The sequence below is a fragment of the Dromiciops gliroides genome, chromosome 3, assembly GCF_019393635.1.
Source record: "Dromiciops gliroides isolate mDroGli1 chromosome 3, mDroGli1.pri, whole genome shotgun sequence".
NCBI classification, from domain to species: Eukaryota; Metazoa; Chordata; class Mammalia; order Microbiotheria; family Microbiotheriidae; genus Dromiciops; species Dromiciops gliroides.
The window spans coordinates 543,440,077-543,577,040 of NC_057863.1; the positions used below are offsets into that span (position 1 = coordinate 543,440,077).

General features: G+C 43.7%; 1 protein-coding gene across 1 annotated transcript; it reads left to right on the forward strand.

The window, feature by feature from the left end:
* The first annotated feature begins 17,180 nt into the window (after positions 1–17,180).
* P2RY2 (purinergic receptor P2Y2) lies at positions 17,181–81,000 on the forward strand. Its single transcript, XM_043990809.1, is given in 8 exon segments — positions 17,181–17,308; positions 76,818–77,217; positions 77,220–77,285; positions 77,287–77,310; positions 77,312–77,359; positions 77,362–77,436; positions 77,438–77,657; positions 77,660–81,000. Coding segments are annotated over 7 exon segments (1,068 nt in total). The 5' UTR covers positions 17,181–17,308; positions 76,818–76,821; the 3' UTR covers positions 77,899–81,000.
* Positions 81,001–136,964: the final 55,964 nt, after the last annotated feature.

Below are 136,964 nucleotides of genomic sequence, written 5' to 3' on the forward strand. Positions count from 1 at the left end.
CTCACCATTTTTACAGAGGGAGGAAACTGAGGAAAGGACGTGCCGCAAATCACCCAGCTAGTAGGTAGCAGAGCTGGGTTTCATCCAGTGTCCTCTGACTCCAGATTCGGCACTTTCCCATATGCTTTTGGGGTTTTTTTTGTTCTGCTTTGTTTTGTTTTGTTTTTTTGTGGGGCAATGAGGGTTTAAGTGACTTGCCCAAGGTCACGCAGCTAGCAAGTGTCAAGTGTCAGAGGCAACATTTGAACTCTGTCCTCCTGATCCAGGGCCGTTGCTTTAACCACTGCGCCACCTAGCTGCCTCCCTCCCATATGCTTTGCATGTGGCTGTTTAACATGGAATGTAAGGGCTGAAAGAGAACTAGTAATGTGGAATGTCAGGGTAGGAGGGACCTGAGAATCCATCTAGTTTACTCTTCGCCCCCATTTTTATATTTTGGGGAAATGGGAAAGGTCAATTAATTCTATACCCTGTGGCCCCCTGAGGAAATCCCACTGTCCTGGTATAGGACAGAGGAATGAGGTCCCAGTGAGAAGTAGTTTGACCCAGATCACCAGCATATTCTAGGTCACCTGACTCACTTTGGCACTTGTCCTGTTGGGGCCACACTGTTTGATATCTGAAAAACCAGGCTCATTCAATTAAACTTTCTTCTGGGAGCCCCAGGGAGCCATGGCAGTTGCTTGAATGTAAGAAGGACCAACATTGAACCTTTTCCTGGCCCAAGCTTCAGTAGTGATCCTGGAGGGGCAAGAGCTGAACCTTCCAGGCCCCAGGAAAGATCAGGAATGGAAGCATTCAGGGATAGTCGGGGTGGGGGTGGGGGAGGAACAGGGTATGGGCAGCAGAGGAAAAGAAGTTAGAAGTTGAGGGTATGAAGGGAGAGGAAGGGAATAAAGAGAAAGAGGAGATGAGGAAGGAATAGTGTTCAGTTTCTCCCAGTCAGTGCAAGGCTCCAGTGTCCATGCTGGGGATGGGGTGGGGGGAGGGCTGGAGAAGTGGAACCGTCTCACTCACAGAGCCCTCTCCGTGCCAGAAGTCACATGCAACTGAATCCTGGTGCCGGGTAGGCCCAGAGTCACTCCAGGGGGTGACTCAGCTCCATACCAAGCTGTAGATGAGATAGAAGAGCCACCCCAGAGCCTCTCCAGAGGGGAGTTGTAGTCTAGGGGAGACAGAAAAGAATGAGGGCCTGTCCCCTGGATGCTCCCAGGGTGCGGAAAGGAGAAGTAGTAGGAGCAGTCCCTCTCCAGAGTTAACTTCTCAAATGGATGGATTAGAGGGCATCTTACTCTATATACCAACAATCCCATATGTGTATGCACCGAGCCCCTCTGTGTGTCTGCCTGAGTCACACTGGATCCTTAGCCCAGCTGAGAGGGGTGAGCTAGGAGGAGAGGCTGACCTGGACCCCACCTTCAGAGAAACCGTGGTTTGACTATAGAAAAGGGAATCAAGGGACAGCTAGGTGAAGCAGTGGCTAAAACATGGGCCCTTGGAGTCAGGAGGACCTGAGTTCAAATTCAACCTCAGACACTTATTAGCTGCCAGGCCCTGGACAAACTGTCTTGGCCTTAGTTTTCTCATCTGACCAGGCCATTCCCTTACTCACTGATCTCTGGTGGCTCCCTATTAACTCTAGTCGCAAGTACAAACTTCTCTGCAATTTAAAGCACTTCACGATCTGGTTTCAACTTTCTGACCTTATTAGGTATCACTTCTTTTCACATACGCTTTGTTCTGGTCAAATTGATTCTTGCTGCTTCTCACACAGAACCCTCCCTTTCTCATATCTGTGTTTTTGTACAAGTTGTCCCCTGTTTCTATACATTTAAAAATATGGGGGCAGCTAGGTGGCGCAGTGGATAGAGCACTGGCCCTGGAGTCAGGAGTACCTGAGTTCAAATCCGGCCTCAGACACTTGACACTTACTAGCTGTGTTGCCCAGGGCAAGTCACTTAACCCCAATTGCCTCACCAAAAAAACCCAAAACAAAACAAATAAGAGGCAGCTAGGTCATGAAGTGGGTAGAGTTGTGGCCCTGGACTTAGGAAAGCCTTAGTTCAAATGCAGGCTCAGATACTATCTGTGTGACTCTGGACAAGTCACTTCACCCTGTTTGCCTCCATTTCCTCATCTGTAAAATGAGCTGGAGAAGGAAATGGCAAAGCACTCCAGTATCTTTGCCAAGAAAACTCCAAATGTGGTCAAGAAGCATCAGACATGACTGAATGGCAACAAAAGTGCTGGTAATTATCCCCTTTGCTGAATTTACACCCAAGGGTGTGAATCCAAGGTAAGAAAAAAAGCAAGAGAGACACAGTTACTAGATTGTAGGGTGCATGGAGAGGTAGAAAGAGGCCAAGCTGCTTTAAAAGCCCCCTGTCAGCAGAAATATGTTTCATGTGATTGTACATATATAACCTATGTCAGATTACTTGCTGGGTTGGGGTGGAGGAGGGAAGGGTGGGGGGAAAAAGGTTTGAAACTGGAAATCTTATAAAAGCAGGTATTGAGAACTATCTCTACATGTGGCTGGAAAATGATAAAATACTTTTACAAAATAAATAAATAAATGAATGACAATTAAAAAAAAAAAGCCCACCATCAGTATTGGAAAGGTCCTTGAAGATCGTCCCAGCAAACTCCCTCATTTTACTGAGAAACCAGCCCCAGAGAGGAAGGTCCTTGATCAAGGTGACACCGGGGTCGGGCCCAGGGCTAGCACAGTGCCCAACTCTCCTCATTTCCAGACCTTGTCTCTCTTAACCACACTGTGCCTTCTCCTATGGGCACCTGGGCCCAGCATGGGGAAAAGCCAGGCATTTCAACTGGAGTTTGGCAACAGAACCCAAAGCGGCTGCAGGGAGAAACCCGAGTAGCCTAAAGTTGGCGTCGGGAACCTGGCCTGACTGTGGCAGAGGACGTCAGCATCACCTGTAACTCAGCCCCAAATGTCTCAGTATTCCAGCAGAAACTGCGTTTTCTACTCCTTGACTCCGGTCAAAGCCTGCAGTCCCCATAGATTCTAGCGCCCTAGAGCTGGTATGGCCTCAGGGGAAGCCTGGTGCTCCCTCCTTCCCCAGGGTTAAGAATCCCCTTCTCAGCCTCCACACTGGGACTCATTTCCCCTGACTCAGCCACCTCCTGAGAGGTGAACTTCTCTCTCTCTCTTTCTCACCGTTTCTGTTTTTCCTCTGATTCTATCTTTTTCTGTCTCTGTCTCTCAGTCTCTCTGTCCTTTCTCCTCTGTTTCTGTCTCAATGTCTCTTTCTCTGTCTCTCTATTGCCTCTCAGACTCTCTGTCTCTGCCTCTCTGTTTCTGTCTCTGTGTCTCTCTGTGTCTCAGTCTTTCTCTGTCTCTCTTTTTTTTTTTTTTGGTGATGCAATTGGGGTTAGGTGACTTGCCCAGGGTCACACAGCTAGTAAGTGTCAAGTGTCTGAGGCCAGGTTTGAACTCAGGTCCTCCTGAATCTAGGGCCAGTGCTTTATCTACTGCATCACCTAGTTGCCCCTCTCTGTCTCTATCCAGTCTTGATCTATCTCCATCTCTGTCTCTGCCTCTATCTCTCTCTGTCTTTCTCTATCTCTGTGTCTCTCTGTTTCTATCTCTCCCATTCTCTCTCTATGTTTCTGTCTCTCAGCAGCCTGTTTCACTGTGGGACAGTCATAACTGTTAAGATCTTTTTTATATGAAATTCTCTACACCCTCTCTCAGCAACCTCATCTGCCTCATGGATTCAATGATCATGTCTCTGCAGGCTCATTCCCAGATGGATATATCCATGCCCAGTCTACCTTCTGAGCCACAGGCCTATATTATCACTGATTTACCAGACATTTCAAACCAGATGTCCTGTAGGTATATCAAACTTAACATACCCAAAGCAGAATTAACTCATTGTCCCTCATCCCCTACCTACCCCTTTTCCAAACTTCCCTATTTCTGTTGAGGGCACCACCATCCTTCAGCCCAAGTTTGCCACCTCAGAGTCATCCTTGACCCCCCCCTCCCACTCAGCCTTATAATCAGTTGCCAAGTTCTGTCAATCATACCTCCAAGTCATCTCTCAAATCTGTTCCCACTTATCTGCAGTCACAGGGACATCAGTAAAAATCAGGCAATCGTCATGTCATCCCTGGACCATTTCAATGGTCTCCTAATTGGTTCCCCTTCATCCAGTGTCTCTCCAGTCCTTCCTCCACACAGATACCAAAGTGATTTTCCTAAAGCACAGATCTGACCAGGCCATTCCCTTACTCATTGATCTCTGGTGGCTCCCTATTACCTCTAGTCGCAAGTACAAACTTCTCTGCAATTTAAAGCACTTCACGATCTGGTTTCAACTTTCTGACCTTATTACATTACTTCTCTTCACATATGCTTTGGTCTGGTCAAATTGGTTCTTGCTGCTTCTCCCTTTCTCATCTCTGTGTTTTTGCACAACTTGTCCCCCTGATTCTATACATTTAAAAATATGCTTCAATGCCCCCATTTTCTTTCTCTTCCCTCCTTTTATTTTTTTTTCTTGACCACCTTGTTCCAATCCCTCTTTCCTCCCACTCCATCCCTAACTGGAAAAAAAAAAAAGAGAACCCTTTAACAGCTATGCATGGTCAAGCAAAACAAATCCCCACATTGACTGTGCCTAATCACGTATGCCTTGCTTTGCATTTTGATTCTAGAAATGCAGTCTTCTGCATGAAGCCTTTTCTGTTTCTCTCAAATGCCAGTGGTCTCCCTTTAACCACTTGATGATATTTAGATTTATTAACTTTGTGTTTATGCTGTCTATATTTACATATATATTTGGTAAACTCATTGTGTGAAGGGATTATTTCATTCTCTTTGCTAGTATCACTTAACACTTGTTAACTGATTTCTTTACTTGGAAACTTCCAAGCTAAGAACTTTGAGTTTTCCAAAGAATTGATTTTCTTGCCTGTAACCCTGGGGGAGGGGGAGAGAAGAACTGATCATGCCTCACTTGTTACTTGTACTCTGGAGCCCAGCTTCTTAAACTGTGGCTCTTGACCCCATATGGGATTGTGTAACTGAATGTGGGGGTTGAGAAAAATTTGGCAACAGTAAAAGGTTATGTATACCTATTTTATATACCTATATACCCTGGGTCACGTAAAAATTTCTTGCACGAAAAGGGATCACAAATGGAAACAAATTTAAGAAGCTCTGCTTCAGAGCACCGAATATATATAGGTAGACCCAGCTGAGACCTTGAGGCAACAATGGACCGACCTCAGCCTCTCCACAGAACATTATGGACTCTTGTCTCTAACATGGTGTGAAGTTCATGATGCCTGAGGCTCTTTGGAGACATTCTTGACTGAATCCCATCTTTGCCCTTTCCTCTCCTAATTTGGAGATGTCAGTCCCATAAGTAGAGAGGGTCTCTGGGGGGAGTGATTCCTCTAGCTCAGAGGTGTCTCTGTTGTTCTGGTTTGGAGGTGAGGATGGGGAAGATGCTGCCGTATTTCTATTCCCTCATTGTCTCTACTCCCCCCACCCCATCTCCGCCCCTTATTCTCAGTTCTCCCTCAAACAAAATAAATAAAAGAAACTATTGCCTTCAGTACTGATTTGCTTATTTGATTCTCCTGTGAAAGCTCAACACTTGACATGCTGTGCCTCAGTTTTCCCCCTCCATCATAAGGTTGTTGTTTTGCAAATATGTCTAAAAATCTATGTAAATAGGATCTTGTATAATTATTATCAAGCTGCAAGGAATGTTGTAAGAATAAAGGTTATTCTTATTCTCTCATCCCAGTAGCTAGGCTGAACTGATATATGATGCCCTGTCAGGTTCTCCCCCTCCCTCCAAACACATAGAGTCAGGGATTTGGTTAATAAAAAGAAAGAAAGAAAGCAAGCTCTCTTTGGGTAGGAAGTGAGGCCCCTGAAGAGACAGGCCAGAAGAATTGCATCCAAGATCAGGAGAACTCTGTAATGGATTCAGGAAAGCTGGCTCTTTCCCCCATTCCACTGGGGCCTCCCTAGGGTCAGCATAACTACAGAATAATAGAACCTCTCCCCGACACTGTCTGCTGCTCTCTCCATCTTCTGGCTTGCCTCTGGAGCAGTGGGTGGGTGATTAACACAGCTTGGCCTCCTCTATTAGCAGCTCCTGGCTCAGTTGCTCAGATTTGGAGGAGGCAATCGATAGAATAGGAGGCTCTAGGGCTAGGGGGCAGGGGAACAGAGGCTGCTGGGAAGAGGAGAGAAAATAAAATGCCTCGCCTTATACTCCACCAGCCGGCCCTCTCTGCCTCTCTCTGTACTAGAAGGGCTGGCCTCCTTCAAGGACACATTGAACTTTTTACATGTCCCCGTTAAGCTTCAGCTTCCAGGGGGCAGCTAGGTGGCACAGTGGATAAATCACCTGTTCTGGATTCAGGAGGACCTGAGTTCAAATCTGGCCTCAGACACTTGACAGTTACTAGCTGTGTGACCCTGGGCAAGTCACTTAACCCTCATTGCCCGCACAAAAAAAAACAAAAATGAAAACAAACTTCAGCTTCCTCCTCTACAAAGGGGGCGTGGGGGTGGGGGGGAGGGGCTAGATGGTATCTAAGCTACCCCTTGGCTCTAACATTTTGTGTTCTCAAGTCTCTCCTCTCTCCAACAGACTCTATTCAAGGCCTCTTGAGCTCAGGCATTTCTGTGTTCTCAGGTGTCTCCCAGCTCTGACATCCTGTATTCTAAAATTCCTTCCAGATCTGATAGGCTCTTTATGAGACAATAATACATACCCATAATTTCTACCCAGAACAAAGTTCATGCATCCTTCACTCAAACATCAGACTGGAAGGTCTGGATCTTCTCTTCATGCCTCCCCCCTCTAGTGTCCTCCCTAGGGAAGGGTTTACCCTTTCTGGGATCCTGGCTTCTAAGGTCCTTTTCAACTCTGAACATTCCATCTTCTAACAGGGGCCTCCTAACCATGGGGCAGCAAGACTGAGACTCTTTTTATTAGACTTTAAAGACCCATTTACTTCATCTGCCAAACTGTGGGCTAACCCAAATGCACCTCCTTCTCCAACAGGGACCTTGGGGTAGGCTAGTCCAGTAGTCAAAGGACTTCCCTGAATTCTAACCTGACTCTTAATCTTCTCCCACAAAGATCATCCAGAATGAGCCATCCCCTAGTCTTAATGAATTAGCATTTAGTAAGTACCTACTATGTGCCAAACGCTGTGCCAAGCACTGGGGATACAGAGAAAGGCAAAAGACAGTCTTTGCTCTTAAGTAGTGCAAGGAGGGGCAGCTAGGTGGCCCAGTGGATAAAGTACTGGCCTTGGATTCAGGAGTACCTGAGCTCAAATCCAGCCTCAGACACTTGACACTTACTAGCTGTGTGACCCTGGGCAAGTCACTAACCCCAACTGCCTCACCAAAAAAAAAAAAAGGTGCAAGGACACATAATGGTGGCGAATAACAGCTTGCATTTATAAGGTGTTTTAAGGTTACTGGCAGCTAGATGGCGCAGTGAATAGAGTGCTGGGCCTAGAGTCAGGAGACTCATCTTCCTGAGTTCAAATCCAGCCTCAGACCCTGGGCAAATCACTTCACCCTGTTTGCCTCAGTTTACTCATCTGTAAAATTAGCTGGAGAAGGAAATGGCAAACCATTCCTTTATCTTTGCCAAGAAAGCTTCAAATGGGGTCACGAAGAATCAGATGCACCTGAAACAGCTGAACAATAGTAACAATAACAAGGTTCCTGGCAATGCAGTGTATTGGAAAGAAGACAAGATTTAGAACTGGGAGACTTGGGTTGGAATCCTAGCTCTGAATCCTACCCATTGGCTGTTCAAATTGAGCAAGTATGTTAACCTTTTAGAGCTCAGTTTTCTTAACTGTACAGTAAGGATAGTCATTCTAATTCTCATGCTGTAAAACTTGGGATAGTGGCTAGAAAACTGGCCTGAACCTGAGTAAGTCACTTAGCCTATGAGTTGTTGTGTCTGGCTCCCAGAAGGCAAAGCTAGAAGCGATGGATGAACGTTTTGGAAAAGTGGATATCCACTGAAAAGAGAAAAATCAACCAATCCAAACACTTTGGGGAGGGGTTTGCCTTGGTGAGTGGTAAACTACTGGAGGTCTCCAAGTGACTCCATACTTGTTGGTGATGTTGGAGAGGGGACTGTTTCTCATCTGGGTACAAGTTGACCTTGAGTCCCTCTGAAGTTCCTTTGGGCTCTGGCTTTCTCAGAGGTTATAAAACTCAAGCCGCTGGGTGTGGAGAAGGAAGGGAAGGATTGTCCGCTCCTGGATCTTTGACTTAATTCGATGGACAATGGCCCCGGGAGCCCCAGACAACAGGCTGTCTGTGTTTCCCTGGCCTCCACCCGGCTCCTGGGAGCTTCTGGGAGGAGAGCCCTGGGCACAGAGACACTCTTGTCTGCCTCTTCCCTCCCCCACGTGTTTGGCCTGGGATCCAGAGCCAGTGGGGGAGGCTTGACCCAGTGTCCACTTACAGCATCATTGGTCAGTAATCCCTAGGGACTAGCTTCTTTGGAAATAGGAGTCTGTATTCTTCCTTACTGGGCCCTGGGAGGCAGGCATGGTAGTAAGTAGCCTTTATCCACATTTTACAAATGGGGAAACTGAGGCCAAGAGATGTTAAATAGCTTGCCCACAGTGAGTTACCATTAGGAGCACTTACTGTGCCCCCTCCCCCAACTACTTCTAGCAATCAGATTGATAATCCTACTTTGTAGTAGAAATATTTATTTATCTCTAGGCACATCATGGTTTACATAACTGATCCCAATCCGGGACAGATGTCCCCTGACATCATTTACGGATTGAGTCTGAGCCCCTGTTCCAGATTGAATGTGACTTTGAGACAGGCCCCGGACTGATGCCTGACACCCACCAATACTCTCACTCTGTGAAGCAGCCCTGCGTGATTGAGAGTAGCTGGCCTTAATCAGCTCCTCCCCTTTGCTGACAGTGTGCTACTGAGGGCATGTCCTTCAACCATCCTCCCACAGAGAAAGCCTCCCCAGTGAAGGCCTAGAGTAGTGGGTGGTGGGGCTTCAGCAGTCCCTGTGACACTTTCCCCCACAGGTTATCATTTTGGCTCAGCTGGGATGGCCATCAGTGGGGGAGTGCCCTCCCTAAGGAAGCAACCCAATCTATCCAGACTTGAGTGTCTCTAACCCTAGCCCCAACCCCACTCCCTACCAAGTGTCCGGCTATCACATTCTTATTTTCTTTTACTTACTGGGTTTATAAGTGATCCTAATGATTCAGTTTGGTAATAAAAATGGCAGTTCCTATCTCAATAGGAGATAGTCTTCTCAACTAAGGACACTGGGCCTAGAGTCAGGGAGACTTGAATTCAAATCCTGCTTTAGACACTCACTAGCTGTGTGATCCTGGGCCAGTCACTTGAACTCTGCTTCAGTCTCCTCATTTGTAAAATGGGGAGAATAGACCTACCTTTCAGGGTTGGCTTGAGGATAAAATGAGATATTTATAAAGTACTTTGGAAACTTTAAAATGCTATAGAAATACAAGATATTATTATTATTATTACACATGATTACATTCCACTGTGCATGTAGGAATGTGTATGTGTATATTGTATGTATACATATGTGGACATGTGCACGTAAACACATATGATTGTATGATGTTATGATAAACAGACCTAAGGGGAAAAAGCCAGAACTGCAGGTTGTGTCACAATAGGGTCAAATATAAAAATACTGATGGAGATAAAGATAACGATGCTGATGAGGGGGATCTAGCCAAGAATGGGGGTGGGGTCTGGCACCATGCCCTGGGTGGTACCAGTTGGCCTACAAGAACAGAGTACATTCCCAAGACAGGCAGGCAGCCATGGGAAAGGGGGTCCAGTTCCTGTGGACTCTGCTCTCTCACCCTTGCCCAAGAGGGTGTCATTAAGTTGGCACCAACTTCAAACTGCCTAGAGAGCCCCCCTTGGAGTTAGGGGCCTAATTGTGGCCCTCAGGGGAGGGGAATGATGTCATTCTTCCCTCCGACTCCTACTTTCTGAATTCCAGACCTTGTCCAGTTACTCCAAAGAGCCTGAAGCCCTCTGGAAGGGAGGAGAGAAATTGGCAGTTTCAGGCTGGAGGCTGGGAATGAAATCACCCCAGCCCACATGGTATCAGACTCAGATGCTAAATCTTCCAGTTTCCACTGACATAGCATCTGAGAATCTCAGAATCCCAGGCCCCCTAAAATCATATAGAATCTTAGAATCGTGGTCCTGGAATCTCAGATGTATAATCTGAGACCTTTAGAATAGCAGGTTCTTAAAGATTCCTTAATTAGGCATTTCATAGTCTGGTTCCAATCTGTCTTTCCAGCTAAACTTCAAGTTCTCCAACATTCTATTCATCAAACATTTATTAAGCACCTACTGTATCCTAGGCATTGTCCCAGGTATTGAAGATACAAAGAAAAAAAGAGGAAGTCCCTGCCCTCTGAGATCTTACATTCTAAAGCAGGGCAAGATACCAAATGTATACAGATAAGTAAACACAAGGTCATTTGAGGAGAGGGACACTAGAAAATGGGTGGAAAGTTGAATGGGGGGAAGAAGCCCTTGAGCTATGAGCCTTGGAGGGAGACTAAGATACCTTAAGGCCCAAAGGAGGGACCGCATTTCAGGTACAGGCCATGTTCTATATGAGGCAGTGATAGAATGTCAAGTTTAAGAAAACTACAAGGTCAAGATGATTGATTGAGGTGGAAGGAAGTAGCCTGAAATCAAAGTAGGTGGAAGTCAGGTTTTGGGGGGGTGGGTGGGCATTCTGATATGCCCAGCTGGAGGGTTCGTGATTGAGAGCCCCTGCAACTTTTGAGAGGGTGGACATGACCACTCCTGGGCCTTGGGAAGATCATTGTGGCAGCTGTGTGAAGGACACATTGAAGAAAGGAGAGCCTGAGGCAGCCAAACCAACAAGGAGGCTATTCCAATGGTCCAGGCAAGATGAGGGCCTCAGCCAAGGGGGATGGCTGGTGGGGGCTCTGTGGAAAGGGGAGACTGAGCGTGTATATGAGGATGGATGTATAAGTGTACACACGTATGGATATACAACATGCATGTGTGTACACACACATACATTTATGGATAGAGTATACACACACATGTGGTTTCCCTCCCAGGTGGACTATGAGATCCTTGAGGGCAGGGACTGTTTGGTTTATATCTTTGTGTCTCCAATAGCTAGCACAGTACCCAGCACATAGCAGAAGCTTAATATATTGGTAAGTATTGAACATTAGATTCGTACATCAGGGTGTTGGCAGACTATTGGGCCAGATGGGAAGATTAAGCTCTGCCCTCCTGCCTCCCTCTCTCAGGCTTGTTTTGAGGTTCTAATGAGCTGATGGTATGTCATTTAATTTTAAAATTAGGCTTAAACTGTATTTTAATTGCTATTGCACCAGTTTTGGCAGTAAGCAAATCAAGCCAGAGACACTTGACACTTACTAGCTGTGTGACCCTGGGCAAGTCACTTAACCTTCATCGCCCTGAAAATAAATAAATAAATAAACAAACAGATAGATAGATAGATAGAAAAATAAATATATAAATGAATAAATAAATAAATTGACCATATGCCAGTTAGCACAAGCAGTAGAAAAGTTCCAGAAAACCCATGCTGTCTCTTGGAAGGACAGCATGTGGTCTCAAGAAGAGTTCAGAAGACCTACAAAACCTACGCTGTCCTAAGAGGGAGAGCCCATGCCAAGAGAGCAACCCTGGTGCTGCCAAGGGTTTCTATCCTCTTTTGATAGAGGTGGATCATTATACATTGGATCAAAGTTAATTGGTTAGCATCATTCAATTCCATTGATTTTCATGACCTGAGGGAGGTCTACATTAAAATGAACTCTACAGGGCAGCTAGGTGGCACAAATCCAGCCTCAGACACTTGACACTTACTAGCTGTGTGACCCTGGACAAGTCACTTAACCCCAATTGCCTCACCAAAAAAAAAAAATCATAAAATGAACTCAAGGAGAAGAATGTAAAAGACCCTCCTCAAGTTCCTTAAGGCAAACTCCATTATCTAGGTGTGGTCCTTCACTGAACTAGACAAAAGAGTCTATTTCTTTTGTTCCCTTGGGTTTGTCCCACTCTGGATCTGAGCTTTCTGGAGTGGGGGGGGAAGAAAGGACTGAGGATCTGATCTCTGGGTTCCCCCAAGAAATTCATTATTAATAATTATTTTCTCGGGGCGGCTAGGTGGTGCAGTGGATAAAGCACCGGCCCTGGATTCAGGAGGACCTGAGTTCAAATCCGACCTCAGACACTTTACACTAGCTGTGTGACCCTGGGCAAGTCACTTAACCCCCCATTGCCCTGTAAAATTAAAAAAAAATTATTTTCTCACAATAGCCATCCTCCGGGGGCGTTAAACACCCTACAAACAATAATCATTCTTGCTCTTGCTTCGGCTCTTTCCAGAAAACCTAAAAGAATGGGGATCATTCTCAGGAATCTTCTAGCCTCTCTACTTGAAGACCTCCAACATTTGGGGAGCTCATTACCTCCTGGGGAATCTTATTTCATTCTGACTCTAATTATAGGAAGGTTCTCATAGAGGGCTTCATATCTGTGTCCTTGTCATTTCCTTCCATTCTTCCTAGTTCTGCCCTTTGGGGCTAAGCAGGACAAGGCTGTTCTCACTGTCCCAGGATGTCCTGCCAAATCATGTCTCCCTGGAATGTTTTCAGCTTCACAGAATCCCAGAGCTGGATGTACCCTCAGAGGGTGTGCAGGCTAACACATAACTGAGCGGCAATCTTTGTCTTCGAAGATTTGAGGCGATGTCATATGGAAGAGAGATTAGATTTGTTCAATTTAGCCCTCGAAGGGCAGAACTAGGAGGAACTGCATTCCTGAGGAGTGACGGTCCAGCCTTTGCTTGGAGCTCTCCAGGGATACATTTGGGGACTCAAATTAACTGGACATTTTCTTTTCCATTGAGTTAAAATCTTTTTCTCTCTCCCTTCCTCCTGGTGTTCTGCCTTCTAGGGTTAAGTACAAGTTTATTATTCCCTTTCCTATGTGACAGCCCTTCAAATCTTTGAAGATGATGACACTATCCCTCAAATGACGTTTCCTGTCTAACCTTAACACCCCTTGTTTCTTCAGCAGATCCTCCCACAAGGTAGTGTGGTATGGTGGATAAAATGGTGGACATGGAGTCAGGAAGACTTTAGACATGTATTAGCTGTGTGACCTTGACTGAGCAAGTCACTTCACTTCTATGGACCTCAGTTTCCTCATCTATAAAATAGGGCTAATAATAGCTTCTATTTCCCAGTTGGTTGTGAAGGCAAATGAGATGACATTTGTAAAGCACTCTTCAAAATCCTTCCTTCCTTCCTTCCTTCTTTCCTGGAGGCAATCAGTATTAAGGTATTAAAGGACTCGACCAGGGTCATATAGCTAGGGTCTGAGGACAGATTTGAACTCGGGACCTTCTGACTCCAGGGTCAATGCTCTATCTGCTGCACCACCTAGCTGCCCCAAAATAGAAATGCCAGGTGGTTTTTTTTGTTGTTGTTTTGTTTTGCGGGGCAATGAGGGTTAAGTGACTTGCCCAAGGTCACACAGCTAGTAAGTGTCAAGTGTCTGAGGCCATATTTGAACTCGGGTCCTCCTGAATCCTGGGCCAGTGATTTATCCGCTGTGCCACCCAGCTGCCCCCTAAATGCCAGTTTTAATGATGAGGATGACTATCTTAGCTCTGTTAGCTTCCATATCCTACTACAGAGTCTCATCAAACTTGCAGTCCGCTAAAACACTGAGATCTTCAGATTAACTACTGTCCAGCCAACCCTCACCCATCTGGGTTGTGAGACAGCTGATTGGGGGGGAGGCAGTACATTTGTTTTTATCTGTTTCATCTTGTTAGATTCTGCCCATCATTTTCACCTTCATGGATTCTAGCTCCTTCTCCATGGTTAAAATTCTAAAACTCTTCCCACGACCCAACCCAGAACACTCCCAACTTTCCCTCTCACTCTTCTCCTGGATCTTCTCTCTCTCTCTGATATATATATATATATATATATATATATATATATATATATATATATATATATATATATATGTATATATATATATATATGTATATATATATATATCCTAGAGGGCAGTTACAAAGAGTACAGTGGGAGGCATCCTTCCAGTAGGACAAGCGCTATAGTCTCCCATTCCTCAGACTGATGATGTCTTTGCCAGGCTCTCTCTGCTGCTACAATAAAACCATCATATTTAGAGTTAGAAAATGCCTTAGATATTTTCTAGTCCAACCCCTTGATTTTACAATGCATAAAACCAAGGCCTAGAGTGGGGAAGGGACTTGCCCAATGTCACCCAATCAAGGAGTAAAAAAATGGAGATCTAAAGCCAGGGCCTTTGACCTCGTGCTGCCTTTGTCAGTGAGCCTCTCCTCTCTTCCTGATCCTTGTTAAAATAATTTTTTTTTTGTTCCCCTAAACCCAGGCTGAGTCTCCTCTCTCAAATCCTGTGTCACTGGAGATGATGGAAGGTACTTTTTAGTTTGTCCATCCTCTTTAGTTTTAGGTAATAAGGAGGTGGGATTATTTGGAAGCAGGGAAAGCATCAAGGTCTCAATGAGTTGTATAGATTCTAAGGACCCTGAGAGAACAGGGACCTGGTGAGTTGGAGAAGTCAAGGAAGACTTCCTAGAAGAAAGGGCTTTGAAGAATGACTAAAATAGCAGTTCAAACCATTGTCAATACATTGTCAGTGCTAATTATTTCTCTATAAACTCTGAGTGCCTGAAGCTGGATTTGAACTCATGTCTTCCTGACTCCAAGCCCAGGTTTTTTTGTTGTTGTTTTGTTTTTTTGGTGAGGCAGTTGGGGTTGAGTGACTTGCCCAGGGTCACACAGCTAGTAAGTGTCTGAGGTCAAATTTGAAGTTAGGTCTTCTTGACTCCAGGCCCAGCACTCTATCCACTGAGCCATCTAACCGCCAGGTGTCACTATACAGATGAAGAAACCAAGGCTTCGAGAAGCTGTTACTTTCTTATGGTCACCTAGCTGGTGAATATTGGAGTCAGGATTTGAACCTAGATCTTCTTGATCCCAGATTCAGGATTTGAGTGTCTCCATCATTTTTGGCAATATCTTTCTCCTCCCCAGTAATTAGTCATCCAGCCTCAGCTTGAAGACTTCAGGTATGGGGAATTCACCATCCCAAAAGGCAGCCCATTAGGTTGGAATAGGTGAACTCATAACATTCTTGTCAGCTCTAAATCTGTGACCCTCTTTTTTTTTTTTTAAATAATAAAAGTAGGGGCATCTAGTTGGCGCAGTGGATAGAGCACCGGCCCTGGAGTCAGGAGTACCTGAGTTCAAATCTGGCCTCAGACACTTAACACTTACTAGCTGTGTGACCCTGGGCAAGTCACTTAACCCCAATTGCCTCATGGAAGAAAAAAAAAAGTATTTGATGGGGGCAGCTAGGTGGCACAGTGGATAAGGCACCGGCCCTGGATTCAGGAGAACCTGAATTCAAATCCGGCCTCAGACACTTGACACTTACTAGCTGTGTGACCCTGGGCAAGTCACTTAATCCTCATTGCCCTGAAAAAAAAAAGTATTTTATTATTTTCTGTAGAGATTACATGTAGAGATAGTTTTCAACATTTGTTTTTATAAGATTTCTAGTTCAAATTTTTCTCCCTCCATCCTCTCTCTCACCCCTCCCCAAAACAGCAAGCAATCTGATATTGATATAGGTTATATATGTACAATCACATTAAACACATTTCTGCATTAGTTATGCTGTGGAAGAAGAATTACAGAAAAAGGGAAAAACCTCAAAAAAGAAAAACAAAACAAAAAATAGAAATAGTACAGTTCTATCTGCATCCAGATGCCACAGTTCTTTTTGTCTGGATTTGGAGAGCATTTTCCATCATGAGTCCTTTGGAACTATCTTAGACCATTGTATTGCTGAGAAGAGTCAAGTCTAATCTGTGACCCTCTTGATCTCATTTTGGAAGATTCGTTGTAACTCAGACTTTCTCTATACTGAATCAAAATCTGCCTCTGCAATTTCTTCCCCTTGCTTCCAGTTCTTCCCTTGGGTAACAAGTAGAAACAGTTTTATCTTTCCTCTCCCAGACAAACCTTCAGATACTTAGAGATAGCAATCATATCCTCCCACTCATCAGTCACCATCTCATAAATCTTCTCTTCCTGGGCTAATTATTACTGCATTGATTCGCCTATGACCTGATCTGGTCTGAACTCCTCTGCCCAAGCTGGTGGCTCTCCACAGGACATAGTCCCACCTGTCACTATCTTTCCTTTTTATACCCCTTGCCTTTTGCATGTATCCTCCATGCCCGGGACCTTCTCTCTCCTCACATCAGCATGTGGTAGGGAACCCCTTCCTATAAGGCTCAGCTTTTACTATCTCCTTCAGTCGGTCAATCAATAAGCATTTATTTTATTTTATTTTTTTGCATGGGACAATAAGGGTTAAGTGACTTGCCTAAGGTCACACATCTAGTAAGCGTTAAGTGTTTGAGGCCAAGTTTGAACTCAAGTCCTCCTGAATCCAGGACGGGTTGCTTTATCCACTGCCACCTAGCTGCCCCAATCAACAAGCATTTATTACACGCTTGCTATGATCCCCTAAGATGTCAATGTACACTTATTCCCTCCTCCCTTCCATTACATTAATTTTGTATGGATTTTTTATTTACTTGTCTGCTTGGGTGTCATTTCCCCATCAGTGGAATGTAAGCTCCTTGAGGGCAGCTTCTACTTCATTTTTGTCTTTGTATCTCCTCTGTCCAGCACGGAGACTTGTTGAATTGAATCAGACGGAGTAGAGTGGAATGGGATTGGTGAGCGAAGGCTGGAGGAAAGGAGAGAGAAGATTAGGGAGAGAAGCGAAGGGGAGTCTGTCGGAGAGAAATTCAAACTAGGGAAAGTCTGTGGTAGAGGGTCTTTCCTCGTGTCCTTGGGTCCCTCCCTTCCTCCTAGGGCGGGACAGAGGAAGGTTAGGGACCTAGTGAAGAACGACGGACAGAGGGGGCGCCCTGAGCTGCGGGATCCCAGGACGGGCTGGGCCAGGTCGGGGGCGGGGCTGGGGCTGGGGCTGAGACCAGAGCGCGGGACTAGGGACTGAGCCGGGGAGCAGGAAGCTGCCGGGGCAGTAGCCGCCGCCGTAGCAGCAGCAGCAGGGAAAGGAGGGACGCTAGAGGAACGCGTAGCAGGCTTGGTGCCGGCGAAGCAGGCTTGGTGCCGGGTGAGCTGGGGATCCTGGCACAAGTGACCAGTCTTCAGGGATGAAAGAGGGAGGGAGGGGCTGGCTGTGCGTGCGTGTGTGTTCCCGTCCAGTTTTATTAGTTTTCTCGTTTGTTTGCGACTCTGCATTTGCGAAATGTGATTATTTGTATAATTGAGATTGTGTGTTCACCAGTGTCTGTGGGTGGTTGTGTTTCATCGTGAGGGTGTCCTGTGTCTGGGAGACTTTCTAAGTGCGTTGACAGTTTTATCTGTATGTGAGTGAATGTGCTTGTGAGATGGTGAGTGTGACAGTGATTGTGTCTCACTTTTGTGAGTCGTTGCGATCATGTTCGTATGCGTCCATGTGCGTTGGTTACACTATTTAAATATTTGTGTGACCGTGCACTTGTCAGTGTGTGTGTGTGTGTGTTCCCCAAACATCCTTCAGTAAAGGCTTTGAAAACCGTGGTGTGTTTGGGTTGCGCTGTCTATCCCAGGGTGCCTGGGTCTGGCCTATTTAAGACAAAGAAGGTAGGGAGGGGGTGTGCTAGCGCTCCCAGGACTGGGGGCAGGTGGATTGGGTGGATGGGTCCAGAAGGCTGACCCTGCTCCCGGTGTCCCCGCCCGTACTGACCTCCTCTTCTTCGCGTGCGCCCCACGCCAGTCCCCAGTATTTGGTCCGGGTGAGCAGAGAGGTCTGTTCTAGCTTCCTTACTCCTGGCCCCTGCCCTTCCAGCCCTTCCCCATAGCGAGTTTAGTCTCGTATGCCCCACCCAGGCCCCCAGGGAGCTTTAGTTTATGCCACACACGTTATGCACATGTGCCCACATGCCCCCTCGGGACACGACATACATGGTAGTTCAGCCCAGGGGAAAAGACTCTTGTGCCACGAGTCAGGAGGGTTCGAGTCAGTTCTCATACGGATGGGCCGTGTGACCTTAGCAAGTCCCTTTCCTTCTGGGCCCCTTAGTTCCCATTCTCCCGAAGGTGGGGAAAAGAATATTGTTTTATATGCCTGGTGGCACCGTGGCAGGTGTCTGCATAAATATTTGAGGAATTGACTAGAGAGACACACCAACTCTGTTGGGGACCTAGAGGATTATATTATCCTGGGCTTGAGGGCTGTAAGGGATCCTAGAACTTATCTAGTTACAGAGAGAGAAACTGAGGCCCAAGGAGGAGGAGGAGGGGACTTATCCAGCATCACAACAGAGCCAGAATCAGGTATTCTCTTGCCACTACACTATACCGCCTCTAAGTCCCTATCCCATCCCCAGCCTCTTTCGGTGCCTCTTGCGGGGAGACCCAGAACTGAGAAGATCAAGGCCATCTGGTTGCTGGGGACCCTCTGACCCTCCAGGGATTCCCCTGTAAGTCAGTTCCCCAGCAAGCAAACAGGTCCCACTGTTTCAGGAATTATCTCTTGTTTGGGTTTATTAATTATTTCTGTTTGGGCATTATCAGTTTTGGAATTAACCAGTTAAAAAAATGTTCTGTTATTTTGGGGTAATCTGCTTTTTAAGATATTGCTTCTCTTTCAATTATTTGCTGTTTTGAATTATTCATTAGGTTATTGTTTTGTTTCTTTTTTCTGGCTTTATACTTTATTATCTAAGACAGTGCCTGACATACAGTGGGAGATTAATTAATGTTTATTGAATTTAGATTATTTATTTTTGTTGTTTTTTTAAAATTTATGTTGCTGGGGCAGCTAGGTGACCGGCCCTGGAGTCAGGAGGACCTGAGTTCAAATCCAGCCTCAGACACTTACTAGCTGTGTGACCCTGGGCAAGTCACTTAACCCCAATTGCCTCACTAAAACAAAACAAAGCAAAATTTATGTTGCTTTTTGATTCTTTGCTCTTTTGAATTATCCATCGTTGTAGGTGATTCTTGGTTTTGGAGTAATGATTTTTTTCCCCCTAACATTTGTTGCTTAGGATTGCCTGGTGTTTAAGATTATGCTTTTTTTCTGTGCTTGGATTTTAAATTTGTTTCTGCTTTTGGGGGATTGTTGCTTTTTGGGGTGATCTATTTAGATATTATTTAGTTTTGGGGGGGTCACTTATTGTCTTCAGGTCAGTGCCTTTTATTATCCAAGTGCTAGGGGAAGCTCTCAGGTGATGCACCTCTCAGGTCCTTAAGCTAGCTGCTTTGGAAGGGAAAGAAGGCAGAGAAAGAGAGAAGTCATGTCCTCTGGATGCTCAGGGTACAGGCATATAACGCCCTCTAAGTACCCTCTAAGGGTAAGGGGGTGGGGGAGAGGGGGGAGGAATGGAACTTGTAATGAGTCTGTGTCCTGGGAGCTGAAGAAATTTGGAAGACAAGGAAGTGAGGGTAGGGGATACAACATTGGGGAAGGCAGAGCTATGTTCAGTTCCATTAGACATGTAGAAACTGGGTGCCTCCTCCCAATAACCCAGCCCAGGGATGCACTGTGGGGGAGGAAGAAGAGATTCAGGCCCTGCCTTTGGGGAGCTCCCTGTCTGGTAATGAGAGATTAGACTACTTACTGGACTAGCAGGGGGCAAAGCATGCAGTACTTGAAATCAAAGGACTGGGGTTCAAATCCTGCCTCCAGTACTTAGTAACTGTGTGACCATAGCCAATTTACTTAACTACTCTGAGCCTCAGTTTCCTCACATGTAAAATGAGGATACTCATAATACCTAACTTTACAGAGTTTCTATGAGGCTTAAATGAGATAATGTATATAAAGTGCTTTGCAAAGATAGGAATATCACTTATTAGCTTCATCTTTGCTGTGCTTCTGAGGTTGTATGACCTTGGTCCAGTCCCTTTCCCTCTCTGCACCTCATCTTTCCCACTGGTAATAGGAGGACACTGCTAAAATGGGGCAGGTAAGTAGCACCCTGGATAGAGTGCTGGGCCTGGAATCAGGAAGACTCATCTTCCTCAGTTCAAATCTGGTCTCAGACATTTACTTGCTGTGTGACCCTGGGTAAGTTACTTTACCCTGTTTGCCTCAGTTTCTTCAAATGAGCTGGGGAAAGAAATGGCCAACCACTGCAGTATCTCTGCCTAGAAAACCCCACGTAGGGTCACAAAGAGTCTGACGTGATAAAAATGTCCGAAAACGAACAATTTGAGGAGCTTGGAAGAGATGGGGTACAAGTTCCCTCCCATCTCTGACATTCTAGGTTAATTCTAAGATTAATCAATGAACAGTGTGTGTGTGTGTGTGTGTGTGAATTTTTTTTTTTTTTAAGAAAAGCTCCATTTATTGCTATAGTTTCTGGTGTATAGAAACTTTTCCCCCTCCCCTCCCCACTCCCTGAGGTGGTAAGCAAACAGAGGTGGGTTATACAATGTGCAATTACGTGAAACATTACCATGTTGGAACGAACAAGTGTTTATGAAGCACCTAGCACATCCTGTGTGCTGGGTATACAAGGTATACAAGGGCAAAAATGAAATGGTTCCTACCCTCTGAGAATTTACATTCTAATGGGATATAAAACATGTCCATATACAGGGTGTCCCGAAAGTCTCAGTGCCATTTTAAGCTTTAAGCTCTTAAAGTTTCTTTTCTTTTTTTTTGCGGGGCAGTGGGGGTTAAGTGACTTGCTCTCAGGGTCACACAGCTAGTAAGTGTCAAGTGTCTGAGGTTGGATTTGAACTCAGGTCCTCCTGAGTCCAGGGCTTTATCCACTGCATCACCTAGCTGCCCCCAAGCTCTTAAAGTTTAAAATGGCACTGAGACTTTTGGGATACCCTGTATGTATAAAGATAAAATATTATGCAGAGTTTCTAGAAGGTAACTAACTAATAATAAGTCACTGAAAAGTGAATTCATATTGAGAGAGGTGGACGGGTAGGTAGATCACTTTATCTCCCTAGGCCTCAATTTCCTTCTCTGTAAATTGCAGATCTCTCCCAACTCCAGAGGTAGAAGCCTAAGATCCAGTCCTGGATCTTATATTTTGGTCTCTGAAAAGAACAGCAGGGGCAGGGGTGTGGGGGACTTGGGGGAGGGTAGGGGGGAGGGGAGAGGTAGGAGGGGGGGTTGTGTGGGGGAAGATCCCAGAGCTGGTCTGGGAGGGCTTCCTGGAAGAGATTAGCAGATTAGCACTTGAACAGCAGCCTCTTAAGATAATGAGTTTCCCATCCCAGTAGATCTTCTAGGGAAGGTCAGATGACCTCTTATCAGAAAATCTGGAGGTGGGATTCCTCCTGTCTAGGTCAGGGTTAGATTAGATGTCTCCTAATGTCCCTTCAGGTGCTGAGATTCTAGGATCCTGCTATGTGGGAAAGGGAGGATGAGGGTGGAGAAGATGGAGGAGGGAATTTGGTGGAAGGACTGGACTCCAAGGGGAAAGGGTTCTCTCACAGGAAAGCGTGGCCAGGAGATGCAGGAGGATTGCCCAGCAGGTGGGCTGGGGGGTGGGGGGGAGGGATGTCTCTGCAGGCTGGAAAGGTTATCCAGCAGCAGGTGCCAGGGCTAGGGGGGCTGAGACTCAGGTTGGTGGAGCCAGAAGACCTTTGGGGTAAAGGTGGCTTGGAGCCATGAGCTGGGCATGGGACCAGCCTGGGCAAGCTGGGACAGGAAGAACTGGTGCTTCTGAATAAGAAATCTGTTAGTGAGGCAGAAGAAAGTGCTGGGCCAGGAGTCCTCCATTCTAGGTGCTCCCACTCTGCTACTTCCTAGCTATGTGACACCCGCCCCCCCCCCCCACTTCCTCTCCCCTCCTCCTGAAATCAGATCTCCCCCATGAGTCTCAGCTTCCTGATCCATTCAAAGCTGAGGTCATAATGGTACCATCTTACCAGGGGCTATTATAGAGAAATCACTTTAAAAGTAATGTGGAAATGGGAGATTTTTTTTATCCCCAGTCTCTTAAGAGTGAGAAGGGACCTTGGGCAAGTCACTACTTTCTGGACTTCACTTTCCTCATTTGCAGAATGTAGGGTTTGACCTAGATGACCTCTCAGGTCCTCTTGAGCTTGAGATATGTGATTCTTTGGTCTTATGACCTCCAATGGCATCTTGGCCAGTTTCTTTCCCTTCTACCCCCTCCCTATCAATCTGTTTTTGTTTTTGTTTGTAGCTGTTTTTTGGTAAGGCAATTGGAGTTAAGTGACTTGCCTAGGGTTACACAGCTAGTAAGTGTCAAGTGTCTGAGGCTGGATCTGAACTCAGGTCCTCCTGACTCCAGGGCCTGTGTTCTATCCACTTCTGCTCTATTCACTTTGACTCCTAGCTGCCCCTCCCCATCAATCTGTAAATCAACAAGCATTTATTTATCTCTTACCACATGCCAGGCACTGGGCTAGGCCCTGGGAATCCAAGGACATAGAATGCAACAATTACTTACTTACATTGTAATGGGGGGGAGACCACAAATACAGAGGAAAACTTAGACAGGATAGTAATGACTGTCATTTGTATAGCGTATTAAAGTTTGCAAAGCACTTTACAAGTTTGTCTCATTTGATCCTCACAACAAATTATTGGCCCCGTTTTACAGATGAAGACAGTGGTTAAGTGACTTGCCCAAGGTCATGCAGCTAGTGAGTGTCTGGAGGTCAGATTGAAACTAAGGTCTTTCTCAGAATAGGTCCAGCACTTTAGTCACTGTGTCACCTAACTGTCCCTGAGTAATTATAGAGTGAATAATTACAAGTAAATAGAAAGTAGTTAAAGACAAGGTAGCTTGGGATAGAGGGCACCAACAGATGGGGGATCAGGACCTGAGCTGCTTCTTAAAGGATGAGAGGGGGAGGGGAAGGGAATAAGTATTTAGATGGTACCTATAATTTGCCAGGTACTGTGCTTTTTACAAACATGATCCCATTTTGGGGGGGCATCTAGGTGGCACAGTGGATAAAGCATGAGTCCTGGATTCAGGAGGACCTGAGTTCCAATCTGGCTTCAAACACTTGACACTTACTAGCTGTGTGACCCTGGGCAAGTCACTCATCGCCCAGCAAAAAAACAAATATGATCGCATTTGATCCTCACAACAACCCTGGGAGGTTGGTCCTATTATTGTCTCCATTTAACAGATGAGGAAACTGCGGCAGGTGGCAGTTAAGTGACTTGCCCAAGAACATACAGCTGTTAGTGAATGTCTGAGGCCCGATTTGAACTCAGGTTTTACTGACGTTATGCTCAACCCTCTCCACTGTGCCACCAAATGCCAGAAGATTCTAAATGTGAGTTGTGTATTCTAGTACATTTCAGGGTTGACCAGTGTGAAGTCATGGAGAGGGGAAATAGAGGGTCTTTTTCTCTAGCTTCTTCTTGAATATGTCCACTTTCCAAAGAAGGATGACTAGGGGGCGCCATAGTGCACAGACCTCTGGGCCTAGAGTCAGGAAGACCTGAATTCTAATCCTGCCTCAGACATCTATTAGTTTTGTGACTCTGGGCAAGTCATTTAACCTCTCCTCAGTTTCCTCATGTATAAAATGGGGCTAATAATAGCAAAATGCTTAGCACAGTGCCTGACAGATGTCAAGGGCTCCATAAATGTTAGTTATAATGTTAGTTATTATTTTCTCACGAGGGAATTATCTTTTTTCTTTCTTTCTTTCTTTCTTTCTTTCTTTTTTTTTTTTTGCAGGGCAATGAGGGTTAAGTGACTTCAAGTGTCTAGGCCAGATTTGAACTCGGGTTTTATCCACTGCGCCACCTAGCTGTCCCCCACCTCCACCTCCACCCCAGGAAATTATCTTGCTCAGACTGTTAGTGGTTCCTTTGGTTGAGTCTAAATCTACTTCCCTATAACTTCCCCACTTTGGTCTTTGTTTAGTTCAACTAAGCAGGTATCTATAGCGTCCACTGTGTGCAGAGCCTAGTGTTCCCTAATGGGGGAGATGCAAGTCTTGGGCATCACTGTCATGGTGCCTGAGGGTGGGTTAAGACACCAACACAGACACAAGGAATACACCAAATTACATGATAGGGACACTAGAGAGAGAGAACGAGGGCTTCAGGCCTCGAGGAAAAGCTTGTGAGTGAAGTGTTGGCAATCGGGGAAGGCTCCTTGCAATAGTTGTCTTCTCTGTGGGTTTTAAAGAATGGAAGTGACAAAGCAGAGAGTGCACAAGCCGAAGCCGGAGGCTGGAGAGCACAGGGACAATCCAGGGCTAAAGAGAAGTGCATTTTGGCCAAAGGATAGAGGATGGGGAGGGGAGTCCGAAGGTCCCTGGAAGCCCAGACGACTGTCTTATGTTCTTAGAACTGTGCTCCTCAGAGCTCCGACGTTCTAACTTCTAAGGGTCTTTTCAGATAGAATGTTACTTCTATGTTCTAAAGCCTCAGGACCCTCCCAACTCTGATGTATTCTCTGAGCCCATGAGAATTGGGGGAGGGGGCGGCTGTTATGTCACATAAGCCTGATTCTAAGTATTGGGCAAGGATGTTGGGCCAGGGGCCTGAGACTGGGTTTGACCCTTGAGTGAGGAACTCTCAATAATCCAGATAATTAATTGGTGGGTGGTGATTTAGAGCAAAGCTCTGCTTCTGAAACACCCTGAACACACTAGTGAGTTTATTCTCCAGGAAGTTCTTGACTCATTCTGAAATTAGAACTAATTATTAGTTCTTTTAGACCATCCAGACCAACCCCTCCATTTAATAGATGAGGGGAAATTGAGCTCCAGACTGGGGAAGGTCACCCAGGACTCATTGATAGGGCCAGATTTCAAACCCAGGTCCCAGGACTCCCAGTTCAGAGTTCTTTGCACCAAGCTACAGCAGCCTAGCCTGAAATAGGTCTCAGTAGGAAAAGAAATAAGGTGGAAGAAAGAGAAGAAAAACAGAGACAGAGAGAGTGAGAAAAATGTCCAAGTCATGTACAAAGGCTTTTTAGATTATGTACAGTTTAATATCCAATGTGTGTGTGTGTGTGTGTGTGTGTGTGTGTGTGTGTGTGTGTGTGGTGGTGGTGGTGGTGATGGAGGTGTCTTAAAATAGCTCCTATTTGTCTAATGAATTAATCTTTCCCAAGCCCAGCCCAGTGGGATAAGGTCTAGCCACAGCAGGTCCCCTCCACAGTGAACAGCGGTGCTGTTCCCCATTGCCCTTCTGCTGTTGGGCATTTAAAGCCTTTCACCAACCAGCCACAACCTCCCTTTCCAGGATTATTACCCTTTACTCTCCTTTAAGAACTATGCAGTCCAGCCAAACTGGCTTTCTTAATGTTCATCTGATATGCGCTCCATCCCCTATCTCCCTGCCTTTGCCCAGGCTGTCTTGTCTGTCCTCTGTGCCTCTTCCTCTTCACTTCTGCCTCCCAGAATCCTTATCTGCTGTCCCAGGGTCACAGGGCCAGTAAGTGTCTGAGGCCAGATTTGAACTCAGAAAGATGAATCTTTCTGACTTCAGGTCCAGCCTAGTGTGGCACCTAGCTGCCCATGTCCTCCCAAGCCAAACTTGTTTATCTGGGGGGCATCCCCCACTCACTGGGAATACTATTTTTGTCCTTTCTATGAGGGTGGTGCTTTCAGAAGTCCCTAATGAAGATTGTAAAGCTCATTAATGCATTAGGAGATTCTCTTGCCAGCCTCACAATTTATTAACATATCTCCCCCTTCGCCTAGTCACCACACCCTACAAGTCTGGACCATAGGGAAGGAAGGGGGAGAAGGGCTAGATGTGTCCTCCCCTGCCCCACTCGGGGTGGTGCGGGGGGAAAATCCAGTCTTGGTTAGGGAGAGGTGAGGGTTTACTTAACCTCTAATCCCTGAGAGGCAGGGGGCACTTGGGATAAAGGTGGCTTTCTAGGATGGAGCAGGAAATGTGATTAAAAGCAAAAGACCTAAACTAGAAGCGACTAGAGTCTTTCTCTCTTCAGAATCTTCCACAGGGATTCTAAATGGTCACCCTGGAAATCCTGAAAGATTCTAAACGTTCCTCTCAGAAATCACTGGGGGGTGCTGGGGGGAGGGGGATGGGAGAGGGAGGAGAGAGCATTTACATGCTGTTCTCAAGAATCCTTCTGGAGCCATCTAAATGGCTTCCTCTGGAATCCCAGTGATAAATTCTAAATCTGTCTCACTTAGGGGCCAGAGAAGGTCTGGAGTGGGGCATATTTTGGGGGGAAACACTTGTTTCATTTTACCGCTAAATTTGTTGGGGGAAATTGGTATCCTAAATAATAATTATCATTCATGAGTTAATTTACTCATTCTTCAACTCTCAAAATAAGATTATAACATAATGCAATAGAAAGAACAAGACTGGTCATTAACCACTGTGTGCCCCTAGGTAAATCACTTCCCCTGAGACTTCACTTCCTCCTGGGTAAAACAAAAAGAATCAACCCTCCCTCAAAATCATTTCTTTACTTGAACCTCAGTTTCCTCATATGTGAAATGGGAAAAATCATCCTTCTCCATCTCCTTCCTGGGACTGCTGTGAGGGTCAGATGAAAGAATGGCTAAGGAAGTTCTCTTAAACCTTGTGACTGACTGTGACTGTTCAGTGAATGGAGATTCTTTTTCCTTCCCTTTCCTAATCCCCCCAACCACTCTGGCCATTTGAAAAGTTTGGCAACAGCAAGACAGTGGGGCCTGGGGGTAGAAAGAGGCTAAGTGCAGGATACACTGGAAATGCAGTTCCGTGGTTGGGGAGGAGGGAGCTAAATCTTAAAAAGAGAACTTCAGAGGTATGACTCCTTGGGCACAGAGTGTGCTTAGTCTTGGAAGGGGGCTTAAGAACAAGACTGTGGAATTCAGAATTCAAAAAGTTCTTTTTCTTTCATAGAACACTTTGGCAGTCTGGTGAAACCTTTAAAACCCTTCTCAGAATAATGTTTATTTTTTAACATTCATAATTTTTTGGAAGGTAATTAATTGGGGCTAAGTGACTTGTCCAGGGTCATACATCTAGTCAATGTCTGATACTCGATTTGAATTCTGGTCCTCCTGACTCAAGGGCCAACACTCTATTTACCGTGCCACCCATTTGTTCCTTAACATTCATAATTGAAGAAAATGCTAAATTTCATTTTGAGTTGAGTGGAACTAAAGATATCTTTTTCCCATCTAAATTCACGAATCCCTGGTCTGTGGATCCCTGCTGAAGAATGCCTGATTTAGCCCAATGCTAAAGAGGCTCAAGGTCCCAGTAACAGAAGGGAACTGAGTTCCAGAGAGTTTGGAGGGGGCTATCTGTCTACTGGGGGAGATAACTTAGGAAGAAGAAGGGGTCCAGACCCTGCTTCTCTGAAGGATTCCTTCTCCCATGCTCTTGAAGAAACTTATAACTATAGTCATAAAGACACCGTCGGAGTTCAGGAAGACCTTAGAATATAGAATTGTGGGTGACCTCAGAGATCATTTCCAGGAGGTCTGTGGCTTTTTTGTTGTTTGATGGAGCCCTTTAAAGCTATAGATCTTTGCGGACAAAATGATTTTATTTGTTTTTGTTTTTTTTTTATGGTGAGGCAATTGGGGTTAAGTGACTTGCCCAGGGTCACATAGCTAGTACTCAAGTGTCTGAGGCTGGATTTGAACCTAGGTCTTCCTGACTCCAGGGCTGGTGCTCTATCCACTGTGCCACCTAGCTGCCCTGACAAAATGTTTTTAAATGCACAAAGTATGCAAAATGACACCAGCAGCCAGTCACATTGAAATGTAGTTATCAACATATACATACTTTGTAAAGTTCAGGGAGTTCAGGTTAAGGACCTTTCATTTAATCCAAGACTTTCATTTTACAGATAAGGAAACCAAGGGTCAAGGAGGGAAAAAGACCAAAGATCACACTAACTGTGCAGGGCTTCCTCCAGCATCCCAAATTCCCTGTTAGTCTTTGAATAAAATATCTTGTGCAGGCAGAGATAAAGAAGGGACTGGAGGGGCAGCTAGGTGGTGCAGTGGATAGAGCACCGGCCCTGGAGTCAGGAGGACCTGAGTTCAAATGCTACCTCAGACACTCGACACTTACTAGCTGTATGACCTTGGGCAAGTCACTTAACCCCAATTGCCTCACCAAAAAAAAAAAAAAAAAGAAGGGACTGGAGAGGAAGGGGTTAGAGCTTCTAAGTACAAGATATCCTTTCTCATATATGCTGTTTGCTTCGAAGGCAGAGTTTTAGCTGTTTTCTCCCTTTGAATTGATGTTTCCAAGAACCAGCAAAAAGGCCAGACTCCCTGGTCTCCCTTATCAGGTGCAGGTGCAGATACAGGTGCAAGTGTGAGTGTGGGACCTGGGAAAGTGGGCTGGTGAGTTAGGGTACCTGGGTTCTATTTCTATCTCACTTTGATAAATTTGAGAATACTTTTTTTTTAAAAAACTTTTTTTGTTTGTTTGTTTTTGCTGTGCAATGAGGGTTAAATGATTTGCCCAAGGTCACACAGCTAGTAAGTGTCAAGTGTCTGAGGCAGGATTTGAACTCAGGTCCTCTTGAATCCAGGGCCAGTGCTTTATCCACTGTGCCACCTAGCTGCCCCCTCACTTTGACAAATTTGGAGGAGTCCTCTTTCTCATGGGTCTCAATTTCCCCATGTGTAAAACAAAAGGGTTGGACTAGATGAGAGATAGGGAGAGGTTTTGTTGTTGATCAGTCGTTTTCAGTGGTGTCCAACTCTTCATGACCCCATTTGGGGTTTTCCTGGCAAAGATAATGGAGTGATTTGCCATTTCCTTCTCCAGCTCACTTTATAGATGAGGAAACTGAGGCAAACAGAGTTAAATGATGTCAAAGTCACACAGTTACTAAGTGTCTGTGACTGGATTTAAATCCAGGAAAATGAGTTTTCTTCCTAACTCCAGGCTGGACATTCTATGTACTGAGAGCTCTAGTTGCTCCAAGAGAGAGGAGGTGGCATTTGAGTTGGGGCGGGGGTGGGGGGTGGGGGTGGGGGTCCTTGAAAGATATTTAAAGGGAGAAGAGGACAAAACCCTTCTGCTGTTTGGCTGACACCCAGAAAAGTAATGTGTGAAGTGCTTGGAAACTGAAATGGAAGTTTCATTATAGATGGCAGGATCAGGAATCTACACTTTTTCCTGAAGCCATCAAGAGCAAATAAGATAATTTTGGGGAAGGTCAAGTCAAATTACAAGCATTTAAGTACCTACTATGTGTCAGACCATGCTAAATGCTGGATACCAAGAAAGGCAAACAACAATTTAATGGAGGGACTTTGAAAGGGACAAAATGCTATACAGATGAAAATGATTATGATGAATAATTGAAGAGAACATTAGATATAGGTTCCAGCACTGGCTCTGTCACTAACATGCTTTGTGACTGGGCAAATAACTTCATCTCTCTAGATCTAATTTGAAAAATTAATGGAGACGATAAGCATTTCTACAATGCCTACTATGTGCCGAGTATTATGCTATTATCTTATCTGATTTTCACAACAGCCCTGTGAAGTAGGTGCTGTTAATTATCCCCAATTCACTGCAGTTGAGGAAACTGAGGCAAACAGGGTTAAAAGTGAAGTCAGGTCTTCCTCCAGATCCATCTCCTTATCTGCTGAGCCACCTAGTTACCTGATGGTTTAAACTGTTTGTTGTTCATCCTTCTTTGGACCTTGGACCTTGGACCAATGACATCAGGAGGGTGATGTCTTTGACTTGCAAGTGAATTGGATTTCAGTGAGGTAGGGCTGTGCAAAGTCATCAGCCTCATTCTCTCCTCCAGAGTCATCAGAGTTCAGTGGCAAGACAAGTCAAGATGACTGGTCATTGATTTTAAAAAGTAGGTGATTTCTAAGTGCCCTTTCTTCTCTAAATCCTATAATCTTAGATGGGGTTAAGTGAGAAGTATCTGGTGACTGAGTTTGGAGTTCCAATCCTGCCTATAAAGAGGTTTCTGCCCTCTACTCGAAATTACCTTCAATCTTGTTAATAAAATAATCATGGTTCATCCAAGTGAAGGAAGGGTGGGGTTCAGTTCTCTCTGCATTCTTTTGAGCCTGGGCTGGAGGGGCAGGAGTTGAGAGTTTCTTTCAAGGTCTCTACCTACCATACCTTTCTATTTTCCCCTCTTCTCTCCACCTACACGGATTTGCTCCCTCTTCCCTCATACTCTTCCCCTTCTGGTCTTTAATCCTAGACCTCAAACTCTGGGCCTAAAACACATCTGCAATTTGGCATCTCCAGGATGGCTGTCAAGTGGTCTTAGGAAGCCAGCAGGGGTTTGGGGCCCATTTGTGCCCTATGAGTTCATTACATAGGGGTTTCTTTCCCAGCTTCCCCTAAATATCCATCTGAGACTGGGTGTGCCTCCCCTGGGGGAAATCTTCCTGATGCCCATCATAATTCATTAGAGGCACTGTAATCTCTCTCTCTCTCTCTCTCTCTCTCTCTTTTTGGTGAGGCAATTGGGGTTAAGTGACTTGCCCAGGGTCACACATGTCATGGGGAAAATAGGGTAGGGGGTTTGGGAAGGGGTAGGGGTTTGGGGTCTTTAGGAATTCTTCTTTAAAGAATTACACCCTCTTGCACACAAAAGCAGTTAGAATAAGATAGTAGTTTATTTTGGGGCTGAGGAAGGGAAGGGAAACCAAGAGAAATCCTTGGACTTCTCATGAGGAGAGAGGCATGGCACAAAGCATGTGGCTCTGAGATACCAATCTCCTCGAGCAGGAGACAGGCAGGTACTTTTCTAGAGGACTGATGTGGGTGACCATCTGACTGTGGAAAGTTCCTTTAGTGAGGGAGGACCATTCCCCACTGGTGGTGGCTGGAGGAGTTGGGTGAGGAGGGGTGGCTGCAGAGCTCTTAGCCATCTCTCTCCTCAGGACACAAAGGTAGCAGGCACACCCAAATTTATCTCCCCAGGGTTGAGAGAGACTAGAATGAAGGGGTTCCACTTATCTCTTTTGGTGTGTCTGTCCTTTGGATTAGTTTCTCAAGGAGAAGGTTCTTTGATGTGCCCCAGAGAACTTCTGGGTACTCTGGGCCCATAACACACAGTTAGTAAGTGTTAAGTGTCTGAGGTCGGACTCAGGTCCTCCTGACTCCAGGGCCAGTGCTCCATCCACTGTGCCACCTAGCTGCCCTGGCAGTGTAGTTTAATAGACCGGGCATTTTAGCTAGAGTCTGGGTACCTAACTTGGATGTAAATAGTTCTGTGATCTTGGGCAAATCACTTCTCCCATGCCTTTTCTTTTCTAGAAAATTAGGCTTCACTCTTTGTCTCATAGACCATTTGAGGGAGAAATGCTTTAGAAACCTTAGTGTTAATAGAAATGGGACTTATCATTATGAATAACTCAATTCACCAAACAGGTTAAGCATCTGCCTGTATACTGCTCAGACTGACTAGATAAAAAATTAAAAAATCATATAGTTGTTGCCCTCAGGGGCATATGGAGTGTTCAGGAGAACTAGCACCTGTGGTGTGAAGACTTGCCAAAGCCCTTTCAGGGCTGCTCGTTCACCTCTGGTTCCCACTTTCACCAAACCCTCACCTGTGACTCTTAGAAGCTGCCATATGTATAACAGCCACACACAGGTAAACCAGGCAGATGGGCTAAACCAGGTTGATGATAAGATAATCAAGGGGTTGTGAATTAGTGGGGGATGTCTACCCTAAGCATTTGAAGATTTCCCCAGTGGAATGGGTTGATGAGAACAGTTTGTTCTTTTTTCCTTTTTTTTTTTTTTGTGGGGCAATGAAGGTTAAGTGACTTGCCCAGGGTCACACAGCTAGTAAGTGTCAAGTATCTGAGTCCGGATTTGAACTCAGGTCCTCCAGAATCCAGGGCCAGTTCTTTATCCACTGTGCCACCCAGCTGCCCCCACCTCTGCCTCACTTAAATCCAATTCAAGCTCGTCAAGATTTCACCCCAGGATGTCTTTGGAAAAGGAAGGATGAACAACAACAGCCCATAAATGGAATGCAATGGGCACATGCACAACTAGGATAGAAGGTGAAGTGTGGTGGGGGGGCAATGCAGAGATCAATCCAAGGGCTCTAGGAGAACCTGAAGAGGGAGAGATCACTTTCATTCATCTGGACAGTTCCAGGCAGAAGGGAAGGAAGGATTTGAGACTGGGATGAGAGGTGGGGTAGGGTGGAGTCTATTTTAACTCTGGGGTATGGTGTGATTAAAATTGGGGAAGAATGGAATGGCTGGAATGCGTGAGCTAGACTGAGATAAGGCTGGGACATTTCCTTCTGTCTTTCAAAAGATCACTATGCATTTATTAAGCACCCTCATGTGCCAGGAACAAGCTAGGGGTGCTCTCTCTAGAGTTTACATTCTATTATACATAGATATCTACTTCTATATTATACATAGATTATGCATAGATAAATATGTGCAGAATAAATCACCACAGGATAAATAGCAAACACATTCCAGGTAATTAAGGAGAAAGAACACTAGCAATTGGGGAGGAAAGATTTTCTACCAAAGATGGTAGCTGAGGTTATCTTGAAGGAAGAGAGGAATTCTATGAGGCTGAGGTGAGGTAGGAGTGAACTCTGGGAAAGAGAGAAGGCTAATAAAAAGATATAGAAAAGGGGCAGTTAGGTGGCATAGTGGATAAAGCACTGGCCCTGGAGTCAAGAGTATCTGAGTTCAAATCCAGCCTCAGACACTTACCACTTACTAGCTGTGTGACCCTAGGCAAGTCACTTAACCCCCATTGCCCTACCCGCCCCCCCCCAAAGAAAATATATGTATAGGGGTCAGCTAGGTGTAGTGGATAGAGCACCAGCCCTGGAGTCAGGAGGACCTGAGCTCAAATTCAGTCTCAGACACTTGACACTTACTAGCTGTGTGTCCCTGGGCAAGCCACTTAACCCCAATTGCCTTGCCAAAAAATATATGTGTGTGTGTGTGTGTGTGTGTATAGCATTGTATAATATCAATGTATTTTATCTTTTAACACCATAATAACCCAGACTTCTTCTCTGGTACCAAGGGAGGGGGAAAAGATTAAAAAAAAATTTTTTTTCTGGTTAAACATTTTTATTTATATTTTTCTATTCCAATCTCTATCCCTCCTTCCCTCCCCTTCCCCCTTCCCGAGATGGCAAACAACCTGATATGGGTTATACATATATGATCATGCAACACATCATCATATTTGTCACTTAATGAAAGAATGTGAAAAATAGTATGCTTCTGCCTGTTCCATCAATATCAGTTCTTTTTTTTTTTTGGAGGTAGATAATATGTTTCATCAATATTCTTTTTTTTTTTTTCAGGGCAATTGAGGTTAAGTGACTTGCCCAGGGTCACACAGCTAGTAAATGTCAAGTATCTGAGGCCAGATTTGAACTCAGGTCCTCCTGAATCCAGGGCCAGTGCTTTATCCACTGCGCCAACTGGCTGCCCCCATCAATATTCTTTTGGGATTGTCTTGGATCATTGTATTATTGAGAATAGTCAAGTCATTCACAGTTCTTCATTGAACATACATATATTTTCTTTTTTTTTTTAGTGAGGCAATTGGGGTTAAGTGACTTGCCTAGGGTCACACAGCTACTAACTGTTATGTGTCTGAGGTCGGATTTGAACTCAGGTACTCCTGACTCTAGGACTGGTGCTCTATCCACTGCGCCACCTAGCTGCCCTGAACATACATATATTTTAATTTCTGAGTTTCCAAACTTTTCCCATGTCATCTGCTGGCCTTCATGTGTCGTTTGTGGCTTCTGCAAAACTTCCCCCAAATTCCCATTTAATTTCTTTGGAGGACCCCAAGATATATTGAAACCATGAAAGGGAAAGTTGCAATGTGGAAGGGATAAGTGTATTGTCAGGAAAAGCCAGAGAGAAGAAAGTGTCCAGGAGGAGGTTAGGGGAAGGGAAAAGGGCTGGGCAGGAGAGGGCTGGTGTCAGTAGTGTCGAATGCGTGGGAAAATCAAGTAGGATGAGGACTGAGAAATGACCATCGGATCTGGCAGTTAAGAGATCGTTGGTAATTTTGGAGAAAGCAGTTGGAGTTGAGTGATGGTTAGAAGCCTAATGGTAAAGGGTTGAAGAATGAGTGAGAGAAGAGGATGTGGGAGAATGAAGGTAGAGAGAGAGAGAAAGGTCAGATTGCTACTGGACAGTATAGCTTGAGGGGGGAGTAGGGCCTACTGAAGGTTTTTAGTCTTTTTGAAGACTGGGGGAGCTGGGTATGTGTATATGCTGCAGGGAAGTAATGAATGGAATTCTTTTTGGTTGGGTTTTTTTTTGTGTGTGTGTGTGAGGCAATGGGGGTTAAGTGACTTGCCCAGGGTCACACAGCTAGTAAGTGTCAAGTGTCAAGTGTCTGAGGCCAGATTTGAACTCAGGTACTCCTGACTCCAGGGCCTGTGCTCTGTCCACTGTGCCATCTAGCTGCCCCTGAATGGAATTCTAGTGATTTAAAAAAAGGAGAGAATGATTGAAAATGCAGTTTGTTGGAGATGTTAGGAGGGGCTGGGCTCCAGGGCATGTGGGGCAGGATTGGCCTTGGCAAGGAGAATGGTCACCTCTTTGTCAGAGACAGTAGAGTGTCTTGAGGGTTTTGCAGCTGAAGAGAAGGGGAGAAGGAAGAGTGAATGGCCTCAGTCTTCTCAGTAGAATAAGAGTTGAGGTCACCCACTTGGAGAGAGGGTGCAGAGAGACTTGGGAGGCTTATGGAGAGATGAGGAGGTTTGGAATAGCTTCTGTGGAGGATGAGATGGGGAATCCAGAAGGACTGCCTTGCTTCAGTGAGGAGTTGAGGTTGTATAACATGAATTTACAGTGGATGCAGTTAACACAGTTGCTGAAGCAAGGAGTGGAGGACATTAAATACCTGATTGAGGAGTTTTACGATTTATTTGCTCAGCAGTGGAGAGCTCCAGGAAGTTTTATTCAAGAGGGACACGATCATGTAATCATTCGATCAACACATGTTTATTAAGTTCCTACTATATGTCACAGGCAGCTAGGTGGTACAGTGGACTTGGAATCAGGAAGAAGGATCTTCATGAGTTCAAATCTGACTTCAGACACTCACTAGCTATGTGATCCTGGGCAAGTCACTTAACCCTATTTGCCTCAGTTTCCTCATCTGTAAGTGGCAAACCACTTCAGTATCTCTGCCAGGAAAACCCTAAATGGGGTCACAAAGACCAGACACAAATGAAAACCGGCTGAACCACAAGTGCTTAGTGCTAGGGGGTACAAAGACAAGCAAATGAAACAATTCCTGCCCTGGTGGAGCAGTCCGTACCTGTCCGTACTTCTCTTATCAACTCACTATCCCATTCTCCACAGTGGCCCTTTCAAACCTTCTCTTCCCTCCTCAAGTCTCCCATGGCTCCTCTTCGCCCCACTCTCTCAGCTGAGAACCTTACCTCTTATTTTACAGGAAAATTGAGGCTGTTTGCCGTGAGCTCCCTCTTTTTCCCTCTTCCTCATCTATCATTCTACTGCCTCTTTCATGAACCCTGCCTCATATGAAGTGATTACTGTTCACCAATGCTAACCTCTCTACTTGTTCAAGTGATCCCATTCCATCCCACCTCCCCCAAAAGATCATCCTGTCGTCCCTCCACTTTCACTTATTTTCAGTTGTTTTTTTTTTGGGGGGGGTTGGGTTTTTTTTGTGGGCAATGGGGGTTAAGTGACTTGCCCAGGGTCACACAGCTAGTAAGTGTCAAGTGTCTGAGGCCGCATTTGAACTCAGGTCCTCCTGAATCCAGGGCCAGTGCTTTAATCCACTGCGCCACCTAGCTGTCTCTCTCTTTCACTTATTTTCAATTTCTCTTGGCCTATTGACTCATTCCCTACTGCTTAACAAATATGCCCATGCCTCCTTCCATCCCTGTTAACTCTTCTGCTCTTTGTAGGTAAACTTCCCAGAAAGACCATTATGATAGGTGCTGCCGCACCTCTCTCTCCTCACTTATAAATCCCTTAAATTTGGCTTCTGATCTTATCATTCCACCAAATCTGCTCTCTCCAAAGTTACCAATGATCTCTTCAATGATGGCTTTTTCTCAATGCCCATCCTCCTGGGCCTCTCTTCAGCCTTTGACACGGCTGATCCCTCTCTCCTCTCTTGGTTTTCAGGACAATGATTTCTCTGGGTTCTCCTCTTACCTATCCAACTGCTCCTTCTCAGTTTCCTCTGCTGGATCCTCATTTAGATCTTTCCCTCTAATGGTAGGTGTCCCTCAGGATTCTGTCCTAGGTCCTTTTCTTTCTATACTACTTCACTTGGTGATCTTATTAGCTCTCATGGATTTACTGATCATCTCTATGCTGGTGAATGCTGAAGATTCTCAAATCTACCTATTCTCTGTTGACCTCCAATCTTGCATTTCCACCTGCCTTTCAGACATCTTGAACTGGATATAATGTAGACATCTTTTTTTTTTTTTTTAGTGAGGCAATTGGGGTTAAGTGACTTGCCCAGGGTCACACAGCTAGCAAGTGTTAAGTATCTGAGGCCGGAGTTGAACTCAGGTCCTCCTGACTCCAGGGCCGGTGCTCTATCCACTGCGCCACCTAGCCGCCCCTAATGTAGACATCTTAAAGTCAACATGTCTGACTAAATCTTCCCTGCTTCATCCTACTTTTCCTGTTAGTGTAAGGATCAACAGCATCTTCCCAGTGCCTTGGGTTCACAACCTATGAGTCATCCTGCATCCTCTTACCGCCCCCATCAAGTCATTGCCCAGACCTATCGATTTCACCTTTGCAATATCTTTCCAAAGCATTCCCTTTTCTGAAACCTCTGTCACCCTGGTGCAGGCTCTCATAGCCTCATTCCTTGACTAGTGCAATAGTCTGCTAATGGGTCTGCCCGCCTCTTCGATCCATCCTCTACTCAGTCACTAAAGTGATTTTCCTAAAGCACAGGTTGGATCACGTCACATACATCTCCACTCCTGCCTCCATCCCCCACCCCCTGAATGAAACTCCGGTGGCTTTCTTAGCACCTCCAAGATAAACTATAGAATGCTCTGTTTGCCATTCAAAGCCCTTCTTAACTAGTCCCCTCCTACCTTTGCAATCTTTTTACACCTTATTCCCCTCCATGTCCTCTTTAAGATCCAGTGATGTTGGCCTCCTCGATATTTCTTAAACAAGATACTCCATCTCTCAGCTCCAGGAATTCTCTCTGGCTGTCCCACATTGACATGTCTCTCCTCATCTCTACCCACCAACCTCTCTCTCTCTCTAGCTTACTTTAAGTTCCAACTAAACTCCTACCTTCTACAAGGAGTCTCCCTGAACCCCTTTTAATTCCAGTGTCTTTCCTCTGTTAATTATTCCCTATTTATCCTATACATACCTTGCTTTGTACATATTTGTTTGCATGTTGTCTCCCCCATAAGACTGTAAGCTCTTTGTAGGCAGGGATCTTTGTTGTTGTTGTTTTGTTTTTTGGGGGGGCCGGGCAATGAGGGTTAAGTGACTTGCCTAGCATCACACAGCTAGTAAGTGTCAAGTGTCTGAGGCTGGATTTGAACTCAGGTCCTCCTGACTCCAGGGCTGGTGTTTTATCCACTGTGCCACCTAGCTGCCCCCAACAAGTTACTTCTTATGAATATGGCCATCAAGGATGTACTCTCCCTATGCTCACCCATCCTCTCCTATTCTAAGGGCCATTTGGGGGAAAGCATAGCCACTAATCAGTCTACTATTTTCACAGGTCAATCAATCAATCAATCAATCAATCAATAGATCAACAAGCCTTTATTAATCAGCTGTAAAGTGCCAGGTTCTGTACTGGGCCTAGGGTAGTGTGTGTGTGTGTGTGTGTGTGTGTGTGTGTGTGTGTGACAGAAACTTAGGTTTCAACTTAGGTTTTCTTTCTCTTAAGTCAACAAGCATTTAATTAAACACTTACTATGTGCCAATAGTTCCTTTTCCCTTTTCTTTGATGTCTTTGGGATACAGTCCCAGTAGTGTTATTGCTGAGTCAAAAGGTATGCAGTTTTATTAGCCCTTTGGGCATAGTTCCAGATTCCTCTCCAGGATGGTTGGACTAGTTCACAACTCCATCAACAATGCCTTAGTGTCCTTATTTTCCCTCATTCCCTCCAGCATTCCTCACTTTTCCTTTTCTGTTATGTTAGCCAATCTGAAAGGTGTGAGGTAGTACCTCAGAGTTGCTTTCATTTACATTTCTCTAGTCCGTGGTGATTAAGAACATTTTTTTCATATGACTATAGTTAGCTTTGATTTCTTCTGAAAACTGCCAGTTCATTTGTGTTGACCATTTATCAATTGGGTAATGGCTCTTTTTTTTTTAATAAATTGGACTCATGGACTCGATGATCTCTAACGCCCTTTCCAGCTCTGAATTTAAGATCCTTCTCTTTATTTACTTGACCTGAATTTTCTTATTTGTAAAACAGGCCTTTGAACTTGACAGTATACAGTGTTTCTTCTAGCACTAACATTTTGTGATTTTGTAGTTAGTAAAGGGACAAGTTGAGGACCTTTAAAACATCCATCTGAGTTTGGGTGACCAGTCCTTTCTTAATATTCAGTCAGTTATCTGAGGTTTGCTGTATCCACATAATCCATCCAAGACCTTTCAGCCTCTGAGCTCGGATCACCTGAGGCCTGTGACCAGGGACTTTGAGTGACTTCCAGAAAACAAAGTCTTTTTCTAACAGTCAGTCATTCAAAGTCTTCTGTGTACTTCATCCCTTCTCCTCTGAGCCCAGGTTCAGTTTTCTTCTCTGAAATATTAGAGGGTCAGACTTGCTTCTCCTTTGAAATCTTTTGATGCAAATAACCCTGGCATGGTCAGGGAAGACATGCCAAAGGATGTGAGATTTTAGATGGGCCTTGAAGGCCTTCATTTCATAGCCCAGGGCAGCTTCTTGAGTCTGATGAGTAGGGTAGGAAGCTTTGCATGGCTTTGCTGGAGCCAGAACCTCATTCCTTACCCATCCCCCTGCCCAGTGTCTGAGACATCCCTTGATCAAGGCCGTCTGTCATCTGAGGGCCCTCCTGGGTGGGTGGGCGGCTGTCCTGCCTCCCTGTAGTGATACCAGCTGCTGGCCCTCTCTGCCTCATTTACCTCCCTGTAGCTTCACATTTGTCCAGTGAGGAGTGATGGTGTCTGAAGCCAGGGACAGATGGGGCCCCTGAAGGGAAGACTGTCCACCCACAGGGAAACTCAGGACCTGGGCTAGGGCAGCCAGTCTCCTTGCTGTGGAAGGACAGATGCCCAGAACTCTCAAGTCCTGTCTAGAAGAAAGGGATAGTCAAGGAAAGTGTGAGAAGCAAAGTCCCATATCATACCTGTGAGGCATCAGGGCATGGTAAAGGCAGAGGACTCCATTACTTGTCATCTGGGTAAACCCGAGCAAGTTCTTTGGACTCTTTGGATCTCTGTTTTGACAGCCTACAAAGCCTGTATTCTCTCATCCATCCCCATTTTACAGATGAAGAATCAGAGGCTCAATTAAACGTGTAAGGGATGAGTTGGTTTGGTCCCCAGATATTGACTTAGCTGGTCCTTTTTTTGTTTGTTTGTTTTTTTTTTTTTTTTTTTTTTGAGTGAGGCAATTGGGGTTAAGTGACTTGCCCGGGGTCACACAGCTAGTAAGTGTTAAGTGTCTGAGGCCGAATTTGAACTCAGGAACTCCTGACTCCAGGGCCGGTGCTCTATCCACTGCGCCACCTAGCTGCCCCTTAGCTGGTCCTTCTAGCCAGGTAATCCCATTTTACCCCAAGTCCATTTGGTTTTCCTGAAGTTGCTTAGAGGCAACTTGATACAGCTCCTGATTTGGAATAAGGAGAAGTGAGATAGAATCCCGGCTTTGCCATTTCTTGCCCACGAGAAAAAACAAACAGACAACTTTGTCTTACTCATTTTTGTTTCCCCACAGTGCCCTACGGTGAATTCGAGTTTGAGGTATGACACTTACTAGGTGGTGCAATGGATAGAGTGCTAGGCCTGGAGTCAGGAAGACCTCTCTTCCTGAGTTCAAATCTAGTCTCAGATACTTTCTAGCTTGCGTGAACCCGGGCAAGTCGCTTAATCCTGTTTGACTCAGTTTCTTCATCTGTCAAATGAGCTGGAGAAGGAAAAGGCAAACCACTCCAGTATCTTTGCCAAGAAAACCCCAACTGAGTGAGACACGACTGAAAATGACTCAACAGCGGCCCCAGCTATGTGGGCCGGCTTTTTTCCTCATGGGAAATAAAAATAAGCCTAAAATAATAAACAACAAAATAAGTAAATAAATAAAAATAAACCTGATTGCACTGCCATCCTGCTGGGGGGTATAGTGAAGAAAGTGCTTTGTAAATGGTGGAGTTTTATTAGCACAGGGAGCCTTTCTTGATGTCCTGACCTGGATTTAATAATGCCTCTATTCAATCCAGATTTTAGGTCTTAAGGGGAAGACAGCCCCTGTCCTCCCAGGCCTGAGGAAAGAGACATGGTCCCTGACCTCAGGAGAGCCCCCAGTCCTGGCCTCAGGGAACTCTTAGTTTGAAAGGAGGACACACATGCCCCCAGTCCCCAAATAATTAGAGAATGAGGCAGGCTGGTCCTTGAGTAAGTTCATTAAGATGTATCTCAGCCTCTTAAGGACTATGGGAACTTGGTGTGGGCTTAGATGTTCCAAGAGAACTTCCTGGGAGAGGCGGGTTTAAATACAGTCAGTTCTGCAGTCTGTGGTCCCCTCCCTTCCTCTCTCCTTCCATCCGCTTGACTGTTGAGCCCACAGTACCCCGGTGTTTTGCAAGAACCTGGATAACATCTATCTCAGCTGTTGCCAAAGCCAAGGCCAGACCCTGGGTTAGGGCCAAGGGTGGGGGATGGGATGGGATCTGCTGCCTCAAAGCCAGGCCCTCAGGAGCTGAATATCTCTCAGAGTAGGAGTCAAAGTAGGGACCAGGACAATTCTATTCTGTCTGGGAAGCAGGCTGCATGCTGGGATTCAAAATGCCCTGGATTTGAGAACTCAGGTGCTAATCCTGGCTTTGCTGCTTACTAGCTAGGTGACCTTGGGACAGCCCCTTGCTCTTTCTGTGCCTCAGTTTCTTCATCTGTAAAATGAGGAAATGGTCCAGTGATTTTTAAAATGGGAAGGTTGTACCAGATGACCTCAAAGATCCCAACAACATCCAATGGTTCTGACCTCATCTGTTTCCCCAGTGCTTTACTCCAGAATACCCATAAGCCAGTTATCCATTTCTCCATGTGATGCTACTCTCCATTCCCCTCTGAAACTCCTCTTCCTGTCCCATTGGCTCTGGAGATCTGAGGCAGAGGGTAGGAGAGGGGTCAGTGAGGTGGGGGACAGAGGTGTCTAGGGTGGGGAAGGTTCATGTGTTTTGTGTGTGAGTGAGTGAGTGTGTGTGTGTGTGTGTGTATACAAATTTTTTTTTTTTTGGTGAGGCAATGAGGGTTAAGTGACTTGCCCAGGGTCACACAGCTAGTAAGTGTCAAATGTTTGAGGCCGGATTTGAACTCAGATCTTCCTGAATCCAGGGCCATTGCTCTATCTACTGCACCACCTAGCTGCCCCCGTGTGTATACAAATGTAAAGGAAAGGAGCATTCTAAGAGATGCTTCAGGGAGTCCAGCTGTACTTTTAGAATGATAACAATCATCTTGGAACCATCCAAGGATCACATTTTTTGAACCCCCATATTTTGGAAGGCTGAACTTTTAGAATTATTGAAATTCTCACTTCTTACTCTCCCAGTCCTGGTCTGCTGTCTAAGGGAACCAGCCCCATCTCTCATCTTCATCCACCCCAGCTCCGCCCCTCTCATGTCCCTGGCCAGCTTTTCTTACCCTTTCGATTGTGTCCTGGAGAGACCCATTTTATCCTTAACAGAATTCCCTTCATCTTAAACCTCCTTCTCCTCTGGCTCCCCCAGAATACAAGATAACCCTGGTCATCTTCTCTGGTACTGGAGGCACTTGTCTCAGGTAGCTAGGTACCCCCGTACACAGAATGCTGGACTTGGAGCCAGCAAGATCTGAGTTTGAATCTTAACTGACACTTATGATCTGTATGACCCTGGGCAAGTCACTTCACCTCTCTTGACCTCAGTTTTGTCATCTGTAAAAGGGGGATGATAATGGCACCTATTTCTCAAATGACAACAAATGTAAATCACTTTGCAAACCTGAAAGTACTATATAAATGCTTTCCATGCTTGTTAGTCACATTGGTCCAAGAGGTGGAGGAGAAGGCATACTCCTAGTCATTTCCAGACTCCCCCTCCTCCATTTTGTTAGTGACCCAGCCCCCTGCCCCACTCACAGGGGTACACTATTTAGGTCCTCATTCCATCGAATTTCTGACCCCAACATCATTTTCCCCCAGTACAGCCTCTCCCTCATAGTTTAGGCAACAGGTCTTTCTCCTTCCTCAGTTGGTTCAGAATCTTGCTCAACCCCTTCCCTAATACTAGGGGACTTCTCTACATACATGTTGATATTTCTTTTTCTTTTTCCTTTTTTTTTGGTGGGACAATGAGGGTTAAGTGACTTGCCCAGGGTCACACAGCTAGTGTCATATGTCTGAAGCTGGATTTGAACTCGGGTACTCCTGAATCCAGGGCCAGTGCTTTATCTACTGCACAACCTAGCTGCCCCCACTTCTTGATATTTCTCTGAACACCCTCAGGACCCATGATCCAGACCTTTATTCCACATCAGCCATACCACCGGGATGCCCTTGCTCTCATCACTTATAATAGTTCCACCTCCATATCTGATCATAGCCTCCTTATCATTATTCTATCATTCCCCTCACCTCTGAAATCTCTTCTTTACCCTCACTGTGACCTCCAGTTGCTCCAAGCTTCCCTTTCCTCCCTTCCTAAACAACCCAAGAGTTCACTAGTGTAATGTCATCCTGCTCTGTCCTCTCAGATCCCTTTGTCCTCTTGTCCTGTTGCCACTCATGCCACCATAATCTCCCCCTCCCTCACCCCTTATCTACCTCCTCAACTGCCACTGAACAGCTTTGTAGATAGGAAGCATGCTGGAGAGGATGGCACAAAACTGAGCTGACTGAGCCTGCTATAGGCTGATGGTACCTCATCTCATTATCTTTTTTTTTTTTTTGGTAAGGCAGTTGGGGTTAAGTGACTTGCCCAGGGTCACACAGCTAGCAAGTGTCAAGTGTCCAAGGCCGGATTTGAACTCAGGTCCTCCTGAATCCAGGGCTGGTGCTCTATCCACTGTACCACCTAGCTGCCCCTGGTATCTCATCTCAATGGGCCCTCTCTCAGTCCTTTTACTCTTCCTCATTTGAATTGGAAAACGTTTATTTTGTTTTTGCATCACCTTCATTTCTAAATAAACCTTTCTCCTTCCACTACCCAGGGAACATCCCTTACAACAAACATTTTAAAAAGAAAGATAAGAAAAAAAATAATTTAGCAAAACTAATCAACAACTGCCACCACCAAACTGCTGAAACTAGGAGTTATTTTTGGAAAGAACCAATGAAAAAGACAATAAAACTAACCAACATATCAACTGAGTCTGATAATATTCACAGTGCTCCATACCCATAGTCTCTCCCTTCTGCAAAGAAGGGAGAGAGATTTCTGGAACATGCTTAGATTAATTGATTTCCTGCAACTTCCTCAAAGCAGCTGTTTCAAACCTTCTTTTCTCTCCTCAAGCCTCCCATACTACCTTCTGCCTTCTGTCTCCTGACTCCTGATCAGGGGTGTGCTGGAGCCAGCTCTGACCAGCATGTAAGGACCGATGGTTAAATTTTCAATGTGAGCATTTACTCCTCTGAAATCAGCTTCAAATCAGGGCTTGATTGATTGTTTTGTTGTTGGTCCAGACATTAGAAAGTGTTAACAATGCAGATTAAACTTAAAAATGTGTGTGCATACATCCTCCACCCCCCCCACCTGATTGTTAAATATTTAACAGCACAACTCTGTATTGCTCTATAAGTATTGCTTGAGCTCAGCTGGAAAGCAAGTAGGAAGGATAGGGGTGTGATTAAAAATAATGAGACACATGGTATCTGGGTAATTTAATCATTTATTAATTTATTAATATGGCTGGCAGTTTATTAGTATGGCCATCTCTCTTAGACCAAAGACCTCTTCTTGTGGTCTTGTGGTCAGCTCTCTGTTCATATACCCTTCCACTGTAAAGGGATCATCACACAGTAAATAAATCTAATTGGTTAGCATTATTTAAATCTAATTGGTTGACATGATTTGGAGGTGAATTATATTAAAATGAAGTCCTAGGGATGACTTTGAGAATATAAGACCCCTGACCTCAAATCCTTTCATCTAAGTGTGGTTTAATTTCATCAGTCCTTGGGCTATCTAGACAAAAGGATGTCTCCACCCAGACTCCTTTGTGAGCTTGGGTCCAGTTTGACTCTGATGAATCTTTCAGGGAGAATTCAGACCTTGCGTGGAGGAGGGATGAAGGACTAAGAAAAAAGGGAAGATCACTGAGTTCCCCCAAAGGTATTGATTATTAATAATTATTTCTCACAGGGGAAAGAAGCCATCACTGGACTAGAAGCCTGCTGACTGTAAGATAATTATTTTGCTTTTTTTTGTTTGTTTGTTTTGTTTTTGGTGAGGCAATTGGGGTTAAGTGACTTGCCCAGGGTCACACAGCTAGTGTCAAGTGTCTGAAGTCGAATTTGAACTCAGGTTCTCCTGACTCCAGGGTTGGTGCTCTATCCACTGAGCCACCCACCTAGCTGCCTCCGATAATTATTAAAAACTGGCATTTATCTAGTGTTTTAAAGTTTGCAAAGTGCTTTATATTTGTCATCTCATTTGAGCTTCACAGTACCCCCTTCTCTTCCCTCTCAGCATTAGATCATAGAATTATAGATTTAAAGCTAGAAGGGATATTATTATGATTATCATTTTCAACATTACTGTTGTTGTTGTTGTTGTTGTTGTTAGCTGTGTGATCTTGGCAAAGTCCCTTCCCATCTCTGAGTCTTAGTTTCCTCTTATAAGGGAAGTTTCTTTAGTAAGGAAATTGCCCTTTATGGCAAAGGAGGATAGATATGAAAATGTTCTATAAACTGTGAGCCCAGTATGATAATAATTACTAGTGGTGTTGTTAGTAACCTGTAATAATGTTCTCTTCTGACGCTTCATCATGGTTGGGAGTTTCCCTTGGACATTACGTGCTGTAATGTTGAGTTATAAGCTCTGGCTGGTCTTACCAGACAATAAAGGCTTCAAGGGAGATTCCATAAGAGCCTGTCAGGCTAGACAATCTAGTGAGAGGGAATTAAATAGGGAGAAATGTAAAGTCTGACACTTGGAATATCCTCAGCCCCTAGCAAAGTGCCTGCAACATGGGAGGCACTTAATTTTTGTTGGGTGATAAGGATGGAGGAAGGTATGTGAGAGGCCCTTGAACACCTGGAGACAATGGAGGGAAACATGACTGAAGTCAGGTTGAGATACAGTCAGCGGGCAGCCCAGGAGCTTCAGATAGAGAGTTTCTGGAGCAGATATTTCATTTCCCTTTTCCATGCCTTTGTCAGGCCATCCCCCTTGCTTGGTATGCCCTCCCTTCTCATTTCCAATACTTATAATTCCTAGGTCTCTTCAAGGCTTAGCTCAGGTACCCTCTTCTCTCAAAAGCCTTTCCCAATCCCCCTAGTTCATAGTATGATAAATAATAATAGCTAGCTTTTATATTGCATTTTTGGTTTGCAAAGTGGTTTACATATATCATCTTGTTTATCCTTACAACAACCCTGTGAAAAAGGGGCTATTATTATCCCCATTGACAAATGATGAAACTGAGGCCGAAAGAGTTGTTTTTTTTTAAATTAATTAATTAATTAAATTTTTTTTTGGCCAGGACAATGAGGGTTAAGTGACTTACCCAGGGTCACACAACTAGTACCTGTAGTGTCTGAGGCCATATTTGAACTCAGGTCCTCCTGAATCCAGGGCTGATGCTTTATCCACTGTACCACCTACCTGCCCCCTGAAAGATGTTAAGTGACTTGCCTAGAGTCACACAAAAGTGAGGCAGGATTTAAACTCAGTTCTTGACTCCGAGTCATTGGCTCAGGGACCTCAGATACTCTCTAGTCCAGCCCCTTCACTATACAGATGAAGAAACTGAGACCCAGGGAGGTCAAATGACTTCCACAAGGTCATACAGGTAGGATTTAGACCCAGGTCTTCTGACTCTTGGGTCAGTGCTCTTAGTCCCTCCCTCTCTTTCCAAAAAGGTATTTACTTTGTACACATATTTTGCACTTACTTATCTTTGTATACGTTGTTTTCTATCAGTAGACTCTTAGTCCCTCCCTCCTTTTTCCAAAAATCCTTTTGTATTTATTTTGTACACATATTTTGCATTTACTTATCTTTGTATCTAAGTTCCTCAGGGGCAGGGAATGCTTCATTTTTGTCTGTGTGTCCCCAGCCCTTAGCACAGTACTAGGCACACAATAGTGAATCAGTCAAGCATTTATTAGGCACCTAGTATGCATCAGACATGTAGACCTAAACATGGGGGAAGCAAAGAAGGTAAAAGACAGCCCCTGCTCTCAAGGAGCTCACAGTCTAACGGGGAAACGACACACAAGCACCTATGTACAGGTTTAATTGAAGTTAATCAGCAGAGGAAAAGCCACTAGCTTTAAGGGGGACCAGGAAAGGCTTCCTGGAGAAGGCAGGATTATAGTAAGTGCTTAATAAATGCTTGTTGGATTAAATTTATTTAATTTACATGAAGAAAATAAGGATGTTTGTATTGAATGAATTTCATGCTTGATGTGTCTCAGTGGTTCTGACAGTCAAAGATGGAGAACTCGATTTTCTGCTGTTAGTAACAGGAGGGTGGTTCTGTCACCCTGGTCCCGCTTTAGACCAACTCCAGAATCTTGTGCTCAGGCCTGGGTCGGATATCTTAGGAAGGTTGTTGAAAGACTGGAGCACATGTGACTGATTGTGAAGAGTCTGGTGAACACTGGAAGGCTGGTGGCCCCAACTGGGGAGGGATAGTTTAGGAAAGAGCAGGCACAGGGGAGAATGATCATTGGCTTCCCTTATCTGAAGGATTGTTCCCAGAAGGAGAGAACAGACCTGTTCTGCTTGGCCCCAGAGGTGGAATGAGAAACTATGCAGAGAAGGAACAGAGAACCTAACCGGGCCTAGGATCCAGAGATGGAAAAAAGCTTCCCAATAATTCTGGTTGTCCCAAAGAGAGTGGGCCGCCTGGGGGCAGGGGGGCAGGGTGAGTTCCCTGTCACTGCTGGTCTTCTAGTCAAGTGTTAGATGGCTGACCACTTGTTGGAAATCCTATAGAGGGGATTCTAGTTCAAGTATAGAGTATGTATGTGTGCTTGAGCTCCCTTGACTCTGAGATTCCAGGATTCTCTTCTCTTCCTTAGGACGTTCTTTGGTTGAGCCAAAACTTGCCTCTCTTGTGACTTCCTTGTTTTGGCTCCAGAGCCATATAGGATTCAGCCTCTGGGCCCTTTGCCTCTGTTTTTCTTCTTCTTCTTCTTCTTCTTCTTTTTCTTTTCTTTTCTTTTCTCTTTCTTTGTTTCTTTGTTTCTTTGTTTCTTTGGTTTCTTTCTTTGTTTCTTTGTTTCTTTGTTTCTTTCTTCCTTCCTTCCTTTCTTTCTTTCTTTCTTTCTTTCTTTCTTTCTTTCTTTCTTTCTTTCTTTCTTTCTTTCTTTCTTTCTTTCTTTCTTTCTTTCTTTCTTTCTTTCACAGGGCAATGAGGGTTAAGTGACTTGCCCAGGGTCACACAGCTAGTAAGTGTCAAGTGTCTGAGGCTGAATTTGAACTCAGGTCCTCCTGAATCCAGGGCTGGTGCTTTTATCCACTGCACCACCTAGCTGCCCCTGGCCCTTTGCCTCTGGATAGCCCTGGAGACTTTGGAAGGCAAGTGACCTTATAACATCCCCTCCTCCCTAACTCCCCCCCGCCGCTGAGTCTGGAGTCAGGAAGACTTGAGTTTGAATGCTGCCTCGGACACATGCTAATTGTGCCCCAGTTTCTTCTGTAAAATGAGGGAAGGGTGGACTCACTGGCCTCTGAGACCCCTTCCAGCTCCATATCTGTGATTCTGTGGTTCTCCACACTGGCCTCAACATCCACTGATCCTTGTGTCCTGTGACACAATTCCTGCCCAACTCCTAACAACAGCTCCCATTTCTAGATTGTCTCAGAGTTTATAAAGTGACTTCCTCACAACCTTGTGACATAGGGTAGTATGAGGATCATCACTACCCACATTTGACAGATAAGGAAAGTGGGGATCAGGGAAGGGAAGGGGTTTGTTCATCAGTGGCACAGCAGGGATTGGAACTCGAGTCATCGGGTTAGAAGAATTGGAGGCAGGGGCAGCTAGATGGCGCAGTGGATAAAGCACCGGCCCTGGATTCAGGAGTACCTGAGTTCAAATCCGGCCTCAGACACTTGACACTTAATAGCTGTGTGACTCTGGGCAAGTCACTTAACCCTCATTGCCCCACCAAAAACAAAACAAAACAAAACAAAAAAACCAAAAAAAAAAAAAAAGAATTGGAGGCAGAAGGCACCTTAGAGATGAATCCAACAACCCATTCCTCCCATTTTTCAGATGAGGATACTGAGACCCAGAGAGAGAAGGACTTTCTTCTGGTCATGTAGGTAGTAAATAGTGGAACTGTGATTAGAACCCAGTACTCTGACTTAAACTCAGTGTTCCTTCCACTGTGGCCTCTTGCTGGGACCAGACCTGTGTCTGAACTCCTTGCCCCAATTCAGATTGGTCCCTTTTTTGGCACTTCCAATCCTTGAGGTTGCCTGGGGGCACTGAGAGGTTAAGGGATCTGCCCAGAGCTTCACAGTCAGTATAAGTCAGGTGAGTCAGGAACCAGGCCTTCCTGACTTCAGGACCAGCTCTGTCCCATCAGTTGTCATGCTTCTCTCTTACCATGATTTAATTCCCATGGCCTCCCTCCTGCCCTGCTCCTCCCTCTTTTCCCCATCCCTGTGCCTTGGCCCCGGGGGTGCACCTTTGTTTGAACCTTAGCAGACTCCGATGTGCCTGCAATTTCAACCTCTCATCCAGCACAGTTCAGTCTTCTTGCTTGGGCCAGGCTTCTCCATCCTGATGGACGAGGCCTGGCACATTCCTGAGCCAGCTGATGTCAGTCTCCACCTTGTAGGCCAGGGCTCTCCATGGACTGGAGCCAGTGTATCAGCTGACTGCCCTCAATTCTGTGGGGCCCAGGCGGGGAGCGCTCCCACCCCCTATTTCTGCTCTTGAACCTGGAAGGACTGGAGTAGGTGGAAAGACTACTTGGGCAGAGGCCAGGTGGGCAGTATGGGGTAATAGTAGGAGCCCTTGGCCAGAAGCCTAGAGACCTGGGAATCAGTTTCAGCCCCGCTGCTGCCATCCTCTGCCCTGCTTCCCAAATCTTGGAAGACACAGGTTGGCGGGAGTTAGAGACAATGTGATGGGTGGGATAGAGCTCTGGACTTGGCCAGATCGCTTACTTGTCACATGACCAATCAATCATCATTTAACTAAAAAGAAGTTCTGAAGTGCTCGCTACATACCAGTCACTGTGCTAGGCACCGGAGAGACAAAGACAAGAGAGAACCCGTCCTCACCCTAACAGTGTCACCAGGGGAGACAGCATGTACAAAGCTGTACTAAATAGGTGCAGACTAGCTACAAAATGAATACAAGACACTTTGGGGATGGAGTGTCCTAGGAGAGGGTGAGGGTGGGGGTGAGGTCAGGAGAGGCTTCATGTAGAAGGTGGTCCTTGAATTGAGTCTTAAAAGAGACCAGGAAATCCAGGAGGTGGAGATGAAGGAAAGCATTCTGGGCATTGGGTATGGCCAGTGCAAAGGTATAGAGACTGGAGATGGGAGCCTCATGTGATAGGAGCACTGATGAATTCAGTGCGGTCGTACTGTAGGGCAGAGGTGTCAAACACCCCTACAAGTCAGCATGCAGCCCCCAGGGTTCCGTATGTATGGATTAGGGGTCCCTGTTTCTGTTTGAGTTTGACACTGCTGCTGTAGAGTATATGGAGGGAGAGTAGTGTATACAAAGATTGGAAAGTTGAGAATGGGCCGATTGTAAAGGGCTTTAAATGCCAAGCAGAGGAATTTGTATTTGATCTTAGAAGAAGGAAACCACATGAATTCTGTGAGTAGAGAAATGATGTGGCCAGATCTGTTGCTTGAGAAACATCATTAGCAGCTGTGAGGAGGATGGATTGAAGTAGGGAGAGAAGCAGGGAGGCCAGTTTGGAAACCATAGCAATAGTCTAGGTCAAAGGAAGACCTAAACCAAGGTGGTGGCTTCCTATTGCACCTAACATAAAATATAAATGTCTCAGCCTGGACCTGGGGTCAGATGTCCTGGGTTCAAATCCCCGCTTTGCCGCTGACAACCTTGGTGACCTTGGACAAGTCATTAAACCTCTCTAGGCTACAGTTTCCTCATTTGTAAAGTGAGAGGATTATATGGACTCATATATTAATATATTATATGAACTATATGAACTCTTAAGCTTTGAATCTATGTTTCTATTCTCTGACTCATCTGTCTTTTCAATGGTATTTCATATTTTTGTTTTCCCTTTCTCATACTCTGAGCATTGTGCCTGGAATGTATTCCTTCTTTATCTTTTGCTTCAGAATGTTTATGTCCCTCCAAGGGGCAGCCCAGGTGCCACCTCCTTTGAAGCCTTTCTTGATACTCTGTCTTCAATGATCTCTTATCATAATTTATTTCTGCACATGTTGGATTCTTCACTGGGACATAAGCTATGAGAGCAAAGTCTGTTTTGCTTTTGTAGCCTCAGGACTTAGCATGGTGCCTAGGACACAGTGGGCAGTTAACATTTGATACATTAAATTGTCACATTCTCTATTCCAAGCATCCTTCTAGCCCAGACAATCTATACCCCAAGGTCCCTTCCAGCCTTAGTTTGCTCTGACTTGAGCTCCATAAATTCCTCTAAAAAGAGTATTAACTTCTTCATATATAAAATAAGGACAGGGATGCCTACCTTTGTCTGCCCTTGTGGAAGATTCCGTTTTTGTTTTTTTTAAATAATATTTTATTTTTTCCCAGTTACATGTAAAGACAATTTTTAACATTCATTTTTAAAAATTGAGTTCCAAAATTTTTCTCTCCTTCCTTCATCTCCTCTCCCTGAGACAGTAAACAATTTGTTATAGGTTATGCATGTTCAGTCATGCAAACCATTTTTATATTAGCCATGTTAAAGGAGAAAACACAGATTTCCTACTGCCCCAAGGGGAAAAAAAAACAAGAAAAATAATAAAATTATGCTTCGATTTGCTTTCAGACTCCATCAGTTCTTCCTCTGGAGGTGGATATATTTTTCATGATGAGTCCTTTGGGATTGTCTTGGATCAATGCATTGCTGAGAAAAGCTAACTCATTCACAGTTGATCCTCTTACAATATTGCTGTTCTGATGTATAATGTTCGTGTGCTGATCACTTCACTTTGCATCAGTTCTTATAAGTTTTCCCAGATTTTCTGAAAACATCTTCCTCATCATTTCTTATAACAATAGTTTTCCATCCTTGTGGATGATTGTAACAACAAATGAGATAATGGATGTGAACAGGTGCTCGGGGGAATTAAGCCAGGGAGGTGAATTAGTGGTAGAACTTGTAGAGTCTTGAATGCCAGTCTTTGAGTCATGGAGAGCTAGCTGTTGCAGAGTCCTGAGCTGAGAAAGGGCTTAGTTAGGGCTGGGCTGTATCAGTGACTGCGGTCCTATGTGTTGGAGAGAAAATCTGGGAGATAAGATGGAGGTGGGAAGGCTGGAAAGAGGCTACTGCAATCATGGGTTAGCCCTGGGCTCAGATGGGGTCCACAATGCTGGAGGTGTAAGGGCTGCTGGAATTTGGGGGAGAAGAAGGGATCAGGACTTGTCAAAGAGGAGGGAGGAGTCAAAGGCATTCCTGAAGATCTGAGCCTGGGGACAGGAAGGTCAGAGAGGCCAAGGACAGAGAGAATCTGGATTGGCAGGAATAGGAACAGGTTTGGGGCAGGGGGGAAAGATGATGAGCTGAACCCCACCCTAAGGGCAAAAGTAGAAAATTGGGTTAAGCTGAGACAAAAGGAGACAGAAATGGGAGGTAGGAAAGAAATATGGTGAGTACAGAGAAATGTGCAAAGACTGAGATGAACTGATACAAAGCCAAATAAGAAGAACCAAGAAAAACAATATACACAGTAACTATTACAATAGAAATGGAAAGAATAACAACCACGAAGCGGTTGAAACTGAATATTACAAAATTATAAAGCAGACCAAACTTGGCCCCTCCCAAAAGGTATGAAAAGACACCTTGCTCATCTTCTTTGCAGAGGTCAGAGTTTGTGGGTATAAAATGTTGCCTGTAACATCAGGTTTTGTTTTTTATGCATTGATTAAGTGTCTGAGGCTGGATTTGAACTCAGATCTTCCCAACTCCAGACTGGGTGCTCTATCCACTGAACCACCTAGCTGCCCTAAGGGGAAATATAATAATATAAAAACAAAATATATCAATAAAATACCATTTTGGGGGGCAACTAGGTGGTGCAGTGGATAGAGTAGCGGCTCTGGATTCAGGAGTACCTGAGTTCAAATCCAGCCTCAGACACTTGACACTTACTAGCTGTGTGACCCTGGGTAAGTCACTTAACCCCCACTGCCTTGCAAAAAAAAAAAAAAAGAGAGAAGGTAATGTAAGGTAGAAGTCCTTCTAGCTCCCAAGGAAAGATCTGGTTCTATTAAACTCTGAGTTCCCAAGGAGAATCCATTTCTTAACATAGCAGTCCAATTTCCATTTAGGCCCATGCTAGACTCCCATTATCCACCCTCACACAGGCCATTTCCCTGGCAGCTCATTATATTTGTGTTCCAACACCTTCCTTCCATTAATTCAGCCACCTAATATTTCCATTAGCCCCATTGCTCGATTGCCTCTGAGACCTCTCGCCTAATCTCCATTAGTCCTGCTGAACAATTTCCTTTTAAGCCCCGCATTTCCTGGGAGGCGGCCCCCCCCCCCAATGTCCACTGATTTTTCTAGTAGTTAGTCCTTCAATCCGGTTTCGTTTGAGGCTTGCCCCCCAGATTTCTATGAACTCTGCCATCCCATTTTCATTTTTCTCACTGCCTGATTTCATTTGGGTCATTGGGCACCTGGTAGGGGAACTCCTGTTTAGAATTGTTTTTTTTAAGTTCTGTTTTCAGCCACCCAGGAGAGAAACTCTCCTGCTAGAAGACCCCCAAGATCTTGGGGCTTAAAGTGGCTCAAGCTTTGGCCCAGCTCTTGTCCTCTGAGGACAAGCATCTCCAGACTCTGTGCCCAGTCCCAGGGTGCCCTGGCTGGGAGAAGGCCCATCAGCTCCCTTTGGGAGTAAGGAGAGAATAGGAGGCCTGTGTAGGTAGAGGGTGCAGATAGCCCTCTAGAGGGGTGCGAGAATTGAGATGGCCAAAGAGGAGAGGAGGGGTAAGGGAAGGATTTTTTTTTTTTTTAGTGAGGCAATTGGGGTTAAGTGACTTGCCCAGGGTCACACAGCTAGTAAGTGTTAAGCATCTGAGGTTGGATTTGAACTCAGGTACTCCTGAATCCAGAGCCGGTGCTCTATCCACTGTGACACCTAGCTGCCCCGGGACATTTAGTCTTGAGAGCAAAGACCTAGGGAGACATGATCACTGTATTTACATACCTGAAGGGCTGGCTTTTGGAAAAGAGATTAGACTCGAAAGTTCAACCCCTATATTTGACATATGGGGAAACTGAGGCTCAGAAGGGTTAAGTGATTGGACAAAGTTAGGTTAGAAGAAGAAAAGCTCGGGTTTCAATCTGGGTCTTCTCAGACCCTAGTAATCCACTTGACCATGAGAAACTGCAGAGTTTTCAGCTCAGTTGTAAGAAATAACTCGGCAACTAGGTAGCTCAGTGGATAGAGCACTGTCCTTGAAGTCAGGAGGACCTGAGTTCAAATCGGGCCTCAAATACTTACTAGCTGGGTAACTCTGGGTAAGTCACTTAACCCCATTGTGTCCCCCCTCCCCCCCCAAAAGAAACAACTTCCTAACAAAACTGTCCTAAAGAAGAATAAACTATTTTGGGAGGTTGTGTGTGGGTTCCCTGTCATTGGAGACCCTTAATAATCACTTGTTGGGGATATTGTGGAGGTCTACAATCCTTGGGGGAGGGGGCAGTTTGTGGCCCAGGGTTGGCATAGGCTTATGAGGACTACCAGGAAGAAGTACTGCCCCTTTCCCAAATGTTAGCACTCTGGGGCACAGCCTCAGTTGTCTCACTCTAGTTTCATCTTTTTTTTTTTAAATGAGGCAATTGGGGTTAAGTGACTTGCCCAGGGTCACACAGCTAGTAAGTGTCAACTGTCTGAGGTTGGATTTCAACTCAGGTCCCCCTGACTCCAGGGCCGGTGCTCTATCCACTGCACCACCTAGCTGCCCCTAGTTTTATCTTCTAGTAAGTACCCTGTGATTTGCCTAGGTCCAGGGGCAGAGGAGTACTGCCATCATTATTACTGGCCTCTCTGAATCAGAGGACACATTAAGATCAGGTCTCTATGACAGAACATAGGCCTGTTCAGATAAAGGTTGGACTGGGTGCCTCCTGAGTTCTCTTCCAACCCTGAGATTCTATGACTGTGCCTGAGATGGAGGTTTGGCAAATGTCCCACATGCCCCCACTCCTCTGCCACCCAGGGGGGTCAGGCACTGCCACCATCTGTTCCCTGCTTAGCGCCAGACCTCCTGCTGTCCCTGATCTGGGCCTCGAGCCCAGGAGAAGAGAGTGGGCAAGGAGAGAGGGCTAGGCTGGTGACAGTGGAGAGAGAGAGATTAGAGAGAGGCTGAGGGAAGCAGCCTTGGCAAATATCTATGAGACATGAGATCAAATCCAGTCTCTGCCATTTATTACTTAGGAGAATTTTTAAAAATTCTTAAAGGTAGGGACTAGTCTTACTTATTTATTGTTCCCCATAAGTGCCCTATGATAGATTTAACTTCCAGATGTAACACTTACTAGGTGGTGCAGTGGATAGAGCCTGGAGTCAGGAAGACTCATCTTCCCGAGTTCAAATTTGGCCTGACACTTACTAGCTGTGTGACCCTGGGTAAGTCACTTAACTCTTTTTGCTGCTTCAGTTTCCTCATCTGTAAAATGAACTGGAGAAGGAAATGGCAAACCACAACCATATCTTTGCCGAGAAAATCCCAAGTGCAGTCACAGAGTCAGACACAACTGAACAAACCCTATTAAGAAACTGTTGGCGGGAGGGGTGGCTAGGTGGTGCCGTGGATAATAGCACTGGCCCTGGATTCAGGAGTACCTGAGTTCAAATCCGGCCTCAGACACCTAACACTTACTAGCTGTGTGACCCTGGGCAAGTCACATAATCCCAATTGCCTCACTTAAAAAAAAAAAAAAAAAAAGACTGTTGCAGCAGCTACTGCCGTCCACCATATAGTAGACCTAGGCCTTGCCCTCAGAGAGTTTCCACTCTAGAGAAATACAGAAAAGCAGACCTAGGCCTCCTTCAAGGAGTTCTAAGTATGGGGGAGGACCCAAAGGAAGAGCAGGGAGCAAAGGCTGATGAGGAGCTCACAGCCAAGCACAGTCATCTGACAAATATACACACCCACAAAATTAGAGTGTGCTAAGGTTAGGGGTCCCAAAAAATTGAGGTATGGACATTGTGAAAAGAAGGCTGGGGTGGGAGTGGAGTTAAGCTGAGCCTCAGTAATAGTTTTCTTTACTACATAGTTTAGTCCCCACATACCTCTGAGGTGGGTAGTGCAAAGATAATTATACTTATCTTAGAGGAGGGAAAACTGAGGGGTGGGGTGGGGGCTTAGACTGCCCTATGCAGCCTTGAAGGGTGGATGGAATTTCTAAAGATAGCAGTGGGGGAAGGAGGGTATGGGAATCCTGGACTATGGTGTGAACCAAAGCTTGGGGGGAGGTAGGGAAGACACCAGGCTTGTGCAGGGGAAGCAAGTATTAGCTGGTTTGGCTGGGGAGGGCTAGCTTTGGGTGGGCCTTGAATGCCCTATGGAAAGAGTCGCTTGTTCACTGTTATTCTGATGTTCAAGACTTGCGAAGTGCTTTCAGTCTTTTGCTGTGGTTTGGGGATGGAGTGGGGGGAAATCACAAGGTCAAAGATTTAAAGCTAGAAGGAGCCTGCCGGGTCTGGTCTAATCAATCCCTGGGGAGACAGACCCTGAGAGGAAAGAAGGGTCAGGCCTTCCTCCTCTTTGCCTCCTAGAATCCCTAGCACACAAGACCTTTCCTGATTTGCCTGCACCTCTACTTCCTTCTTCCCTCCTCCTCAAATCAATGTCTCTGGTATCTATATTATATTTACTCATCTGCTTACATGTTGTTTCCCCCAAGAGAATGTAAGGAAGCTATTTGAGAGCAAGAAACATTCCAGCCTTCTCTCCCTGACACCTAGCACGGTGCCTGGCACATTAGTAGGAGTTTAAGAAATGATTGTTGATTATTGGCTCCTGAAGAATGCATTTATGAGCTTTCTAAGTCCCTAATCATTGGACCTCTTTGGTTAAGTGATCCTGAGCCATTGTTTCTCTCCTATCTTTCACGGTCCTCATCTATGTTAAAGGGCATTGATTTAGTTTAGAGGATCTAGACAAGTTCTTAGAATCTCTTTCTAAGCTTCTCATTTTTGGGGGGCGGGGCGGGGCAGTGAGGGTTAAGTGACTTGCCCAGGGTCACACAGCTAGTAAGTGTCAAGTGTCTGAGGCCAGATTTGAACTCAGGTACTGTGGAATCCAGGACCAGCACTTTATCCACTGTGCCACCTAGCTGCCCTAAGCTTCTCATTTTATTTTTGTGAATCTTTTTTTTTTTTAATTGTACTTAACTGTACACAGTAGAACAGAAAAAGAGGATTGTAGTGGATAAAACTGAGTGTATTATGTGCAGCTTGCTGTAACGATTGGAATGACACCACCTGTTGGAGATTTACTGTAGAAAAGCTCCGCCATGAGGAGAAGGCTTCTGAGGGCAAGCCAAGCAGTCAAGGTCCTTGGTGTCAGGAAGTGATGTTTGCTCATGGGGACTGTCTATCAAGGCTACCAGCTAATCAACTTGAGGAGCCTCCCATTTCTGGGAGGAAGACACAAAGTAGGAAGCCGACGCTGGTGGAGGGGTTCTTTCTCTTTTTGGTTCCTGACCTCGCCATGGTAGGTCAGATGATGGGGTCTCTTAGAAATAGATTTTTACCTTTTTCTCTGATCCTAATGCTCTTTAATAAATACTTAAACACTTAAATACTCTTGCTAAAGCAACCACTCATTAGATTTTAGATAGTATAGCTAGAATTTTAGCCCCTTAACATTGCTTTTCTATTTAAGAATATAATAAATGTGAAATTTAAATTTCATTTGTTTTCCTGCTTGTTTCAGAATGTGTGTGTGAATTTTTTCTTTTTTTTTTTTTGGTGAGGCAATTGGGGTTAAGTGACTTGCCCAAGGTCACACAACTAGTCAGTATCAAGTGTCTGAGGCTGGATTTGAACTCAGGTCCTGCATCCAGGGCCAATGCTTTATCCACTGCACCACCTAGCTGCCCTCAGATTATTTTTTGGTTTTCCTTCTGTTTGCTTCTGTGCATTTGGAAAAAACCAAACAAACCATGCTTCAATGATCCTATTTTCTTTCTTTTCTTTATCTTTCTTGTGGCTAGCCCCATTTCCCTTCCCCCTTCCCTCCCTATAAACCCCCCCAAACTTGGGGGGAAAAATGAAAACAATACCCTTGTAACAAATATTCATAGTCAAGTAAAGTAGATATCTACATTGGCCATATCTGGAAATGTTTGTTTAATTCTGTATCTTGAGTCTCCCTGACAGGAGGTGGGCAGCAAGTTTCATCATTCATCATCTAGAATCATGCCAGTCCTCTCATTAAAATGAGCTGCATTTTGATAAACAGCAAAGGAAACTGAGTCCCAGAAGGGAGAAATGACATCCAAAGTCTCACAGAGTTGGCAGAGATAGGACTAGAACCTATGTCTTCTCCCTTCTGGCCTAAGGCTCTTTGAATCACTACTATGGTTGTGGAAGCTCTGAGTGACTGTAGGACTGTCCCTGGGCCACTCTCACTTCTGACACCTTCCACATCTCTGTGGGGAGCCAGGAACTTTGGAGACAGGGCTGGGTTCCCGCTTCTTAGAATGCCAGTAGAGCAACCAAAAGTAGCAGCCGCCCAGCAAGCAGGGGGACCTGTTTTTCTAGTTTCCAACCAATTCCCTGAAGCCCTGGTCAGGGCTTGTATATTCATGAGAGGGGAGGCCTGAACAGGCCCCTGAGCAGAAGCATCCAGACCATCAACATGCAGACCAGGCCCTAAGTGAGAGAGGGCTGGTCGGCTCAGGAGTTAGCACCTGTTCACTGGCTCTGAACCTTGCCCACCAGTAAGCTGTGATGTGTTCTATGGGAGGATGCCACCTCTGGGTTGAGCCCTGATCCTAAACCCTAACCCAAGATGGAGGGATTCCTTCAAAATCATCAGCCCAAAGAACTGTGGTTTTGGAATTTAATAGTGGTGTGGTGATGATGATAATGAAAATCATGGGATTGTGGAATGAATAGTAGCTAGCAATTGGATATTATTTAAAAGGTTGCAGAGCATTTAATTTTATTTTTTGTTTGGGGGGGTGTGTGTATGTATGAGTTAGAGAGAGAGAGAGAGAGCTAGAAAGTGTCTGAGATCAAATTTGAACTCGGGTCTTCCTAACTCCAGGTTGGACACTTTATCAACTGTACCACCTCCTTACCATTGGAGATACACATATCAAATGAGCATTTGGACAATGCCAGACACATAGTAGGTGCTATATAAATGCTTATTCTCCACCACCTTCATTATTTTCATTATCATTCTTACAACAACTGAGGGAGACAATGCTCTTATTATTCCCATTTTAAAGTTGAGGGAAGTGAAACACAGAGACATTAAAAGCTCAGGGTCATACCGTTAGCATGAGTCTGAGGCTGGATTTGAACTCAGGTCTTCCTGCCTCTAGATTCAGTGCTTTATCCACTGACTCACCTTACCTGGCTTCTTAGACTTGAAGCTAGAAGGAACCTAAGAGGTCATAAAACAAGTTATTTGTGAAGTACCTACTACATGCCAGAAGTTTTTCTAGGTAGTACAGATGCAACAACAAAGAAAGAGACAATCCCTCCTCTGGAGGTCTTCGAGGGATTTTGTAGAAGGGATTCCTCCAAAGAGACAGGCTGGATGGACTATGTGCCCTCTGAGGGGCCTTTCAACTGTTAGATTCTGTGATTCTGATTTTAACCTGGAAAATTGAGCCAACCAGGATATATATATTCCCCGGAGATTCCCCCACCTGACCCTCAAGCCTCCAGCCTGCTCTGCTGTGGCCTCCAGGTTTGCCAGGAAAATCCAGTGATGGCTTTATTTTTTTTTTCCCAGCGGCCTGAGGAGGCCTGGAGTTCCCTTTGGGGAACAAACATCAGGGAGGGGTCCCTCTGGTCCCTGCAGGGAGGGGGCCGGGCTGCTTTGGACAATGGCAGGTGGACTAGAGACAGGGGAAGGGCTGTAAACAAAGGGGATGGAGAACAGTCACTTCCTTGGGATTGCTCTCGTCAGGGAAACCCCAGGACAAAGAGAGAAAGGGGAGGGTGGCCTTGAAGGCCCATCTGACTCTTCCGTCTTAATGTCCTTTCCAGACTGAACCTCCTGAGAAGGTGAAAGCTGGGCCAGACAAGAGATAAGTGGAGAACCCCTGGTTTGGTTGGGACAAGCACTGGGCCAAAGGCTCAGGGATGCCTGACTTCTGCCCCTATCTCTGTCCCCAGGCTTGCTGTTGCCATGGGCAAGGTTTCCTTTCCCCTTCCTCCAGGCCTTCACTTTCTTCCTTTGTAAAATGAGGGTGTTATTAGATCAGCAAATCTCAAACAGAGCATGTTCTGTGGACCACTGGGAATCCTTGAGACCCCTTCAGGGGATCTATGAGGTCAAAACTATTTCCATAATAATTTTGTTTAGTCATTTTTTGGTTGTGTCTGATTCTTCATGACCCCACTCGGGGTTTTCTTGGCAAAGTTGCTGGAGTGGTTTGCCATTTCCTTCTCCAGCTCATTTTATAGATGAGGAAACTGAGGCAAACAGGGTTAAGTGACTTGGTCAGGGTTACACAGCTAGTAAGTGTGTCTGAGGCTGGATTTGAACTCAGGTTTCCCTGACTCTAGGGCTGACACTCTATCTATCCACTGTGCTACCTAGCTGCCCTGGTGTTTCTGACTGGTTCATGTTTATTCACTATTAAATACTCATATCCCAAGCTCATATCTGTGTAAGGCCAGATTTTCTTCATATACTTCAATCAAAGCAACATATTGTAATATATATGCAGAAGGACATGTGAGAATCTTTTGGTCTTTGCTTAAGCCAGGAGATTTGTAATTGTAAAACATTGCCACTCTTATAAAATTTTTTGTTTTGGAAAATAGTTATTTTTACAAAAACTTGTCATGCTAATTGCCATTTTAAAATGAAAAAATTTTAATGACTAATTTTAATTTTTAATGGCAAACATCAATTGATAAAATCTATAGAAACGAGAGCTCTTTGGGAGCCTCAATGATTTTCAAAAGTATAACGGGGTCCTGAGCCTGTGAAGGTTGACTGCTGTTGGATTAGATGATCTTCCAATCCCTCCCCAACCTCTAAGTCCTATGATTTTAAGATTGATGTGGTTTGCGATGAGCTGGGAAGGCTTCTTGGAAGAGGTGGGGCTTCTTCCTATTGGCCATGGGGAGCCATTGATCCTCCTTAAACCAGGAAACAATTTGTTTAAAAAAAAAAAAGTCTTGTCTAAGGAGTCTTAGCTTGATTTCATGTAACCTGAGTCTCCCATCGCTTCCTCCTGGGGTAAGGGAAAACCTCTGGGCTGGGGTTAGGAAACCTTGGTTTTTCCATTCCATCAATTCCAGTAGCACTCATAATTGCTTCCAGGATCCAGTAGAAAATCCTGTTGGGCTTTTAAAGCCCTTCATAACCTGGGCCCTTCTTCACTTGCCAGTCGTCTTCCACCTTCCTCTCACATTTTCTGTGATTTGGTGACGCTGACCCTCTTTGCTTCTTTCTAATCTCTGCTAAAATTTTATCTTCCTTAAGAAGCCTTTCCTAGTCTCCCCCCCCATAATGCCTTCCCCCTCTTGATTATCCCTGATCTAGTCCATCTATATCTCATATGTACATACTTGTTTACATGTTGTTCTCTCCCTCTCCCTCTTCCTCCATTAGATTGTGAGCCTCTTGAGGGCAGGAACCATCTTTTGCCTTACTTTGTATCCCTAACACTTAGCACAGGGCCTGGCACATAGTAGGTACTCAATAAATGCTTACTGACTAATTGACTGACTGACTGGGTTCTAGTCCTGGAAGTATGGCTGATGCCTTGAGGGAGGCAGCTTCCATTCCCTTCCCAAGATGAAGAATTTGGCTCACAATATTAGAAAGTATATCTCCAGTACTTATGCATGAGGCAGTCCTAGAAGAGTCCCACCCTGGGCCTCAGGATTTGTTCATCTGAATCTGCTTTGCTCCAGGTAACCCCTATTTCTCCTTTGGCCAATCGCAGGCCTTTTGACCTTGCTCTCAGGGCTCTTAGCTTTCTTTCTTTTCAGTACCCTGATGACTGAGCCCCAGCCAGGGGCACTTGGACCGCCCCTAGAGCTGCCCGGCTCCTAGGGTCCAGAGATGAGCTATTCTCAGTGCTTATTTGCCCATTCATATGACAGACATTTTTAAGTGCCCATTCCTTGCAAAGTACTGTGGTTGGCAAAGAAGATATAAAGTTAAATAGACTGCTCTGCTATCAAAGGAGCTTACGACGTGATAGGCAGGGAGCAATAGAATGTTTGGAGAAAGGCAGATTCACAAATAACTATAATAGGAGGGAGAAATGGGTCAAGAGAGAGTGTGCTGGCCAAGGCTTAGGAGAAAGGGGACCAGGCTGATGACTGCATAGCCCTGCCTGTGCTTACATCCAATTCACTGGCTGGTCAAGACATCACCTTCCTGATGTCATTGGTCCTCCTTGAGAAGGAAGGAGGAACAACAATGAGAAAGGGGGGGGGGGGGGGGCAGAGAGGGAGCATCTGAATTAAGACTTCCTGGAGGAGGTGGTGATTGATTTAGGGCCCTTGAAAGAAGGGAAGACTTCATAGATTTTTTTTTTTTTTGGTGAGGCAATTGGGGGTTAAAGTGATTAGCCTAGGGTCACACAGCTATTAAGTGTCAAGGTGTCTGAGATTGAACTCAGGTCCTTCTGACTCCAGGATAGGTGCTCCTATCCACTGCACCACCTAGCTGCCCCCTCAATAGATTCTTTTTTTGTCGGGGGCGGGGGGGGGGGGCCGGCAATGAGGGTTAAGTGACTTGCTCCGGATCACACAGCTAGTCAGGTGTCTGAGACTGGACTGAACTCAGGGTCCTCCTGAATGCAAAGCCAGTGCTTTTATTAACCCCTGAACCACCCAGCTGCCCCCCAAAATGTGACCTCAATGGTCTTTTTTGGGGGGGGGGGAGGGGCCTCAATAGATTCTTTATTGTTTGTTTTGGTGAGGCAATTGGGGTTAAGTGACTTGCCCAGGGTCACACAGCTAGTAAGTGTTAAGTGTCTGAGGCCGAATTTGAACTCAGGTACTCCTGACTCCAGGGCAGGTGCTCTATCCACTGTGCACTGCGCCATCTAGCTGCCTCTGCCTCAATAGATTCTTAATTACCTCCCCCTTCTCCTGCCACTGCTAACAATAACAATGCTTCAGTAGAATGCAGGTAGAAAGGGTAGAGCAAGCATTCAAACCCACATCTTCCAAGTCCAAATCTAAATTCTTTCTATGGCACTATTGACTTGATGAAACCAAATGAGGTCGTTTGAAATGTCACCATTTTACAGCTGAGAAAACTAAGGCTCAGGGAAGGGAACTGATCTGTCCAGGACCACAGGACTAATAAGCATTAGATCCGAGATACAAACCCAGGTTTCCAGACTCAGTCCCACAGGACACCATGATGCTGGTCAAGAAGGATAGTGTGTATGTTGTGGGCAGGAGTAAGCTGAGAGGGGATTGTCAGGGAATGAGTAAAACCTGATTTTCAGCCCTGGGTCTTCTAATATTCAACACTGGAGCCCAACCTCAGTGAACTGATGTACTCATTATAAGAGTCATTTGTGTGTACATGTATATCCAAAAAGGGAGGAAGGGAGGAGGGAGGGAGGGAAGGAAAGAAGGAAGGAGGGAAGGAAGGAAGGAAGGAAAGGGGGAGGGGAAAAGGGAGGAAGGAAGGGAGGGAGGAAAAGAAAGGGGAAGAGGGAAATACGCATTTATAAAGTGCCTACTATGTGCTGGGCACCATGCTAAGTGTTTTACAAATATCCTTATTGGACATTTACAACACCCCTGGGAGGGAGTGCTATTATTATCTCCATTTTACAGTTGAGGTAATTGGGCAGATAGAGGTTAAATGACTTGCCCAGGATCACACAGCTACTAAGTGTCTGAGGCTGATTTTGCATTCAGGTCTTTCTGACTTTAGGCACAGTGTTCAATCCATTGGGCCTCCTAGCTGTAAGTCATAGAGTGAGAGAGCTGAAAGGGGGCTTAGAGATCCAGTCTCTTCATTTCACAGAAGAGGAAACTGAGGAACTAAGAGGGAGTATTCCTCTTGCCCAAGGTCCCACAGCTATTAAGTGGCAAAGAAGAACTTGAACCCAGGTGTTCTGACCATAAGTTCAATGCTCTTCAGAGCTGAAAGGGCTCTCTGTTCATGTCTGAGCCAACTCATACCTGAAGAGGTATTTATTAAAATCATAAAAATATTTTATTATTTTCCAGTTACATGTAAAGACAGTTTTCAACATTTGTTTTCATAAGATTTTTTAGTTCCAAAATTTTCTCCCTCCTTCCCATCCTTCCCCCCTCCCCAAGACAGAAAGCAATCTGATATAGGTTATATATGTACAATCACATTAAACATATTTCTGCATTAGTCATGTTGTGAAAGAAGAATCAGAACAAAAGGGAAAAACTTCAAAAAACAAAACAAAAACAAAATCAAAAGTAGAAGCAGTATGGTTCAATCTGCATTCAGAATCCACAGTTCTTTTTTCTGGATGTGGAGAACATTTTCCATCATGAGTTCTTTGGAATTGTCTTAGCTCATTGTATTGCTGAGAAGAGCTAAATCTATCACAGCTGATCATCGAACAATGTTGCTGTTACTGTGTACAATGTTCTCCTGGTTCTGCTCACTTCACTCAGCATCAGTCTACTTAAGTCTTTCCAGGTTTTTTCTGAAATCTGACTGCTCATCATTTCTTCTATCACAATAGTATTCCATTACATTCATATACCACAACTTGTTCAGTCATTCCCCAATTGATGGGCATCCCCTCAATTTCCAATTCTTTGCCACCAGAAAGAGAACTGCTATAAATATTTTTGTACATGTGGGTCCTTTTCCCTTTTCTATGATCTCTTTGGGATATAGACCTGGTAGTGTTATTGCTGGGTCAAAGGGTATGTACAACTTCATAGCCCTTTGGACATAACTGAAGAGGTATTCTTAAATACCCCTGATGAAAATGGTTATTTACAACTCATCTTGAATACCTCCAGTGATGAGGAACTCATTATCTTATAAGGTGGTACATTCTACTGTTGGACAGAGGGATAATAGGAAGTTTTTTTCTTGCATTTTTGCATTTTTCCCTGCTGCTCATTTTTCTGATCTTGGGGGCCAAACAAAGTCTAATCCTTTTGCCCAATAATAGCCTTTTATGTACTTGAAGGCAGCTTTTATGTCCCTGTGTTGAGCTGACTAAACATCTCCTTTTCTTTCAATATTCCTCAGATGGCCTGAATTCTGGCCCCCTCCCCATCTTCTCCATGTGCTCCAGTTTGTCAATGTCCTTCTGAAAATGTAGTTAGTCCCAAATACAACATGCCATGTGTGGTCTGACCAGGACAGAGGCCACATCTGGGCAGGACTGTCATCTAAAACATGCACCTGGCATTTCTGATGGAGCTTTCTGGGAGATACAATCACAATCATCGGTATCACTTTCAATGGCACTTCACAGCTTATAAATTCACTCCAATCCAATAAACATTTGTTATTTACTTATCATAGACAAGATTAGGGCCAGCTATTGCACAGTGGATAGGCTTGAAATCAGGAAGACTTCTCTTCCCCAGTTCAAGTCTAGCCTCAGATACTTAACTAGCTGTGTGACTCTGGGCAAGTCACTTAACCCTGTGTGCCTCAGTTTCCTTATCTGTAAATGAGCTGGAGAAGGAAATGGCAAACCACTCCAGAAACTTTGCCAAGAAAATTCCAAATGGGATCATGAAAAGTTGGACACAACTGAAAAATGACTGAACAAGTGTACAAGATACTGTTCAAGGTACTGCATGCTGTGCCTACACTTGGATGTCATGGAATGAATAGACCTGAAGATGTGAGTCTCAGTGGCAGGATTTAAATTCAGGAATCCAAGTCTAGCACTTTATTGCTGCCTATGAGAACCGGTTGAAGGGACAAGCAATGTTTATCTTGTAGAAGAAAAGTGGGGACGAGGGAGATGCAGAAGAGCTGTCTTCAAGGATCTGAAAGGCTGCTCTGTGGAAGCAATGTTTGGCCACAGATCCAGAAGCAATGGGTGGAAGCAGTAGAGAATGCAATTTTGGCTCCGGGTAAGGATGAAAGGTTTCCCCAAGTAGAATGAGAGGTTCTGGACCCTCCTTCCCTGGAGATGTTTGGACAGAACCTGGCTGGCAAATTTGATGGGGAGGTTGGAACAGGGATTCTTGTTTGGGTATGGGTGGGAATAGGTGGCCCCTGAGGACCCTTCCCACCCTGATCTCTTTTGTGATCCCCTCCCAGCATCCCTAGGAGGGAGCTAATACAAGGGTTGTTATCCCGTTTTACAAATGCTATCAACTTAGGCTGAGGTTTCATCTGAACCAACAGAACCTAAGTCAATTGGCATTTATTGGTCTGTTAGAAATAGTTCCTCAGATCTGTACAACCTCTATTGTTTGAAAATAGATCCCCCAACTAGTCTATTTCATCTGCCCCTTAAAATAGAGTTCTGAGGTAGAGATTTTGCACTTTCCACTTGACAGATGGAAAGACTGAGACCCAAAGAGGAAAGTGATTTGCCAAAAGTGCCACAGGATGGCAGAGTGGAGCAGGGGGTCAGGAGACCTGGCCTTGATTCTCAGCACTAGCACTGACACAACTTGCTTTGTGACCTTGTACAAGTCCCTTTCCCTTTTGGGGCCTCTGTCTGTCATGTAAGGGGTGACCTAGACTACATAGTCTTAAGGGTACTTGTCAGGGTCCAGTGATGGTGATTCTTGAGTCTCCAGAAGTGGATAGACATAAGAGATGAAGATTCTTCTCATTGATGGGAGCAGATCCGTCCATCTCTGTGTCTCCATTCCCCTGACCCCCCAGTGGCCTGCAGCTAATAGGAAATGTTTGTTGACTCAATCAGTGAATGGTTGGTGTAGTTGGTGAGCTTGCACTAGAATAATACTCTTCAGCCTCTGTGTGGGGAATACCCTTCTTGTTCATCTTTCCTACCATAGGTTTCCTCTATCTTGGTGTTCTACCAGCAGAGGCTATAGGGATGCTCTCACCCACTCGGGTGGCCCATCTCCACCTCCTCTACTTTGCAACCTGGTCATGGGATTTTTTCAATAAGAAACATCTCTGGTAATGGAGCATCTATTTCTCTGGGCTACATTTTTGCTGACAAAGAAGGGACTGAAAAAATTCAGGGCCATGGGGGAGGGTGGGGAAGTAGGGGAGCCAAGTGGTCAAACCCACAGCCTTGTCCTTGTTGGCTCTGAGCTCTAACCACAGAGAACTGGTCCAGGCAGTGACTTATTTAATAGAAACCTAGTGGCCCAAGAGGGTAGATAGAATACTGGACTCAAACTCTTAAGGACCTGAATGAAGCTAACTATGACAAAAAAGGAAAATGTTGGAAGTTGGAGGGGATTGGGAAAACTGGGATGCTAATCCATTGTTGTTGGAGTTGTAAAATGATCCAACCATTCTGGAAGGCAATTTGGAACTATTCCCAAAGGGCTATAAAACTGTGAATACCCTTTGATATAGCAATACCACTGCTAAGTTTATATCCCAAAGATGTTTTGTTTTGTTTTGTTTTGTAGGGCAATGAGGGTTAAGTGACTTGCCCAGGGTCACACAGCTAGTAATTGTCAAGTGTCTGAGGCCATATTTGAACTCAGGTCCTCCTGAATCCAGGGCCAGTGCTTTACCCATTATGCCACCTAGCTTCCCCCCAAAGATATTTTTTAAAAAGAGAAAATGGGGGCAGCTAGGTGGCGCAGTGCACTGGGCCTGGATTCAGGAGGACCCAAGTTCAAATCTGGCCTCAGACATTTGGCACTTACTAGCTGTGTGACCCTGGGCAAGTCATTTAGCCCTCATTGCCCTGCCAAAACAAAACAAAACAAAACAAAAAGCAAACAAAAAAAAAGAGAGAGAAAAGGACCTATTTCTATAAAATCTTTTTAATTAACATTTTTATTTAAAATTTTGAGTTTCAAATTCTATCCCTCCCGCTTTTCCTCCATCCCCGACCCCCTTCCTGAGGCAGTAAGTGATCAGATATAGGTTATATGTGTACAATTATTTAAAACATTTCCATATTTGTCATTTTGCACAAAAATATGTATAGCAACTCTTTTTGTGGTGGCTAGGAATTAGAAATCAAAGGAATGCCCATCAATTGGGAATGGCTAAACAAGCTGTGGTATATGATTATAATGGAATATCATTGTGCTTTAAGAAATGACAAGCAGGATGATTTCAGAAAAACCTGGAAAGACTTACATGAACTGATGTATAGTGAAGTGAGTAGAACCAGGAGAACATTGTACACAATAACAGCAGGATTGTTCAGTGAAGAACTGTGAATGACTTAGCAATTCTCAGCAATATAAGGATCTAAGATAATCTTAAAGGACTAATGATGAAGCATGCTGTCCACCTCCAAAGAAAGAAATGATATTGATCCAGCAGACTGAAGCATGCTGTTTTTTCCACTTTCTTTTTTTTCTTTTACTTGAGTCTTCTCTTACAAAATGACAAATATGAAAATGTTTTACATAAGTGTAATAAAAAAAGATCTGAAGCTAGTTGGTACAGTGATTAGAGCACTGGCCTGGAGTTGGGTAGATCTGAGTTCAAATGTGACCTCAGACACTAGATGTATGACAGTGGGCAAGTCACAATCCTGTTTGCTTCAGTGTCCTCATCTGTAAAAGGAGCTAGAGAAGGAAATGGCAAACCACTCCAGTATCTCTGCCAAGAAAACTCCAAATGGGATCACAAAAAGACTGAACAACAACAAACTCTTAAAACAGAACATCAGCACTAATGGAGGCCTTGAAGATTATCTAGTCCAGGAATTTTTTTTTTGCAGGGCAATACAGGTTAAGTGACTTGCCTAGAGTCACACAGCTAGCAAGTGTCAAGTGTCTGAGGCCGGATTTGAATTCAGGTCTTCCTGAATCCATGGCCAGTGCTTTAAGAGTCCAGGAATTCTTAATGTGGGGTCTAGGAACCTCCAGAAGTTCATGGATAAATTCTGGGGGGTTTGTAAACTTGAATGGGGAAAAATTATGTCTTTATTTCAATATCCTGGTTTCCTTTGTAAAGTATGATGAGAGTGTTTTGTGAGATAATCTTAAGGTTCCAGGCGTAGCTGGATAGAGAGCTAGGCCTAGAATCAGGAAGACTTGAACTCAAATCCAGCCTCAGATACTTAATGGCTGTGTGACTCTGGGCAAGTCACTTAATCTTCCTTTGCCTCAGTTTCCTCAACGGTAAAAATGGGGATAGTACCTGTCTCACAGGGTATCAAATGACATAATATTTATTTTGTTTTTGTTTTTGTTTGCTGGGCAATGAGAATTAAGTGACTTGCCCAGGGTCACACAGCTAGTAAGTGTCAAGTGTCTGAGGCTGGATTCGAACTCAGGTACTCCTGAATCCAGGGCCAATGCTTCATCCACTGAGCCACCTAGCTGCCCCAAATGACATAATATTTATAAAAAGCATTCAGCACAGTGCCTAGGGCATATTAGGTGCTATATAGAAATGCTTATTCCCTTTTAGCTCACTACCCTATCAAATGAGTAAGACCCAGAGAGAGTTAAGTAACTTCCTTAGGGTGACATAACAAGACAGTGATGGAGACAAAACTAGGCCAGGACCTAGGTTTGTGGCCCTGTTGCCCAACAACTATCTAGCTCAGGGGTTCTTTTTTTTTTTTTGGCAGGGTAATGAGGGGTAAGTGACTTGCCCAGGGTCACACAGCTAGGAAGTGTCAAGTGTCTGAGGCTGGATTTGAACTCAGGTCCTCCTGAATCCAGGGCCAGTGCTTTATCTACTGCACCACCTAGCTGCTCCCTAGCTGGGGTTTCTTAACACCTATTGTGTCATGGATCCCTTAAGCAGACTGGTGAAGCCAATGGGTGGACCTTTTCTCCAAATCATGTGTTTAAACACATAAAATAAAATACATGAGATGACAGAGAAAAACAATTATATTGAAATATAGTCATCAAAATTTTTTTTGAAAAACAAGTTTGTGGACTCCCGGTTAAGAACCTATTCTCTAGCATCTCTAAGCTGGGAGGACTCCATCTCTTTCAACCAGTCCTTATATGGGGGCTGGGGTGGGGGGAGGATGAGGCTTGAGTTCCTTTGCCATCTTGGTCAAAGGCATCTGGACACTTGGCAGCTTACCAATGCCTGGGCTGCCCAATCTACCTGGGAAGCATGAATTCAGTTGCTTTAGTTCACTAAACATTTATAAAGCAGCTAATAGGTATCAGGTATTAGACTAAGTGCTGAAATACAGAGATAATAGTGAAATGGTTCCTGTCCTTAAGTAACCTACTTTCTTTCTTTTTTTTTTAATCATAAAAGTATTTTATTATTTCCAGTTACATGTAAAGGTAGTTTTCAACATTTGTTTTCCTAAGATTTTTAGTTCCAAATTTTTCTCCCTCCCTCCCTTCCCTCTCCCCTCCCCAAGACAGAAAGCAGTCTGATAAGTAACCTACTTTCTATGGGGGAAATTAACATGTACACAACTAAGTAAATGCCAAATATATGCACAGTAAATACAAAAGAGGCACAGAAAAGGTCACCTGGGGAGATTACAGCTGTGTGAATGGAGGGCTACTAGGGGGTATGGTAGATACAAAACTGGGCCAGGAGTCAGAAAGACCTGAGTTCGACTTCCATCTCAGACCCTTACTAGCTGTGTGACCTTGGGCAAGTCACTTTACTTCTGCTTACTCAGTTTCCTCAACAATAAAAAGGGGGTAATAACAGTGCCTGTTTCTCAGCATTGTGATGAGGATCTATTGAGATAATATTTGTGTTTGTAAAGTGCCTGGCACATAGTAGGTATTATATAAATGCTTATTCTTTCCCCTCTCCTGAATGGAGTCAGGAATTCCAACAGCTGGAGATGAGGAAGGAGAGCATTCCAAAGGGAGAGAGGGAGAATAGTCTGTGCAAAGATGACAGATAGAATGTATTTAGGGAATAGTAAATGGGTTAGTTTGGCTGGAATGTAGAGCATGGGTGGAGAAAGGGGTAATATCCAGTAGTAATATGCAGACAGGAATCTGTCTGGATAGATAGGCTCAAGTCTTAGGTAGGACTTTATCAGCAAAACATAGGAATTGGTATGTTATCTTTGAATGGAGCAATAGGGAGCTCTAGAGGCTTTTGAGCAAAGTAATATCATGATTAGATCTGTGCTTTAGGAATATCACTTTTGGCAGCTGTGTGAAAGGATTGGAGATGGGAGAGATTGGAGATAGGGCACCCATTTAGAAGGTGATGATAAATCCAAGTGAGAAATGTCCAAAAGAGAAATGATATGGGCCTGAAATAAGGAGAGTGGTAGTATGAGTACAGAGTAGGGTATACATGGGAGAGGTATTGATTGGTAACTGGATGGAGGAGGTGAGGGAGAGGGAATAATTGAGTGAGAACTCTAATGTTGAAGAGCTGTGTAACCGGAAAGATGGTGGTGTTCTCAACTGATATTAGGAAGTTTGGGAGGAAATAATGGGTTTAGGGGGAAAGATCCTGTTTGGCCATTCTGAGTTACTTAAATGTTTGTTTTGTTTTGTTTTGTTTTTGGAGGGCAGTGAGGGTTAAGTGACTTGCCCATGGTCACACAGCTAGTAAGTGTCAAGTGTCTGAGGCCAGATTTGAACTCAGATCCAACTGAAACCAGGGCCAGTACTTTATCCACTGTGCCACCTAGTTTCCCCCTGGCCATTCTGAGTTGAAGATGATTATGGGGCATCGAGGTGGAAGTAAACAAGCAGTCTTTGAGGTCCCAGTCTTTGGGTTGACTGTGCTAGCAAGGTGTTGGGAAAGATATTGCACTCATAGATTTAGGGCTAGAAGGGATCTTCACCATCATCCAGTGTAACATTCTTATTTAACTGGTGAGGAAAATGAGACCCAGAGAGGTTGTGACTCCCCTAAGGTCTTGCAGGTCAATAGGGCAGAGTTTGAACCCAGACCAATTGACTCCATACCCAGTGCTCTTTGCATTAAATCACAGTTCCTCTCAGATCTTAAGAGTTCTGAAAGTTAGTCTGTTTTAGCTAAAGCCCAGACCATTAAAAAAAATTATAACAAGTAGCTACAGTATGTTTTGCTACAAGCTTCTGTAACATAACAATGGTGTCAAATGTAGCAGAGAAGTAAGGAGAAACAAGAACTGAGAACAGATTTGGTCATTAATATATCATTAGTAACTCTGAAAAGAGCAGTTTCAGTGGTGTGATGAGATCAGAAGCCAGTCTACAAAGGTTTGAGGAATGAGTGGGAGGAGAAGGAATAAGGACAGCCAGTGAAGACAGCTTTTTCTGGGAGTTTGCTGAGAAAGTAGGAGGATAAAGGATGACAGCTTAAGGGGATGGTAGGACCTAGTGAAAGTTAAAAAAAAATTTTTTTTTTTGTTAGGATGGAAGACCTGGGCACATTTGAAGACAGCAGGGAAGGAACCACTGGGTAGGAAGAGATGGAAAATTAGAGAGCTTGAGAGAGGATGATTGAGAGGGTAGCCTCCTGGAGAGGGGAGGAAAGCAAGGACACAGATGGAAGGTTTGGCCTTAAAGAGCAATGTCTTCAATATGAGATACAGGGAGAAAGGAGAATGGGAATGATAGAGGTCTGGACTTGGAGTCAGGAAGGACTGAGTTTAAATCTTGCATCAGATATTTACTAGCTGTGTGATCCTGGGCAAGTCAACCTAACCTGTCTGAGCCTCAGTTTTCTCATCTATAAGATAAGGATAAAAATAGTAGTTACTTACCAGGGTTGCCTTGAGGATGAAATCAGTTTACATATAAATTACTTTACAAATCTTATAGCACTATATAAATGCTAGTGATGATGATGACAATGAAATAAAAAGAGGGAAATAATTAGGCACTTACACCATTGGCCTCGATTTTATTTTATTTATTTTGTGGGGCAATGAAGGTTAAGTGACTTGCCCAGGGTCACACAGCTGGTAAAGGTCAAGTGTCTGAGGTCAGATTTGAACTCAGGTCCTCCTGAATCCAGTGCTGGTGTTTTATCCACTACATCACCTAGCTGCCCCTGCTTGATTTTATTAGTAAAATAAGAGATGAGGTTCTCAGCTGAGAGGGTAAGAATAGGGGTATGTTTAGGAAGCAAGAGAAAAGAAGGTTTAGAAGAACTTTTCTTATAGGGAATAAGATAATCAAATAGAAGGCAGGGGATTCCAGAGTAGAAGACATTGTGGAGCTGAATTGGTTAACTATGAGGTCAAGATTGGGAATACAGGAAACTGAAGTCAGAGGCAGGGTTTATGGCCTGAGAAAGAACAGAGGAATACTGAAAAGATACAATAATTATCTGATGGCGGTGGGGGAGAAATCTTACTTCAACCAGATGGAAACTAAAAGTGTTGACATTTTTTTACTTTGAAAAAAAATTGCTATAATGAGTAAAGTTGTTCTGAAGAAGAGATAGGAGAATTTAACCCTCTCCTTTCTCTGTAGAGGGCAGAGGTTATTGGCATAGAACACTGTACATGCGTTCTAAGATTCAATTGATATGCTGATTAGTTTGTTGTGGGGTTTTTTGTGGGGCATTGGGGGTTAAGTGACTTGCCCAGGCAGGGTCACATAGCTAGTAAATGTCAAGTGTCTGAGGCGGAATTTGAACTCGGGTCCTCCTGAATCCAGGGCCGGTGCTTTATCCACTGTGCCACCTAGCTGCCCCTGATTAGTTTTACTGAATTGATTATTGTTTCTCTCTTATTCTTTGTTATAAATTTTCTGGTTGGGGCAACATTGGGAAATTCAGGTGATGGTAAGAAAAAAAAAAGCAAAAGATAGTACTAAACACCATTGTTTTCTTTTTTTTTTTTCTTTTTTGGTGAGGCAATTGGGGTTAAGTGAGTTGCACAGCTAGTGTTAAGTGTCTGAGGCTGGATTTGAACTCAGTTCCTCCTGACTCCAGGGCCGGTGCTCTATCCATTGTGCCACCTAGCTGCTCCAACACCATTGTTTTCAAAAGGAAAAATAGATGCCGGGTTGAATAAAAAAGTCCAGAAAAATATAACAGGTAGGCCTTGAATATTCTCCCTCCTCATCTCCACCTCTGGCCTCCATGGCTTCCTTCAAGTCCCAGTTACCATTTTGCCTTCTACAGGAAGTCTTTCATGATCCCCCTTAATTCTAGTGCCTTCTTTTTGTTAATTATCTCCAATTATCTTGTATGTATAGGTTTGTTTTTTTTTTGGCGGGGCAATGAGAATTAAGTGACTTGCCCAGGGTCACACAGCTAGTAAGTGTCAAGTGTCTGAGGCTGGATTTGAGCTCAGGTACTCCTGAATCCAGGGCTGGTGCTTTAACCACTGCCTCACCTAGCTGCCCCATATGTGTATCTTTTGAGTACATTGTTATTTGCATGTTGCTCTCCCAATTAGATTGTGAATTCTTGGAGAGAGTTTCCTTTGTCTTTTTTTTTTTTTTTTTTGGTAAATCTAGAACTTAGCGCAATGCCTGGTGTGAAGGGACGTGTTTAATAACTATTGACTGAATGGCCTAGATCTAGAACATAATGGCAAATTGGTCAATTTTCAGATTGTTTGATTTAACTTCCAAGATCGGGTCTTAGGACTTTATTAATTGTTTTATTCTGAGTTTAAAAGCACTTGAGATTGAGTATATTATTTAAGTAGACTTTGGTTGCTTTTAAAATCTTCGATGCACTTTGGTGGTCACGAGAAAGTTTAGAATGCCTTCTCCCAATAGTGCTAAGATGGAATTTTACCATGTTCCTGGTCCTGAAATCTACACACAGAATCTACTTTATCCAGGCCACAGAACAACAAACAGGCAATCCTATTTAAACCCAGTCTTCAGGCATCCTTCCATGCAAAAGCAACACACAGACTTTATCTTAGAATGTAGAAGGCACCCAATGAGGTTTTGTTTTTTTTTTTTAGTGAGGCAATTGGGGTTAAGTGACTTGCCCAGGGTCACACAGCTAGTAAGTGTTAAGTGTCTGAGGCCGGATTTAAACTCAGGTACTCCTGACTCCAGGGCCGGTGCTCTATCCACTGCGCCACCTAGCTGCCCCTGCGCCACCTAGCTGCCCCACAATGAGTTTTTAATGTAGGCTCTTTCTAAATTTAGAGGTTTTCATTTAAATTTGTGACTTCTGCCTCCCATTCATCAATGCTACTGGGAGGATAGTAAGAACCTCTAAAAAAAAAAAACCACTTTTTTTTTTTTGGTGGTGCTATGAGGGTTAAGTGACTTGGCCAGGGTCATACAGCTAGTAAGTGTCAAGTGTCTGAGGCTGGATTTGAACTCAGACCCTCCTGAATCCAGGCCTGGTGCTTTATCCATTGCACCACCTAGCTCCTCTGCCAAAACCCCCCCTTTTAAACATTCTTTAAATTTTTCCTGAGGGAGTAGATGGTTGTAGATGGACCCTATCAATCAATCCTCAAATATATTTATTGAGTACCTACTGTATTCCAGGAACTATACTAGGTTCTTGGAATATAATGACAAAAACAAAACAGTCCCTTCTCTCAGGAAGGAAAGATATAAGCATCTATTAAGCACCTACTATGTGCCAGGCACTGTCATAAGTGCTACATGAATATTATCTCATTTAGTCCTCACAACAACAACCCCAGAAGGTAGATGCTATCATTATCCCCATTTTACAATTGAGGAAAATGAGGTAGAGGTTAAATGACTTGCCCAGGGTCACATGGTATCTGAGGTTGGATCAGAATTCAGGTTTTTCTGACTCCAGGCCAAGCACTCTATCAGTGGATCACCCAGCTTCTGTGATGGTAAGAAGGAGAGGAAGGATTCTAGGTATGATATAGCAATGCGAGTTAACAGGACTTGCTAACTGATTCATTGTGAGAGGTAAGAGAGTGGAGGAGAGGGATGAGCCAGAGAGAACTCCAAGGCAGAGCTTAAGTAGCATATTTTACATACCAGAAAAATTAGGCCCAGGAGTGAAGTGACTTGCTGATGGCTGCATAGCTGAGCAACAGAACTAGGATTTGTTGAATGCCATCAGAGAAGGAAGAGAAGGTCTTAAAGATAAAAGGATGGGGGCAGCTAGGTGGTGCAGTAGATAAAGCACCAGGCCTGGATTCAGGAGGACCTGAGTTCAAATCCAGCCTTAGACACTTGACACTTACTAGCTGTGTGACCTGGCCAAGTCACTTAACCCTCATTGCACCACACACACACAAAAAAGATAAAAGGATGATGATGAAGATGGGAGGAACCTTAAAGAACAACACCCACATTTTACAGAGGTCACTGAGGTTCTGAAGGATTGACCAACTTACCCAGGGGCACACAGCCAATAAGCAACTGAGCTGGGATTTGAACCTACTTATTAGTATAATCTAGCCCAAATCCTATGCTGTAACCACTATGGCAGGTTGCTTCCTGGTATTTGAACTCAGGACTTCTGATTTAAAACCCAGCATTGCAGAAAAGGGCTTTTTGAGCCTGGCTCTATCACCACCTATGTAATCTTGTGCAAGTTACTTAAGTTCCCTAGGCCTTAGTTTCCTTATCTGTAAAATGAGAAGGTTATATTTGATCTGAAGTTCTTTTTTTTTTTTTTAATCTCGGAAGTTCTAAATCTAACTTCCTATGCTTTCCTAGTTCCGGTAATCTATTAGATAATCAATAACTAATTTTTGAATGTCAGGTCATGGGGAGGGAAGGTTTGGGGTAGATTTCCAGCTTGGACCTGTGATGAGGATGGTTCTTGTTTTATTTTGTTTTGTTTTTCTTTCAGGGCAATGGGGGTCCCAGGGTCACAAAGCTAGTAAGTGTCAAGTATCTGAGGTCGGATTTGAACTCAGGTACTCCTGAATCAGGGCCAGTGCTTTAATCCACTGCACCACCTAGCCTCCCTAGGATGGTTCTTGATAGTTCTCTCCTTGTCATTTCAGGGCAATGGAGAGTACAACCACGTCCTGGGCTGAAAATGCTAGCACCACTTTGGATCTGAATGAAGGGGGCTACAGGTGCAAGTTTGATGAGGACTTTAAGTACGTGCTGTTGCCTGTGTCCTACGGTGTGGTGTGTGTGCTGGGCCTCTGTCTCAATGCCCTGGCCCTCTACGTTTTCCTCTGTCGTATCAAGACATGGAACTCCACCACCACCTTTATGTTCAACCTTGCCATATCTGACACTCTCTACGTGATCTCCTTGCCCCTTCTCATCTACTACTATTCCCACGGCGACCACGGCCCTTTAGCACAGCCCTCTGCAAGCTGGTCCCGGTTCCTCTTCTATACCAACCTCTACGGCAGCATCCTCTTCCTGCTATGTATCCAGCATCCATCGCTTCCATGGGCATTTGTTACCCACTCCAGTCACTGCAGTGGGGTAACGTGCGCTATGCTCGCCGTGTCGCCCGCCATAGTATGGATCATAGTGATTCGGCTGTCAGTCACCTGTGTTATACTTTGTCACCACCAGCCTCCGGCCTGAGGGGGGGTCACTTGCCATGACACATCCTCCCGTGACTTGTTCAACGACTTCGTGGCATACAGCTCAACCATTCTCGTGTGTGCTCTTTGTAATACCCTTCCTGATCATCCTGGTGTGCTACACGCTGATGGTCCGGCAGCTTCTGAAGCCCACAACAGGGCAGACCCGTCTCTCACGGTCCAAGCGCAAGTCACTGAGGATGATTATTCTTGTCTTGGTTGTCTTTTCTCTATGCTTCCTCCCCTTCCATGTCACCCGTACACTCTACTATGCCTTCCGATCTCTGGATGTAGGCTGTTGTCCCTCAACGCCATCAACATAGCCTATAAGGTCACGCGCCCACTCGCCAGTGCCAACAGCTTCCTGGACCCTGTGCTCTACTTCCTGGCTGGCCAGCGGTTTGTCAGGTTTGCCCGCCATTCTCTGCCGCCGGCAGCCAGCCACAAGATGGTGCTTCAAAATCCCAGTACCCTGGACAGTGGGCGGACTGGAAGCAGCTCAGCCAACAGTGAGGACAACAAGGACGCTCAGCTTTAGGGACAGAGTGACTCATGCATCTTAGTCCTAAGCCCTGCGTGGCCCCCGTGCTCTATTTGGGTGAGAATGGGGGGCAGTCAAGAGAAGGGCTATGGGCTATTTAGGCACAAAGGATGTGGAGGTGTCCACTAGACGGAACAGGGTTTGTCCTTGGAGGCCAACCACAGGAAGACAAGAGGGAGGTGGACATTTGATGCCACCACCCTCATGGCTCCAGGATAGACCCATGATTGTGACTGGATTGGACATCCAGAGTTAGGGTTGGGAAGTAGAGGGGCTGCTGACTGGGAGATAGGCGCCCTGGCTCTACCACTGCCTAGATGCAGGAGCTGGGGCCAATCACTCCATTCCCGTCCAGCCTCAGTTCACTCTGACTAAAAAGTAACCTGTTAGTATTTTTCTTTTTTTTTGGGGGGGGGGGGGCCCATGGGGGTTAAGTGACTTGCCCAGGGTCACACAGCCAGTAAGTGTCAAGGGTCTGAGGCTGGATTTGAACTCAGGTACTCCTGAATCCAGGGCCAGTGATTTATCCACTGCGCCACCTAGCTGCCTCCACCTGTTAGTATTTTTAAGGCTGGCAAAAGATGGAAAAAAGTCCTATATTTAAAACATGAAGTGACTGTGGATGTTTAACTAGGGGAAGATTTGAGGTAGGAGGGAGAAATACTCAATTGCCTTCAAAAATCCAAAGAGCCATCGTGGGAGGAAAGGATTAGTGTTGGTCATCTGGGTCTCAAAGGTTTCCACTTGGAGCATGATGGGACAGGGAGTTGAGTAATAGCAAAATTGGGTTCCAAAAAAAGGCCTAATAAAATTATCTTATGACTAGAGCTGTCCCACAGTGGAATGTACTGGCTTGGGACAGAGTGGGTTCCCTCTCACTGCCGGTCTTTAGAAAAAGGCTGGATGAACATTTGTCTGGGGTGATGGAGAAGGGGTTCTTGCCCAGGGACAGGCGGGCCCTTCTGGCAGTCAGTCGCAATTAATCTGTGAAGGGATTGGGCTCATTGGCCTCCCAAACCCCTCTCACTTCTGCTTTCCTGCTTCCATAAACTCCCTCTGCCTGATTCTCTTCTTCATGCATACTAAACCCATGGTTTTTTCCTCCTTTTAAAATTCAGGAGATGGGACCAAGTAAACGCTAGAGCCCAAGGCTAACATTCCTCCCTCCTGAGCCCTGGAAACAGGAGCACAGGGCCTTTGGACTGACTTGACCTCGTGCATCTAGTTGAAGGAGAAAATATTCGGTGGGAAGCTTGTCCCATTTTATGGGTGGAGAAAACAGAGGCCTAGAAGAAAAATAGAGAATGTCAGAGGGGACCCTAGAACACAGAACATAGAACATCAGAGCTGGAACTCTCCTTTGAAGAGAACATATCAGAGCTGGAAAGGATTTTATAATTAAAAAATCCAATCCACCCAAAATGTAAGTGGTTAATTATGTTTAGGGTCCTGGGATTGGTGTTATTGATAGAAAAATAGGAGTAAAGGCACTTTCCAGACATGGCGTTCTAGGAGAGTGCCTTCAGCAGGCTGGGTGTGGTGGGGCAGAGGTGAATTAGAGCAGGTCGGGAAAGGCACCATGAAGGTGAGTCTTCAAATAAAGATCACAACATATAGCAATAGAGTCACCAGGGATCTTAGAACAAAGACCTGACCCTGGAAGGGACCTTAGGTGCCATGAGTTCAACCCCTTCATTTCACAGATGGGAAACACTGAGGCCCAGAGAAAGAAAGGCAAGTTTCCAAGGTCACACAAGAGTGTGGCAGAATCAGGATTAGGACAGAAGATTCCAAGTTATTAAAACTATTCTAGGCATGCTCCTCTCCTCTATTCCTCCCCTTTCCTCCCCTTGCCCATCCTGCCCCGAGACCTGGACACTTGTCTTCTGCTGCTTTCACCTCCACTGTCCCTAGTCCCATGAAAGACTTAGATGTGTCTGAGAGAGACCCTTTGTGTTCAGGGGTTTTTGCTGAGGCAATACTTGCTGTCCTGTTCCCACCTACTGCCATCTGCCTATGAGGGAGAGGGAAGGAAAAAGCCCAGCAGCCCTCAGGGGCATGGGGGTGGGCACAGGAAATTGGGGGCCTGGAGGGATGGGTTTGTGTATGCTCCTGGAAACTAACTCATACTTTATAAAGAGGTGAATGAACTTTGTAGTCATTGATGTGTCTGTTTGTCTGAGGACACCTGAGCTACGCCCCCCAATGAAGATTCAACAATTGCCTGCCATCTCCCCCATGTGCCTCCTCAAATTTCCCTTTTCTTCCTAAAAAACGATGCTACCATCTCCCTCCAAGAGGTTTAATTTGGACAGCTTCCCCAGGCCCACTGGGTTGACATTCTAAAGGTCAATGGCTTCAATGTCTATCAAGCAGGGATGTAGGGGAGTATCACATCCATGTGAGTGTTCCCTTCCTTCACCTTTTCAGATCACAACCCTTTCCTACCTTCATAAATGTCATTGTTAATTGCTAAGGCTGGTGGAAGTCATCCTATAGACGGTAACCAGCATGTTAGCTAGGCATGACCTCAGACAAAATATGCTGCCTCTCTCTTTTTTTTTTCCTAGTGAGGCAATTGGGGTTAAGTGACTTGCCCAGGGTCACACAGCTAGTAAGTGTTAAGTGTCTGAGGCCGGATTTGAACTCAGGTACTCCTGACTCCAGGGCTGGTGCTCTATCCACTGAGCCATCTAGCTGCCCCTTGCCTCTCTTACAACATCCTTACAGGCTGAAGGTCTGGTACAGCAGGCCCTGCCTGAGCTGGTAGAGTGAATGTGGATAAACTCACCCATAAAACACAAGCAGAGAGGAGAATGGATAAGAAACCAGAACCCAACAATGTTATTTACAAGAAATACTTGAAACAGAAGGACACAGTTAAAATAAGGGGCTGGAGCAGAATCTATTATGCTTCAGCTGAAGTAAAAAAAGGCAGGGGTAGCAATCATGATCTCAAAGTAAAAACAAGAATATACCTAATCAAAAGAGATAAGCAGGGAAATTATAGTTTGCAAAAAAGTATCAGAGACAGTGAAGTAATATCAATATATGCAGCAAATGGCATAGCATCCAAATTTTTTTTTTTTGGCAGGGCAATGAGGATTAAGTGACTTGCCCAGGGTCACACAGCTAGTAAGTGTCAAGTGTCTGAGGCCAGATTTGAACTCAGGTCCTTCTGACTCCAGGGCCGGTGCTCTATCCACTGCACCACCTAGCTGCCCCATGCATCCAAATTCTTAAAGGAAAAGTTAAATGAGTTACAGAATAAAACAGACAATATACTAGTTGGGGGATCTCAATTTACCCTTCTTGGAACTACAAAAATCTAAACATAAATAAGATAGAAGTTAAGGAGATGAATAGAATTTTAGAAAATTTAGATATATTAGACCAGTGGAGAAAACTGAAGGGATATTGGAAAGAAGTATACCTTTTTTTCAGCTATATATGGCATCTTTACAAAAATTGACTGTAACAAGGCATTAAAACCTCACAAATGCAGAAAAGCAGAAATATTAAATGCACCCTTTTCAAACCATAATTCAATAAAAATTTACATTTAATAAAGGACCTTGGAAGCACATATTAAAAATTAATTGGAAGCTAGAGGGAATGTGATATTGAGGAGCATCTACTTCTTTATTATGTGGCCTGAATTCATTTTACCTCCTTGGGTCTTAATTTCCTCTTCTGTGAAAAGTAGAGAGAAAAAGTTGGCCTAGAAGAAACAATGAGCTCAAAACCTGGGATCTCTGTGCTGGAAGAAGACATTGGATTAGGATTTATGAAAATGATTCCTTCTTCTCTCCTCCCCCTATAGTATTTTACAGAGTACTGTCATCTCAACAGCCCTGTGAGGTAAGTAAGCAGTCAAACAAGCATTTATTAAGCACCTACTAGGTACCAGACACTATGCTAGATCGTGGGGATATAAAAATCAAAAGAAACCTGATATAAATAAAACAAAATACTTATAAAATAAATAAAAAAACCAAAGCACAAAATATAAATAAGTAAAATATAAATAGTCTCTGACCTCAAGGAACTTATATTCTCTCCTGGAAAACAGGTAAATCTGTTATTTGTAGTGATAGAAATATCATCATTTTACATAGAAGGAAACTGGAGACCAAAAGGGGGAATTGACTTGCCCAAGGTCACACAACAAGTGACCTGTGACTGCTCTAGGTCAGCCAGGGTTCAAACCTAGGTCTTCTGACTCCAAATCCAGTACTCAATCCATAGCCCAGCTGAGTAAATAAAGGCTTGGGCAGTCCATGAAACTAGACCAGTCACGCAATGACAGACAGAGCATAAGATAGTACTTATGGACAAGCAGAGCAACTGGGTTTGTTATGTTGCTTCTGTTTAGAGGGGATGCATTGATTTAACGGTGTTGATATCCAAAAGGAGCTCAAAAGACTATGTTAGCGGGCCAAACCTAGTAAGATAGAATGCAAGAGAGACAAAAATAAAGTCTTAAACTTTGGTTTAAAAAAAAAAATCAACTTGTGTAAGAGCTGGGGAAGATCTGGCTGAAAAAGACCTTGCTGTTCTTAATGAACAGCAAGTTCAGTATGAATCAAATGAGTAAAAAGGCAGCAGAAAATGCTAATGAGGTCTTAGTTTACATTGAGTAGGGTGCAGTGTCCAGGAGGGTGGTGATAATTCTATGCTCTGCCCTGGTCAGACCACATCTAGAGTGTTATTGTTAGTGTGGGTTTTGTTGCATTCTAGGAAGGACAGAACAACCAAAGGAGGGTGAATGATGATGGTTCTCTAGATCATATCATGTAATAATTGGTTGAGCAGTTAGGTGGCCCAGTGGATAGAGTGCAGGGCCTGGAATCAGGAAGACCTGATTTCAAATCCAGCCTTGGACATTTACTAACTGTGTGACCCTGGGCAAGTCACTTAACCCTGTTTGCCTCAGTTTCCTCATCTGTAAAAATGAGCTGGAAAAGGAAATGGCGAACCACATCAGTATTTTTCTCAAGAAAACCCCAAATGGGATCACAAAGAGTTGCACTTAACTGAAATGACTGAACAGTGATAATAATTGATTGAAGAAACTGAGGGTGTTTAGCCTGGAGAAGCCTTGGGGTAGACCTGTAGCTATCTTCAGATGTTCAAAGGTGGGTGGAGGGAAGCATTGGGCTTTTTGCCTCAGAAGGCAGAGCAAAGAGAAATTGGGGGGAGGGTGTGAGGAAGGAGAGGTTTGCAAAGAGGGAAGTTTAGGCTAGATATAAGGGGGGAAAACCTAATAATTAGTCATCAAAGTGGAATGGGAGTCTTCTGGAAGTAGCAGGCTTCCCCCTTGCTGGAAGTTTCCAAACACAGATGCAGACACGACTCCAGTGATCTCCATTCTCAGAAGTCACCAGCAGAATGAGCATATCTGACACTGGTCAGATATGTTGTATAACAACTCTTTTTTTTTCTTCTTTTTTTTTTTAGTGAGGCAACTGGGGTTAAGTGACTTGCCCAGGGTCATACAGCTAGTAAGTGTTAAGGTCTGAGGCCAGATTTGAACTCAGGTACTCCTGACTCCAGGGCTGGTGCTCTATCCACTGTGCCACCTAGCTGCCCCGGGATTTTTTTTCTTAATAGTATTTTATTTTATTTCTTTTCTAATTACACATAAAGATAGTTTTCATCATTCTTTTTTTTTTTTTTTGGTGAGGCAATTGGGGTTAAGTGACTTGCCCAGGGTCACACAGCTAGTAAGTGCATCATTCATTTTTGTAAGATTTTGAATTCCAAATTTTCTCCCTTCCCTCCTCCCAAAGCTAGCAAGCAATCTGATATATTATACATTACAATCAAGTTAAACATATTTCCACATTAGTCATGTTGTGAGAGAAGAATCAGAACAAAAGGGGAAAACCACAAGAAAGACGAAACAAAAAAACAACAAAAGTGAAAATAGTATGCCTCGATCAGCATTCAGACTCCATAGTTCATTTTCTGGATGCAGAAGAGCATTTTCTATCATGAGTCTTTTGGCACTGCCTTGGATCATTGTATTGCTGAGAAGAGTGAAATTTATCACAGTTGATCATCACATAATGTTGATACTGTATACAGTGTTCTCCTGGTTCTTTCACTCACTCATCAATTCTTATAAGTCCAGGGTTTTCTGAAATATGCCTGCTCATCATTTCTTACAGCACAGTAGTATCTATTACATTCATATACTACAACTTGTTCAGCCATTCCCCAATTGATAGGCATTCCCTCAATTTCCAATTCTTTGCCACCACAAAGAGCAGCTATAAATATTTTCATACATGTGAGTCCTTTTCCCTTTTTTATGATCTCTTTGGGATACAGACCTAGTAGTGGTACTACTGGGTCAGAGGGTATGCACACTTTTATAGCCTTTTGGGAATGGTTCCAAATTGTTCATGAAGGCAACATTGTGCAGAAAGGATGGACCAGATGGGCCTCCAAGGGCCCCTTCAGAGTAGCAGTCCCAGGGGCAGCTAGGTAGCACAGTGGATAGAGCACTGGCCCTGGATTCAGGAGGACCTGAGTTCAAATTTGACCTCAGACACTTAACACTTACTAGCTATGTGACCCTGGGCAAGTCACTTAACCCCAATTGCCCCCCACCCCGAAGTAGCAGTCCCAGAAGCAGGAATGACTCTTGTTGGTGAGTTGTAGCTTGCTAGTTCTCTGATTCCATTCCTTCTACCTCCCTCCACAGACTACGTGAGCTTTGTGGAAATTATGTACCCAGTTATGCACATAAGGGTGATTCTGCAAGAGATTTCTGATGAATGGAGAACCCTTGGAAGAAGGGATCCATGGGTCTGTGACTGCCCATAGCAAGGGAAGAAGCCACATCCCAGGAGCTCCTGACCTCTGACCTACTGCCCTATAAGAGGGAAAGGCTCAGAAGATACTGGTTAGAAGAATTCAGCCTGCCCTGACCTCCTGACACAGATTCATCCCAACAAAGTCCTTTGGGACCACGGGCTACAGATTTTGGGCTACTTAGCACCAGGCCCTGAATGGAAAAAATATTCATGGCAGGGAGGAAGCATGAAGACAATGTGAACCCCGTAGCTTTCTTGCGAAGAGGTTCCAGTTGTTGAAATGGTAATGGGTTTGAGAAGCCAAGGCACTGGGCTGGAATCCCAGACCCACTACTTACTCTCCTGGTGACAGTGGACAAGTCATTTGACCTCTAGAAGCCTCAGTTTTCTCATCTGCAAAATGGAAATATTTGCACTCAACACTCCCTAAGTCTATTTTGAGGAAAACACTTTGCAAACAAGACTATTATTGTGGAAGGCAGCCCATTCCACTTTCAGACAGTTCCTAGGAGGTTTTTCTCTATGTCTAGCTGAATCTAGACCTACCTGTAGGATCCATTTCAGGATTCTGAGCTCTACCTGGTGGCCTAGGTTTTTCCCCAGGCCTGGTAGATTTCAGGCCCTGCATATCATCTATCCTCTTCCCACAGATGAGATCTGAGACTTGTCCCTTGCCATTGGTAGAGCTAAGTGACCTTATTCCGTGATTCTGACATTTCATCTTTTCTGTCCTAAGGTCCCTTCTAGCTCATCCTGTGTTCTAAAGCCTCCCCTATCTCTGAGAGTCTGTGTATTAAGGTCTTTCCCTCATAATCAGCTCTAAGGTCACTTCCTGCTCTTACATTCTGTGTTCTAAGATCCTTCCATACTCTGATACTCTCTGTTCTAAGGGCCTTCCCAGCTCTGACATTCTGTCTTCTAAAGTCACTTTCAAATTGGACATGCTATGTTCTAAGGTCTCTATCAACAATATTCTATGTTCTAAGGCCCCTTCTAACTCTGACATTATGTGTCCTAAAGTTCCTTCTTCTTATGGTAGTCTTCTAAGATTTCTTTCTCTGATATACTTGTTCTAAGGTATTTTCTAACACTGTCATTCCATGTTCTAAGTTCCTTTCTAGCTCTGATGTTCTGTGTTCTAAGGTCTCTTCCAGCTATGATATTCTATACTCTAAAGTCATTTCCATCACTGTCATTCTATGTTCTAAGGTCTCTATCTCTGATATTCTATCTTCTGAGGCCCCTTCCAACCCTGACAATCCATGTTCTAAGGCCTTTCAGACCTAACATTCCATGTTCTCAGGTTCCAACTTTTGACATTCTTGGTTCTTCCAACTTCAGCTTCTCAAATGACCAGCAGGAGGACAGTACCCCCTCCCCCTCAAAGGAGTTTTGTGTGTGGGTCAGTCCAAACACCAGGTCCTTGCTCCTTGGGAAAGGCTGCCTGGGGACAGATATTTTTAGCTCCCTCTCAAGCTCTGTGCCTCCTGCTTGGACAGGAAACCTGGGCCTTTCCACGGCGCAGGCCAGAAAACACCACAGCCCCTGGCCAGGTGGCTGCTTCTTTGGGATCTCCTTCCCCAGCCCCCCAATCCCTTTGGACCTGAGGAGTTATTCCTCATTCCCAAACCCTGCTCTATTTCTAGGCACTAATAGACTTTCCACTCTAGCTGGAAACAATGGCTATCTTTGGCCCATTGTTGGGGTGTGCCAGGAGGGAAGACCCCACCTGTCCCCAGAATAAATGGCCCCTTAAGGCCAGCCTTGGCCCAGGTGCCCAAAAATCACTCCCCAGGGGTAGTCCACAAAAGCGAGGGCCTCAGCGAAAGGGCACGTGTGTTTACTAGTGGAACAGGGAAGATGGTGGGGAGGGAGGGTGGAGGTCCTCTCCTAGTCATAGACTCACAGAATGTTCCAGTTGGAAAGAAGTTGGAATATAAAATGTCAGACAGAGCTTGAAGAGAGACTTGAGAACAAAGAGGACAGATTGTGAGAGCTGGAGGGATCTTCAAACACAATGGCAGAGCTAAAAGCAACTTAGAACCTACAGGGTCAAAATAGGAAGGTCCCATAGAAACCACCCCACCCAACATCCTCACTTTGCAGAAGGGGAAACTGAAGTTCAAAAACTATGCTGTGTGTTTTTTTAACCTTTTGGGCCAGGGTCACAAGGGAGGGGGAAGCCCAGGGTGTTTGGATGCAGGCAAGTATTTTTTTTCCTGTTGCATTTGGTCTCTCTGAATGTGTATAGCTGCTAAACATATCCCTAAAGTGCAAGCCTAGCTCTTGTCTTTCCTTTCCTCAAGAAGCTTTGGTGGCTCTCTCCTGCCTTTAGGACCAAATAGAGAATCCCATGTTTGGCATTTAAAGCCTTGAACAATCCGGTTCCAGCCTACCTTTCTAGCTTGATTACTAATTATTTTTTCCTCTTCTACTAAATGCCTTCGATCACATTTGCTGCTCTCCATACATGACATTCAAGCTCCTTTCTGTGTCTTTGCCCAAGCTCTGTCCCCTGTGCCTGTAATTCTTGCCTTTATCCCCACCTCTTAGGAGCCTCAGTTCAAAGAGCCTCTCATACAAGAGGTTGTTTATTACATTGTATTTAATGTGTATATAACCTATATCTACTTGTCTGTGAAGGACAGCTAGGTGGCACAGCAGAAAGCATTCTGGGTCCAGAGTTAGGAAGACCTCAGCTTCAAATCTGACCTCAAATACTCACTAGTTGTGTGACCTTGGCCAAGTCACTTCACTCTGTTTGCCCCAGTTTCCTCATCTGTCAAATGAGCAAAGAAGGAAATGGCAAATTACCCCAGTATATCTGCCAAAAAAACCTAAAAGGGATCCTGAAGAGTTGGTCATAACTGAAAAAAAAAATGACTGAACAATAAAACACTTCATCTGTGAGCATGTTACCATCCATTCCCTTAGTAAAATGTAAGCTCTTTGAGGACAGGACCTGTCTCAGTTTTATATTAGGATCTCTAGGCCCTAACCTGGCATCTGAGACATAGCAGACTCTCTTTTTTTTTTTTGCTGGGCAATGGGGGTTAAGTGACTTGCCCAGGGTCACACAGCTAGTGAGTGTCAAGTGTCTGAGGTCGGATTTGAACTCAGGTCCTCCTGAATCCAGGGCTGGTGCTCTATCCACTGCGCCACCTAGCTGCCCCCATAGCAGACTCTTAATGCATGCTTATTGACTAGGCACTGACACTCTTAAGATAAGGATACAGTTCTTGTCCCTCATGTGGCTTAGAAGTTAGGACTTGTACATAAATAACTATGATTCAGAGTAGGATATGGTGGGTATGAAGGGGATATACAAAGAACTCAAGAAAAATGTAGGTGGGAGAGGACCCAAAGCTAGGAGGCTCAGGGGACTGATCCTAAGCTGAATCCTAAAGGAAAGAATGGCTTTGGGTAGGCTTGAAATGAAGAATGAATGAGTGCATTCCAGGCTTGGTAAACAGACCATGCAAATACACGGAGGCAGGAGATAGCAGATATTAGAGACTAGTCCTGTTTGGGTAGAATGTAATTGCATAAAAGTGGTTATATAAACAAAATGCAATACAGTGATCCCTTCTACATCTCGATTTTCCCCATTGCAGTTTTGATATATTGCAGGTTGGGGTAAGAAATTAAATGGGAATTTTGCGGGGAGTTTTGCCAACTTGCAAAGGTCAACTGATGACACAGAAAGCATTTAGAAACTCAGATATACATAAAATATATGTATAGTATTGTATAATATCAACATATTTTATCTTTTAGTATCATAAACATATATAATTTCTTTTTTAAAATTAAAATAAGTAAAAAGTTAAAATGTGTGAAAAGAACTGGAAAGCCAGGAGATGACACTAGTACTTTTACTTAACATTGACCTTCAGATAGCCTGTGACCAAATACTTAGCTTGAATTTTACAAGGAAGGCAAGGGTAAAGAATTTTATGTGGATTTTCCAGATCGTGTGCGGGTAGAGGAGGTGCCTCTAACCTCTCTATGTGGATGGGATAACTGTAGTAATACACAATTTCAAATAAAGTATGGAATGAAATAACTCCACCCAAGAAACCATAAAGAAGCAGTAAAAATTGTGACAAGCAGCGTGGCTTATTGAATAGAGAGCTGGTCTTGGAGCTAGAGAGACCTGGGCTCAGGCCCTTCCTTAGACACATATAGGCTCTATGACCCGACAAGACAAAAGTACTCAGTGTTCCAGGTAAATGCTGGCCTATGTGTTAGTAGAATCTCCTCACCTTGGAACTCCCTGTATCAACAAACCCAGAGGTTCAGTCCCTATCTTAAAAGTGATTACTATGAGTAATATAAAAACGATCAGTTATTTATTATTGATTATAATCATGTGCATAGTTCAATAAAGTAGCTTAAAAATTCCCACGCTTGATTAGCTACCTAAATCAAATTAACTGAATAATTAATTACTAAAATAGTTATATGTCTGCCCTATCTGCCAGGACATTCACAGTTTCTTAAATAATAAAGCATATGTAATTACACTGTTCTCACTAAATATTTTAATGAGAGCAAGATGGCTTTTGTACCATTAATAAGAGAATTGTCTATATTTTTTTTTTACAAAATTGTTTATTTTACCTTCCTGTCTTTTGGGATATATGTGTATGTATATATGGATGTATGTTATACATATGTTAAAAAAAATTTTTTTTTGGTAAGGCAATGAGGGTTAAGTGACTTGCCCAGGGTCACAGAACTAGTAAGTGTCAAGTGTCTGAGGTCGGATTTGAACTCAGGTCCTCCTGAATCCAGGACCAGTGCTTTATCCACTATACCACCCAGCTAACCCTCAGGAGTCTTTATCAAGCATCTGCTATGTGCTAGGCACTGAGGTTACAAATACAAAGAATGAAACTATTCCTGCTCACTCCTTCCATTAATAAAAAAAAAAAATTGAGTTCCAAATTCTTTCCCATTCTACCCCCTTCCCTGCCCATTGAGAAGGCAAGCAATGTGATATATCCATTATACATGTGAAATCATGCAAACCATTTCAAGATTAGCCATGTTGCAAAAAAGAAGGAGGAGGAGGAGGAGGAGGAGGAGGAGGAAGAAGAAGAAGAAGAAGAAGAAGAAGAAGAAGAAGAAGAAGAAGAAGAAGAAGAAGAAGAAGAAAGGAAGGAAGGAAGGAAGGAAGGAAGGAAGGAAGGAAGGAAGGAAGGAAGGAAGGAAGGAAGGAAGGAAGAAAGGAAGAAAGGAAGAAAGAAAGAAAGAAAGAAAGAAAGAAAGAAAGAAAGAAAGAAAGAAAGAAAAAGCCAGAAACATAAAGGAAGTGAAAAAAGTATGCTGCAATCTGCCCTCAGCCTTCATCAGTTCTCTCTCTGAAGGTGGATAGCATTTTTCATCATGGGTCCTTCAGAATTGTCTTGAATCATTATATTGATCAGAATAGCTAAGTCTTTCACAGTTGATCATTGTTACAATATTGCTGTTACTGTGTACAGTGTTCTCCTGGTTCTGCTCACTTCACTTTGTATCAGTTCATGCAAGTCTTTCCAGATTTTTCTGAAAGCATTCTGCTCATCATTTCTTACAGCACAATAATATTCCATTACAACCAGTGTACCACAACTTGTTTGGTCATTCCCAATTGATGGGCATCCCCTCACTTTCTTTTCTTTTCTTTTTTTTGAGGGGGTGAGACAATTGGGGTTAAGTGACTTGTCCAGTGTCACACAGTTAGTAAGTGTTAAGTGTCTAAGGCCAGATTTGAACTTAGGTCCTTCTGAATCCAGGTCTGGTGCTCTATCCACTCTGCCACCTAGCTGCCCCCCTGCCTCAATTTCTAATTAATATCCTACTTTCAATGTGTTTGCATTCTATTGGGGGAGACTGAGAGGAAAACAACCCCACTTAATATTTTTTCCAAACTCAGCATCAGTGTCAAAAGCTCTTTTATTCTTTCTCTCAAGAAAGGGCACCTCGAGCAGTGATTCAGTGTTGCAGCAAGAGAGTGCAAAGAATAGGGGTATGCAAGCTCCTTTTCTCCTATTCCCCAGTGCATGTTAAGTCCCTTTCTTGTTTGCCATTGACTGGTTGGTTACTAGAGAGTTACAATCAAAGGGTGCATTTAGAAAACCTATTTATATAATCATTCAACTCCTTAACATCCAATCAGTTTCTCAATTTGAGTATTTCTCAATCCGTTGGTTTTGCATATCCTCCTCCCATCTAAGTCCTCTTCTACTCAGATTGCCTCATGTCACACCCATGTCCTGACATTATTTCCAGGAAATTACACCTTACTTAAACTTGAGTCTCGAAACTTAAACCTCTTGCTTTACAAGTCCTTTTCCTTTCTGAGAGGAGTCCAGAGCTTATTCTCACAGAGACAAAAAGTATATATAGCACAAATATAAAGTGAGCATATTTTATATACTTATGTATATTCACACATATATAAATATATGTTATAGACATATATAACATATAAATATGTATATGTGTATGCAATACACACACACACACATACAAAATATGTCTACACAGTAGTGAAATACAAGGTCGTTTGGGAGGGAGGGTACAGCAGTTGGGGGAATCTGGAAATGCTTCATGTAGCAGATGGTGTCTGAGCAGTATCTTAGAGGAATAGAAGGGGAGTCTGAGACTGAGCTAAGAAGGGAGCACACTTCAGGCATGGGGGGAGGCCAGTGAAAAGGCAGGCGATCTCATTTTGGGACAGCTTGTAGGCAGTTTTCCCCCTATGTCTCAATGAAATTGTCCTCTCTGCCCCTTTGTGCCTCTAGCCTCTGCCTGTTGAATCTTTTTCTAGGTTTTTGAGCTCCACCTGGTGGCCCAGCATTTTAGATATTTCCAAGGTCCAGTAGGTGGAGAATGGAAACTTCTTTCCATCAGGTGGAACATCTTTCACTTACCACACAGATAAAGAAGAGGGGAAGAAGGATTATGTACCACCTCATTCACTGAGGGAGAGGGGGATCCGGTCAAATAGGTTTGTTTGTGAGCAAGAGGTACCCTTAATATCCCCATCTCAGTGCTTAGCACTGTACCTGGCATACAGTAGGAACTCAATAAATGCTTATTGATTGATTGATTCCCCATCTCAGGGAAAGGTAGAGATTCAGCCACCCCTGTGTCTCCGTGACAAGGCTACCCTCCATAATGGCATTATGAACTCACATATTATATATACTTCCTCCCTCTCTTTCTCACTCCTTGCTGAATCTTGGAACCATAGATTCTTAGAATGTTAGTCATAGAATGGTACAATCACAAAATCACAGCATTTTAGAATCTTGGAATTGTTGGTACTGTGGGCCCTGAATAAATCTATGTCCAACCTATTCATTTTGCTGGGAAGCGCATTGATGCTCAGGGAGGAAAAGAGACGTGTCCCAGGTCACACAGTAGAATTGTAGTAGGGGAAATTGATCGAGACTCTGCTGATCAATGGATTCTCCCTTCCCCAGACCAGTTGATATTATCAAAAAAGTAGGGGCAGGCAACAGAGACAACTGGAATTAAGACTTTAAATGAAGTGTAAAGAAATGTTTGCCCACCTTGTTATCTCTGTGAGACCTTCCCCAGTTTCCCCAAATCTCATATAATTAGAGGAAAGCTTGCCATTGACTGACAAATGATTGGCCATGCTTCAATAGCTTTTCAACTACACACATACATATATACATACATACACATATATGTACTTTTTCTCTTCTGTTTTTTCTGTTTTTTGTGTGTGTGGGGGGCAATGAGGGTTAAGTGACTTGCCTAGGGTCACACAGCTAGTAGGTGTCAAGTGTCTGAGGTTGGATTTGAACTCAGGTCCTCCTGAATCTAGGGCTGGTGCTTTATTGTATTTTTCAATACATACATATACACACATACAAACATATGCACACACAAGTACACTCAATGATATATGAATACACATATATGTATATACACACACCCATTGATACTGGGGGTCATCATGGGAAAATGTACCCCAAATTTAGAAGGGTAATGTTCTGTTTCTGTTATCACTACAATGCTACCTTAGCAAATTTACCTTTGCTTTGAGCTAATTGTTTCTACTGTCTGACTTTTTTTTTTTTTTTTTTTAGTGAGGCAATTGGGGTTAAGTGACTTGCCCAGGGTCACACAGCTAGTAAGTGTTAAGTGTCTGAGGCCAGATTTGAACTCAGGTACTCTTGAATCCAGGGCCGGTGCTCTATCCACTGCGCCATCTAGCTGCCCCTACTGTCTGACTCTTAAAGTTAAGTACAATGATAGAAGCTCCTGAGCTAGTTTTTCAAGTATGAATCTGCAGAGTGCCTTTAAGATGAGGCAGTCTCCTCTCCCCCCAATCCCACACATAATTCTGAGTTTGAGTTGGGAGGAAGGCGGTCTACAGCAGGGTTTCTTAAATTTTATCCACTTGTTACTGCTTTTGCCAAGAAATTTTTGTGCAACCCCAGGTATATAACAAAGTTTCTTAACCTTTTACTGTTGTCAATTTTTTTGCGAGCCCCCCACATTCAGTTACCCATAGTTTAAGAAGCTTTGGTCTAGAGGGAGCATCAACACTGGTAAGTGTCAAAGCTAGGACGAGCTCAGGTCTCTTGACTCTCCTTCCAGAGCTTTCCCCCTAGACCCCAATGTCTTTGTTGATCTATCAGTCCACACTGATTTGCCTTCCCCTGACAAGGAGAGTGCTTGCCGCAGACACCAAAATCTTTCCAAATTATAGCTGAAAGAAACCTTTCAGATAATCCAATCCTTAGACATAAGTATTTATTTCTTCCTAATGGCTGATCTTGACTTTCCTGGGACATTTTGTGAGCTTCCCTCAGGTAGGGACAGGTGACCTCAAGCATCTTATAGCTGAAAATTACCTTAGATATCATTTAGTCTAACCATTTTACAGATAAAGAAGTGGAACCCCAGAGAAGGAGTAACTTGCCCAAAGTAACATAGCAAATGGTGAGAGCCAGGATTGAAACACAGGGCCTCCCTCTTTTTTTTTTTTTAAACCACAGTCACACAAAGGGCGCCTAAGTCTCTGGCAGTGTGCATGATCCCCAGGTCTGGACCTCAATCCTAACTGCTCCACATTAGCTTCCCTGTGCTCCACCTTCTCCTTTTAAGCTGATAGAGATGGTTTTTGCACTTGGTCCTGAGCCAAAGTGTAGGATCCAAGACATAAAGAATGGAATATCCATAAAAGGGATGGAATGTGAATTTCAAGAGATGCAGTTTGGATAGCCATGTAAGGAAGAGCTATATGTGCTACACTTAAAGTATATAGTCACCATTTAAACCAATCAGAATTTTCTTCACAAGTACTGCAACCAATGAATGGCGCTAGTTAGAATAAAAAAGGCTCCTTGCCCTATGTAACCTACATATATAAATATCAGAGAGGAACAGGAGGCAATTTTTGAGAATTCAAAGAAATTCACAACGTCCTCCCAATGCCACGGACACATTGACCCCCATAAGTAAGTCTCCTTTAAATAAATTCTATCTCTTTCACCGTGGAGCTGCCAATGGCTTTCTTCAGTATCAGGCTTTCATCTGGGTACGGTGACATTGCACATCTAAGTTCCAGATGTACCCCACACCAAGAAGTCTGTGGACTTCCTGACCTTCTAGGGTACAGAGAACAGAAAGTTGGCATTCCTAATTTTCTAAAAGCAGCAGCAGCAATAACAAGGCAGTTGGGTGGCACAATGGATAGAGAGATAGGCCTAAAGTCATGGAGATCTGAGTTCAGATCCAACCTCATACATTAATTGTATGACCATAGGCAAGTCACTTAGCCTCTGATTGCCTCAGTTTCCTCAACTGTAAAATATGAATAATAGTAGCACCTTTCTCCTAGGGTTATAGTGAAGATGAAATGAAAGAATCTTTGTAAAGCACTTGGCTTGTATTTATTTTGAATATATTTCATATACACCCATATGAGTACACATTGTCTCCCTGAAAGAATATAAGCCCCTTGAGGGCAGGGACTATTTCATTTTTGTCATTGTATCTCCAGGGCTTAGCACAATACTTTGCATGCACTAGGTGCTTAGTGAATGCTTATTCATTGCTGTCTTCATAGGATTTCAACTCCCTAATAGTATTCTTGTTCTATTTTTCCCAGGCTGTCTCTTTAATAGACAAAACTGGAGCAACAACAGAGATAAGGAGGTCTGCCTTCTTCCTGCCAGCTGTCCGTGCCAAGCAGCAGTCCCGTCCCCTCTATTCCTCTTGCTTCCAGCATAGCCAATAAAAGAAAGAAAGAAAAGAAAGCCATTTCTGTTTCTCTTAGCTTTCATCACCAGCCTCAGCTTATTCAGTTCAGCCACTGCAGACTCTCTTAAGGAGTTGGATTTCTCCTGCAGAATACAATATCTAGACAGAAAAGGAAATAGGAGAGAAGTCAAGGAGCAGGGAAAATATTGACAAATGGAAAAATCCGAGAAGCTTTCCCATGAGGAGGGGGGCACTCGAGGTAGTTCTCCAGAAAAGCTTCCCCAAACATGCGGATGCCTTGAAAGAAATTGTTAGCGGTGAGGATGAAGAGCATTTCAAGCATTCGGGAGAGTCTAGGCAAAGCCACTAAGGCAGGAAGTGGAATGCCAAGTTCAGGGAACAGCTAGAAGTTCAATTTGGCCAGAGGGTAGAGTTTGTAAAGGGGAGTGAGGGGATGTAAGACTGGAAAGACAGGCTGAGGCCAGACTGTCCCAAGCTTTAAATGTGGATTGAAGAAGGATATCCTGGAGGCAATAGGGAGCTGTTTTATGGCAAGTAGAGAAATGATTAGACCTGTGCTTTTAGGAAAGTTATTTTGGTGGTTTGTGGAGGTTAGATTGGAGAGGGGAGAGAAACCAGAAGTGGTGAGACAAATCAGGAGGTTTTTGGACTAGTTTGGGCAAGAAAGGATGAGGGTCTGAACTGGGGCAATGACCATATTTGTAGAGGAAAGGGAATGAATGTGAGAGGTGTTGTAGGAGTTGAGACAAGACATGGCCACCGATTGGATATGGGGATGAGGGAAGAAAGGAGAATGACTCCTAGGTTTTGAACCTGGGTGACCAGGAGGATTGTGGGGCACATTTAGAGAGAAAAATAGTGAATTCTGTTTTGGACATGTTGAATTTGTGAGATGCCTATAGGACATCCAAGCGGAGGTTATTCTCACAGGCAACTAGAGCTAGAGTTAAAGAGAGATGAGAACTGGATAGCTAGATTTGGAATGCAGCAACATAGAGATGCTAGGGAGCATTTATGCAACACTTTAAGGCTGGCAGTTTACATATGTTATCACTTTTGATTCTCACAACAATCGTATGAGGTAAGCGCTTATCCCCATTTTACAGATGAAGAAAGTGTAGTTCAGAGAGGTTAAGACACTTGCCCATGCTCACACAGCTAAGGAAGTATCTGGAGCAGGATTGGAATTCAAGTCTTCCTGACCCACTGCACCACCCAGCTGACTCTAACGAAACCCACAGAATTTTAGTACTGTTGTATCTTCTCCTCCAGAACCTGCTCTAACTTCCATCTTCTACCTATGCATTATTGTTCAGTCATTTTTCAGTTATGTCTGCCTCTTTGTGAGCCTATTTTGGGGTTTTTTTTTGAATGGATACTGGAGGGGCTTGCTATTTCCTTCTTCAGCTAATTTTTTTTTGTTTTTTGTTTTTTGTTTTTTGCTGGGCAATGGGGGTTAAGTGACTTGCCCAGGGTCACACAGCTAGTATGTGTCAAGTGTCTGAGGCCAGATTTGAACTCAGGTACTCCTGAATCCAGGGCCGGTGCTTTATCCACTGGGCCACCTAGCTGCCCCTCTCCAGCTCATTTTACAGGTAAGGAAACTAAGGCAAACACAGCTAATTCAATGTCTGAGGTCAGATTTTAATTCAGGAAGATAAGTGTTCCTGACTTCAGGCCTGGTGCTCTAACCACTGAGCCACCCCAGCTACCCCTCTATCTGTGTGTATCAGGAACTAAAAAGTCACCTCACTGAGCATCATGGCAAATACCTGTAATTTCTGCTGTGTTGGGAGGATGAGCCTGGTGGGTAGTTTGAACTTGAGAATTCTGAGCCACAGTAGGGCTAAAGCAAGAAAATGGAAAGCCCCCTCTCCCCATTGGGGGCTGTGTCACAGGACTGCCCAAGGAGGGTCAGAAACCTGAGAAGATCAAAGCTCCCATGACAATCAGTAATGGGCCCAAGGCTATGAGTGGCTGCCGAACTTCCAGCCTGGGCAACACAGCCTGGAAGTCCCTTCCCCTTTCTCTCTGGGCTGTTTTCTTTATTGAATGAGTGTTTGGATTGAGAATTTCCAAGCTGTCTCCCACCTCTAACCCTATGATCATGCTGTGGATTGTTCCCAGGCTCTCTCTCTTCATCTTACTGGAAGCCCATCCCATGTCAGCACATGAATCCTACTCACCTTTGAGGATTTTCCTACCTGGTCTCTCTGCAACAGGCTCATTACTCTATCTTCCCCTTTTCCAGCTCACTCTCAAATACTCATAAGGGCTCCTGGTTGACATGATTGCTCATGATGCTCTCGCTAATATCCTTCCCTTGTCCTTCAAGGGAAAACCAAGGAAATGTAGAACAGGTAGAGTCAGGGATACCCTGATCTCAGGAATCAGAGTCCAACACATGGATGGAGACCACTTTCTGGGAGAATGAGGAGACTCTCCCACTACCCTCTCAGAGCATGCAGGTCCAGTCTAGTGGAAAGAGCTCTGGGCTGGGAGGCAAGTGATCTGGGTTCTAGCCTATCACTGATTCATTGGGTGATCTTGGGCAGGTCATACAATAGTGGATCTGGAAGGAACCTTAAAATGTAGAATACAGAATGTCAAAGCTGGGAGGAGCCTTAAACCACAGGGCATGAAGTGTCAGAACTGGGAAAGGCCTTCAAACAGAATAACAAACCAAACAAATAGAACATCACCACTGGGAGAGATTTTAGAGATCATCCAGTGATATTTAGTAGATGGGGGAAACTGAGGCCCAGAAATGGGAAGGTACTGACCCATAGTTCAATTCTGCTATCTAGCTATTGTGCAGAAAATAGGAAAAGAGATCAGCTCTGGGCTCTAGGGTTTTGGGTTCCTTTCCTGAGTTTGTATTTCAGTAAGGGACAAGTTCTTAGCCTGAAAGAAATAAGCTTTAATGGTGATCTCAGGCACTGTACTAGATGGTACAGGAGGTAATTCTACATAAAGGGTCCTTTCTGATACCCCTCAGATCAAGTCAGAGAGATGCCAAATGACTTGCTTAGGATGACTTGCTTAGGCTTTCAAAGCTGGGAAATGTTTGAGGCAGGATTTGAAGACAGATCTTGCTTTTCCAAGTCTCACACTTTATCTACTGTGCCACTTAGTTGGATGTGAAATGATTTTGTGTGGTGGTTTTTTTTTTTGGAGATGGTTTTTAAAAATAGTTATTGAAGATAGATATTATTATCTAGAGAAGTAGAAAGGGAGGGACAAGGTGAAATTATTAGCATCATAGTTTCTATTTCTATTTTAACTCTACCACTCACAATAGACAGATATGGGTTTGAGTTGCGGGAAGAGAATGATTAGGACAATCTAGGTTCAAAGACTTCTGCCAACAAGCCTGGGAGTGTCCTTTTGTGCTGGACCACCAGGTGGTGCTGAGAATCCTACCGTAGTGAGATGAGAGAGGGAGAGGGCTGCTGGCCCGAAGATGCCAAAGGCAGATTTCAACTTCATCCGTATAAGGAATGAACTTCCTGAAACCGGAGCTGTCCAAAAGCAGAGCAGCTGCTCAGGAGGTGATGATGACAAAGTTTACTGAGTGCTTTCCTCACAACAGACCTGGGAGCCTGAGAGCAAAAGGATTAGTATATTTGTTTCAGCGGAGATGAAAAAACTGGTTCGGAATCTTCGAACGTGAGAGGATTAGAGTTGTGAATGGGTCATTAGGAATTCAGTTGAACAAATTCCGGGCAAAGCCAGGCGTGTGGCACCAGTGATTTAACAACAAAAGTGGCCCAGACCTGTCCTTGGGCAGTTGGGAGTGAGTGCAATGGAGAGATGAGGCTCAGGTGGAGTTTGCGGAGATGGTGAGACCAGTAAGTAGATAAGTACAATACGAGTTAGGACTTGGTAAGTGTAAGAAGTGCCCAGTGGGAGTTAGAGCGGGAGATGTAATTTCAGCAGGGGATAAGCCCCTGGAGGGGGAGGAAAGGGGAAGGAGAGCCAGGATAGCTTCATGGAGGAGATGGCATTAGAACTTGTCTTTGAAGGGAGATGAAGGTTTCAATATACAGAGATGATGAGGGACTATGTTCCAGGCATGGAAAGGGTAGATGGAGTGAGCAAAGACAAAGAGCAGGGTTGGGGGAGAGAAGACATTGTTGTCCAGTTTGGCTGGAGTGTAGAATGTTGCAAGGGCAGTTGTGCATTCGTCCACTCCACTTTTTCAGATGAGGAAACTGAGGCTTGTAGTCAATGCAGAATGGCTTGGAGGGTCTAAATAGGGTCCTTAGACCAGCCTACTCCACCCTCCATTATGTTAGGGATGCACAAATAGGTAAAGGATCTGTGATTTAGTCAGTCTTAGGAAAGTCTCCAAATGAGAGCTCACTGCCATGACTTAGTATATACGTCCTAGAGAGTTGCTTGAGGCATAGAGATGTTAAATGCCATACAGCTAAGAAGTGTCCAAAGTGGGATTTGGAACTTCCAAACCCAGAGCTCTATTCTCTATGCTACTCTGCCTTGAATTGGAGAAGAAAAATCAGAAAATACTCTCTGTAACTAAAGCATATTGGGACGGTGATACAGGGTCGCAGGCTGAGAGTCCCTCTCTCTGTCTCTTTGTCTCTCTGACTCTCTTTTTTCTCCCCTCCTTCCCTTCTCCTCTTATCTCTGTCTCTGTCTCTCTCTGTCTCTCTCCTTAACCCCAGTATTCATTTCCTCATGTGTAAAGTGGGGAAGATGGCACTTGTCTTACCTGTCTTCCTCAAAAGGCTCTTATGGGGAAGGTATTTTGCAAGCTTTAACATCTATTGATGTTGAAGCTATTATTATTTTTGTTGTTGTTACTCTTCATTGGGAGCATACATTTATACTATATATAGTTTATCATATATATGGAGTATATAGGACCTAAAGACAAAGAAGGCAGTGGTCCTTAATCTTTCTTTTGTCATGAACCTCTTCAGCAGTCTGGAGAAGTCTAAGAATTCCTTCTCAGAGGAGCAGTTAGGTGGTGCAGTGGATAAGGCACCTGCCTGGGATTCAGGAGGACATGAGTTCAAATCGGACCTCAGACACTTGACACTTACTAGCTGTGTGACTCAGGGCAAGTCACTTAACCCCAACTGCCTTACACACACAAAAAGAATTCCTTCTCAGAATAATGCTTCTAAATGTATAAAATAAAATACAGAGGAATACAAAGGAAACCAATTATGTTGAAATATGGGTATCAATTAAAAAACAAACAAATCCACAGACCTTGGGTTAAGAACTCCAGCTTTAAGGAGTGGTGTCTGACTCTCCATGACCCTATTTGGGAATTTTTTTTTAGCAAAGATATTGGACTGGTTTGCTATTTCCTTCTCAAGCTCATTTTACAGATGAGGAAACTGAGGTAAACAGGGTAAGTGACTTGCCTAGGGTCACACAGCTAGTAAGTATCTGAGGCAAGATTTGAACTCAGGCCCTTTGACTTTAAGACCACTGTGCCAACTAGCTACCCTAATATACCTCCCGTTACTTAGTCATTGTCTTGTCGCCATCATCGTTGCTGTTCATCGCAAGCATTCATATTGGCAAGGTACTTTGCCAATGTGGTTTCCTTTGATCCTCTCAACAACCCTGCTATTATTTCCCCCATTTTACAGGTGAGGCAGAGAGGCTAACTGATTTGCCTTGGGTCACATAGCTAATAAGTTTCTGAGGCAGGATTTGAACTTGGGATTTCCTGACTCCAATTCCATTGTTCAACCCACTTAGCTACCTAGCTACCTAGAGGCTCAGAGTTGGAAGAGACCCCCTAACAAACACTTAGTCCAGTCTCTTCATGAACAGGAATTCTCTCTACAACATTCTGTGTGTGTGTGTGTGTGTGTGTGTGTGTGTGTGTGTGAGGGCAATGAGAGTTAGGTGACTTGCCCAAGGTCACATAGCTAGTAAGTGTCAGGTGTCTGAGACTGGATTTGAACTCAGGTCTTCCTGAATCCAGGGCCAGTGCTTTATCCACTGTGCCACCTAGCTGCCCTTCTACAATATTCTTTTTTTTTTTTTTTTTGGTGAGGCAATTGGGATTAAGTGACTTGCCCAGGGTCACATAGCCAGTAAGTGTTAAGTGTCTGAGGTCAGATTTGAACTCAGGTCCTCCTGAATCCAGGGCCGGTGCTCTATCCACTGTGCCACCTAGCTGCCCCATCTACAATATTCTTGACAAGTAGTCATCCAATCCCTACCTCAAGTCCCTCAGTGGCATCCTGTGAGCTTGGAGTCAAGACGACATGGGCCCAGATCCCATCTCTGATACTTATTAGTAGTATGACTATGGGAAAGTCACTTAACCTCTCTCAGTCACAATTTTCTCATAGTAAAATGGGACAATGGTAGCTATAAGTTCTAACTGGAAGGGTTGCTGTGGGCACGAAATGAGACAATTGTACATAAATACTGATGAATCATCAGTCCAGGTACCTACATCAAAGAGTATTTTGAGACTCCAATCAGATAATGTATGTTAAGGGATTTGCACAATTTAAAGAACTACATAAATGTCAGTTAGCATTATTATTGCATAAGGAAGCTCATTCCCCTTTGGAACAGCCTTAGACACTAGGACTAGCTAGTCTCTCAAATTCCTTCTATTTCTGAGAGTCTACAAGTCCATCATTCGAAGCATCTCTGAGTCCATGATTCTTGAATTTGATTATTCTCAGATTCTAGGTCTACAATATATTAATTCTAAGAGTCTACTTGGTTCAATTAATTTCTATCCAGCAGACATTAAATGACTACAATGTCCCTAATGCCACAGCAGCCCCAAATGACTGGCAGAAGAAATCTGGTCTGCTTGGAAACTCAATTTCTCTCCTGCTAAATTAATAAGGTAGTGTCTGGCTTTTTGCTCAGTCTCCTGTGAGTTTGGGTCAGTGAAATTCAGGCCCACAGAGCCTGGTCAACCCAAGGTGAATGGATGGAATGGAGCTCCAGAGTCTGCAGAGCCTAAGTACCACAGCCCATGTCTACAGTGACCCCAACACAGGCACAGATATGGTAATGGGGGTGATGACAGGGAATCCTGACTGTGGTGTTAAATTACTGTCTGATGAAGACAGGTATGGAGGGAGGAAGGAAGGAAGGAAGGAGGGAAAGAAGGGAAGGGAGGGAGGGAGAGAAAGTGGTAGAGAGGAAGGGAAGAAATGGAGGAATAAAGCAAGGGAAGGTGGAAGGAAGGAAAGAAGAAAGAAAGCAAGAAAGGAAGCAGGGGGGCAGCTAGGTGGCTTAGTAGATAAAGCACTGGCCCTGGATTCAGGAGGACCTGAGTTCAAATCTGGCCTCAAATACTTGACACTTACCAGCTGTGTAACCCCGGGCAAGTCACTTAACCTTCATTGCCCCACAAAAAAAAAAAAAAAGAAAGAGGGGCAGCTAGGTGGCGCAGTGGATAGAGCACAGGCCCTGGAGTCAGGAGTACCTGAGTTCAAATCCGGCCTCAGACACTTAACACTTACTGGCTGTGTGACCCTGGGCAAGTCACTTAGCCCCAATTGTCTCACTAAAAAAAAAAAGAAAGAAAGAAAGAAAGGAAGGAAAAGAGAAGGAAGGAAGGGAGAAAAAGAAGGAAAGAAGGAATTAGGGCTATTCTTCATCTGTCAAGTGAAGACTTTGGAATTGGATAGTCTTTGAAATGCCCTTGAGCTCTGTCATCCTCTATACTAAGATTGCTTCCAGTTCTGACATTCTCTGTTCTAAAGCCCAGCCCATCTTTGGCATTCTGGGTCCTAAGGTCCTTGTCACTCCATGTACCACCCATCCCCTCCAACTCCAGTGTTCTCTCCATTCTGAGGCCTCTCCCAGCTCTGATATTCTGTGTCCTAAGGTACCATTCAGTTAATTCTGTATTCCAAGGTTCCTTCAGTTCTGGCAGTCTGTATTTTGTTCTAAGGCCCCTTCAGGCTCTAAGTTCTATTTGTCTAAGTGACCATGTGCCTACTCAGATGAACTCTGCCTTCCCTACCCCCTACCCAGGGCCAAAGGCACCCCCTGAACTCCTATCTCCCTTTGCTGGAGGAAATGTTCCTACCCTCCCAGGCCCAGGTCTCTTAGTCTACAAAGGCTCTTTGGTCAAGGGATGGAGGTGAAGCAGGCACTCCAAGAAGGTGTGTCCACCAGTTCGACATGTATTTACTTTTTTTGTGTGTGAGGCAATTGGGGTTAAGTGACTTGCCCAGAGTCACACAGCCAGTAAGTGTTAAGTGTCTGAGGCCAGATTTGAACTCAGGTACTCCAGACTCCAGGGCCGGTGCTCTATTCACTGGACCATCTAGCTGCCCAGTGTATTTACTTTTGTATGGGGATATGTGCTGATCAACAGGGGTGGAAGGTGGGGTGGGGAGCAAAGGCAAATAAGACTAAGTTCCTAATTTAGAATTCTATGGCCTTGTTTTGACCCTCACCCCCCATGCTTTTGCTTCCCACATCCCATTTACTTATATGTTCCCATCATACAGTGGAAAGGGGGCTGCACTTGGAGTGCCAAGACCTGTGTTCAAATCATACTACTTCCTATATGTATCCTTCCTATCTGAACAAGTCATTGAACCTCTCTGGATCCCAGGTTCCTTATCTGTAGAATGAGGGGGTTGGACTAGAACACCTCAAAGATCTAGCTCTACAGCTATGATGCTTCAGATTACTTATACAAAATAATACCATGAAGCCATGTTAGAACCTTTAAAAGCATAGAATGTCAGAGTTGAAATAGACCTTAGAACAAAGATCACAAAATGGCAGAGCAGGAATGGACCTTAAAATAAAGAACACAGAATGTCAGAGCTGGAAAGAACTTTAATATATAGAACATGGGATGGAGGAGCTGGACCAGAGAAATGTTAGAACTAGGACCTTGGAGAGCACCTAGTCAACACCTACATCTAGAAAATGAGAGCATTGAGGTCCAGAGAAAGGAAGAGATTTCATGTATAGCCTATATCAAATTGCTTGCCTTCTCAATGAGGGGGGCAGGGAGGAGGGGAAAGAATTTGGAACCCAAAGTTTAAAAATTTTTTTACATAGAATTGAGGAAAAATAAAATGTTAAATAAATCAGAAAATGTTATTTTTTTTAAAGATACTTGTCCAAGGTCCCAAAGAGAGTAAGAGAAAGATCCTCTCCTCTTAGAAAGAAATTTCCTTCTCAGAAGGCCTGCCAGAAGTCATTTAGGTGTTCCAGTGTATTGGCCTTGGTCTCAGGAAGATATGAGTTTAAATCCTACATCAAATACTTAACTAGTTGTGTGATCCTGGGCAAGTAATTTATCTCTGTGCCTCAACTTCCTCATCTGTAAGATGAAGGGGTTGAATTCAATGACCTCCAAGGTCCCTATGATCTCTAAATCTATTATCCTATGATTCTACTGTGATGTTTAAAATCTAAATTGTGGTCGCCTTAAATTAGAAGCTTCAGCACCAGTCTTTGGGCATTAAACATTTATTAAAGCATAGAGGTATTCACAAGGAGTTCAGAAAGTTAAGAAAAAGAAGTCCTACCTAGCCTAGAGTTCCAGCCTGGTTGGGTTCTTCCTGAAGTCCTCCTCCACGAGCCTGCTTTAATCAGGAACTCTCCAGCAAGCTGATTGTGGAAACTTTTTATAGGTCTGGAACAAAGGTGGTCCTTACACACTGCTTCAAGCTGATTGGTTGGCATCATCCAAATCCATTGGCTTTGAAGGTGTTCTCAAGTTGAGTTCACAGTCTAGCTTCTGAGAACAATACCTTCTTAAGGGATAGCCAGGTGTGATTACAATCCAATTAACTTGAAGTAGGCTTAATCAGCAGTCAATCACTCTCACTTGATTCAATCAGTATAGATTAATCTCCAGGTGGGTCTTTGAGTATCTGCTAAATCCCATTATTTCATCACACTACCATGTCCCCTAAACTTGCTCTTCTCTAGGATAACTCTCCCTAGTTCCTACTAATATCATGGTCTTTCATCCTCTCACCATCCTGGTGCTCTTCCCCACCCCTGCCCTGGGTGTGTTCCAGGTTGTCACTATTTTGTGTGTGTGTGTGTGGGGGGGCAATGGGGGTAAAGTGACTTGCCCAGGGTCACACAGCTAGTAAATGTCAAGTGTCTGAGGTTGAATTTGAACTCAGGTCCTCCTGAATCCAGGGCCAATGCTATATCCACTGCACCAGCGAGCTGCCCCCCCAGGTTGTCACTATTGTTCCTAGACTGTGTTACCTGGAACTGAACAGTCCTCCTGGTGGAGTCTGACCAAGGGAGAGAAGTGCTGGACTCTCATTACTCCAGCCTTCTGTTGATGACTCCTGAGACTGGGAACCTGCTCTGGGGGTACAGAGAGTTCATCCAACACACACAGGGTGCATGGTGTGTTTGTTTTTATTCTGATGTGGTTTGAATGAACAAAGTGGGGGCCACTCAGCACTGAACACAAGGGCCAGGGATGAGGAGACGGAAAATGCATATCTGTTATTTGTTCAGAAGGACACAGGCACCCTTGCTCTTGGTGGGCACTGAGGGAGACACTGCCCCTGCTCTCAGGGAGCCTCTGGGTAGGAGGAAGAAGGCATAGCTTTAGGAGAACTTTGGTTTGGGAACCAGGATGAAGATCCTAGCACTGGCTCTGCCACTTGCTAGATACGGAGGCTTGGACAAATCCCTCTCTCTGGGCCTCAGTTTCCTCCTCTGTAAAATGACGAGGTACAGTAGGGCAGCTAGGTGGCACAATGCATAGAGCAACAGGCCAGGAGTCAGGAAGACTCATCTTCCTAAGTTCAAATTTGGCCTCAGACACTCACTAGCTGTGTGACCCTGGGCAAGTCATTTAACCCTGATTGTCTCAGTTTCCTAATCTGTAAAATGAGCTAGAGAAGGAAATGACAAACCACTCTAGTACCTTTGCCATGAAAACCCCAAAAGGGGCCACAAAGAGTTGGATAGGACAGAAACAACTGAACAACAACAAAATAATGATGTCTGGGTGATAGGCGAGCAAGGCAACAACAAACAAAAGTCTCTGCCCTCAAGGGGCTCACATTCTATTGGGGGAGACATTTAACCTTGGGGAAATCACTTTACCTTCTATAGAGCTCAATCTTCTTATTTAAAATAAGGGGGTTGTGGGGCAGCTAGGTGGCGCAGTGGATAAAGCACTAGCCTTGGATTCAGGAGTTCCCGAGTTCAAATCCAGCCTCAGACACTTGACACTTAACTAGCTGTGTGAACCTGGGCAAGTCACTTAACCCTCATTGCCCTGCAAAAAAAGAAATTAAATTAAATAAAAAAAATAAAATAAGGGGGTTGCACTAGATGGTAATGTAATATAATGCAATGCAATATATAACATAACATAATAGAGCTGCTCAGTCATTTTTCAGTTGAATCCAACTCTTTGTGATCCCATTTGGGGTTTTCTTGGCAAAGATACTACAGTAGTTTGCCATTCCTTCTCCGGCTCATTTTACATTTGAAGAAACTGAGGCAAACAGGGTTAAATGACATGCCCAAGGTCACACAGTTAGTAAGTATCTAAAGACTTGATTTCAGGAAGATGAGTCTTCCTGACTCCAGGCCCAGCACTCTATATACTGCACTACCTAGCTGCCCCATTATATATATTATAATATAGCATATTATTATATGATAAAAAGAAAATAGCACAGGACAAATATTTATTAAGTACTTACCATATGCCAGTCACTGTGCTTAGCACTTTACAAATATTATCTATTTGATCCTCATAACAACCATGCTAATATTACTCCCATTTTACCACTGAGGAAACTGAGGCAGGCAGAGTTTAAGTGACTTGCCCAGGGTCACACAGCTAGTAAGTGTCTGAGGCTGAATTGGAATCCAGGTCTTCCTGACTCCAGGCTCAGCCTCTATGCACTGTGGTGCCATCTACCTGCTGCTATGTGTAGTCAAACGCTTTGGGGGTAGGCCACTTGGATTTCAATATGAGATCCTGACATTTCTCTGAGCCTCAGTTTCCTCATCTCAAAAGGTGATGATAATAATATCCTCACCACTTTCCCCACAGACCGTTATGAGGAAAGTGCTTTGTAAACCTCTACATGATGATTACTGTAAATCTAAGGGCTGGACAAATATCAGTGAAGGCACCGAGGCTTCCTCGGTGACATCCCTGCCACTTTCCACATTGCAGATGAAGAAGAGGGATTTAAAGTTGGAACAACACCTAGAACATAGAACACAGGAGGCCAAAGCTGGAAGGACACCTAGAACATCGAACACAGGAGGCAAATGGCCCCTAGAACATCGAACACAGCAAACCAAAACTAGGAGGACCCTTAAAACATAGAACACAGAAGTTCAAAGCTGGAAGGACACCTAGAACATAGACGATAGGAGGCCAAAGCTGCAAAAGTCCCTTAGAACACAGAACATATTACAAGGATTCTTAGAACATCCTGCAGGCTATACTCTGTAGGGACTACAAATGTCTCCCTCTTTTCTGCAGGCAGGTGACATCTTAACAAGTTGGTCCTCTATCCCCATCTCCTTCCCTTTCTAGATCTGATTCAATTGAACATTTATTCAATTAAGTGTTTATTAGTCTGTGTGAGGCACAGTGCTACACACTGTATTTTATTATTTTCCAGTTACCTATGAGGATAGTTTTCAACATTTGTTTTCATAGGATTTTGAGTTCCAGATTTTTTTCCCACCCTCCCTTCCCTTCCCCCTCCCCAAGATGGAAAGCAATCTGATATAGGTTATATATGTACCATCACATTAAACCTATTTCTGCATTAGTCATGTTGTGAAAGAAGATGTGCTATACTCTGGATGTCTGGAGAAGCCGTCCTGGATGACCAATCTAGCTTGAGGGAGGACAGTGGCTGGATAAGCAGGGATAGAGTGAAGGTGTGCCCCCTCCCCAGCATCTGCTCCCAGTAGGAAGTACTGACAAATTTAGCAACAGAGCACCCAAGGGCTGGAGAAGAAAGGAGGCACTATAAATCACTATGAGTTTACATGGAAATAAAACAGACTTCCTTGCAAAGCAAATAGAAGAACAATTCCAAGGAGTGCATCTAGAAATAAAGCTTATGGGCTTATGAGGCTCAGCATTGAATGCATTAAGTTTGATTTGTCAGATCAAGATGATGGCTGGGAGCTCTGGCATAAGGAAGAAGAAGTAGATTTCTATTTAGTCCCAGAAGGCAAAAGAAGGGGCAGGGGGGCAGAGGCTGCAAAGTGGCAAGTTGGGCTTGGTAATAGGAAAAATCTTCTAACAATTTATCTGGGAATAGATATGGGCTGCCTACCCAAGACAGGGATGGTCTGCCTTGGAAATGATGGTTCCCTCTCATCAGAGGTCTTTGATCAGAGGCTGAATGGCCACTCTGGGGCTATGTTGGGGTTCTGTGAGTCAGAAGATGTTTAAGGAAAGATAATGAACCTGGTTTGGGGCATGTTGAGTTTGAGTTGCCATGGAACATTCAGGGGGTGATGACCTGAAGGCAGTTGGAGATGCCAGCCTGGAGCTCAGAAGAAAAGTTGGGGAGGGAGATAGAGATTTGAGAGTCATCTGCCCACAGGGAGTAGTTTCAGTTGTGAGAGGGAAGCAAGCTCTGTGACTCTGGGCCAGTTACTTAACCTCAGTTTACCAGTTCCCTCATCTGTAAATTGGGAATAATAACAGCATCTACCTCTTAAGGTTGTTGTGAGGATAAAATGAGATTATATTTATAAAATCCTTTGAAAACCTGAAAGTTCTATATAAATATTAGCTATTAGAAAAGAGGGATAAAGAAAGGCATACTTTTGGGGAACAAGAGGTATATTGGAGCCCTCTTGTATTGTTACATTTTCAACACCAGCCTCAGAAATTAGCAAATGCTAAAGATCAGGGCTTGGTTTATTTCTTCTTTTATCATCTTGAAAGTGATAGAGAAGGGGCAGCTAGATGGCACAGTGGATAAAGCACCGGCCCTGGATTCAGGAGGACCTGAGTTCAAATCCTGCCTCAGATACTTAAAACTTAAGTAGCTGTATGACTGTGGGTAAGTCACTTGACCCTCATTGCCGTGCCCCCCCCCCAAAAAAAAACCGTAATAGAGAAAATGTTGATGCACATCTCAGAGCTTAGGGGTGAGCCACAGTCTGGCAAATCCACATAAAATTTTTTGATCCTCCCTTTGTACCAGAGAAGAAGTCTGAATTTTTTTCTTTTCTGGAGTCTTTATAGTACCTTATTGTAAAATTTGGGTTGATATTATACAATACTAGCCATATATTTTGTGCATTTCTGTGTTTCTAAATTTTTTTCGCACTATCTGCTGGCCGTGTGTTGTCTTACAGCTTCTGCAACCCCTCCCCCACCCCCTCAAATTCCCATTTAATTCTTATGCCAACAGGAGATATATCGAAACCTGGTTGGGGAAAGTCATGAGTATGACCTGTTATTTTTTTTTTCCTCAGAGAGCGGATTGTTAAACATTTACTAGCATACCCCTAGAAAATACCTACCTTAAGAGATGAGAAAGGGAATGAAGAACCTCAGGGGAAACAGGGAAGGAGTCCCAAAGTTGGAGACAGAATTGGGAAGTGTAGTGCTTTTCCCTCCCCCGCTGCTCTGGTGGATGGCTAGAGGGAGGGAGGAGTAGCTCAGGATTCTGAACTACTTTGTTTGTTTGCTCCAGGATAGGGAGGAGTAAAAGGCTCCCTCCAGTGTGCCCCCTCTGCTCCCTGTGATCTCTGACTGTGGCTGGAAGAGGGGCACAGGGCTGCCAAGCTGCTGTTGGACCTCCAACAAGGTGTCTCTGTGGCCTTTGCAGTGTCTATCCATTTCTAATCATAGAGGAATGCTGTCTAGTAGAGGACATAAAACATAGACCTCTCTCTGCTCTTGGGTCCCTTTCAGCTTTAACATTCTTTATTGTCAGGCCTCCTCCAGCTCTGATATTCTGTGGTTTGTTTTTTGTTTTGTTTTGTTGTTGTTGTTGTGCAGGGCAGTGAGGGTTAAGTGACTTGCCCAGGGTCACACAGCTTATACCTGTCAAATGTCTGAGGCCGGATTTGGACTCAGGTCCTCCTGAATCCAGGGCCGGTACTTTATCCACTGCCCTCTCCGACATTCTGGGTTCTAAAGGCCTTCCCAGCTCTGATATCCTGTGTTCTAAAGTCCTTTCCACTGGGCCATTGCCAGTCATCTTGACTTATGTTTTGCCAATGAACCCAGATGACAAGAAAGAGAGAGTGAGGCTGATGACTTGGCGCAGCCCTGCCTCACTTAAAAATCCAATTCACTCGTAAGTCAAGACATCCCCTTTCTGCTGTCATTGGTCCTCTTCAAGAACTAACAACAATAAAGTCCCTTGCAGTTCTGATAATCTATGTTCTAGGACAACATGTTAGGACATAAGACACCACTGTAAATCCTTGAGCAGACTTGAGACAAACGCAGAGAAGTCTTTATAACTTTTCTCCTTCAATTCTCCCAAGAGTCCCTTGTCCCTTTGCCTCAACACCTCCTTTGCCAAAGACTCCTCCCCCAAATCTGCAGCTCCTCTTGCAGATGCTTTCATCACCAAACTGCTATTGGGAACTTTCCAGAATCCCTGAACCCCTTGGCACTTCCCCATCACTGCATCCCCATCAATATGCTAGCTTGGGGAAGTCTGGCTTCAGGTAGAGGCAGAGCCTAAAGGAGGGGGATCCTGGAGAGAAGAGAACAGATCAGGGCTCAGCCCAACATCCAGGCTCCAGGGCCAGCTGAAGGTAAATCCAATCACTGGCTCGAGTGTTGTTGTTTTTCCCTGGGCCCTATTAATTAATCTCATTCACTCAACAGCCAGATGCAGAGCTGAGCAGAAATTGGAGTTTAAGGATTTTTATCAAGTAGTTCAGTGAAATGAACAGAAAGAAGGACAGAAATTACCCAATCTCTGTGGGTCTATCGTTATGTTACACTGCTGTGTCATTTTGGCCCAGAGAGTGGGGGGAGGGACAGTGATGCTTAGAACATACTATATAGAAACTGACAGATACCTTAGAATGTAGGATATAGAATGTCAGAGCTGGAAGTGACCTTAGAACAATTTAGAATATCAGAACTAGAAGTGACCTTAGAACACAAAATATAGACTGTCAGAGCTGAAAGTGACCTTAGAACATAGAATATAGAATGTTAGAATGGTAAAGGTCCTTAGAACATAGGATGTAGAATATCAGACCTGGAAGTGACCTTGGAACATAGAATTTAGAATATCAGAGCTAGAAGTGACCTTAGAACATAAAATATAGAATGTCAGAGCTGGAAGTGACCTTAGAACATAGAATATAGAATTTCCTAACTTTAGAACAGTCTATTTTCTAAGGCTTCTTCTAGCTCTAACATTATATGTTCTTGTTTTCCCCCAATAGTATTTTATTTTTTCCCCATTACATGTAAAGATAGTTTTCAACATTGTTTTTGTTTGTTTGTTTTGGGTTTTTTTTTTTTTGCGGGGCAATGAGGGTTAAGTGACTTGCCCAGGGTCACACAGCTAGTAAGTGTCAAGTGTCAGAGGTTGGATTTGAACGCAGGTCTTCCTGAATCCAGGGCTGGTGCTTTATCCACTGCGCCACCTAGCTGCCCCCTCAACATTCATTTTTGTAAGATTTTGAGTTCTAAATTTTTCTCCCTCCCTCCCTCCCTCCCTCCCTCCCTTCCCTTCTACCTCCCCAAGACAGCAAGCAATCTGACATAGGTTATATATGTACAATCACATTAAACATATTTCTGCATTAGTCATGTTGTGAAAGAAGAATCAGAACAAAAGGGAAAAATCTCAAGAAAGAAAAAAAAACAAAAGAAAAATAAAAATAGTATGCTTCAATCTGCATTCAGATCCTACGTTCTTTTTCTGGATGTGGAGAGCATTTTCCATCAGGAGTCCTTTGGAATTATCTTGGATCATTGTATTGTTGAGAAGAACTAAGTCTGTCAGTTGATCATCACACAATGTTGCTGCTACTGTGTACAATGTTCTCTTGGTTCCACTCACTTCACTCAGCATCAGTCCACTTAAGTCTTTCCAGGTTTTTTCTGAAATCTGCCTACTCATCATTTCTTATCGCACAATAGTATTCCATTACATTCATATCCCACATATTCATATTCCCTTGATTTCCAATTCTTTGTTACCACAAAGAGAGCTGCTAGAAATATTTTTGTAAATCTAACATTCTATGTTCTAAAGGATTTTTGACATAGATTATGGAATGTCAGGGCTAGAAGAGATCTTAGTATATGATGGTGATGGAATATTATTGTGCTATAAGAAATGACAAGCAGGATGACTTCAGAAAGGCCTGGAAAAACATGTATGAAATGACATATGATGAAGTGAGCAGAACCAAGAGAAAATTGTGGACAGAGACAGTAATATTGTTTGATGAAGAACTGTGAAAGATCTAACTATTCTCAACAATACAATGATCCAAAACAATCCCAAAGGACTATTGATGAAACATACTATCCACCTCCAAAGAAAGAACTGATATTGATGGAACGCACTGAAGCAGGCTATTTTTCACTTTCTTTCATTTTTTTCTTTTAATCAAGTTTTCTTGTACAAAATGACTAATATGGTAATATTTTACATAATCAAACATGTATAACCCATATCTGATTGCTTCCTACCTCAGGGAGGGAGGGAAGGAGGGATAAAACTATAAAAGTATAAAAATGTTTATTACAAGAAAAAAATAAAAATAAGTTTTTAAAAAAAGAGACTTTAGAACCTAGGACATAAGACATAGAACATCAGCTGAGAGTATCCTTAGAAGATTGTCTAGTGTGTTTACTCTAATTTTCTATGGAAATGATTTGAGAACAAGAAAGGGGATGTAACTTTCCCAGGGTTACATAGCTGGTAAGTGGTAAAGGATGATTAGAACCCAGGCCTTCTTTCTTAGACCAATAGTCTTTTCAGTCCACTACCTGTCATCCAAAAGCCTGTTCCCACCTGATTTCTTATGACATATTGCATTTTTCTGACCCTAGAAAAGTAGGGTGCTTATTGTCCTCTTTTGATAAATGGGGAAACTGAGTCTAGAAAAGAGAAGAGATAGTTAAGGATAGCACTTAACACTAGAAGCTGGGCCTCTTGATTTTGAATGCAGAGTTTCTTCTATGGCAAATGTGCAACATGACTCCTCACTTTGGGGAGGGGGTGTCCCCCCTTTGGTCCCTGCCCTCAGGGGATTCCCAATCTCCAAGAACAGACTCAACCCCTCCCCTGGGTTGTCTTCTGGTCCAAGAGGGGAGACATAACTCATTCAGAATCAGAGGAGACCTAAAGCAGAAGTCCCTCTCCACCATGTCTCCAATGGAGTGGCCCGTTTTCTGCTTAAAAAAAAAAACATTGGTAAGGGGGCAGCTAGGTGGCGGGGGAAGCTAGGTGGTACAGTGGATAGAGCACTGGCCCAGGAGTCAGAAGTACCTGAGTTCAAATCCAGCCTCAGACACTTAACACTTACTAGCTGTGTGACCCTGGGCAAGTCACTTAACTCCAATTGCCCCATTAAAACAAAAACAAAACAAAACAACAAAAAACATTGGTAAGGAGAAACCCACCACTTCTCAAGACAGTCCCATTCCTCTCTGGACAGCTCTGGTTTGTTCAAAGTCCTTCCTGAGATCAAGCCTCAATTCATCTCTTTGTAGCTTCTATCCATTGCTTGGGATTGTGCCATTTGTGGGCAAACAGAACAAGTGTGATCCCCCTTCCCTGTGACAGCCCTTCAAATAAATACTGGAACATCACCAGTTCCTTCACCCAGTCCTCAAGTGGCATGTTCATGAGGCCCTTCAAATGAGATCCTTCTTAGGACAGTGCCTGACACATAGTAGGTGCTTAATAAATGCTCATTCCCTTCCCCCTCAGGGACTTCTGCATTCTCATGCCAGCACTAGACACGTAGCCAATTGGTGCTCTCTCCTCCATTACAGACACAGAACCTGAAGCTACTTCCAAAGGTCCCTCCCAGCTCTGACATTCAGTTCTGATATTCTATTTTACTAGCTCTAAAACTGTCCAGTTCCTTGAATATGAGTGAACTGATACACACACAGCCTTGTCTGTCCTTTGCAAAACACAGAAAATGATAATAGATGCTTTCTGAAGTGGACTGAATTATTGACTTTAGAGATCACCTACTGCAATATCCTTATCTAACAGAAGAGGAAACCAAGGCCCAGAGAGGGGTAGTGACCTCCCAGAGTCACACAGCCAGTTACCAACATAGCTAGGATTGGATCCCAAGTCTCCTGAAACCCTGTACTTTGCTCTTCCACTCTGCATGTTACCTTTTAAGTTTTTTTATTTATTGTAGTATTTATTTCTCTTTCCCCCCATTTAAAAAATATTGTTATTTAAAGTTCTGAGTTCCAAATTCTATACCTCCCTCCCTCTCCACCTCCTTCCCTGAGATATAGGTTATACATGTTCAATTATGTAAAACATTTCCACAATAGTCACTTTGTATAAGAACACTCTGAAAGAAAGAAGGAAAGAAAGAAAGAAAGAAAGAAAGAAAGAAAGAAAGAAAGAAAGAAAAATAAAAACAGCATGCTTCAGTCTGTATTGAATATCAGTTCTTTCTCTGGAGGTGGACAGTATGCTTCATCATTATTTCTTTGGGATTGTCTTGGATTATTGTATTGCTGAGAAAAACGAAATCGTTCACAGTTGTTCATCATACAATATTGTTGTTACTGTGTACACCATTTTCCTGGTTCTATTCACTTCACTATGCATCAATTCAAGTTGTCTTTCCAGGTTTTTCTGAAATCATCATTTCTTAGAGCACAATAAATATTGCATTACAATCATATACCACAGCTTCTTTAGCCATCACCTAATTGATGGGCATCCCTTTGATTTCTAATTCTTAGCCACCACAAAATGAGCTGCTATAAATATTTTTGTACAAATAGGTCCTTTTTCCTTTTTTTTTGGATATCTTTGGGATATAGATCTAACAGTGGTACTGCTGGATCAAAGGGTAGTTTGATGGTTTTTATAACCCTTCCAGCATAATTCCAAATTGCTTTCCAAAATGGTTGAATCAGTTCACACTCCACCAACAGTGTTATCAGTGTTCCAATTTTTCCACATCCTCTTCAACATCCAACATTTTACTTTTTTTTGTCATATTAGCTACTCTGATAGGTGTGAGGCGGTACCTCAGAGTTGTTTTAATGTTCATTTCTCTGATTAATAGTGATTTAGATCATTTAAAAATACGACCATAGATAACTGATTTTTTTTTGTCTGAAAACTGCCTATTCATATCTTTGACCATTTGTCAATTGGGGAATAAATTGTATTCTTATAAATTTGACTCAGTTCTCTATGTATTTGAGAAGTAAGGCCTTTATCAGAGATACTTATTGCAAATTTTTTTCCCAGTTTTCTGCATTCCTTATAATTTTGGTTACATTAATTTTGTTTGTTCTGCATGGTACTTTGAGAGAAGCAGTGTCAATAGAAAGCTAGCCTTAGAGTCAGAAAGACCTAGGTTCAAGTCTCACCTCTAACATACTTTGTCAAACTGACCATTGGCAAGTCACCCTTTCAGTTACCCTAGGACAATCGTGTCCAAAGAGGGTGTCCAAGGCTGTAGCATGACCCCAAAGGGTAGAGACCAACAATGAGGTGGGGAAGAAGAGACTCATAAGCCACACTCTCTACAATGGCCACTTGTAGCTTATTTCCAACATGCTTCTAACACCCCCTTTACCCTTATACACCAATATGCTCCCATTACTCTGCCTTTAGACCTACCTCCCAGATCACATCATGGTGGCAGTAAGAGCCTTTCAGGGTGAAGGGAAGGCTCTGTATGGTGAGCTCTACATTCTGTGGAAGTCATTGATAAGAGCATAAGATAAGAGCTCCCCTTTTCTTGCCAGACCTTTTCATTTTGGGTGGGACAGTAAATAGCAGAGGACAAGAGAACGTGAATGGCTTGTGCCCTGTCTTGCAGATCTCATCACATTGTCTTTCCCCAGAGACTCTTCCCCCTCTTCCAAACTTTCCTATTTGCATTGAAGGAACTACTATCCTTCAAGACATTCTGGGTGTCATCCTTCCCTCCTCCCTCTTCTTCAATCCATATATCCCCAAATCCTTCCTAGCATTTACTTTTCTGCTTGCGCTCTCTCTCTCTCTCTCTCTGCCATCACCCCAGATTAGACCCTCATCCCCTCTTACCTTGATTATTGTACTAGTCTCCCAATTGTTGTTCCTGCCTCCAATTTCTCCACTGCATTCCATCCTTCACACAACTGCCAAGGTGATTTTCCTAAAACCCAGGTCTGATCATGTCACTCTCCCCACCCCACCCCACCCCATTCAATAAACTCCAGAAAATCCCTATTGCATCTAGGAACAAATATCATTTCATCTTTATCTCTGCCTTTTAAAAATTTTTTGGTGTGTGTATAAATTGTAAAAATGATGCATTTCTTGGGGGTACTCGATTTTTTTTACTGATAGTAGTAGTAGGCTTCCGCCATTCGCGGATGACCATGGATCAGCGCCTTGAAGAGTCACTGATATGGGTTCATAATCAAAACATTTTGGATACTCCTACCCTAGACAACTTTCAAGTCAACAAATGTTTATTAAATGCCTATGATGTGCCAGGCACTGTGTTAAATGCTGAGGATACAAAAAAAAGCCAAAAACAGCTCCTGTTCTGGAGGAGCTCATAGTCCCATGGGAGACACAAGGAAACAACTATGCACAAACAAGACTTTATTACTTACCTGCATATTTACATATGTATATCCATTCCATTCCATAACTGTTTCCAATTTGTTTTGTTGGAGGGAGTTTCATAGTGAATATTCCCCACACCTATGAAATCATACATCCAGAATCTTCCTCCCCTACAAAAAAATGCTTTCTTGTCCTGGGGGACTTTACTTGAACAAGCACATGACTTTCAGAATTTTGTAGTTTCTAAACCTGTTTATTGTCAATTAAAACTTTTAACTTCAGGTCCTTTCTATTTCACAAAGGTTAATACACCCAAGTGTTTCCTGGTTGCTTCCAAAACAGGAAGTGCAGGCTGGAAAGTCACAAATGAATACAGTGTTTAAAAATAAAACCTTTAAAAAAAAACTGTGTTCAGAATGACAATTTAACCGTGTGAATAATGTCAGGGAAGCTAAAATTCATAATGAGGGAGATTCCCAAAAATATGATAAGAAAAAAATAAAACAAAACAAAAACCTTTTGGAAAATTCCATCTGCAAGATAGGAAGGCAATGGCAGGAGGGGTAGCCAGTTGCTTGGGTTCTGATCCATAAGTTATTGGCTCTGCTCAAAAACTTTCAGTGAGTCCCTATTGCCTATGAGATGAAAAATATGACTCTTGATCCTATCATTCAAAATCCTATATGATTTGGCAGAAATCTATCTTTCCAGCTTTATCTCACACTACTCCTTCTCATGAGCTTCTATTCAAGTCAAACTGGGCCACTCAGTTGTTCCCTTGTCTTTCCTTCTCCCACTTCAGACTAGCTCTCGTACCTAGGATGGAATCCCTAGAAGGCTCTGCCTGGCGAGATCCTTCTCTTCCTTAGCTCAAATGCTGCCCCCTCCATGAAGCTTTCCCTGATTCCTGAGCTGTGCAAGTGCTCACCATTTCTTTTTCCTCCTCCTCCTCCTCTTCCTCCTCCTCCTCCTCTTCCTCCTCCTCCCACTCCCTCTCTTCCTCTTCTTCCTCCTCAGGTTTTCCTTGTGGCCTCGCCCTGAATCTCTCCTTTTCTCCTATCACATTCTCTCTTGTATCATGCTTTTCTGGGTGTGTTTACATTGCCTCCTCCCATTAGACTGTAAATTCCTCATGCTGTTTCTACATGGCCCAAAGGAGAGCACCTCTTTGCTTTCTTTGACCCCAGAGTTTCCAGCATACATCATATAGATGGATCAACTATCAATGGATAGAGTGCTGGGCCAGGAGTCAAGAAGGCCTGAGTCCAAATTTAGCCTCAATCCTTACTAGTCGTGTGACCTTGGGCAAGTCACCTAACCTCCGTCTCCTTCAGTTTCCTCACCTGTAAAATGGGGATAATAATAGCACCTACCTCACAGGGTTGTTGTATGGATCTGATGAGATAATATAGTACTGACCACAGGGCATGGCACATAGTAGGTGCTATATAAAATGTTATAATATTATTACTACTAATTAAAATAATTATATAATACAACTAATAATTATCAGCATCATCCTCATCATCTCGTATCCAGGCCTCTATAGAGATGGATAAAGGAACCCTGACATCCACGAAAGCATTGAAGGTAACAATGCATAAAAAGCACACAGCAGCCTTTTTCCACCCCATAAATCATGTAGAACAAACACAGGGAATCATCATGGCTCATAAACATCGCTATAATATTCCTCCCTCTCTGGTGAGCTCCATGCCCATAACTCTCTGCACCCCCGGCACACGCTTCCCGTAGTGGTCCATATTCATAGTATCATCCCCTGTTTTAAATTCTCTTTGAAAGGGAAGGGAGTAACCTAACATTCTTAGGATTCCCACCTTCACCCCAGGGACCGATATAGGTACCTAGCCTGACAGTTGTTCTTCAGTCTTTTTTCACTTGTGTCCAACTCTTTGTCACCCCATTTGGGGTTTTCTTGGCAAAGGCACTGGAGTGGTTTGACATTTCCTTTTCCAGCTCTCATTTTACAGATAAGAAAACTGAGGCAAACTGGGTTAAATGACTTGCCCAAGGTCACACAGCTAGTAGGTATTTGAAGCCAGATTTGAACTGGGGAAGATGAGGCTTCTTGAATCCAAGACTGACAATTTATCTACTATGCCACGTAGCTGCCCCTATCCAACCTGATGGTACTATCCTAAGGGCTTGTATTGCCACATAGACAGAAAAACAAACAAACAACACAACAATAAAACAACAACAACAAACCCAAACTTGGGATTGCTAGAGATGCAAACTTTCCCCTAACATTCCAGTGACTTACTCCCTTCTTGATCCTAGGGACCCATACCTTATGGTACTATGGAGGTAAGGCCTCCACCCTTATGGTACTGTGGAGATAAGGCCTCTACCCCATGGTACTATGCTAAGCACTAGGCCTCCCCTCAGAGGAGAGATGAACTTGGGCCTGCACCATCTTTGTAACTGTTGGTAGCAGCATTGGGCAGCGCTTAGGTTTTTTTACTGCCCATAACATAACTCAGTGTCTTATTTCCCCCTCCAGACACAGGACCACATGTTCAATCCTCTTATCCCCAAGAGGATGATGCTGCCTAGAAACTTCTCACCCTAGAAAGCTGGGTCCCCAAATTCTCCAAGAACTCAACATTTTCCAGGAAACTTCCTTTCCTTTATCCAGGAGGCTGGGTTCCCAAAGTCCCACCACTTGGCCATGTGTTGTCTCCTCTCTCAGGGCTATGTGGTTGAGAAGATGTAAAACCTCAGTGTGTCTTTACTGCTGCCTTTGCATGGCTGGGTCCAGGACCTTGAGGTCTGGGAATTCTAGTTACTCCACCACTGCCCCAGGAACCATCATCTTGTGGACCAAGAAGAAGGATGTGATACCCTGGTATCTCTCCCCCCCGACACAAACCTCAGGGACCAAAGTCTGTCCTTAGTTTTCCAGTGTCAGTTTTCTATGAATTGCCCCCAAAACAATGAGGGGAGGGGGCTTGGAAAGGCCAGTTGGTTCTCTTTTATAGGTCTAGGACAAAGGTACAGATCAGGGGGGAAAAAAAGAAAAAAGAAGCAACCTAAACTGGCCACATGATCCCCAATTATAAACTCCATCACCCATCCTCATTGAGCACCAATGGGCATGTCCATACCATTGTCAGAGAGATGTTGTGAAAGTCCCAGGCAAAGGTTCACCTTCCTATAACCTCAACAAGCTGATCAGGAAACTCCCCTCATTAAGGACCTACAGAACATTCTCTGAATCTAAGCTTCTCTCATCTCATCATCCCATGATTCTCGAATTCTATGACTCCATGATGTTATAGTTACAAGATCACAAGATTCTAAGATTGTTGATTTTTATGAACTGCTATGAAGTCTTCATAAAGGTCAACCCTCCCTTCTCCTCCATGACTGGGCAGCCTTTGCTGTCCCTAGCTCTCATGGGGCAGTATATCATACACACACACACACACACACACACACACACACACACACACAGAGATTAAAATCATAGATATTTGTAACCTGATTTAGTTCCCCTCCTACTTGATGGTGAGCTCCCTGATGCCAGGGATGTTAGAATCACAAGATCAGAGCTGGAAGGGCTCTTAGAGATCATAGAATCATAGAATTAGAGTTGAATGAGACCTTAGAGGTCATTGAGTATAGACGCTTCATTTTACAGATGAGGAAACTGAGGCAAAAAGAGGTTAAATGGTTTACCCCGGGTCACACAGCTACTAAGTGTCCACACAAGTCTTCTTGATTCCCTCTAGCACTCTAATCACTGCTCCATACTACCTTTTGTCCATTGAATAGTGGTCATCTAGTCTGAGTACTGCAATTTACAAATGAGGAAGTTGAGAGCTAGAGAAGGTCCCACAAGTAGTAAGAGGCAATCAATCAACCAATCTGTTAATATTATTAGGCTCCTACTATGTACTAGGAATTGAGGATAAAAGGACAAGGAAGGAAGGATGGAAAGGAGAGAGGGAGGGAAGGAGGAAGGGAGGAAGGGAAGAAGGGAGGAAGGAAGATCAGTCAATAAATATCTACAAAGCACCTACCATATGCCAGGCACTGTGCTAAGCACTGGGAATACTAAGAAAGGCAAAAGACAGTCCCTGCCCTCAAGGATTTCACAATCCAACAGGGAAACACAACACACAGAAAAGCAGGGAGGGAAGGGAAATAGGGTACCTATAGCTAGGTGGGAAATGATGAGATGTCTGCTCTGGATCCCCCAGATTAAATTAAATAAAGGATTCGGGAGGAGCTCTCTGATGCCTACCCTCCACTCTCCCCATTCAGAGGGAGGGAGAGACCCAAGATGCAGGGGGTACTGAGGAGGTGAGAGTTTCAGAGCTTCTTTGATCTTTCAGGAAGATTAATTTCTAGAGATAAGGATAAGCATCTGAGTGGGAAGTGATGGAAGGAAGGGAAGATGAAAGGAAGCAAGCATTTACTAAATGTTTACCAAGTGCCAGGCACTATGCTAAGCACTGGGGATCTGGATACAAGCAAAAAGGAAGATAGTCCCTGTCCTCAAGGAGCTTACATTCTAATAAGGGAAGACAACACAAGAGAGAGATGGGGGGAAGAGGTAGAGAAGGCATGAAGAAGACCAGTGAGAAGTGAAGAGAGGGTTTGTGCTACCCCACAAAATGAAGGTCCCAAGAAGAATTCACCAGTGGGAGAAGAGAACAGATCCTAGGCACTGAAGGCAATTCCAAGGCAAGAAGACCACAATGATGGATGGATATTCCAAAATGAAATAAAAGCTTATATTCTATAGGGAGAGACAACAAATATAGATATAGTATAAGTATATGCAGAATAAATATAAAAATAATTATAAGGTAAGTACCAGGTAGTGAGGATCTCATCAAAGGTCACTTGTGTCTATTTTGTATGTGTCTTGTCTATCTTGATAGAATGCAAGTTCCTTGAGGGCAGGGATTGTTTCATTTTTGTCTGTAGCATAGTGCTTAGCACACAGTAGGTGTTTACTAAAAGCTTTTTTGATTGATTTAGGAAATTAACAGTTGGGGGGCAAATCTCACATCACCACCTGCTTTTCAGACATCTTGAACTGGATGTCCAGTACACATCTTTTTTTTTTTTGCAGGGCAATGAGGGTTAAGTGACTTGCCCAGGGTCACACAGCTAGTAAGTGTCAAGTGTCTGAGGTCGGATTTTAACTCAGGTCTTTCAGAATCCAGGGTCGGTGTTCTATCCACTGCTCCATCTAGCTGCCCCCAGTAAATATCTTAAATTCAAAATATCCCAAAATAGAACTCATTATCTACCCCCCCCCACACCAACCCAAGCCCTCCCTGCTTCCATGTTCCCTAGTACTGGTTTTTTGTTTGTTTGTTTGATTTTTGAAGGGTTAAGTGATTTGCCCAGGGTCACACAGCTAGTAAGTGTCAAGTGTCTGAGGTCGGATTTGAACTCAGGTCCTCCTGAATCCAGGGTTGATGCTTTATCCACTGCCCACTGTGAGGAAATGGGGAATGGTCTCCTCTCAATAAGAGTATAATAGTCGCCATTCAAATTATACTTCTCCAGACCTGTTTTAGGACAAAGGTCTCAGATCCCCTCCTCCCCCTCTGGCAAACAAAATTATATGGTTCTAGGAGCCCCAGCTGGTCTCAATTAGGTCCACTCCTGAGCTATGTCTATATAAGAGAGGATTAAAGAATTGTCCCTGTATCACCTCCCCCATTGGCTAAGAACCCAACGAGTAATTATGGAAATTAGAGTTACACCACACACCCCCAACCAACTCAGTAAACTCCAGGGGTTCCCTATCGCCCCCAGGATCAAATATGAAATTCTCCAAACCCTTTATAACCTCATCCCCTCCTACCTTTCCAGTCTTCTTACGCTTTACTCTGAAAGATTGACTTTTCCATTCAGTGACACTGGCCCCTTGGAGGTTTCACAAACTAGACACTCTTATCTCTTAGCTCCAGGCATTTTCTCTGGCTGTCCCCCATGCCTGGAATGCTCTCCTTTCTACACACAGACTATTGGCCTCCTTGCCTTCCTTTAAGTCCCAATTAGAATCCTACGTTCTATAGGAAGCTTCCCCCAAACCTTTTTAATGCCCGTGCCCTCCCTCTGTTAATCATTTCCTGTTTATTCTGTACAGAGCTTCATTTGTATAGTTTTACTTGCATAGTCGTCTCCCCCATTCCATTGTAAGCAACCTGAGGGACAAGGACTGTGTTTTGCCTCTTTTTGTATCATCATAGTATTTTGTATCAACATAGTAGGCACTTAATAAATGTTTATTTGCTGATTGATCGGAAGGAACTTAGGGATATTATGAGGTGTAGGTGAGGAGTAAGTACATTCCAGGCATAGGAGACAGCCAGTGAAAAGCCATGGAAATAGGAAATAGGATACTGAATGTGAAGATTAGAGAGACGTCCAGGTTAGTCAGTCCAGGGGTTCTTAATGTAGAATCTGCAAGCTTGGTTTTCATTTATTCATTCATTCATTCATTCATTTTTGTTTTGGGGGTATGTATCTTGATTGCATTTTTATTAATTAAATTGTATTTTTCCATTTTTTTTGTTTGTTTTTGTGGGGGGTTTTTGTATGAAGCATTTAGGGTTGTGACTTTCCCAGGGTCACACAGCTAGTAAGTGTCAAGTGTCTGAGGTCATATTTGAACTCAGGTCCTCCTGACTCTAGGGCCAGTGCTCTATCCACTATGCCACCTAGCTGCCCCTATTTTTTCCAGTTATTTTAAGGTATATTCTTTTTTTTTTTTGGAGGCAATTGGGGTTAAGTGACTTTCCCAGGGTCACACAGCTAGTAAGTGTCAAGTGTCTGAGGTCAGATTTGAACTTGGGTCCTCCTGACTCCAGGGCTGGTGCTCTATCCACTGTGCCACCTAGCTGCCTCTTAAATTATATTCTTAATGAGTCCTTAAGAAAAAAGTAATAAACATTTTTATTTATAGTTTTATAGTTTATTTATAATTTTAGTCCTCCTTTCCTCCCTTCCTTCTTCCCTCCCTGAGGCAGCAAGCAATCAGATATAGGTTATACATATACAATCATGTAAAATATTACCATATTAGTCATTTTGTATAAAAAAACTTGAATAAAAGAAAAAAATGAAAGAAAGTGAAAAATAACACACTTCAGTGCTTTCTTTGGAGGTGGATAGCAAGTTTCATCAACAATCCTTTGAGATTGTCTTGGATCATTGAGAATAGTTTAAGCTTGGTTTTTAAAAAATATTTTGATAACTTTATTTAAATATGACTCATTTCCTTTGCAATGCTATGTATTTGTTTTATTTCATGCACTTACAAATGTTGTTCTGAGGAGTCCATAGGCTTCTCCACACTGACTGCCAAAAGGGTCCATGGTGCAAAAGTGGTTAAGAACACCTAAGACAGACCATTGATACAGTAGTGGAAGCTGGAAAGATAGGTTGGAGACAACTTTTGAAGGACTTAAAAAAATCAAACAGAGGGGTTTATATTTAATCATCAGTAATAGGAAGCCACTTGAGTTTATTAAGTAGTGGGGTCACATGGTCAGATCTGTGGTTAAGGGAGTGAAGAAAGTCAAGAGGAAAAAGAGAGACAGAGAGAGAGAGACAGAAACAGTGAGAGCAAGAGTGAGAAGATGATAACAGGGCAATCTGCCTTAGAAATTGGAGAGGAATGGAATCAAGGACACATACAGAGGGGTTAGGGGTTGTTCTTAGCAAAGAAAAGGAACACCTCATTTTCAAAGACTGGAAAAAAGGAAGAGGAAATGGGAGATGTTGCAAAGGGGTTTTGAGACTGAGAAGCCTTGAAGTGAGAGCTCATGTCAAATGACCCCAATTTTCTCAATAAAGTAAGAGGTGAGGTCCTCAGTTGAGAGGATGGGGATAGGGATAAGTATGGGAGATGAGAAGAGTAGAGAAGGTTTGGAATAGCTTCTGTAGGGAGTGAGACAGAGATCATTTTGGAAGGAGTAAAAGATTTGCCTTGCTGAGGTGAGAGAAGTGAGAATTGAGTCTAGATCCTCTGAGCCACACAACTGACAGTCAATAAAGATTCCTTGAATGAATGAATGAACGAATGAGGTTTGTACTGTAAACAGTGTGTGAGTGTACAACTCTGTGCAGAGAGCTGTGGATGAGGGCAGTGCATTCCACTGGCCTCTAGGGCTAGCTGAGGGGACTCACAATACTCACATAGGTGATTTTATATATATATATATATATATATATATATATATATATATATATATATATATATATATATATATATATATATATCCTTTTTCTGTACCTTCTTGCTGCTTCTGACCCAATAATTTCCCCAGTGCTTAGGTCTGATCTTATCATTCTGCTGCAACAACCTTCAGTCATTCCCTATCACTTATAGGACAAAATAAAAACTGCTTTCCTTGGCATTCAAGGCCCTCATGATTTGGCTCCTATCTACCTTTCCAACCTTATTTCCTAGTACTCCCCATCATTCATTTTATAATCCAATTACACTGAACCTCTCACTGTTCCCTCATCTCATTTTATATCTCATCCCATCTTCAGCCTTAGAAGGCGACATGGTACCAAGGAAAGAATTCTGGCTCTGGAATAAGAGGACAGGTTTCAAATCTCACCTCTGACATTTACTATCTCTGTAACCTTGGATAAGTCACTCAACCTCTGTTGGTTTCAGTTTCTTTGAGGTTTGGGCTAAATGGTCTCTGAGGTACTATAATCATCCTTCCCTCTCCTGCCTGCTTCTCTCCTTCCATGCCTGGAACTCAACCTTCCGCATCTCATTGTGTTGACATCCTTCTTCCTCCAAGACCCAGACCAGATGGCTCCTCTTCCGCGAAACCTTTCCTGAATTCTCTAGCTGAAAGCATGGAGATGCAGCTAGTTGGTGAAGTGAATAGAGCGCCAGGCCTAGTGTCAGGGAGACCAGAGTTCCAAGCCTGCCTCAGACCCTTATTTACTGGCTATGAGACTCCGGTCACTAAACCTCTGTGTGCCTCAGTTTCCTCAACTATAAAATGGGGATAATAATCGCATCTACCTCCTAGGAATGTTGTGAGGATCAAATGAGACATTTGTAAAGTGCTTAGCAGAGTGTGACACACATGTGGGGTCCATAACTGTCCACTCTAGAAGACAAACTGAAACAGAGCTCTGAGCCAATAGCACTTTATCAAAGAGTCTATGCCCCCTTCTAATGAAGTGGACTTCACATGTCCCTTCCTGCAGGGCCCTAGTTTTACAGTGCTTGATGTCCAATGATACAAAAGAGGTGTAGCAAAATAATCATTGGCTGATAGATCTTGCCTATGACCCTCCAGGAAGGTCTACACAAAATACATAATCCCTTTGGTTGACAAATGAGCCAATGAACAGACCTTGACAGACCTACCTTGACCTTTTAGGAGGTTCTACCAAGCCAACAAGCAGACCCATGGGCAGAACTGATAAACAGATATCAAAACATCTACATGGACCGATGGCCTAGTAGGTCAGCAAATAGGGTCACTTGTTGGCCAAGTGCTCATGGTCATCTTCCCATGTTGGGCAACAGAGGGATGATGGGACAGAGAGGCAACAAAGATAGCTGGAAGACTCGTGTCATTGTGTCACCTCAGCCACACTGGACTTGGTCACCATAACAAGGCAAAAACAAGGGCGGAGGGCTTCTGGTTAGCTTCCTTTGATTAAGCAAGTGAACTTACAACCTGTAGTTTACAGCTCTGGGGCCTAATATGTAGAACTTATAATCACTGCCCCTATGGAATCATATCAAACTGATTAATACTGATTGGAATTAAATAGGGGTCAAATTAATCATCTATCACACCTGGTAGTCATTTAACAAATGTGAGTTGTCTTCCTTCTCACATTTTCCTAGAACCCTAAGTCAGCAATCTTTCCTCTGCCCCCATCATTTTCTATCTTTAATCACACTCCCTTGTATGCAGGTCACATTCCCCATCCCAGTAGACAAGGGGAGGGAGTGTATCATTCCTTCTGTACCCTTAAGGCTCAGCACAGTGCCCCAGAACCTCATACATCAGATATTTTGGAGATGTTTGTTGAACCGAATCAAATTTCTGATGCTTCTTGTCTCTTCTCTCTGTCTCCTTGCCTCAATCTTGAGGAATGGCCTTCTATTTTCATCAGCCCTGTAATTAATTCCATGACTGTGAGAGACACGTTGGAAATGCAGAACTCATAATAGATAGAAATTTCATCTTTACAAGACATTTATTTGACTACTCAGACTGTCTGCCTCCTCACCGGGCATTGGTTTCTGAGGCAGGAGTGAGGTACTTGACCCCTAGTGGCTCTCTCAAGGTCCATAGAGAAGGCAATAATCCCAAATCTCAATTCTACAAGTGAGAAAAGGGAGATAGAGAGAGGTAAGGGCCTTAGCTCAGGATAGAATACCAAAGAAGCATGACGTGGGAGAGCAACCAGAGGAGGAATAAATATTAACTTGTGTGAAAAAGAACATGATCAAGAGAACCCTTCTTGGAGGGGTTGGGATATCATCCCACTAACTCTCCTGAGACTGGCATCAATGACCCCTTCTCTCTACTGGAATGGGACCATCTAAGAACACCTTGGGTATTTGTTATGGGGATCAGGTATGATCTTACAGCTGGTCATTTCAGGAAATGAGGAAAGAAATAAGTTCCATGAAGGTAAGGACTGTTTCTTTTTCTTTTTTTTTTAATTAAAATTAAAATTTAATTTAATATTTAATCCTGATGCTCTCTCAGCATCTGGGTCCTCGGAGATCTTCACCCAGAAGCTGGCTGGATGATGACCTGTTTGTCCTGTCACAGTAGGATGCCTTTCATGGATGGGTTGGGCTGGATGGTCACTGCAGTCCCTTCCGACTCTCAGATTCTGTGATCCCGTGAATCCCTTGGAGCCCCAGAGGAGAAGAGCATGCCTGGACAATTTTGGAATTTGCTTCCTGGGAGCTGGATTGAGCTCATTGGTTCATTCTCTAATCCCAAGCTTCCTTTCGACCAATTGGGAAGTCTCCCTAAATTCCAGGAATGTTGTGGCTCTTCCACTCTTAGGCCCACTTCATTACCAAGCTAACTCAGCATTTTCCTCCCTCCCTCAACTAAGGGGGAAAAAGGGAAATGAGACAATAGTAAATCAGACAGATTTTCCTTTCCCTCAAATAATTCTACCTAACACATGTCCCTCCCAAAGTTACCCAAAGGCAATCCTGTCCCTCAGTACTCCAGACCACCCCTTATGATGATGTGAGAGGGAAAAGAGTAGAAAGGAGGAAGGACAGAGAACTGAGCCTCACCTGGACAAACAGGGTCAGACCACAGTTAGTAAACATGTAAAACTTCACATTTATAAACTTGTTCCTCTATACTTGTGGCTTCTTTGTTTGTCTTTTGTTCCCTTATTTATTCAGTAAAACTGCTTTCTTTAAGCTAACCACATTTCATTTTACATTTCTCCCAAGGCCAAGAGAGCCTGAGAACCATAGGATCATAAATTCAGAGCTGGCAGAGACCTTGGTGGTCATGGAGTCTAACCCACTCATTTTAAATCTGAAGGAACAAGGTCACAGAGATGAAGTGATTTGCTTAGGGTTACATAGCTAATAAGTACTGGAGGCAGGATTTGAACCCACTCCTTCTTGCCTTCAAGTTCAACACTAAATTTTCTGCACCACACAGCAGTGGCTGAAGAAAGTCTGGTAGCGGACAAAAGAAAGGGGCTATCTGTGAAACCTTGTACCAGACACTATGAATAACAAAATGCTCCCAAAGAGCTTGCAAGCTACATGTGGTCACCAGCTTCCATTTATTAATTTTTCATGTTTTCATATGTATTTTTGTCTGCATTTCCTTTTTGGGGGGTGGGGCAATGAGGATTAAGTGACTTGTCCAGGGTCACACATCTAGTAAGTATCTGAGGTCAGATTTGAACTCAGGTCCTACTGAATCCTGGGTGGGTGCTTTATTCACTGAGCCACCTGGCTGCCCCTTTGATATGTATTTTTATTTCCCTTCAGTTTTCACAAGTAACACGGAAAGTTGTCTGAACTAGTGCATAAACAAACATTCTGAAACACCGCTACACATATCTAATTTACAAGAAACATACAAAAAAAGTCACTAAAACACCACACTATGAAGGTGTCCAGTGCTTTGTGTCAGACTTTTTATAACCTGTTACTTGCCTTGAAGTCACAGGAAAATTCTCTGAAATTGAAAAGACAATCTTGCTACAATCCCCCCCTCCCCACCAGCTGGGATGGCTTGATATCTAGACATCCAATAATTATTACAATGATATAATGCAATACATACTTGGTAAAATATTCTTTACATGGCGTGTTACAGTTTTAAAGCCGTTAAAATATGAAGTCTTCAGATAAAATGTCATCCGTTGAAAAATGTTCTTATCTGCACAGTTTATTTGTGCTAGATGCATAATTTTTCCTAGTAAGTTTTTTTTCTGCGTAATTTTTCTTATAAACTGGTATTATAAATAAAAGTATACATTCAAAATATATGGAAAAGTGAGTTACTACATTAAATTTGCATATATCGATCCATCCCATTCCCCTTCACAGTGATAGAAAATACTATTTTTGCCTTGAACTTCATATTTGACAGTGCAATGCCACTAAAGTATTTACAAAGTGTCCATCTAGTCAGGTTGTGAAACAAAATGAACCAAGTGAAAACTTGACAGTTCCTTTAGAAAAAAATGACAAGAATTTCATTTCCTAGCTATGAATCTTTAACTTTTTAGACACAAAGTTCGATTTATTTGTAAGAGATACAAAATGTAAACATGGCAAAATCAATAGTTAAAACAAGTGATGCAGGATCCCATTTCATGTTCATAACCCCATTAAAGAATTATTTTAGAAATCCATTTAATTTGCAACTGAATGGATTAAAAATAATTCTTTAAGGAGCTTCTATTTAAAGACCTTCAGTGAAGCTTATTCTCATCTGAGACAGTCATTCCATTTTTTGAATGTTTAATATGAAACTATTATAAGTTTGCATCAACAATCAAAACACAAATTCCACTTGGTTTAACTTCCTTAAATGATACTTTTGATGTATTTTGTATGCCTAATATAAAATGATTATTATTCTAATTTTGAGATAATTATTATATCTGAGGTTTTCCCCAAAAAGCAGGAATTCTAGATTGTATTATTAAGGAAATGGTTTTGTGTAGCATACCTGCTGGGCTTATTCCCCCAACCTGCACTGATACTGGCAGGCGGGGTACCTATTAGGGTGGCTGCTACCTTGAGTTCTAGGGTAATCCTGTGGGTAACTATTTTGCTAATGCTGTAGCTTATGAACCCCTACCAGTGTATTTTCCCCTTAAGAATCAGCCAGCAGAGGGGCAGCTAGGTGGCGCGGTAGATAAAGCACCGGCCTTGGATTCAGGAGGACCTGAGTTCAATCCAGCCTCAGACACTTGACACTTAACTAGCTGTGTGACCTTGGGCAAGTCACTTAACCCTCGTTGCCCTGCAAAAAACAAAACAAAACAAACAAAAACAAAGAATCAGCCAGCAGATTCAGTTAATTCTTTTTTGTTGCTGTTGAATCATTTTTCACTTGTGTCTGATTCTCTGTGACCCCATTTGGGGTTTTCTTGGCAAGGATACTGCAGTGGCTTACCACTTCCTTCTGCAGCTTATTTCATAGGTGAGGAAGTTGAGGCAAACAGGGTAAAGTGACTTGCCCACGATCACATAACTAGTAAGTGTCAGGTCAGATTTGAACTCAGGAAAATGAGTCTTCCTGATTCCAAGTCCTGCACTCTACCCACTGCTGAGTTAATTTTTTAGCAAAGGCATTTACCCGAATGGCTTAGCAAAAATAGTAGTTATAAAGCAGAAGCCTGGAGCACACTCTCTTACCAATAGGCACAGAATTCATGGAGGAGTGAAAGTGATGGCAGAAGATTACAGTAGGGAACATATGTGACAAAAGCAACTCACAACATCAGAACTACAGAACCTCGAAACCCTTTTCTCCAGGGAATCCTCCTGAATTTTCATGTTGTGCACAGCATTGGTGATGGATGAGTTGCTCTACAGAGCTGGTCAGGCTCCTCACAGGGTGTAACATCTCTGCTAGATGGGTCAATCCACTGCTAGGCTGGCTTCCAGAAAACCTCTCAACCACTGGGCTACTGCCAGACTGATCAACAGCTCACTTTGCTGCTGACTGCAGCTGCTCAACTTGGGCCAGACTTCACAAGGTCTGGCATCTCATCTGGACAGGTCAATCCACTGGATTCCTTGGGCAGCTAAAGTAAAACTATCTGGGACTGATTGTATAGTGCTTTAAAATTTGCACAGCACAGATCCAGAAACATTAAGTGACTGGCCCAAGGTCACATAATCACTTAAATCTGTTCAAGAATTTGAATTCAGGTCTTATTGATGTCCAGTCCAGCATTCTGTCCACTATGTCACCTAGCTGCCATTGAGTAGTCAAAAAAAAAAAAAAAGACTTGATATCAACAAAGATGGTCTCTAGGAGAGACCTCCAGGATAAGTCACTTAACTTCTGTTTGCCTCAGTTTCCTCAAATGTAAAATACAGCTAATAATAGCACCTACCTCTCAGGGTTGTTGAGAGGACAAAATGAGATATTTATAAAGCCCTTAGCATAGTGCCTGGAATATAGTAGACGCTATATAAAGGCTAGCCATTATTATTCTTTTAAAATTTTTTCTTTATCATCATCACCCTCATCTTCCTTGACTCTGTTGCTCAACCTGTTAATCAATGACCCGGATGAAGACACAGATAGCACACTTATTAAATCTGAAGATGTCACAAAGATTGGGGGGTGAGGGGACAGCATTTTAACAGGGTCAGGATCCACAAAAATTTCAAGATGTTAGAACGATAGGCCAAATTAAATCAAGTTTGAGTTAATTACAATACATGTAAAGCTTGACACATATTCAAATAATCAACTAGAAAAATACAAGCTAGCAAACTGTGGCTAGACAGCAATTGTCTGGACTGTCAGACTCAATATTAGTTAACAGTATGACAGAAAAGCTAATGCTCTCTAACTTCATTTTAAGTGCATCCAGGACAAAGGAGAAGAGACTCTCAGGCTGTCTCTGTCCTGGGAAGCCACACCTGGAGTACTCAGTTCCGTTCTGGGGCTGTTTTGGAAAAGACATAGACAAGCTGGCAGGTATATTAAAAAGGGCTACCACAACGGAGAAAGGACTAGAAAAAGACTAGTTGGTACAACTGCATGTAAAAGATTTAATGGAGATACAATAGCCATCCCCGAAAGGTGGCAGAAGCTTCAGTTATATTGAACATTAGGCTTATTCTGTTTAGGTCCAGAATGAACCAATGGGTAAAAATTGCAAAGAGGAAGACTCAAGCTTGACGTCAAGAAAAACTCCAAATGAATAGAATGATCTGAAGGTGGAATGCGATTCTATTATGTAGACCTTGCTTTCCTTTTGAAAGTTTTAATAAATTCCATGTGTAATTTTCAAGGCTGTCCAGTTTGTCTTTAATTCCTTCTGACCTTCCTTCTGCTCTTTCCTGGTTTGGAGGGGATGTGGAAGTAGGGGGAAAGTGGGACACCCTAACTTATGCCCACTATCCTCCTCTCATTTCCCCCAATTAAAAAAAAAGAACCTTTAAACAAACATGCATCATCAAACAAAATAAATTCTCACTTTGATGATATCCAAAAATATATGTCTCATTCAGCATATTTAGTCCACAGCCTCTCTTGTCAGGAAGTGCTTTAACATCAGCGCTCTCAAATTGTGGTTGGCCATTGACTTGATTAATTCTTAAATTTTTCAAAGTTTCTTTTACTTACAATGTTGTCATATAAACAATTCTCCTGGTTCTGCCCACATCACTCCTTCACTCTGCATCAGTCCAAACAAGCCTTCCTAAGTTTCTCTGAAAATGTCCCCTTCATCATTTCTAATAACACTATAACACATTCATACCCATACGTTGATGGGTGCCCCCTTAGTTTCCAGTTCTTTGTAACTACCAAAATTGTTATAAATATTTTTGTATATATGGGTTCTTTGCCTCTTTCTTTTATCTCTTTGGGACATGAGCCTAGTATCACTGGGTCAAAGAGCATGTGAAGTTCAGTGATTTTCTGGGCATAGTTCCAAACTGCTTTCCTGAATGACTGAAGCAATTCACAGCTCTATCAACAGTGTACAATTAAGCTTGTTTTCCTGTAGCCCTTCTTATCAGATGTTTTGAAGAAGAGGCTGGATGACCACTTAATGGGATATTGTTTAAGAAATCCTTAGTCAAATATGTGTTAGCCTATTTCTTTTTTTTAAATTAAATTTTATTTTATATTCAGTTCAGAATTCTCTCCCTCCCTCCCTCTTCTTCCCCCACCTACCAAGAAGGAAAGAAAAACAAAACCCATTACGAATTCCCAACATTAGCCTTGTCCAAAATAAGAAAAAGAAAGAAAAGAAAATATGTTTCAATCTCTCCTTTGAGTCCATAAGTTTTCTTTGTGGAGATGGATAGAATGTTTTATTAGGAATCCTTTAGAATTGTAAGGAGTCATTGTGTTGATCAGTTACTAAAACTTTCAGAATTGATTATCTTTACAATATTGCTGTTATTGTATAAATTGCTCTCCTGGTTCTGTTCACTTCACTTTGCATCAGCTCATAAAAGTCTTCCCAGGTTTTTCTGAAACCATCCTCTTCATAGTTCTTAGAGCATACTAGTAATATTCCATCACATTCATATACTATAACTTGTTCAGCCATTCCCTAATTGATGGGCATCTCCTCAGTTTCTAATTCTTTGCTACCACAAAAAGAGCTACTATCAATTTTTTGTACACATAGATCCTTTTCCTTTTATCTCTTTGAGGTATAGCAGTATTACAGGATCAAAGTATATGCATAGTTTAATGGCTTTTGGGGTATAGTTCCAAACCGCTTTCCAGAATGGTTGGAATAGTTCACAACTCCACCAGTTGTGCATTGGTGTGCCAGTTTTTCTACCTCCCCTCCAGCATTTGTCATTGTCCTTTTCTGTCATCTTAGCCGGAGTTGCTTTAATTTGAGTTTCTCTAATGATCAGTGATTTAGGGCACTTTTTCATGTGCTTATTGATATCTTGAATTTCTTCCTCTGAAAGCTGCCCATTCATACCCTTTTGCCACTTGTCAATTAGAGAAGTGTTTGATTAGATCTTAACTTGAGGGCTATAAATAAATTTCAGGAAGTTTCTAAAGTTGACTGGGAAAAGAACTACATCTTTATTTTCATCAACTTTTCATTGAAATGTAACATTTTCTTCAATTATTTGAAAATATTCTGGGGCAGCTAGGTGGCACAGTGGATAGAGCACCGGCCCTGGATTCAGGAGGACATGAGTTCAAATCCGACCTCAGACACTTAACAATTACTAGTTGTGTGATCCTAGGCAAGTCACTTAACACCAATTGCCTCACCAAAAAAAAAAAAGAAAAAAAACAAGAAAATATTCTGACAAGAGCTCACCAGACCACCAACAGGGCCCATAACAAAAAAGATTAAGAATCCTTGGCCCTTGCGGCCCTTTGATTCTGTGAAGCATCTACTGTGAGGCATCCCCAACACCTGGAATAGAGTCCAGCACATAGTTGGTACTTAATAAATGTTTATTGACTGACTGCCTGATTACTATGTGCTGGAAGTACAAACAGTGAAAAGTCAATGCTCTCAAGAAATTGTCATTCTACTGGAGGAACCTGTCATGAAAGGGAGCATTATTTTAGAGCTAGGAGCCAACCTGGAGATCATCTAATCCAACCCTCCCCCATCCCATTTTTCAGAGAACACTGAGTCTCAGAGATATTAAATAACTTGCCCAAGACCACATGGGTGGTAAATGACGGATCTGGGATTTAACCTCATATCCTATAACTCCAACTTCAACACTCTTCACTGGGCCAAGATGCATCCTGTATCTTTCAGCCAGATTGCTTCTCCTCCATATTACCAATGGAAGAGACTGGCAGCCAGGAAAGCTGAGAGGAGGCTGCTGGACATATTCCAAGATGAGGTGATGAGGGCTGGAACTAAGGTCCAACTACTGAAAAGAAGAGATGGCTACAAGACATCCCACCCATCTGACAAACACACCTGTGAAATACCTGCTATGTGCACAGTGCTGTGTTCCAGCCTGGGGGAGGATCCAAGAGCCTGAATATTGAGACCTGAGCTTGTTCCCCCACTGGGTTCCTGTTTCTAGCACTAGTGTCAAAGGATTCAGGTCTGCAAACTGTGGTATAGCAGAAAAGCCCCTGGGTTCTGGGGTTGGGGAATCTGGGTTCAGAGCCTGCTTCTGCAGCTTATTACCTGAGTGACTTTGGACAAGCTACTCACACTCATCTTAAAGAAAAGGCAACTGAGGCCCAGGATGGCTGACTTGTCCAGAGCCAGACAGGTGACTGAACCCAGCAGGTGAGACAGGATTTTCTCCTGGGTCCTATGACTCTAGTAAGGAAAATAGGAATCCAGGAAGGAGACGGAGCTCAGGTTTGGATGTGCTGACATACTCTGCCTGTCTGACTGTGGGGTGCTCTAGGCCATCCTCTAAGACCGCAAACAGTAAGCCGGCCTTGGTAGAGGGGAATTTCCTCATCAGAGCTTCAGTCTCTAGTCCTCAGTAGGATCATAGATTTAAAGCCAGATGGTGCCTTAGAGGTAATAGAATCCAACCGTTTTATTTTACAGATGAAGAAGCAGAGTCCACAAAAGGTAAAGAGACTTGCCCAAAGTCACTCAGGCACTCAGTAATAAAGCTGGGATTTGAACCCAGGTCCTGCAACTCCAAACACAGCACTCTATTATAGCAGGACATGTTGAACTCGAGGGGACAAACAGGACATTTAGGTGAGAATATCTAGCAGGCAGGGGGCAGCTAGGTGGTACAGTGGATAAAGCACCAGCCCTGGATTCAGAAGGACCTGATTTCAAATCCAGCCTCAGACACTTGACACTTACTAGCTGTGTGACCCTAGGCAAGTCACTTAACCCTCATTGCCCCTGTAAGCATTAAAATTAGCCTTAGGCTCCCCGAATGAAGCCACCCCTCCCCCTCCATTTCAGCTGCATGGGCCTCTGAGCTGAGTTAAACATCATAGACGAAAACCTGGGCCCTAGGCATGGCACAGCCCCCGTGTGGAGGCTCCCACAAGCAGGGACACTCAAGGGAAGCCTGAGGGACACTGGAGCTTCCTTCGCCCAGCCCCCAGCTCCCAGAGCGCCAGGCATGGGGCTTGGCGTTTGCTTGGGCATGGCATGGCCTTAGGGTCTGGTGAGAAAGAAGGCTTTATGTTCTGGAGTGGAGGTAGTGAAAGGGCACTGACAGTGAAAAGAGAGCAAGTAGAGAAGACTTAGTGAGAGAAGAGATACTGAGAAAGGAGAGGAAGTACTGAGGTCGCTATGGAGGGGGCCTGACAGTGAAAGTGGAGAAGGCATATTGAGAGATTCTAGAAACTCTGGGGGGTCACAAGGGCATGGAAAGAAAGGGGGGTCGCTATGGTGAAGCGGGGTCACTACAGAGAGAGAAGTTAAAGAGTGAAAGGGAGAGGACTGAGAAAGTTGGAGAGGATTGAAGGCTAACTGGTCAGTGAGGGGTGGCTGCAGGCAGTGGGGGTGGCAGCGGCCATCATACCCTCAGGCAAGAGAAGCTCAGGCGGCATGAGGGAAAGCTAAATGAGAGAGTGAGTCTTGGCCAAGGTTTCAGGTCATATACTTTGCATTTCTTTACCCTTATCTTTTACATTTATTTTTATAAATAAACCCTTGTGTTTTAATTGATAAAAGAGGCATTCACTTATCAATTTGGGAGAAGTAGTAGGGGAATTTTTGAACGGCCCTTACAGGCTGGCTTGAGCAGCTGGTGACCCGCTGTGGCTTTACCAGCTAAAAGCAGTCAGATAGCCAGCCAGGAGTTCACAGATTTGGCCCACCAGTTAAAAAATATTTTTATACCCAGCAAAAAAAAAAAAAAAGAGAATATTTAGCAGGCAGTTGATGACTTTCAACATTAGAGCTCAGGAGAGAAACCAAGATTAGGGATATAGATTTGGGAGTTACTGTCAATGTGCTGCTGGTTGAGGACAGAGTATTTTCCACAGTCCATGGGCTTCTTTAAGAACCACCAGTAACATCTTCCTAAATGAGTCAGTAGCTTCAAAGGAGAAAGTCAGTCTGG